General features: G+C 36.6%; 1 long non-coding RNA gene across 1 annotated transcript; it reads right to left on the bottom strand.

Annotated features, from left to right (window-relative positions):
- Nucleotides 1–53,758: 53,758 nt before the first annotated feature.
- LOC113595871 (uncharacterized) lies at nucleotides 53,759–111,885 on the bottom strand. Its single transcript, XR_008291188.1, has 3 exons — nucleotides 111,143–111,885; nucleotides 104,084–104,150; nucleotides 53,759–54,495 (listed from the first exon to the last, which is right to left on the bottom strand). It is a non-coding gene; the product is annotated as an uncharacterized LOC113595871 (long non-coding RNA).
- Nucleotides 111,886–144,179: the final 32,294 nt, after the last annotated feature.

Here is a 144,179-nt window from a genome sequence, read left to right as displayed (position 1 = left end):
TGGAAACCTTCAGAGAAACAGCACACAGGTCACATGGATGTAAAAGATAATTATCTTTGCTTGATAAAAGCTTTAATTGGTCAAGAGAGAAAACTGGGGTAGGGATTTCTCAGGATACAAGAATATGAATAAGGACAGAGAGTATAGAAAACAGGGTCAAGGTGGTTGACCTGTGAAGAAATGAAGTGAAAGGCAATTTTCCTCCTATTCTGTTAAGTCAGTAGGAAGTGCCACATTCTCATTTAGATAAAGATAAACAACTTTAGACACATATATTTTAAGAGAAAACTCTCATAACAGCATCTAATGAATAGAGGAAACTAAGACTGCTTTTCTAGTTAAGCAATTTCTGCAGTGATATAAAGGGTAATTTATCTTGTTGAGAAACATGAAGAATGCAGAGGTAAATACCTCTTTCCCTCATTTACTAAAAGTAACCTCTGCTAATCATTTCATATATAGATTTTTAGTTCTGGTTTAAATTTCACATAAATGGTACCATTTCATATTTCCTTGTGAATTGCTTTCCTTACTTAGGATATCTTGGAGATTTTTCCATACTAAACACATAATTTTTGTAAGTAATTGCCTAGTATTTCACAGGGTGTGCATAACAATTCCAAGCTTCCTTTCTGATTAACATTTAGGCTATTTTCAAAATATTTTTGCCATTAAAGATAATTATTCAATTGATATTTTGGGATATAGATACCTGTGCTTATATGAGAGTGTTTCCATCTGAGATATTCTTAGAAATAAAGCACCTGGGTAAATGTTTTCATGTATTTTAAATTTTGGAAGATGGTCCCAAATTCTTCCAAATGGATTTTAAAATTCTGTGCTACCACAAAAATATTGTGAGATTATTGTTCACACCATTCTCACCAACACAGGATAGTTTCTTTCTTTTTTGTTTTTAATATTTTATTTATTTTTGGGAGAGCACAAGTGGGGAAGGGGCAGAGAGAGGGGGACAGAGAATCTGATGAGGCTTGAAGTCAGGAACTGCAAGATCATGACCTGAGCCAAAGGGGGATGCTCAAACAACTGACCCACCCAGCTACCCCCAGGATAGTTTCAGTTAAAAATAATTTTTTGCTCATCTGAATGACACAAAATTTGTTTGCTATTTTAATTTGTGTTTCCCAATGCAGAAAATTTAATTTTAAAATATGTGTTTTAAATATGCTTAGTAACATAATTTTAAGTATGCTTATTAGTTGCTTATATATCTTTTATCAATAATTTCTTGGTCATATACTTAGCACATTTTTTCTGTTTTGTTGGATATGGTTTTCCTAAATTAAAAGAATACATTTGCCAAATAACTTTATGACTATTCTACCATTTCTGTACTGATTTGAAATGTTACCTTGATCATATTCTATTTCTGACTTCTTATTTGTTCTTTAATCTATTGTCTATTTTCTAGTTAGGTACTAGAATTCTATTGAATTTTTAAATGTTAATTTTATATGCAGACTTAAATACTCATTATTTTTCAGATGATCCTCTTGGATTTTCTAAATAGAAAAATCACAGGCTAGTTGCTTTCTTTGCAATATTTTTAACTATTATTTTTTCTTATTGCATTAAGGAACACTTGCAGGATTATATCCAATAGGAGAGATGATAGTGACATCCTTGCCTTTTCCTTGCCTTTTATTGAAATGGTTCTAATATTAGCTCACTAAGTAAGACATTTATTAGTTTCTGATAGACAGAACTTAAACTGGCCAAAGACCTTTCTTTTTATTCCTAGAAGGATGTGGTTTGATTCTGAAATGTATGTTAATTATTATTTGATGCTTTTCAGCATTTACAGAGATAGCCAGATTTTCTTCTTTAAAAGGTTAATGTTGTGACTTATGGTGAAAAAAAAATACCTGTCTAACCCTGAAATGTTTTAGCAAATTTTTGAAGGTTCATAATTTGGTAATAATTCATTATTCTTTATATGCAATTTCAGCTTGCTGGTATGACTGTGTGTATGCAAGTATTTTTTTTTTTTATGCTTAGTATAAGGGCAATGCTAACATTGAGTTATTTATGAAAATATTCTTCGTTTCACATATCTTGAAATGATCATTCACAGAGTGATGAGAGTCATCCTTTTGTGACTTTGTTAACAACACAAACTCCCTGACATTTCCGCTGAGAATTGCAATTCATTGAATCTGAGGTGAAACCCAGGAATATGAATTTTAACAAAAATCTTTAAAGATTATTTCATTGGTTGGCTAATTTTGGAAATGTACCTTTTGGAAATATTTAAACAGCATGGGTTATATATTTCTTGAAGTTCTGAGAATTTTCATCTATAATTTCAGCCAAATAGATTGAAAATTGATATTCAGATCTTTTTATCTCCCTGAACTTCAGTTCCAATGTGGCAATATTGGAAAAAAATTAAAGCATCAACCCATAAAGAGGAAGAGAAAGAAGCCATAGAAAGACAATTGTGTAACTATAAAGCAAGGTGATATGTGAGGATAATTAACTTATCAGTCCTAGGAAAACTAAATCCTAAAGCAACAATAGGGAAAGTAGAGAAGCAAATTATATCACAGAAAATTCAGGAGCAGGCATACATTAGTGAAATTAGTAAAAGTGAGAGACAGATGGGTTAACCAAGAAAGACTGATCAAAAGTCTATTCAAGAGGTAATTAAACTCTCAGATTTCTTTCCCAGTTTTGAGCAAACAGTTCACTATTCTTTTCTATCCACACAAAAGATGGGAATTTTATTCCCTGGAGATAGGAAAACAGAGATCTTTGGACAAAAAGACAGCAAAGTTGAGGATAGGAGTCATGTATGAAAAACAGGCGATTAGAGTCGCCTGGGTGGCTCAGTTGGTTAAACGTCCAACTTCGGCTTAGGTCATGATCTCACAGTTTGTGAGTTCTAGCCCTGCTTCCGGCTCTGTGCTGACAGCTCAGAGCCTGGAGCCTGCTTCAGATTCTGTCTCCCTATCTCTCTGCTCCTCCCCTGTTCATGCTCTATCTCTCTCTCTCTCTCTCAAAAATAAATAAAAACATTAAAAGAAAAAGGTGATTATATGAATGTTTGTGTAATAAGTATTAAGAAAAAACAGGCATTTTGCCCATTTAGTGCTCAGTGACCCTCCAGGATATATATTGAAAGTATCAGTTGCTGCAGAATCTGACTATCCCAAAGAAAGAACTATAGTTTAAACCTCATAATTTCTCTTATAAAACAGCACAGCCAGATCATCCCATGGTGGTGAAGACCATAGTCACTCAAAGACTGTCACATGCAGAAGTCTTTTTAATATCTGACTCTTGAATATGAGCAGGAAGTCAATGATCACCAGATATGTCAGGAAAACTTTTAGTATGAACAAAAGAAGCCAAACAAACAAACAAAAATACCAAATAAAACAGAGACTATGCAAGGAATACAAAATATAAAAATGAAATGAAGCAAACAAATAATTGCTAATATTCTTTAAAAGGTAAGGGAAGTTAATGCAAACAGTAAAAATAAATAAATAAATAAATAAATAAATAAATAAATAAATGGCTCCAATCAAAATATCTTCCTCAAAAATATGAAAATAAGTTCTTGGAAATTAAAAATGAAATAAAGATAGGGCGCCTGGGTGGCTCAGTCGGTTAAGCATCCAACTTTGGCTCAGGTCATGATCTCACAGTTGTTGGGATGGAGCTCTGCATTGGGCTCTGTGCTGACAGCTCAGAGACTGGAGTCTGCTTTGGACTCTTTGTCTCCCTTTCTTTCTGTGCCTCCTCCATTCATGCTTTATCTCTCTGTCTCTCAAAAATAAATAAAAATGTTTAAAAAATAATTTAAAAAATAAAAATAAAATAAAGAAATGGAAAACTCCATAGAAGAGTTAGAAGTCAAAGTTAAGAAAACATCTCCCAGAAACTAGAATGAAAAGACAAGAGATAGACAATTGGAAAAATCTTTCTAGGAAATCCAATTTAAATACAGTATTAGGAAATTATAGGAAGAAAGATCATAGAAAAAGAAGGGAAGATGTGCTTTGGCGGGTCAGTCATTTCAGTGTCCCATTCTTGATTTTGGCTCAGGTCATGATCTTGCAGTCATGAGATCAAGCCTGGTGTCAGGCTCCGCACAGAGTGGAAAGCCTGCTTAGAATTCTCTCTCTCCCTCTTTCTCTTGCCCCTCCCCTGCTCTCTCTCTCTCTCAAAATAAATATATAAACTTAAAAAAAACAGAGGGGAAGATATCAAAGAAATGATTCAAGAAAACTGAATTGAAGACATGAATAAATTTTCAGATTGCACAATACCACAATATTAACTTTGACAACACTGGAGATAAAGAAAACATTGTAGAAATTAGGAAAGAGAGAGAAGAAAAAGGGGAGAAGGAGGTCACAGGAAGGGAAGGCAAAGGAAGGAAGAATAAGAGAAGAAGGAATGAGATTTCATAAAAAAAAAAGGCATGAAAATGAAAATAGTGTTAAACTTCACAACATCCACTCTAAACGAAGCCAGGAGACAATGGAAAAATCCATTTATGGTTCAGAAGGGAAATGGCTTTTAAGCCAGAATTCCAAACTCAATCAAACGTGATAGCTTAAGGGATTGAATATGTCTGAGAAAGTATAAAGATGAACAGTGTAAAGATATAATAACCATTATCATTATTTTAATGTGTTGTTTTCTCCTCTTTGTTTTAATGCTTCTTGGGGACTTTAGCATGATATATACCTGTTTGCATACTAACAAAAAAATCCTACCAACTGTGGGTCTTGGATGACTTGTTGCACTTCCCTAAGCCTCTGTTTCCTGCTCTGTGCAATGAAAATTCTACTCAGTAATCTAAATTTTATCACACGTATTTATAACAATTCAATCACCAGTTAAATCAGCCCAACTCCTATTTATATTTAAAACCTCTATTTAAGTGTAACTTCTTCCAGGTAGCTACACTGGTGAAAACTTAGAGACACACATATAAGCAACATGCAAACAGGCAGCAAGGCAAGCAGAGTCCCTGACATGGGGCCTGGCCCCATATAAACTACTACTATTATTGTTTTATGGTTTTATTGTTTTATTTTAGAGAAAGAGAGCACCAGCTGGAGAGAGGAGCAGAGGGAGGAAGGGAGAGAGAGAGAGAGAGAGACAGAGAGAGACAGAGAAAGAACATCTTAAAGCATATTCCATGCTCAGTGTGGAGCCACATGCAGGGCTTGATCCCACGACCCTGGATCATGACTGGAGTGGAAATCAAGAGTCAGATGCTCAACTGACTGAGCCACCCAGGTTCCCCATTATTGTTATTTTTAAGATTATATTGTATATATGGTTTTGTGTCTTGACTTATGTTTACTTAAAGGCTCAAAAATGAATATTTCCTCATCTTATTATGAAGTAGAAATGTAAAGAATTTGAAAAAAGAAAATGAGGTATGATGGGGACTTTTATCCATCTCTGAAACCTGGCTTGAGAATTCTAAAATGGAATGGCTTTCTCAGTGTTTGAGAGCTTAGGCTAGGAGAGCCTAGAAATAAAGAATCTCTAACTGAAAGGCATCCAACTCCTTCTCAGTGAGAAAGAAATACCTTCTATGGCATTATTGACAAATGATCACTTGGGCTAGTTGTGGCTGCTTCCAGTGACAGGGACCTCACTACTAGCTATTTTTGCTAGAAGAGCTGTGCTCTTTTCTGTACCTTTCCAAAGGACCAGAGCTGTGTGTGATTCCAATGTAAACTGACAATAAAAGAGACGAATTAGCATAACTGACTGTTTCAGTTATGAAGATTAAATAGCCTTTTATTGCAGATGTTTGCCAAGGAAAATGCTCCCCGGTGGAAGACTCTAAGCAGTTAAGATAGATTTGATGAGGGTTTTAATTGCTGTTATGCAACTGGTAATGGAAAGGTTTTATTAAATGTCATGCAAGAGTCAATCGATAGTTTAGAAGAGAAAAGCTTCTCTCTGATATAGACCTCAGGCTTTTCCAACAGTAGTTTATCAGCAGGGGCAGTTCCATAAGCAACCCCAAATATTTATCAAATACCCAGTATGCATATGACAATATCATAAATGTTTTGGGGACCGTTGGGAATTAGTAAAAAAAAAAATAAGCCCATGCTATGGAAGATCTACTGATTTGAAGCAAGCAAACAACTATTGTGGAAGCCAAAATAAATACAGACATATTTATTTTGTACACACATGTATATATATGCATTCTACTTAAAAGCAATTCAGTATATAATCTCAAGAATGAAATATATTAAGATGAAATATGTACAAAAATATCATTTTCTTTGCAAAATGATATACCATAAAGATTTTTGTTCATTTATTTGTTTTCTTAGTAGCATATTGGAAAAGAAACAAAAACAAAAACATTGTCTAGAATGCAGAACACTGGGTTCTAGTCTATCATTAACTACCTAGACCGGGGGCACTTCCTTGACTTCTCTGGTTATGAGTGATCACTAGTAAAATGGAGCTTTAGGTAAAGTTCTGAGGACTTTTGATAGCTCTAAGATCCATTGTTTCCATGAAGGAGTAAGAAACTCCAGTGTAAGTATCTAATAATTCATGATATAAAATTATTCTATAAAATTTTAGGAGTCTGTTTATTGTATAAAGGATATGCATACTAACCTAAGAATCATATTTTCCACAAAATGCATATATTTTAAAACTAAAATAGGAACTTGATCAGCAAATCATAGTTGGTATTTCCAAGATCCCCAAACTTCTGAAAGATTATCTAAAACAATTTTTATCACATTCAACATACTGTCAAGCTTGTCTCTTCCTATTGGTGTCACACTCCCATAACTGCTCAATGATCTACGTGGATAAATAAAAAGTACATTGTTTTTGTAAAAGAGTTGATTCTTCCTAAAACAGGTGGTAATAGAGCATGAATCATGTAGTGCCATTCTGTAGTTCTGTGATCTATCAAGACCGAATCAGCAACTTGACTTGAAAAGAAGTGCTTGAGATTGAGGGAGGTTATTAAATGTAGAGAGGGTATACCTGTGTTTAAGTCTCGACTCTACCCTTTAGCTCTGTTACCTTGGAGAAGTTGTCTACCTCTCTTTGCCCAATTTAAAGGACATGAATATCAACGTTGTTGAAAGTGAGATAATGTACAGATTTCTGTGCTGTAATATGACATGTATAGGTTATCATTACAATTTTGACATTCAGATTGTTTCCAGATTTAAAAGGATTTTGTTGAACTCTTATTTATGCTAGGCATTCTCACAAAGAATCTCTCATTTAATCCATAAGAGTTGAATTAGATTTTGCATCCAGGTTAAAGATGGAATTGTAGAATAATTTATGAGAATTTGGTGAAAGCGAAAGCAATGGTGAGGGGGTTACTGCTTGAGAAGAAACCTGCTGTAGCTGCCCACTTTAAGTATTTGCCGTGGATAGCAGTTTTGGAAAAAAAGGAGAAAACGCTGTGCTTAGATTGAGCCACAGTTTAATTGCCAGGAACACAATCAAGTGTCAATGCATTCTTTACCCATTCTCTAGCCCTCAAGATCTAGCGTGTACCTAAAGGCCATCCATCTACTAACAGCTATGTTTATACAGGTTAGAGGGTTGTGTTAGAGCTGTTTTCTCTGGAAAGGACATCAGAACCAAAAGGAAACACACAAAGTAAGTGAAGGAAATCCTGCTGTGTGCTTTTGGATCAATTATTTAACAGATGCAGCATACTTCACTACACAGGATTTCCTTTCTGAAAGATGAAATATCAATGGAGAGAAAGTTACAGGAATGCCTACTATGTGCCAGGCACTTCATTAGAAACAAAGCAATTTATATGTGGTATTTTGTTTTGTCCCTTCAGCAATCATAACAGGCAGTGATGACTAATTCACATTTTACAGGTGAAGGAACTAAGGTTTAGGCATGTCAAGTCATGCAGCTAGCAATAGTGGGATTTAAACTTCAGTCTCCATTATGATCTCAGACCCAAGATTATCTCTGGGGATGCTTTCAAGTTCCCAGGGGGATGACTTTTCATCTACCCACAGACTCTCTATCATTTTGGTTTTACTTTACAAGTAGGTAAGGAGTTGCATAGTTTTAAAAGGACAGTTTTCCTCTCAGTATGCTGCTTCCTGTAACTGCAAAATTAGAATTTCATTGAAATTTGGCTTCAAGGTGGTTCCCTCTGTTAAAAAATTCCCCAAGAAGGGCCAACAATCTCTTAGCAGCCTCAGGATGTGTGGCAGATTAGATCATGGTTCTACTCTTCATGCCCTCCCTCTATTACAATTATACATTTATACCATTTGCCACATGACACTGCAGTTCTGCCCCCTCTTTCCCCATGGCCCTGATGCTAAATTGGGCCATGATGTTTTTTTGAAATGAAATGTAGAAGAAGTACTAGTGTGCCAGTTCCAGGCCAAGACCATCAAATGCATGGAATATTCCCACCTCTCCTGTCACGTTCCTGCCTTTCATCATGAAGAGAACATGCCTAGGGATCCGCTGGTCCAGTGAAGATGAGAGAAATGTGGAGCATACCTGAACCAACCTGCAGCCTAAAGAAAGGATACCCCTAACATAGCATAGATCAATTGATCCATAGAATCAAAATAAATGTTTTTTTTAATAGAAGTCACTAATTTGAGAGTATAATATTAGCATTATCATTGCAATAGCTATGTAGCAGTGTTTATGAGTTAATAGGGCCTCTTTTAAAGAAAAGTTTTGGTAGGTAAGAGAGTAAAGAGAACAGAATGCTGGCCATCTTCTGGTAAAGGAAATAGGGAAGAAGTCAGAGAATATGATTAGGTAGGAAAGGCCATATGACAATATGCGCATTAGGTCTTTGGAGAGTTGTGGGTAATACACCAGGCACCTCTTGTGTGACTTTGTGCTTGTATGGTTTCCTTGAGACCTTTAGTGACAAAAAAAAGAATGTCCTCTGGTATGAAAACAATTGATTGACAGAGCCATTGAGTTATTTAAGCAAGCCTATTCTTTCAAACTCTGCAACTGGTAGGTAACTCACACTCCAAGTTCAGGGAGAAAGAAAAAATTACTAGGTTAGAGAACCTCCCCATTTAATCTCCTTGCTCTATGGCTAAAATTATGGTGCTGTTGGGTAAAACATTATGTCTGAAAATCATCTGTGATGAGTTTTGTGTTTAGAGAGAAGGTGCCAAAATCGGGTAAAGTAGGGGATTTTTTTTCCTTCTGAAATGACTTAATTTCTGTAGTGCTCTAATAAGCATGTTTTGCTTGATGGGCTGATGGCCGGCTGCATTATATGTGTTTGTTTCTCTGCTGCTCTTCAGAGCCACAATAGCACTTCAGATAATGGCTGTGGCATAATTGCCATTACACAGATGTTATTTGGTCAGATGCTGCTCTTCTTTCTGCCTTCTAAACATCTGATCTCTGCAGCATCACACATTGTCATTCAGGTGGGAAGAAGCAGGATTTCTGAAGCTCATCTTTTTTTCCAAAGCACACTTCTTAAAATGACAAAAAGTATGGTCTTCCTTGGGAAGAAAAAATCTCTATGGAGAAAAATGAGTAGTATGTTTACAAGGACTGGCTAAATTATTACTGTTATCCACATAAAGAACTACCAAACCACCATAAATTATGATAATGCAGATCTATATTTACTGACTTGAACATATATACACAATCAATTGATTAGTGAAAGAGCTCATTGATAAAAGCATATGTAGTATGATTCTATTTTAATTATACAAGTGTGTATGTGTGGATATAGGTAAAATAAAATATAAATTAATATATATTTGAAGTCAGAAGCCTTAAAGGTGTCAATATTTTATTAGTGGTTACATCTGAGTGATAGGATTTTATAGGATTTAAAGTTGTGTCTTATATTTTTCCTTTTCTTTTTGTAATGAGTACTACTTTCTATAATCAAAAGAATAAATATATTTTATTTTTAAAAAATGGAAACAAAGGGCATGTCTAAATTTTTATGAAATTTTGTATGTATTTTTCCAATATAATATTTCATTATTCAAAATAGTGTAAACCTACTATTTTTCTTCATTTTGACCAGAGTAGAGGTCAATTTTCATAAATGGACTAAGATGAATTATGAAGCTTTGGAAAGGCCACTAGACACCTGCTACTTATGCAGATATACACCATAAAATATGCTTTGTTGGATTAAATTCAAGTACCTTTTCCTGGAAAGGTGAAAACACAGTCAATCATACATTTAACAAACATACTCAACATCTATAGCAGGGTACTGTTCTTTGTACTGTAGGAGAAGAGAGGATCCACAGGAGTGGTAATAATAACACCCTATGTGTGCTTTCCAACATTCATCCTATGAATTATCACTTACAATCCTTATAGAATAAGGCAAAAAAGGCCAAAGAATGATCACTTTTTAGATGAGTGAACCGAGGCTCAGATAAGTAAAATAGCTTGTACAATTCTGCACAGAACCATCTTCCCCCAGATTTAGCAGTCATGTCCCAATTCTTTAGGTCAGTGCTCTTGGCATTCCAAATGTCATCAAAATAATAGGAGTCTTTTTTTTATTTTAATTTTATTTTTCTATCTAGCTATAGTTGTCCTTCCTCTTAAGGGATATTGCTGTCTAAACAACTGGGACTAGTCATCTAGAATTGGATTATCCCTTCAGCTGGATGATACTGGCAAAAGCTGACTGATCATCAATATTTTATGAATGAAGAGTATATCGACAGAGGCTGAGAGTCAGTAGGGCAAGGGAGCAGAAACCCAGGACACCAGGTTGGCAGAGGTGAGCAGTGATCTCCTAGAAGCCAATGACAGAATGGGTGCCTTGGATTCTGCAGTGACCATATTTGCTGCTTCCCCAGTGTTGAGTTCACCCTAGGGATTCATGTAAACTGGTCCAAGCCATCTCTTTCCCTTGGGCAGTAATTTGTTTAGGAAGTTTCAGGCAATCCAATTCTAAGGAGTAAGACTGAAGGAGAAATCTCCTGGGAGTCTTCTAATAAATGTTTCCTTTACCTGGAAAGCAGCCACAAAGAATAAATAGTCCCTAATTGGGGGTTACAATGGCATATTCCAACATAATCTGGAACCAGAGAGATGAAGATTCAGATCCACTTGGTACTGTGCATAACAATTCTGTGACCAGCAGGGGAAACTCTTGGACTTTTCCTATCATCTTTTCTCTTCCTCTGTTCCTATTGTTTTTCTCATCGTCTCTCCCCTTTACCAAGGTCTGTCCCTTTCTTGGGCTCATTTTCCTGACCACTGGACAGAGCAAAGAAGTGAATTTACTTCTGTATGTCTCTACTTCGAGATGGAGTTTGGCTGAATTGAGCATTTAACCAACAGCCTTTCTTCTTCCCACTCATTCCCTGCCTTTATTTCTTTTTTTTTTTAAATTTTTTTAACGTTTATTTATTTTTGAGACAGAGAGAGACAGAGAATGAATGGGGAAGGGTCAGAAAGAGGGAGACACAGAATCTGAAACAGGCTCCAGGCTCTGAGCTGTCAGCACAGAGCCCGATGCAGGGCTTGAACCTACGGACCGCGAAATCACGACCTGAGCCTTAGTCGGCCGCTTAACCAACTGAGCCACCCAGGCGCCCCTCCCTGCCTTTATTTCTGACTAGTTCAACTTCCATGTTGATGAGGAAAAGCCTCATCTTCAAAATTCCTCAGCTTTATGACTTTGGTTTCTGAAATTTGCATTTCCATTCAACTTCAACTACACAAAGTTGAATAACCTTATCACTCCAAAGGCACTCCATATTCATATTGGCATTCCAGAAGTTCATGCTGCCAACCCAATTTCCTCATCAACCTCATCCCTCTGAGGCTTTTCCTGATTCCTTCATGCCTTTCTGGAAGGCTTTCCTGGATCCTCTAATGAACTCCAATTCAGCTATTTCAACATTATTGTCTTGACTACTTTAGTCAAGAGCTCCTTTGCTCTTCATTTACGTCCCTTCTGTCAATCCCCCACCCTGGGTCACAATCATAATTCTGTTTCTCTACTTCTGGGTTCTGAGCTTCACTGGAGAAACTTAAATAACAACCAAACGAATCAGTATCAGAATCAGTGTCAAATGGACTTTTTGTCAACTTTCTACTACATTCCCACAGCAGCTGTTGCAAATATTTCCCCACATTTTCAGGCCTCTGATCTTACTCCTTCTTCTTAAAGCAAAGTTTCCTAAATGTTAATATGCAAATTAATTTCCTGGGAAACCTTGTTAAAATGAAATTTCAACACATGTTGCTGAAATTACTGGTTTAAAAATCGTTCTTTTGAGTAGAAAGGTCTTAGATTTCATTCTCTTCTGTTTCTCTGGAACTTTGGTCAAAAAACTATTTGCCTTTTGTCTTATATATTCAATCTCTTCTCCCCTATATCCTTTCCCTAGGTCCACAAGCATACTCAGAAAATATATGGGGCGCCTGGGTGGCTTGGTCGGTTAAGCGTCCGACTTCGGCTCAGGTCATGATCTCACGGTCTGTGAGTTCGAGCCCCGCGTCGGGCTCTGTGTTGACAGCTCAGATCCTGGAGCCTGTTTCAGATTCTGTGTCTCCCTCTCTCTCTGCTCCTCCCCTGTTCATGCTCTGTCTCTCTCTGTCTCAAAAATAAATAAACGTTAAAAATTTTCTTTAAAAAAATAAAAATAAATAAAAGAAAATATGACCTTCACTAACTCCACTATTCCTTAAAGTGGCATTTCCCAAAATGCATGCTATGGAACAAAGTCTTTCAAGGTATAGTATGTGATACAAAAACTGAATTCTAGGTCAAATACACTTGGAAATGTTAGGTTAAACATAGTTCAAAAATTTTCTTTATGACAGTATTTGCTTAGATGTATTTTCCTAAGCACCATTTCTAGAATTAATTTAGTAAATACTATTCTAGAACTACATTCCCTGTTGATCCTTCCTTTCAAAATACAACTTCTCTAAACTGTAGTTTGCATGGATTGCCTCAAATCCTGCAGCCCCTATTGAGTTAGTAAACGCTTACACTTCACCTTTTGCTCACTATTCAAATGTAACTAATCCTTCAAATAAAATTAGATATTGAACACATTCCCCTTTACTACAAGTTTTTAAATTACATATTGCTGTAAAATATATACATTCAGGGGGAAGTAAGAAGCTAAAACTACCCATAATCCCAAGACCCAGATACAATTATGCTTAAAATTGTGTTACATATCCTTCCAACCTTCTGTCCATATGTGTGTGTTTATGCACACACATACACATACCATATACTTATATACAGTATATGTACAGATAGATGGATAGATATCGTATGTGTGTATATATACACACATGTATATAAGTGTGAGTGTGTGTGTATCAGCATACATACACACATTATATGTCTGAATAGTATAGATTGTATAATAAGGTAAGCAATTTTTCTCTTAACAGATGCTATCACAATTTCTTTAAGGGAAAGAAGAATTGTTAGTTTTGAAAACTGTAATAGTAAGTGCTTGGAGTAGAAGGTGAGCTTCTGGGGGGAAGGAAGCTGGGTTCTATAATGGAGGGGGAAGCATTTACATTTTCCTTGAGACTTTGGGATGGGTCATAGTGATGAGAAGAGAGGTGAATAAGAGTTGTGGATGGTGTAAAACTGTGTGGTATGTGGTATTATATTTTCTCTTGAGCTTTCGAGTATCTAAGAATGCTTTAAGCAGCTCTTTTTCCTAAGAACTGGTGAAGGAACTATGTTTCTTGTCTAGATTCATACTATACGGCCCTTAGCACATGAGAGTGCAAGAGCCCAGACAGAGAGAAGGATATGAAGACAAATTCCCCCATATAATACATGTATATCTGGGGAAAGATTTGAATATCCATAGATGTTAGAATTGGAGGTTTAAAGCCAAGATTATTTATATACTTGAAAATAAAGGAACAGCTACCCTTGACAATGGGAAATTAAAGTATATATTTGAGTGTTACATACTACTTATTGTGTATTTTTCTGCAAAAAAAAATGATATCAAGTATTTCAGTTTGTTTTATATTCTGACAACCAGGTTTTCAATTTTATTGGATGGACCAGTCATTTATTTGTCAGCAACCCAGTTGTAATATGCAAGTGTGATTTTATGGTTTTTGTTTGTTTGTTTTTTGTTTCTTTGTAAGAGATTTTGATAAAACCATTAAAAATCTGACCATTTCACATCAGCTTTAATAAGTTTGAATCTTGGGCTTGACAGCACTAGTACATTAGTCTTAGGTCTTGTAGTGATGCCTCAACATTAGGGTTCAGCTCCCTCCACCCTCTTGCATTTTTCCAGCCTCATTTCTTCCTATATATCCCTTTCTTTCTCTCCTACCTTCCCTAATCTAAAGAGATCTTGACACCACATACACTATAAGCTCCAGGCACACTCAAGTTCTTGGCAACTCCAAAATGACAGAACCTTTCAACACTTCTTGTGCTCTTGTTGTTTGGAATGCCCACCTCCTTAATATCCAATTCAACCATCATCTGCTTTAAGGAATCCTTTCTTCAATCCCTGCAGGCAGAATAAATGTTTCAATTTTCTCAGCTTCCCCAGCATTTTATTTATATCTCTATTATAGCATATATATATATATATATATATATATATATATAGCATAATATATATATATTATATATAACATATATAATTATTTGTTTCCATGCTTTCTCCTGGCCTAGAGGTAGGAGGAGAGATGATTCAATATTATAAAATATGAACACATTCTGAATCTATTTATGATTACTAATAACCATGATGCCAAAGCTAAGGTGAAGATTATGACATGTAGCAATAGTACTCTGCCCCAACTAGTACACCTGCACAAATGTGCATATGCTTTCTCTCTCTCTTTTGCTTTCTTCTAGTTAATAGGGTAACACTCTAAGAGGATCTATTATGCCAGACATTTTCCTCTCATGAGATGTCTAGCACAGTGAATCTCAAACATCAACATGCAAATAAACTACCTGGGTAGTTTGTTAAAATGCAAATACTGATACAGTAGGTCCAGGGTGGATCCTAAGAGTCTGCTGTTCTAAGAATCTCTCAAGAGATGCCAATGTGACTGATGTGTAGGCTCTGCAAAACATGTTTCCATTGCTGTGAATGGAAAGCCAGGCAGAAAATCTATACATGAAGAATTTATACCTCAGATGAGGTTTGGGTTCTAAAATCAGCCAATACCATATACAGTTAAAATTATCTTTGAAAGTATCATAGGAATTTGCCAGGGTGGAGAACGGCACAGTCTTCTCAACAAGTTCCATATAATATCAGCTTGATCCTTCAGTGTTTGACAACTGAGAAAGGATCAGTGTAATGCACATAATTAATTGGTTCCACCAAGACTGTGCTTCTAGGCCTTACAACCCAACCTCCATCTGTGTCTAGCTAATATTTGAAACTAGGAAAACTATTCCTAATCAACATGGAATGAAAAGTGTATTTACTGTCTTATATGCAAAAATTTGATAATTCTTTGGTTGAACATCATGTGGAGTCAAGTTGACATGTAGAGATCATGTAGACAAAAATAAAAAAAAATTGTAGACAAAAATAAATGACTCATAAATAGGTACACAAATAAATAAGTTAGTGTCTTTAAACACCAGAATTACAATGCTCACTCTCTGGGACACATGTGGGAACCAAGATTGTTGTCGGAAAAAATACCTTCTAATTTCCCATTTCGTGCCCATTTCTGGGTATAGGTTCACTGAGTAGAATGGCAAGCAGAACTCACACTAGATGAATTGTTTCTTAGGTTAATAGTTCCAAGGTTCTCATAATATCAGTGCCAAACACATGTAAATTTTTATGTATTCCTACCATCTATAGATTGAGATTAAAAGTTCAGGATTTTTTAGACAGACAGCCTGTAAGTCAAGGCCTGCAAAGCAGTGGAGTGAATATGGAAAGGCTGTCATAGAATATTGAATAACGTAATAAACGTATTTCTGCTGAAATCCATAAACCTGTCATTTTCAGTTCCCAATGATAAGCCAATATAAGAAAGTCTACATGACTTTTTCATAATTCCTTATCCTTTTTATGGACTATTTCCTGATAAAAGAACTGGATAGCTTTTCAATCTTTACTGTCATTTGGCTTCTGTTCTCTCCTTAGGGTGTAGTTGATCATAAGTATTCAGCAATGAACTTTTTCAGGCATGTGATTAAATACTAGGCAATAATCAACTTTCTTATAATCTATTTTCACACGTATCTTTTGCTTTACCTACTACCTGTATCAATCTACACAAATCAATAGAAATTTTTGGGAAAAAAAGATACTTTTAAAATAAAATGCATGATTAGTCCTTCTTACTTCCCAATGTCAGAATCAAACTGGACCAACAACCTACTCTTAATGTCTCTGAGCAAGCTAATCCTGCTCCTGCCTGAGGGTGCTCTGGGAGATGATTGAAAATATTAAGATATGAAAACACAGTGGAACTATAATAAACAACTCAGCAATATGCCTTCTAAGGTGGACAGATTCTTGGTAGGCAGCCCTAATTATTGCAATCGCTTTTAGGTGTTCTAATGCACTCAGCTGAATTATGCACCACGCTGCTTCTGAATGACACAGCCATTTCTGACTCCATTAATATGGAAGATTTCAGCCAAATGCTCTTAAACGATAGCTTCTCTTTATTTGTAATTTCAGACTCTATTGATTTCCTTCTGTTCCCTTCATTATGATTTCAATTGATTACCTTGGCAACTGCAATAACAATGATTGCACTTGACACTGTCTGAGACTCTTGAGATGGTATTTGAATAGGAATGGTATAATTTGGGGGAAAGTGCCTGCAAGAACCTGTCATTAACAGTACACTTACACTTTACTTTTATTGACTTTCCTCTCTTTTGAGTAGGCCCTTGTCACAGAGTTGGCTGTTAACAGGGCTACTGTAGTAGTTCAGATTTCTGCAGCTCTTCAGAAATAAAAGATTCTTATTATGAAAGAGAATGGGGGGGCTTGCATGTATATGTGTATGTGTGTGCATATACATATGTATATGTATATGCACACACAAACATACATACATGGATATATAATGTGTGTGTGTGTGTGTGTGTGTGTAGCTTTTGCCATTTTGCCAATGCTGCCAGCTCTGTGACTTGCCATTTGGGTCAACATACCAGCTGGGATGGGCATTTGGTAGTGGTTGAACTTTTAGGACATTGGAACTCAAATTAAAGACTCCAGAAAAGATTTGATAATGAATTCTGCACAATGTCTTTATTAGGCTTTTAAGAAAGAAACAAACAAATTTGCTTTGTGTCATTGTCACACCATAGAATTTAAAATTCAAAGTCTCAACTCTGCATTGCAAGCTGAGAATTTTATGCAAGCTTTTAGGTCTCCACTTTAGATTGGCTGGTCCTTCCTCAAATACTGTTTTCTTCATGAAATTCCTGGAGAATATCTGCTATGCAGCAGGAAGGCATCTATGGTCAGACTTTATGTTTCTTTCTAATAGTGTTGGTTTAATTAAATAGCCACCCATTCATCCTGTGGATAATAGCACAAGGCTTCCAGGACAGGAGGAGATACTTGCCAAGTATCTACACACGAATTTAGGAATACTAAGTTTCAGCAGTTTCCTTCTGTGAGCCCATGTTCTGTTCATTCTTTGGAAAAGATGTAACTCTCTGAGTCCTACCAAAATGTTTGGCTTATTTAAAGCAGGTTTGCCTGCCAGTCTTAGTATGGTGGGGAGAATCATGAATTAGAACTCCACAGCATGGTTTCTAGGCTCATCTCTGCCATGGACTATGTGACGTTTTGCAAGTCAATTTACAGAATTTAGACCCCAGTTTACTCACCTCTAAAACAAAAGGACTAGGTCTGATGATGCCTAAGTCCCTTTCTAACAATATTTTGATAATAAAACATTTGACAAAGCAACCTGGTAGGCCAGCTTAATAATAATAAATTCACGTGTCAATGAATTTAAGTAGGGGAGGCAGTGGCTGCAATAAAATATGCTTAGTTTTTGTAGAACCTGCAATTTTGGAAAAAACGAATAAAGAAATAGTAAAGAGATTCATGAGTCAAAGCCATCTACTTTTCTTCTTCAAAATCATTCTTCCTTGCCCATCTGGGTGGCTCCAACACTTCTTTGGGCTGAAAGCTAATTAATTTGATCAACTATTTCCTGTTTGGAAGACACAAGATTCTGGTTCCATCCTTATAATCAGTTTTTAGTTTGTTAAAACTAAAGGACTGGGCAGGGAAAGACTATAGCATTGCCAACTCCACATCAGAGAATGGTCAAATACACTTTTCAGGGTCAGACAGCAAATGAGCAGAGTCTTCAATGACAGAAGTCCTGAGGAGACACTGTAAAAGTCAGTCTGTTATGATGACTGTATATATCTTTTGTTATGCAATATGAGATCAGAGAGGAGAATGGGTAAAGGGCAGTCTCTAAAGAAAAAGGCAGAGGAAGAGGAAAAGGGAAGAAGGCAGACTCTAGGAGAAGACTGATTATGTCATATTCAGCTAAGTTCTCCTTTCTGTGAAGTCTGTTTTTTCACAGAAGTGTGGATTCTCATTTGGTTTTGACATGGCCTATCCTTCGTCACTGCCAGAAATGAAATCAGTGTCTTCTGGATGAAAAGTCTTCATGTTTACCATGTTTAAGGATGCCAATCATTATCAGCTTCAATATTCAGACTCGCTTGTCGGTTGGTAATCATAATGCCAGCAGTCTTAAAAAGGAATATGGAGTAAACAGTGGATGGATGACAGCCTAACTCCTTGACAACAGTGAAGAGTCAAGGGAAAGTATAATTTTAATCACAGAAGCCAGATGTGAAAGGAGCTTCCCCTTTCTCTTTAACAAGCCCTGCTCATTTCTCATTGTCACCTAACACAACCCCAAATGTGGGGATCTTGGCTGTTTAAGAAAGGGATGGTGACAGCCACTTTATATTGAAACACTGCAAGAAGATTAGGAGAAAGGGAAGGAGATTCATGACCTTCGCAGCTTTTAGTAATTGCTTCCTTTGAAACAGAAAGGCCAGCTTAAAATGAAGAAGACTCCAGAACAGAAGTAACTAGACTGTGCCAGCACAACCCTGGATAATGTTATTAGTTTCTCAGAGGTTTCATATACAATATTCCATTTGATTCTCACCAGAACAAGAGGTTCTCACTATTCTGCCTTATGTCAATGGGGAAACAAACTCAGCATTTGGTGGAGTTTATGAAGATAGAAAGAGGCAAAACTTAGGAACTGAAAGCAAATATTACATTAACTTAGAATATTTTTTTTCCATTGTAACACAGCTTCCTTGTGGAAAACCAAGCACTGTATTCAGAAAAAAACCCTATGTGGGAGATTGTGCTAGGGTAGAATGGGATGTACTTGTGAAGCAGTTGAGGTGACTTGGGCTTTAGTTAAGCATTGATTTTTGAGTCTCAGAGATTGTGATTGCTAGAAGCAAGGGCTTTTCTTGGCATCATTTCCAAGACCCTTCAATAGATCCTGGGATTTTCCCCTGCTGTCACTGCCTCTGTGCTGGCATAGCATAGCATAGCACCCAATAGCTAACAGATCTGGGAGACTGGCACAGAACTTTGGAATGAGCAGATTTTCCTTGTGTTGGTGCCCCTGTGTAATGGTTTCTTGCTTCCTCATTCTACTGCCAGGGAATGTGTCCTTTCATGAGGACATTTGAAGGAGATGCTTTTTTGTTTAGTGATTTTCTGCACCAGCAGTTTCCTCATTTAGAGAATGAAATGGATATACCTCACCTTGGGAAGTGATGTTCTGGAATCTGTTCCTTTTCTGTGAGCGGCCAGGTGGCAGGGACACTGCAGACATGGAATAAAAGAGGATACCTCTTTGCAGAGGAGAAAAGGGTCTGGGTGAAGAGTATCAAGTCCAGGGGATGGTCGTGGCCACCTTTTCCCAGAACTAGAATAAAATAACCAACTTGGCCTTCCAGGACTGTGGCAAAGAAATCTATAGAATGCAGTCAGCAATGTGGTTTGTACTGGGGATTTTTTTAAAATGCTTATCAATAAGCATCCTTGATATTTATGAAAGTGCCACTTGAATGAAAATTTAGTAGAACAACTTAACCCAGGGACCTGATGAATACATTAGTGAAGATTTTGATAGTCCAGGGACTGAACCAAAAAAGAAGCAACCACATGAAAGAAGCATAAACCTAAATTCTAACCTAAGTTCACTGGAACACAGGATGAGTACATTGGATGACAGTCATTAGGCATCATAGTGCACATAAAAAAAATATACTCTTTTGCAAGTGCATCTTGCATTAAGAGACTGCATGTTTTGGGGTCAAAAAAGTTGACTTATGAACAAGATAGTTCTGGCTTCAAATGCTAGCTCTGCCACTCACAAACTGTGTGGTTTTGGAAGAGTCATTTAACCTTTCTGAGCCCTAGTTTCTTCACCTATAAAATGGATATAATGATACTAATTTGTAAATACATAACGTAGTTGATAAATGGCAGTTATCATTGCCACTATTGTTTAAGTCCAAAAAGATTCTGTATTGGTTGTATTAGCATTACTTTTGTTGTTCTCAGTGATTTTTTTCTCTGGTTGTGTATTCTACATATAATTCTAAAGGTCAGCAGTTTGCTTACAGATATGCTTGCCTCAGTTTCCTGACACTGAGGTTAATCTCTAGATTCTCAACTGCCATAGCAAAAATTACCTGTTCTATAGTATTGAGCTCTTTTTCATATAGCAATCCCAGTTTTCTTTTAGTTACTTTCAAAAGAGGATTTGGCCAAGAATCTACATGACATTAAATAAGGTTATGACATCTTTTGTGATTTCTTTTCAAATTGATATTTACTCCTAGATCTATCTCAGGTCAGTCACATTCTTCATTAATTGTTTGCAAAAGCATAGATTTCTACTCACTAACAGTGAGATTAAAATTAATGCTAAGTGAAATAAGTCGTGCAGAGAAAGACAGATACCATATGTTTTCACTCTTATGTGGATCCTGAGAAACTTGACAGAAGACCATGGGGGAGGGGAAGGGGAAAAAAAAAGAGAGGGAGGGACGCAAACCATAAGAGACTCTTAAAGACTGAGAATAAACTGAAGGTTGATGGGGGGTGGGAGGGAGGGGAAAGTGGGTGATGGGCATTGAGGAGGGCATGTGCTGGGATGATGGGATGAGCACTGGGTGTCTTATGGAAACCAATTTGATAATAAATTTCATATTAAAAAAATAAATATATGTATGGTTCTTACAGTTTTTCCAGTCTTGTTCTAAGCATTTTAAACATATTAACTTATTAATTTTTATAGTAATGAATACTCCATTGTTATCTTCCATATATTGATGAATAGTATTATTCTTGGGCCAAAGCAAGAAAGATCTCTGTCTTGGGCTCTGTGCTTTAGTGGGCCCTACTCTAGCCTTTCTCTTATTGGGCCCCTCCTCATGGACAAAAATAGACAGTCTATGGGGCCAAGGAGACATGCCCAACTAGATGGTCTAGGGATGGCCAAGAGATAGCTGCTTGAGGGAGTCACAGAAGGAACTCTGACTCATCTGTCTTCCTAGGATAATAGAATGTATATCAATGTGCTAACTTGATTTATGGCCTTAAGTGGGTCTATGGTATGTGGGCTTCCATTTGTACTCTTTCCCCAACTGATAAAGATAAGTCTATAGATGAGGAAATCAAAGTACATAAAGGTCAAATGTTTGTTCAATATCACAGAGCAAGAAAGGGGCAGAGTTGTTATTTGAACACAGGCTCTGGCTCCAGAATCTGAGTCTTCACAATACGGTATTATTGCATTGCATTTAAGGAATCTGCAGATAAAATACCGGTAAGATCTCTCACCCTTATGTCTTATCACCCTCAAGCAATGGTCCTTCAATAAAGATCCAAGATTTCTGTTCTACTGAAGGCAGCACAGCATGTTATATTGCATTTACAGAGACTCACCATTCTCTGGGGCTGATTCAGGGGCCAGTTGGGGAACACGGGGTAGACAAAGACTTAGGCTGAATTAAACAGTGGAGGAAACATTTTAAGCCATCAAAGAAATCAGGATGTTGGGTAAAATTTGGTTATGAAAGATTAAGGATTCCATTACAAAAAGGAAGGGTTAAAAAGCACTGATATGGAAGGATGAATTGGATTTTGAAGTCAGGTCTCTATTTGAATCTTGGTTTTTCCATTTATTTGTTGGGTGGCTTTGGCAAGTTATTTAAGCTCCTCAGACCTTTGTTCTCTCATTTTTAAAAATGGAGAGGACAGAAATCCCGTGTAAATGAAAGGAATCCATATAAAATTTTTAGCCTAGAACTTCATGCAGAGAAGGCACTCCATACATGGAGATATGAATAATAACAGGAATACTAGTGGTAGTAAAAATAAAAATATAAATGATAATAATGATAATGTTTATACAGACTTTACTACATGTCAGACACTCCACTAAGCACTTTATGTATCTTAGTTCCTTTGTTTTCATAAGAAAATAAGAGACTTCTATTATTATTATTTCCCTTTTACAAATGAAGAAACCAAGGCATCAGGAAGCTGGTTTACTTGCCCAAAGTCAGTGGGATGATAAAGTGGTAGAGACAAGATTCCACAGGTCAGCACTCTTTCACTATAAAAGATCAGATAGTATTTTAAACTTTGTGCGGCAGATGATCTCTACCAGAGCTACACCACCCTGCCCTTGTATTGTGAAAGCAGCCATGAACAATACAGAAACATATGAACATGATTGTGTTCCAATAAAACTTTATTGACAAACACTGAAAGTGGGATTTTATATATTTTCACATGTCATGAAATACTATTGTTCTGACATTTTACCCAATCACCAGATTGTAGGCTATACAAAAATAGGCAGTGGGTAGATTTGGCCCATAAGCCATAATTTGCTGTTTTCTGTTCTAAACAAAGAGGCTCAGTATGGGCACCTCCTGTCCTTATCTAAGGGAGTTTAACATATTGATTAGCTACAGAATCTGCAATAATAAGAAAGGGCATAAGGGACAATTGGGTTGTTCCCAGATAGCTAAAGTCTCATTTTAAGGACAGACACGTTATTTGGCTTTGAGACATCCTTTAACAGAAATGTTGGTTATGCAAAAGTAAGGCATAAATTCGATTGAAGAAGAACTAACTCCTTTGTGTAACACTGTTCTCCTTGGGTGGGTGTGATGTTTACTAAATTGAGATTTCTCCTGATCCACATAGGGCCTAGTAGGGGCAAGAAGTGGCCCCTTGGGGGAAGCAGGAAGGAATAATATGCTGGGAGGAAAATAACCTATTTCTGAGAGAGGAACTCTAGGAGATTCCTGGATCTGAGAGAAAGACAATCAGAAAGAACCACCATTTTTGAAGGAATAAAGGAAGGAACAGAAGAAACTGATGACTGAAAGGCCCATTCTATCTCTTCCCAAGTAGGGAAGGGGGACAATAGATAGAATTTAGGTGTGAGTAAGCAGTTGATCAGCAATAAAGAACAAAGAAAAATATACTCATCCCTTGCCTATTTTTACTGATGTGCTATCAAACACAAACATTTTGCTCACCATGAAAGAGACATTTATAAAGTCTCTGTCTTAGCATTAAGTGTTACAATGGGTTTATATGATATATAGAGATTTGTCCACAAAGAGCTAATAATTTCAAGATGTGTTATATATATATATATATATATATATATATATATATATATATATAGTTTTATATGTATGTATATATATACCTATGTACATGTTTGTATACAGACACAGAAAGACACATGTACACACACCTACACATAAACTCACATACAATGTAATATTACACAGCCATAAAAAAGGATGAGATCATGCCATTTGAGACAATATAGACAGACCCAGAGGGTATTATGCTAAGTGAAATAAGTCATATTGAGAAGGGCAAATCACATACAATTTCATTCATAAGTAGAATCAAAAAAATGAAAACATAAACAGCAGAATCAAATTTATAAATACAGAGAACAAACTTATGGTTGCCAGAGGGGACGAGGATGGGGTTTTGGGCAAAGTGGGTGAAGGAGAGTGCAAGATACAGGTTTCCAGTTATGGAATGAATAGGTCATGAGAATAAAAGGCACAGCATAGGAGATATAGTCAATGGTATTGTGATAGCAATGTATCGGGACAGATGGTACCTATACTACTGAACATAGCATAATGCATGAACTTGTCAAATCACCATATTATACAGTTAAAACTAATGTAACACTTTGTGTCAACTATACTAAAAAAAAGGAATTTTTCTAAATGTCAGGTTAACACCTCCCTTTAATGCAAATTGGAACACATGTTTCAAACCCTGCTAGTGGGTCCTATGCTTGTCTAAACTTAAGACTGAGACTAGGTGGGGAAGCTTGATTAATTCTTAGGACAGAATTAAGCCTGTTCTGTAGAGTTAAGAGTAGTTGGAGCTGCCAGTAGCAGCCTGTCACCTTTCCCCACCTGCTTCCCTGTTCTCCTGCCACCTGCCATTGACTCTGACTGATGATTTTAACCATTGTTCTATGTATGAAAGCAGGCACTCTTTTCTTTTTAAGGTGGAAGAAAATAAAAACAACAGCCAAAAAAAGAAAGAAATAGAAAATGAAATAAGTAGAGAGAAGGAAAACATTTTAAGTCACTCCATCCACTGAGAAATTTTTTCAGACCTGGTGTCAGGGCTTGTGCTCAGGGATACACTTAGGACAGGAATTGAACATAGGTATGCATCTAAAGTATACCTAGGATCATTTTTAATACTCTTTCCTTTCTGAGTTTCTTAGAGAAAATCCCATTCCTCAATGCGGGAAGAGAGCCTTATATTTCATTTATTGCCTTAGAAGTTTTCCATAGGGAAAAGTTGGTGCTTCAGTGGAAAATAATGCATTACCTAGATCACACCTTTTAGGGCTCTGTGATTCTGATTCTAGGGTAGCTATGTTACAACTCTATAAGTTATAGACAGCTGATAACAATGAAACATCACTGTTGTCTAGAGACAAACCCCATCTAGTGGAGACATAACTGACTTCTCTCCACCACCGAGCAAGAGCTGATTTTGCCCCCATTTGCATATTGCCTTCACTATGTCTGACTTATAAATGCATGTGTTTTGGGGGTTCTTCTTTGAACTGGTTGTAACTCCTGACCAATTCCCTTATTAAGTAATGAAAATACTTAACACATTTTGTATCTATGGAAAAGTTTTGATTTTCCCTTTTTTTTTTTTTTAAATTACTGTTTATGCTTTCTAGTTTGCAGATTAGGAATCACTCCTGGCAAGGACCTTTGTCACCAGAATCACCTGCCAAGGTGTAGATATACAATGTGTTTGTCTTATTTCCACAGCCTAATCTCATCTTAGTACTTGTATTAAATTTAATGTTGACCCATTTCAGAACTCTGGGGAGTGAAGAATAACAGTGTCTTTCTGGATTGGGAAAATACATTTAAATGGCCCAGAGGCACAGTATTCTGCATAACAGCCTAAAGGCAGCAATTACAGCATTCCGATACTTTTCCTTCTCTATTACCTCCAGCTAATAAGCTTAGCAGAATCAAGGTTGGTTTTTTCCTGATGGCTCAGAATAAATGTTCTCCTTTTGTGCTGTTCTTAGAAATCATCAGGTAAATATCACACCTGTTTTGGGCTTTTGCAGACCAAAATAATTGACCAAAGAAGCAAAGTTTTAAAAAGTGAAAACTGTACACTTCTATAAGAACATTAATGCAAAATGTTCTTTTTGCTTGATTGGCTAGAATGGAGCCTGATGTAGAAAGAGCATAACTCTATTACTTGATGATGGTTGCATGGTATAATGCACTCTCTCTTGAAATAGGTTTAAGAAGCTAATAGAATTAGTTGATTATAATTAAGGTTGATGGGACCAGCGGATGAGATTGGCAGAATAAACTATCTTGTTGAGTTAGGCAGGCTCTGCTGGCTGCTTCTCTGATCCTGCATTGTGTCTACCTGGTCCTTGAGATGGGCATCCCAATCCAGAGCATCACAGCCCCTCTAAAAGCTATTTACTATGTACAATTTTCTGGAATATTATGTGTGTTCTATTGTCCAAGCTTATTAGGGAATGGATTCCTAATGGATGGATTATTTCTAATCAATTAGTAAGCATAATGTGACCAGTAGTGTGCTTAAAGGTGCCAGCAGAAATAGAGGAGTATATGCGTGGCAGCATCTGGTCTCATAGAGCTAGTTAGAGAGAGAAAACTAACCAAATTATAACAATTAATTGAGAAAACAATTGATTATTCACCTGAGATACTGATTTTAAGTGTAACAGCCATTCATATAAGAGGTATGAGGTAATGAGGACTTGTTTCAGAGAGAAAATGAAATTTGAGCTACACATTGCATGCTATGAAAGTTGGATATTCCAGGTAGAGGGTACAGGGTGAACAAAAGCAGCAAAGTGGGAATAGCATGGCACATATAGAATTTGGGGGGAAGTGGATCTGATCTGTATGAAGAATTCAGTCTATGGAGTAGTAGGAAGTAAGTTTGAGTTAGAGGGGGAGAGAATAGGGATCTCAGATTACCTGGAGAGATGGAAAGTGGAGTCTGGATTTGGTGCAAAAGCCAATCAAGGTCATTTTGGGATTGGAAGTTGGGAACAACATAATGAAAGGGTGATTTACACAAGAGGGGTTAAAAGGTCAGGTCCATAAAGGTAATAAACAAGGTAAGCAGTGACCAGGGCCTTGATTTGAGATAGTATCACTGGAATAAAAGAATAGAAAATTTATTACATATTTTAAGGACGCTAAAAGTAAGACTTTAATTCAATAGGATAAACATTTATTTTATATATCTATATACAAGGCACTTTGCAAAGCATTGAGGGGAACCTTAAGATGAACAAGGCTGTGTTTTGTGAATTTAAAATCTGGACTGAGTGTTACCGATATATAGCAATGAGTACAGTACTAACCAAGACAGTTCCATACATGCTTCTCAAAAAAGTATGAAAGGTATTCAGAGGGGATAAGTGTTTTTTATCTAAGGGAATTATGCAAGGTCTCATGAAGGCTCACTAGGACTATGAACAGTAAAGATCAAGAAAACCTAGAAATGTAATGGGCATGGCACACTTGAGAAACGGAAACAGAACTAGCGTTTAGGGTATAAGATTGATGCAGGGAAGAGAATTTGTGGGCATATAGATAAGACTAGAAATGTAGGAGGTACAAAATTATGGAAGATCTTAATTGTAGGAAAATATTTAGACTTTATCAGGAAGACAATGGGGGAGTCATAAAAGTTTTTTTGAGCAGAGAAATTAATTGAATCTACACATAATAATAATAACCCTGAGCATGTATCAAACATGGATTGTGGGAAGGAATTGGGAGAAGAGACTGGCGATGAGGTCACTTGAAGTAAGATTCACTGGGGTTGTAAACATGGTCACAGTAAAATAAACAATTTAAGAATCCCTGCAGAGGTAGAATCTTAAAAGCCTAACCGTTAACTGGACATAAAAGTGGAGTGGCAAGGAGGCATCCATTTAAATAAGATTTCTTGTTTGTGTAAGTGAGTGGGTGGTAACATACTGAACTGAAATGGGAATATGAAACTAAAGCAGCTTTGGAAAATATAATAAAAAACACAATAAATAATCTATTGTGGACATATTGAGTTTGAGTTTCTCAGAGTTCATTGTTATGGAAATGTCTAAAAGGAACATAAAATATTTGCTTGGAACATAGAGGAAAAGTCAAAGCTATAGATGTAAAACGAATTTCATCCACAGAGGAGTGTCAGCATTGAATCTCTGGAATTTAATGAGTTTACGTCAGAAGATGTGGGCTAAGGATTGTAACTTAGCCTACGGAATAATAGCATTTAATGAACAAAAAAAGGAGATACCATTGAAAGAGTTAAGAATTAAAAAGAGAACTGAGGGTAGTGGTATTATTAAGGCCACATGTTGAGAAGCTTTCTAGATGAAGGGATTGGTCATATATACTGAGAAATATCACTGGGTTTAGCATTCAGGAAGCCCATGGTGATGTTAGTGGAGTGTAGTCCTAAGTAAACTTGTGAGGGTGAAAATCAAATTGTACCAGGTGACAAAATTGGAAGCAAAACAAGAAAGTCATTTGAGGGAGGGTTCAATTATTCTTTAAAGTGTCTATCATTGAAAAGGAGAAAGGGAACCAGGCAAACTTGCAGGGGCAAAAGAATTGGCAAGAAGAATTCAGAATAACTTTATATAAGTAGGGGAAGAAAATGGAAAGAAAAAATTGAAGGTAAAGAAGGGATGTGGGGATAATTGATGGAGAAATAGGTAAGAATACTATCAAAGCAAGCTTGAAGGGTTATTTTTCTTTTCAGACATTGTTAGACTAAGCTCATTTTTTAAACAAGGTTATTGGACGCTTGGAAGAAGTTACATAAATTTTGTACAGAGAGCCAATAGCTGTGTGCAGCCTGTGACTCATGATTTGAACCCAATTAATTCAGTTTTATATTTTCTGAATTGACCTCATTGCCTCAGACTTGGCTTCTCTCCCTCAAGTAACAGTCTATTGGGCAGTCTACTGGACTGTATGGTTGGCTTTCAATTTTATGTTAATACCCAAAACCACCACTGAGGTCACCTTGACCTCCATAGTTTTCATGCCAGCTAATTACCCCTCTATCCCTTTGTCTGACAAAGATCTCCATGAACACAGTCAAGACCCGTTTGTCTTGAAGGGAATTGTAGAGCCTGAGTCAATGTTGAAATGATTGTTTGAGATCTAGAGAGTTCACACATAAACTGGATGATTCTTGGGGAAAGATCCCTCCAACTCTGAAATATTGGAGTTCTTTTGGGAAAGAGATCTGTTTAGAGGAAGAGTTGGCCTTCAGTTCTATTGAGATTGATCTAATTATGAAACACCCAAGTGAAGATGTTTTGTAAATATGGCATAAGAAACCTCCAATTTCTTTTCTAGTATTAAAATTGACCCTATTAGTCACCCCTAAAATTAATTAACAAATACATATACACACATACAATATGACTTTAAGAGCAGACATCTTCCCTTCCACTCTCCCCTCTCTCTTTCTTTCTCATATATATACACATATACATGAAATATTGAAGAAGATGTGAGTGGGACTAAGGACAGTATACACCTACTTACTTGTGTGTATATGTACATATATGTATATGCATGTATACAAGTACATAAGTTAGCATATACTATCTTCTTTGAGATCTTATTTTTATGTCCATGTTTGCCTTTCATATGTGACCAAATTAGTTTAAACTTCTAAAGTGTAGGCATCATGTGTTTGTGTATTAAGTGCTCAGTTAATTATTTCTGAGGATGGTGATAAGTTGCTTCCAAAACAATTTCATGTAGGCTCAGTCTTACTGTACTTGATTTAAATGTAGAAGTTCTCCAATAGACCACAACTTCCCACCAAGAGGTGGACCATCTGTGTCATCTCCAGCAGGCAGGCTGAAGCAGAGCCTCTTAAAAGGTGGTGGGAAGTGTTTAGATTATCATATAAAGCCTAACTTTTCATCACCAAGGACTTCATTTTATTTTTTTAATTTTTAAAATTTTAAAACTTTTATTTTTTCTAGTTTTTATTTAAATTCCAAGTAGTTAACACACAGTGTAGTATTAGTTTCAGATGTATAATATAGTGATTCAGCACTCCCATACAGCACCCAGTGCACAACAAGTGCACTCCTTAATCCCCATCAGCTATTTCACCCATCCACCCCACCTCCAGGAAACTTCATTTTAAGATAAGTGAAGCCACAAATCATCCTGGGGCTTTCTATTGCCTTCATTTCCACTTATTGCCATAAGTGTAAATTGTCAGGAAGATTCACTCCCAATAAAGGACTGTGGAGAATTGACTGAAATGGAGCAACATCACAGTGTAAACTGCAGATTTTCTATGTGTACAAGTGTTGAATTAGTACATCTAAGAGGAAATGAACAACTTTGATATACTCCTTTAACTCTCAAGAATCCCTCCATCAATTTCTGGTCATACTCCCTCATGCCACAAGGAACAGACTCTTACCAAAAGACTGGATAAAAAGTGAACTCCATTCTTTGCCCTCATTTTGCCCCTCTCTATTCAGACTTTTCTTACTTCTGATTATCCCCACTCCTTTATAGAACACAACTCTGAGGTTCCCCATGCACAACCACTGATGGATTCAGATTCTGGGCAGGTGGAACACATTAGCAGACCTTACACCCCAGCTCACAAACCCCAAATAGCCTGAAACAGTAAATGTTATGTCAGCTTAATTGTTTCCGGGTGGGCAAAAAGCATCAAATCTGGAAACAGAAAACTCTCCAAGCAGGTCTTGTTAAACAAAAATGTACCATTTAGTCTGGTGAAAGTTCTTGTTTCTCTGAGGATCAACTTGACCATATTTCCCCAAAAACCAAGTGGCATTTATGGACTAAGCAGACAAAATAAGAATTTAGAAATTCTGCATTGCCACCACCCTCCTGCTGTTTATCGACTTGATTTTTAGCTTTGAGCAAGTTACTTAACCTCACTGTGTGTTTGGTTCCTCATCTGGAAACAAAAAAGAACTAAAAATACTCTCCTCATGGGGGGAGTTATGTGGATTAACTAGTGATTGAAAATTTCTATATAAATGCTAAGTAGTCTTACTATTCTTGCAGTAAGAGACCACTGATGTGTGCTAGGTGATGCTGCATGTGTCCTTTTGTTACTCAGTTCTCTCTGGGTGACTCTACCTGTTGATGACCTCACCTAAACCATTGGCTGGCCCTTAGACTACCAGAACAGGGCTCTATGACTTGTAGCCTTGGGAGCAATATTGTGAAAGTCAGGCCTCATGCTAACCCTTTCAAACTTATCCACTGTCAGAAAGCAAAGTATCAGTTATGCCTCTGACCAGGACTGCCACTAGAGAACAGCCCACTGGAACATCATTAGCATTTGCATCCATCCCTACACCTTCACTCCTCTGAGATAATAACCACAAAGTAGGGTGGTTTGCTATCTGTTTCCAAATATATGATTGATATATATATAGCAAACACCCTCCCACCCCACCCCCACACCAAGACACATATATGTAGACTTTCTGCACCTGGCAATACTTGTAGGTGCAAGTTGGTACCTTAGAACTCATAGAAACAGCTACATGTACTAATGAGGGAAGCCATAGAATGGTTAATCTAAAAGACCAGAAACTACTAACATCATTAATATTTAGATTGGAGATTTATCGCACAATTCTTTTAGTAATTTATATTTTGCTTGGACTACTTCTATTCGCTTGTTTTCCTTGAGCACATATTAGCTGTCAGGTAGCCAGCTTTGCCATTTCATGCCTGTGCTCAATCTATTTTCTTCACTTCAAACACTTTCCTCACCGTTTTCCCCTCCTTCTCTCCATATTATTTTTTCTTGGAGATCTAGCTTAAGTATCTCTTCTAGAGTCCCATCCCTGACTTGCACGGATTTCAGTATTTCCCACCTCCATGTTGTTTTAACACTGAATACTGTTCATTTGATTCTTAATATCTTCCACCTTATATTGCTATTTGCCTTTTGAAAATGTATCCCAGATGTTAACAAGGGTCTCTTGGCAGTTTTAGAACTAAACAGCATCAATTTTAAACTCCATTTAACATCTAGTGGAAATTCAAAGCCATCCTCAGGATTTCCTCAAAGTCCTTTAGGGGTTACATTTTATATGGACTCTGAGTTTATACTCCTTTTGAAATATTTCAGGTTATAGATCATCTTATTGCCCCAGAGTACTATCTTTGTTTTGTGTTAGGTTCACCTAAATATAAAATTCAATTCCTTCTCAGTTTCCACACAGTCTCCCTTACTCAATGAAAGCATTCATAATGCTATAGCCATTAATGGCAAATTGAGGTTAGTGGAGAAGAGGCTCACTTGATGGCAACAGCTTCAGACTGCATGTGGGAGATCCCAATTCCTCGGCAGCTCCCCTGACCTGGGGGACTTTTTATTGAATGGGTTTTGCCCCTAGCCAGTTACCCTCTGCCTGGGACCTCTCTTCTGTCCGCCACTCTTTTCTCCCCTTCCTTTTCACAACAGAACAAACTGTTCTTTCATTTTCTCAAGCAGAGTACCTAAGCCATCGCTCTTGTTAGTGTCCTGAATATTTCTGCTACCAAGATCTTACTTTCTCTCCCAAAATATCAAGATACGTTCCTTTCAAAGATAGTTCCTTTCCAAGAGAATATTCATGCCAGCTGTTATTCCATGTTGCTATCTGTGCCTTCTTCACCCCACCCCCATCTAATAATATCATTGGCTCTTCTAGGCCAGATCACATCACATCTCTTTTATACATTCCTAATTCTCACTATGGCCTGGGCCCAATTAAGGCTAATAGTTGATGGTTATATCTACTATAGGCAAAGTCCTATGCTTGGTAATGTGGGGAATATAGAGGTGAATCTGAATCTGGGCTCCAGAGGCTAATATAAGAGTTAAGAATTTAGGCATGATGATGATGATGATGATAATGATAATGTTATTGGTGGCCATAAGAAGAGACTCAAGGAAATGGGAAAGAAACTATGTCTATCAAGTTGGTAAGGATTGAAGGATGCCTTGGATAGACAACCCATTATGTGAATATTTGCACACTGATAAATGGGAGTAAATTGTATTTGACAGTAGATCTGTAGAATTGTCTTCACAGGCCAGGATTTTACATAAGGAAAATCTGTTGGTGAAATATTGAACATTTTTTCCTATGAAGTTTAACATTTTTCATCATTTAAAAAATATTACATTTTATATCAATATTTTAAAAAATTATTTTAAATTCAGACATACTATTCAATATTAAAATTATAAACTCCTGAGTATCACTCTGCCTAAGAAAGAAAACATTGATGATACATTTGAAGTCCTCTGGATACCTGTCCTTCAGCCTAGTTTCCTTTTTCTCTACCAGAGATAACTTATCTGTGATACTCTAATTTTCTAACTGTGCTTTCCCAGGTCACACTATAGTAAAAACTTGTACCACAAGCCTTCCTGGAGGCAGACTTGTGGTCACAAATGGTCAGAGCCTTTATTTAACCACTATTACTCAGGATAAGGTTGATTCCTAGTTGTCTTCCTCTACCAGTGGGAAGATTTTTTATAAGTTCACCTTTTCATTGAGGGTGGAACCCTTCATGGGTTCTAGCTTTACAATGGGTTGTCCATGCCAATTTTATATCATGTGTGGGCTGGAATTCTGCCTTATCTCCTGGAACTGATGGGACCATTAGAACATAAGACTCCTAGTTGCCCACCGTCTCCATTCCCAGCTCCCTTCCCCACCCCACCCCCCTAACAAGGAGGCAGAAGCTTCACTTTTTTGTTTACATTTCTGATTTCTAGTTCCTTGTTCATTTCTGGCCTCTGGGAATTTCTTTTTCTTTGTTATGAGCTTAGCTCTACATTTAAAAGGATGCTTGTATTTTTATTCAGAGTTTTTAAGTCTCCCATATTGTCAAAAATATCAGGGTCCCTGTAGATTTTTCCATTCAGTGGTCCTCTTTATGACTCCCAAGAGGAGTAAGTTTGTTTGTCTTGCAAGTTTGTTTACTTCTATTATTTACCAAGTTGCAGCCACTAGGCTTCTATACATTTCTCGGCTGCATCAAGCACTTTCCCACTTTGCTTTCTCTCTATCTGGAACACTCTTTCCCAGAAATTGACTTATGATATTTTAGGTCCCAGTTTAGATATTTTTCCAACACAGAGGCTCTTGATGACCACTCTGTCCAAAGTGGTCTGTCAATGAGGTATCCTTATCACCTTATTTTATTGTCTTTACAATATTTTTCCTTATTTGAAATTGTTTTCTCAATTTTTCTATTTATTAATTGAATAAAATTTCCACCCACCATAATAAGATCCTTAAGAGCAGGCATCTTGACTGTCTGATTTACTATGGTATAATATATACCTAGAACTGTAATTAGTATGGAGAAGGCTTTCGATAAATATTTATTATCTTGGTTACTGCATGCATTCTTTCATTATTTGTAGGACACATAAGATTTAACTAAGGAAGATTTCATATTTTATTATGAGTTTTTAAAAATCTTTTTAGAAGTATTTTAAAACAATTCTAGATTTTCAAGCAATCCAGCAACAAGACAAACAAGTAGAATCATACTGAATGGATGAATGAGCAAAAGAATTCTTACGTAAGTAAAGAATTCTGCCATATACTATTTCATGGTGGTTAATCTGCTTAATTCAACATCTTCCTTGTAAAAGCAATTTGGCACCATTGTAGATGATCAAGCACTAATAGCTATAAGGCAGAAACATTTGGAATCTTCTCAGAAAGTGAAGCTCTGAAGGGCAATGAAGTAGAAAATCTATGAATGAAGGAGAAAACATTTCAGATACTTTAAACATGAAAGTCAAACATGAAAAAGAAAAATAAAGGCCATGAAGAAGGGTTGAGAATCACTGACTTTCCAGTGTGTGAATTTATTCAACAGGCATTTTTAAGGACCTATAATATGTGCCAGCACTGGGGATTAGCATAAGTATCCATTTCATCAATGATGCTACCCTTGAACCACAGTGATTCTCAACCTAGACTACTCATTAGCATTTCCTGGGAGTTTTGAAAATCCTCATCCCCAGACTTAATTTCAGATTAACTAAATCAGAATCAGAATTGCGTAGGGCCTGAGCAACAGTATTTTTTTATAGCTCCCCAGGTGATTTCAAAGTACAGCCAAAGTGAAGAGTTACTGCTCTAACCACATTCCCACCAAATGATCATCTACCTTGAGTTTAAATGTTTCTGCACCTTAAGCTTCAAAAAAGGAGGCATTATACCTATTTACCTGAACTATTATGTTCAGAGCATTGAGTACAGAGCCTGAGAACTGGCCAGCACTAAACAATTATTGATTGAATGGAAGTCTTCAGTATACTTCAAAAGCACTATACAGAACTTGGAGAGTACTGATCAATAAAAAGATGTCGCATATTATTAATGAGGAATGTTGCCCTCAATTCTGATTTCCATTTAAAGGTAGTTTCCCCAAACATACCCCTGGACTCTTGACCCCATTTGCTGAAGATGCATATGGTTTCTCTGATTGATACATTTGGGGGAAATAAATGGGCATTATTGATTCAGCCCTGACTCTCTCCTCTTGGGATTGAGAGCTGGGAACACATGGGAATATACATTCTTCCTCCTATAGGAAGCACTGCCCTTGTAAGAAGGCCTCCCTGCTCAATGCTCCCTGGGATGAGAAATCTGCCTAATTCTGAGGTTGGCTTTCACACTAAAAGTGTCCTTCCAGTTGAATTCCATTATGAGTAAGGATAATGCTTTGATCTCTATCTGCCACTCTTGTGTTGTTCTTCTCAAAAAAACCTCAGGACTCAAGTAGGAAAGGAGAGTGCTATTTATTATAGGCCCTATCAGAATTTCAAATATTTACAATTAAACAGATTCTGCCATCTAACACATAATAATCTTTGGTGTTCATGATACATTTTGGACATAAAAGAAAAATCCACTTCCACCTGACAACCTCTTGAATATTTAATGATGGCTGCCATACCCATCCTTTTTGAGCTTTTTATTTTTTCTTTATAAAAATATATTATTCCAGTAATTCCAGATCCTTCAATAACATATTTTGGGGTGATTCTCACAATCTAATCTCCTCATAAAGCATTTTGCTTTATGTCTATTCTTAAACTGTGCTTCCCAGAAATTATTACAATGTTTCCTTTAATATATGGAATGAGAAAGAGGTATTTATTTATCCTTGAATAAATTTGCCTTTTAAAAAAACAGATTGGAAACTAAGTATGTACGTCTCCTTTTTTTGTGTATCTGTATGTTTGTATGCTTGTTTATTTTCCTAAATAAATTGTAAAAGATCAAACTATTGTCCTGTATATAGCTAATGATTCAGAAATGTTTTTTCCATTATAAATTGAAGCATTCATGAATCACTCAATCCAACATGGAAAAAAAAATGAGAAACTTTATCAGACCAACACTCACTTGAAACTGATTGAAACTAAATCTATAAAAATGTGTTTTCAGGATCTCAACACTTTTTAAAATAGATAAATGATAGATGATAGATAGGTATATAGATAGATGATAAATATACTTAGTTATAATACCTCCAATGCTATACATACATATCTTTCTACAAAAATTAAATATAAATGTATTCAATTATAAATATAAGCAGATCCAACTATGTAAAATTAATGAATAAAAGCAGAAGAATAAAAAAAATCAAGATTTCTCTTAGAAAGAATACAAAAAACTTGAAAACATGGGCAAATGCTTATACCCTGCAGCAAAAGATCACTTAAGCAGGGTGAGTCTGTTTACCTTAAGAACATTTATCAGTGTAAGCCCACAGTTTTGACAGCAGTGCCTGATTAGAATGAAAAAGATTAGCAGAGGTCAAAGGAGGGGAGGGGAGGAACTGATACTATGCTATTATTTCATGAGTCATGGTGAAGAAGTCAGGGAGGAAATATAGTGAAGTTTTATCAAATGTTGGTGCAAACTAATTCTTCCTACTCACGAGTGTCCCCCTCTTTACTTAAAGATGGCTGAGATTTGACAAATGAAATTATCTTGCTGAAATATACAGCAATTTCCCAACATGGGAATTCAATATAGACGAACAGAGTGACGAATTGTAGTCTCAGAGAGAAGTATTGCTGAGTCCAGCTTTGAAATTTCACACAAGAAAAGAATTCACATCTGTTCTTAAATGACAATAAACCAGAAAGATAGAAGAATGATTCAGGAGGCTCTGCAAATGTTATAGCTGTTAAAGTACATGGAGACTTAAAAGCATTCCCTTCTCTAAGTGTAGACATCAGGCTACTAATCCATTCAGCAGGAAAACAAGCTAACAAGCAGTTTAGGATACCCGCATTGTGTTTTCTAAACGTAAAGGGGTAATGATTGTGGTGGTGGTCCACTTGGAAAGATTCAGAATCTGCTTCCATAAACATCTTTGAGTGTTCTGTACCAGGACCGACGCAATGCATTTGACATCTTCTGTCCTACTTGTCATTCACTGTGCACAATTCTGAACATATCTGCAAATAAGATGGCTCTTTCAGATGACATGGTCAGGAAAACTCACATGTCATAGTAAAGATTAATATGAACAAAATATTATATGTGGTAATGAAATGGAACCCACAGTGAGCAATTATGGGTGAAACATTCTTTTGAGTAATGATATAATTTTGACCCAATAAAAGTAAAAATGAAAGTAATGAACTAAATTTCTTTTCCTTCCTGCTTCTACATTCTCTTTATTTCTTTTCCCACTTCTTTGTTGCCAAACTTTCAAGTCTCTGCCAAGGGTTATTTCTTCCCAGAAAGGACTTTGAGGAATAAGCTCTCAACATCCAATAATAGATCAGTTATGGGAAGGAAAACATGTGATAATGTATCAAGTTCACTCTCTGGGTCCATAAAGTAAACTTCTCTACTTTTCAGAAATGAACAGGAATGATAGACCAAGGACTGATGAGGAAGCAAAGAGAAAACAGAAAGTCAGGAGAAAACAAATATTTCATGTTTGCTTTGCTCTCTTTCATATTGCTGTTTGCCATTCTTATTGTCTCCTTTCTTTTAAAACCTTACATTTTCCCCAATTCTCTTCATTTGTTGAAGGAGATCTTCATAGACTGAACTTTATGTATAGAAAATGCAAAGACATACCTTTACAATTACATTTGCAGCACATAAATATGCAAATATATCTTCCCTATCACTTATTCTGAAGTGCCTAAAATTAAAATCAATAAAAAGAGATCATCTACACAATAAAATATTGGGTGGTTATTAATTAAAATAAAAACATATACTGCTGTCACATGACCAAGATACATTTTCCAGGTAAAAATACAGATACAAATCACTATGTAAAATATTTTATTATTAGTATTATCATTATTTTAATTTTTTTAATGTTTGTTTATTTTTGAGACAGAGAGACAGAGCACAAGTGAGGGAGGGTCAGAGAGAGATGGAGACACAGAATCCGAAGCAGGCTCCAGGCTCCGAGCTGTCAGCACAGAGCCTGACACAATGCTGGAACTCATGAGCCATGAGATCATGACCTGAGCTAAAGTCAGATGCTCAACTGACTGAGCCACCCAGGCACCCCGAATATTATCTTATTTTTATACATGCTATATTTATATATGTTTTCTATTTAAGTGTACAATTTTTATAAATAAAAATAATTGGGAAGGATATACATGAAAATACAGTGATTATATCTGAGTTATAGGTATACAGATAACTTAAATTTTCTTTTTTATACTTTTCTGAATTTTTTTTCAAGGTTTATGACTTATGCTTATATATGTTTTGAAACACACACACACAAAAAAGGGGTGGGGTGGGTCATAAAAAGATTAGACTAAGTCAGAGTAAGTGGTTGAGCTGGGACTTGAACCCAGGAATGCTGCTCTGAGGCCTCTGGTACATTCCACTATAATATTAGGTGGCTCCAATGTAAGCACAAACATAATAAGGAGGAAAAAACAATTATAAAACAGTAGAAGACTGGAGAAAGAAGGGATAGAAATAAGGAAAGAAGTCTAGTAATAGAAACCAAAAATAAATTCTTCAGTTATTTGCAATTATCCCTTTTGTTATTGTTGCTAGACAAAAATAAAAGTAATGTTCAAACTAATTGAGATAATAGATCTAACAGTGATAGCTGTTACTTATGTACTATCTAAAGTATTACAAAAACATGCCTCTGGTATAGTATGATGAGATGATGCAAACACGTGGGTTTGTGTATATAACATACAGGAAAGCACATGCAGCTAGAGTTGTTATCAGAAAAGAAATATCACAGATGATCCTGAAATAAATATTTTTTGCTCACATCTCTGAAAGGAATCTTTAAATCCATTTCGTACACACATTTTCTTTCCTTTGGAATCAGAGGGAGCAAGTTATACATCTTTTTCAAAGATGAATCCCTGTTCCATGTTTGACAGACTCACACCTAGAGTATTACACCAGAAATATAGATATATATTTATATATAATAAATATTAATTATATATAATTTATATATAATATATAATTTAGTTATATTTATATATACTAAATATATATTAAATAAATATGTAAAAATAAATATATATATATATTTCTCCCCTAAAATGAATCTTGATTTTTGTTTTTTCATTTTTTTAATTTTTATTTTTTGAGAGAGAGAGAGAGAGAGAAAGGGAGGGGCAGAGGGAGAGAGGGAGACACAAAATTCAAAGAAGGCTCCAGGCTCTGGGCTGTCAGCGGAGCTCAAACTCACAAACCACAAGCTTATGACCTAGGCTGAAGTCCAAGACTAAACTGACTAAGCCACCCAGGTGCCCCTCCCCTAAAATGATTCATATACAGACTAAAATCAGAGATCACAGAGCAAAGTGTGTATGAATAGGTTTCAAAGATAGTCACAGCTTGGAAAATTTGTTAAAATGTATTAAATATTTCTAGTGTGACTCTTAAAAATGGAATTAAATTTATGTACGTACATACAATTATATTAATATGGTCACAAACCACTTCCGTTTTTCTACTTATGTATTTGTTCTATGATGTCTTTAAGTCTATTTTCTTTCCAGTCATCCTCAGATGCTCCCACATTGTACTTCCTAAACTGTTTCAAGTCAGAGTCTGTGAAAATGTTCAGTGGAGCTCTATTTCCCTGTTGGCAAAATGTGCTTGGCTTCCACAATTTCAAAAGGTTGTCAACTAAGGGAATCTCCCTAATATCTTTTGGTGAGAACATGAAATTTTCAATGTTGTTATAACAAAAAAATGTATCTTTCTTGTAGTACAGAGAATTACAGATTATAATAGAATTTTATTCAGCAATTAGCTTGTTGAATATCAATGACTATATGATGAGTAAAAACACAGAAAACTATTTTTAGTGTAATTGGAATATAGATAATATGGAGTCTAAAGATGACTTTATTTTTCAAGTTTTTACCTATTGCTATGTCAGAGATGGGTGATATTTAAAAATTTTGACTGGATAAATAACATGTAGACAGTGTAACATCTCCAAGCCAGAGGTCCAAAATAAGATATATGAGATATTCAGGAAGTCTTATTAGAAAAATAGATACTTTTTACATATTCATTACTTAGTTACCATTTTTATAATATTTTATAAAATTTATAATGTATTCATATATATATTAGATATACATTCTATATTTATAATATAGAATATATAATAAATATAAAATAAATATAATATACACATAAATCTTATATGTATATATAATATACACATAAATTTTATATATACATATAAATATATCAATATCAATATCAATATACTTGGGTTGTGTGTTCAGGGGTATTCCAGTATGTAAACCATTGCTCTAAGTAAATAAGACCTGTGCATAGAAGAAAATAAATAGTTTAACCAGACTGGTCCAGTAGGCTTTAAGTAGTAGAACTATTTGGGAAATGAAACAGACAAGTTACCTGAAAGAAAAGCTGTATCAATGCAAGACAGAAATTTTCCCAAAGTAGCTGAATGAAGGAAATGGCAAACTGCAATACTAATAAATATTTTAAAATTCAGGCTAGGGAATCATTAAGCTACCTGATTGGCCTATTTTTCTTTATAGAGCAGTTCAAAATCCTTCACCTAATAGAAACAGAATTGTAAGAAAACCAGTTACAGAATTTTTAAAAAGGAAGTTATCATATGTTTGGTCAATTACTTTGCTTTGCTGCATTGACTGAGAAATCAGTATAGACATTACAACAAATTTTAAAATTCCAGGCATGTCCCTGTAGACGTTAATACCACGTCACAATTGTGACTGAGGTCATTAGCACCTCCCCAGCCCCCACCTGCCTAAAAGAGTAACTACCTCTCAGGCAAATTTCATATGAGAAAAGTAGAGGTTGCGGTGGAGGGGCAGGGAGAGCTGCATCCACAAGAACAACCAGATTAAGTTAGAATGTTACTCTGATCATATTAAGAGCCCAGAGATGAAAGGAAGAGGACCAGGGACATTGTGAACAGGGCCCTGGGCAGCAAGGAGCTAAGGATTGTCTTTCACCTCTAAGTCACACAATCCAAGAAATAACAAAATTAGAAGAGGCAGAAGGTGTGGCCCCTGGATGGCTCTGTTGATAGTGTCTGACTTCGGTTCAGGCCACGATCTCATGGTCCCTGAGTATGAGCCCTGCGTCAGGTTCTGTGCTGACAGCTTGGAGTCTGGAGCCTGCTTTGGATTCTATGTCTCCCTCCCTCTCTGCTCCTACCCCACTTGTGCTCTGTCTCTTTCTCTCTCTCTCTCAAAAATGAGTAAATGTTAGAAAAGTTTTGGGGGAAAAAAGGCAAAAGGTTTGGGGCACCCAGGTGGCTCAGTTGGTTAAGTGTCTGACTCTTGATTTTGGCTCAGGTCATGATCTCATGGTTCATGAACTCAAGCCCCATGTCGCAGAACTGGTTTGGGATTCTCTCTCTCTTCCTCTGTCTCTGTCTCTCCCCTGCTCTCTCTCTTTCAAAAATAATTAAAAAACAAATATTAAACAACAACAAAAAAAGAAGAGGTGGAAATTTTGCTTGTAAAGTGTAAAGTCCTTCAGATGGAGAATGCTAAGGCAGACTAACTGGTCAAGGACCTACAAGATGGAAGCGCTAATCCCTCTATTAGAAATGTAGATATAAAATATTATCATCAGAAACTCAAGCAAACAGCATTCAGAAACTCTCCAATATAACAGGGATCCACCTGGCTTTGGTAAAGCTGGCCTTGGTAAAGCTGAAAAGTCAGTCTATACTCACACACTGGCATGTATTTTCTCTTTAAGTCAACGTCTTAGGCTTTAACAGCTGAAACCAAATCATTTTAAAAATACAATAAAAGCTGGAGCTATAAAGACTGTGGAAAGTTACTTAACAGCATGAGCTAAAGATAACCAGGAATTTGCCACTGGGAACTATTTAATGCTTTTGATACAGTTGCAGCATATAGGGCCTAAGGTAATTGATGTACAGAAAGAACAAGCTAATAAATACTAGTTCTAGAATTTCTATGATTTAAGGGGGTTGGGAGAGTTAAGTTGATGGATAAGTCCCACAATGCTTTTCTTTTATAAGGTCTGCTAAGCCTAGTTGGCAATCATATTTCAAATCCATTCATAAGGTCCCTATAGAAGAATAAAAAGCAAGTGTCATGTGTCTGGATACTCACACACACAAAAAACAAAAAAAAAAAAATAGAAAAAAGGTGTATACATGCTTAACATTAAGAAATGTGTTAAACTATTACTTCTGTTGACTCCATTTAGCATGGTTTTTCTATGCCCAGAAAGATAAGACTATTTCTAACACATAGATTTAAAATGGCTTTTAATAAATTCTTTTTTAAAATGTTTATTTATTTTTTGAGAGAGAGAGAGAGTCAGTGGCAGAGGGGCAGAGAGAGAGGGAGACACAGAATCTGAAGCAGGCTCCAGGCCCTGGGCTGTCAGCACAGAACCGGATGCAGGGCTCAAACCCATGAACTGTGAGATCATGACCTGAGTCAAAGTCGGTTGCTCAACCAACTGAGCCTCACAGGGGCCCTGGTCTTTAATAAATTCTAATTAATAGAAACTGAATAACAGGAAGGTTCTTGGACAGGGAATAAAGAGATAAGAATGGGAGTTACTGGTTTTTCTGGACCTTGTTTTTTCTTATTTTATGTGTGGGTGTGTTTTGAATAGTCTTTATTGTGTTAATTTATTTTTTAATTATATTTTAAATTTTATTATTATTATTTTTAATGAGGAAGTTGATTAAGAGACATTTTAACATGCTATAACCCTACATAAACTCATTAACAGAAAAACATTCCCAATCAGATCAGCACTGCATTTGTTAGCTATTTCTACATAACAAGCTGCCTCAAAACTCCGTGGCTTAGAGCAATAATCTTTTATTCTTTTTGGTGATTCTAGAAGTCAGCAAGGATGTGCTGCTGATCTGAGCTAGGCTCAGTGGATCTCTGCTGGGCTGCTTGTGTCTGTAGTCAAGTAACTGGTCAGCTGGAGGCTAGGGTCTCCAGGATGGGTTTTCACATTCCAGAGTCTGTCTCAGGCTGATCTCAGGGTGGTGGCATGTTCAGAGAGAAATATAAAAGTGAGAGGCTCAATGTCTCTTGAAGGCTAGACTGGGAACTGGCCCACCATGACTTCTGCCACATTTTATGGATCAAAGAAAGTCAAGAGCTTGACTCAACCTCAAGAGTTTTGAATCATAACTGAGATTCAAAAGTGGAAGAAAGGAGTCTCTGTAGGAGTAGCTGCAAAGTCTTTAACAAGGGATGTGGATATAAGAAGGGTTGAAAATGGAATGATTTTTGCAATCAGTCTACTAAAGAAAGAATGAAAACCTGTAAACCTAGTCTATATATTTTTTGTATTAACATTTTAGAACAAGAAAGAATAGACAATGATCTTCTTGTCTTAAACTTCTCTATGCACAGCGGGCACCTGATTATTAAGGGTATAGTTCATCATTATGTACCTAGATTGCTTGGATTTGAACCTTGACCCTAAAATTTAATATCTGTATAATCCTGGGAAAATCTCTTATCTTCTAATGAGTAAATAGTCTCATCCATACAATGGAAATGATAACAGTACCTTCATTAAAGTGTTGGTGGGAGGATTAAATAATGCATAGAAACTGGCACACAGTCATTTAATAAATATATAATGTTTTATCATTTATGTTGATAAGAAAATATTTACAAAGATGCAAACTACAAGAATGGGCAATTCCAGTGGATTTGTAGAAGGGCTCTCAAGTGATCAGGCTAAGTATCAATAATTTGTGAAACAAAATATAGCACCAAGCAAGTACATACCTACTGTGTATCCTGGGTTTGAACCATCTCTAAATTATTTCACTGGAAGCTTGCTGAATTCTTCTAACAAGTAAATTAGCAAAGTATATAAATGCTCTGTACTTACTTTAGTTAAAAAATGGGATTCTGAATTCACTTCAGTGCCTTTTAAAGAAAGCCTTTATCAAAGCAATCTATAATTATAGCAACACTCTCCAGATAGGACTAGAGGGAAATATTCTAAATCAGGTCTTTCATGGAATCAGAGGGAAATGTTCCTATTCATTCTTTTCCCAAACTTCACTTTCAGTTCTTTCACCCAGTACCCAGTAAAGCCATAAAGGAACCAGATCAAAAGTCCTGCAATCTCAAGTTCATGTATCATAAAAAGAACATATTCTCCCCACCGGTAGTAAAACGAGGCAAAGCCAGGCTTCTAACTACAGATCACAGCTAAGGAGTACGTATCAAGCACCTATCACTTGAAAGAAGGATGGCAGTGCTTCTCTGAGATGAGAATAAAGGAAAAATCTGGGGAAATAATGCCAAGTCACCAGAGAAACCAATTATGCTCGCAAACAGCCAAAACATAAGCATATGCCTGGGTGCCTAGGGCTTAAAAGAAATCAGAGATTCTTGAAAGAAAATCAGGCTTTAGATCTAAAGGAAATCATCTTCTTTGTATATCCTGCCTGCAGTTTTTATTTTTTTCAAATCTCAATAGAATTTGCATGAACCGTTTCAATTCATTCTTCTTGCACAGATACAGCACATTTACCAGCATGCTGACATTCTAGTGGAAGAAGAGGAATTTGATATATGCCTTTTGGTCTCCTTAAGTATAAGGGACCACTGTCACAAACTTTGTTTTTGATCTTCAGGGAGAAACAACTGATTCTTATTGAGCACTTGACATGCAGCAAGAACTGCCAAATGTTTTCACATATGGTCTGTCACTTAACACTTGCCGCTATCCCTCAAGGTGTTAACCCCATTTTACAGATGAGAAGACAAGCTTCAAGAGGGCCTATGACTTGGCTAGAGTCATGGGGCAAGCATTCTGCTGGAGCCAAACTATATTGAGCACTTGCCAAATTATATAGAGAGGTAAACATCAAGCCCATAGATCACTTCTCCCATCCCCCCCCCATCTTTTATCCTTCGTTTAGCATACTTCCTGAAAACAGCTATATTTCACTGCATCCATGTTCATTCATGCTGCACACATGCCCCAAACAGATCTAGCAAAATTCTCAAATCAATTACTAAAAAGCCTCCCCCAATCACACACACATATATACACATACCGAACAAAATTTAGAAGTTGGAGGGTAAAGAGAGGTAAAAATGAAGATTTATGCATGACAGAGATTTGAATATAAATAAAACTTGGCTTGCATCTTTTATGTTCGTCACTTGCAGGGATGGATGACACACCAATTACAATGAACTGCCAGCCTATGAATCTCAAATGGAGACTAGCCCATGGATTTTAAATTTCCTTTAAGACACAGATATCTTGTAAGTTGAGTTTTATGTACTTCTGTCCTTTAAGGAAATTCAGGTGGTTAAATTCTGATTGCCAAATACGCACCTCTGGAAATGAAGCTTCTGTAGAAAAACTGAGAATTTTTTATAAGACTTTCAGCCCTTAGATAACTAATAGATTATGCGATGGGCAAATGTGGCTACAGGTGGATACGAATGCAACTTTGCTTTCACCATTGGGGTCAGATGTGTTATTTCTCCAAGAAGTTCTGGGAAGGTGTCTAAGCCTCATGAGTAGGATCTATGAACTAGCATGGGGCTAAATGTCCAACATAGGTTATCTCATTTAAGTCAGCTCTGTGTTTTATGTTCATATTCATAAGGAGCTGATCAAGAGTGTGATTTGGAAAGGCAGATGTGCTGGTATTTGCCTGTTTGGCCCCAAAAACCAAGCTGAGAGCAAAGCAGAGTGATGCTTATGGTAGTTGGGAAGAGCTCTGTGACACTATGGTTATGGTTTAAGTCAATAAAGACACTCAAGAGAACAGATTCCCTGTGGCCTTGTCTCTTGGAAACTCTTTTTTTTTTTATTCACATAAAAACAAAGAAGCCATAGGCTGTAGGACTAGACATTAGAGATGGAGACATAATTCAAGAGTGACCTGGGTTAGACTGAAGTCAAGTAACATACTTAACGGTTCAGGTTTAATTTTTTATTTCCCTGAACAGGGAATGAAGGATCCCTGTGTTGGTCTAAAAACTAATTGAAACTACTCACTGAAGTGAAGATTGGAAATCAGAGCAAATGTTTTTAAAGAAAGACACATGAAGAGAACCTGCCTGGCAAGGGAACCCTTACTCCTTGTGAGAAAAAGACCTAGGCCAGCATAAGTCTCCAGCTGTCAAATCTCTAGAAACTTGGCCAGCTTTCTCTCCTGCTACCCAAAAGATCAGATATCTGTGGTAGAGTTTGTTTGGCTACAACCTGTTTTGGGAGGAAATTCAGATTCACTGCCAAGGTGTACCCAGGAAGACATGGCCACTGAACTCATTCTGCCAAGTAAACAAAGCTGTAGCTGAAACACCACTGTGACTCTTTCAGACCTCCTCCATGATGGATAAAAGCCTCATAAGCTACATATTAGGTTTTTGCCAATCAGTCCACATTTGCCACAGTTCAATAATATGAACTTGTTGATCAGGAAAGGAGTATCTGTATTTATTTAATGTCTGGTTTGTTCAACTGGTATTATTTCAAGAGGATTTCATTTTTCAATGCATAAACTGCAAGCAATGGCTATCTGACATATTTATTTTCAGTCCTGTTCAGTGTTAGTGGGGGATACTAAACTGACAGACTCAGGAAGGCAAACAGGAGCTCTCGCAGTAAAGTTGCAGATATCCCTTCAGTTTATGGCCTCCAGAGCTGCCAGGTGCCCCTGGTGTTACTGTGTAGAGAAAAATGCACAAGCAAGTTAGTTGAGCTAAAGCTGAATGTGTGCAGTTATTTTGGAAGAGGAAATTCTTAGGGAATCACCAGATTGCCAAGGAATCCTTAGATTCATCTTCATCCTTTGTTTTACAAAAGGATATTATAAAGATATTTGCTGTTCCAAACATCCTTTTATTTCTTTCCATTTCTCTAACTCCTGGCAATCCTTTAAGGCCTAGATTCTATTTTTTGTTCGTTTGTTTGTTTTATTTTTTTTAATTTTATTTTTTAAAATTTACATCCAAATTAGTTAGAATATAGTGCAACAATGATTTCAGGAGGAGATTCCTTAGTGCCCCTTACCCATTTAGCCCATCCCCACTCCCACAACCCCTCCAGTAACCCTCAGTTTGTTCTCCATATTTATGAGTCTCTTCTGTTTTGTCCCCCTCCCTGTTTTTATATTATTTTTGTTTCCCTTCCCTTATGTTCATCTTTTTTGTCTGTTAAAGTCCTCATATGAGTGAAGTCATATGATTTTTGTCTTTCTCTGACTAATTCTACTTAGCATAATATCCTCCAGTTCCATCCATGTAGTTGTAAATGGCAAGCTTCATTCTTTTTGATTGCCGAGTAATACTCCATCGTATATATATACACATATGTGTATATATATATACCACATCTTCTTTATCTATTCATACATCGATGGACATTCGGGCTCTTTCCATACTTTGGTTATTGTTGATAGTGCTGCTATAAACATGGGGTTGCATGTGTCTCTTCAAAACAGCACACCTGTATCCCATGGATAAATGCCTAATAGTGCAATTGCTGCATTGTAGGTTAGTTCTATTTTTAGTTTTTTGAGGAACCTCCATACTGTTTTCCAGAGTGGCTGCACCAGCTTGCATTCCCACCAACAATGCAAAAGAGATCCTCTTTCTCTGCATCCTCGCCAACATCTGTTGTTGCTTGAGTTGTTAATGTTAGCCATTCTGACAGGTGTAAGGTGATATCTCATTGTGGTTTTGATTTGTATTTCCCTGATGATGAGGGATGTTGAGCATTTTTCATGTGTTGGTTGGCCATCTGGATGTCTTCTTTGGAGAAGTGTCTATTCATGTCTTTTGCCCATTTCTTCACTGGATTGTTTGTTTTTTGGGTGTTGAGTTTGATAAGTTCTTTATAGATTTTGGATACTAACCCTTTATCTTATATGTCATTTGCAAATATCTTCTCCTATTCTGTCAGTTGCCTTTTACTTTTGCTAATTGTTTCCTTCGCTGTGCAGAAGCTTTTTTATTTTGATGAAGTCCCAGTAGTTCATTTTTGCTTTTGTTTCCCTTGCCTTTGGAGACGTGTTGAGTAAGAAGTTGCTGTGACCAAGATCAAAGAGGTTTTTGCCTTTTTTCTCCTGGAGGCTTTGATGGCTTCCTATCTTGCATTGAGGTATTTCATCCATTTTGAGTTTATTTTTGTGTATGGTATAAGAAAGTGGTCCAGATTCATTCTTCTGTATGTAGCTCTCCAGTTTTACCAGCACCACTTACTGAAGAGACTGTCTTTATTCCATTGGATATTCTTTCCTGCTTTGTCAAAGATTAGTTGGCCAAAGTTTGTGGGTCCATTTCTGGATTCTCTATTCTGTTCCATTAATCTGAGTGTCTGTTCTTGCACCAGTAACCATAGTGTCTTGATGGTTACAGCTTTGTAGTATAGCTTGAAGTCTGGGATTGTGATGTGTCCTGCTTTGGTTTTCTTTTTCAAGATCGCTTTGGCTATTCGGGGTGTTTTCTTGTCCAATACAAATTTTAGGATTATTTGTTCTAGCTCTGTGAAGAATGCTGGTGTTACTTTGATAGGGATTGCATTGAATATGTAGATTGCTTTGGGTAGTATCAACATTTTAGCAATATTTGTTCTTCCTATCCAGGAGCATGGAACCTTTTTCCATTTTTTTTTTTGTGTCTTCTTCAATTTCTTTCATAAGTTTCTAAAGTTTTCAGTGTGTAGACTTTTCACCTCCTTGGTTAGATTTATTCCTAGGTATTTTATGTTTTTTTGTGCAACTGTAAATGGGATCGATTCCTTGATTTCTCTTTGTGTCGCTTCATTGTTGTTGTATAGGAATGCAACCTATTTCTGTGCATTGATTTTATATCCTGCAACTTTGCTGAATTCATGAATCAATTCTAGTGGGTTTTTTTGGTGGAATCTTTTGGGTTTTCCATACAGGGTATCATGTCATCTGTGAAGAGTGAAAGTTTGCCCTCCTCCTGGCTGATTTGGATGCCTTTTATTTCTTTGTGTTTTCTGATTGCAGAGGTTCAAACTTCCAATACTATGTTGAATAATAGTGGTCAGAGTGGACATCCCTGTCTTGTTCCTGACCTTAGGGGGAAAGCTGTCAGTTTTTCCCCATTGAGGATGATACTAGCAGTGGGTCTTTCATATATGGCTTTTATGATCTCGAGGTATGCTCCTTCTATCCCTACTTTCTTTAGAGTTTTTATCAAGAAAGGATGCTGTATTTTGTCAAATTCTTTCTCTGCATCTATTGAGAGGATCATATGGTTCTTGTCCTTTCTTTTATTGATGTGATGAATCACGTTAATTGTTTTGCAGATATTGAACTAGCCTTGCATCCCAGGTATAAATCCCACTTGGTCGTGGTGAATACTTTTTTTAATGTATTGTTGGAGCCGGTTGGCTAGTATCTTGTTGAGGATTTTTCCATCCATGTTCATCAGGGAAATTGGTCTATGGTTCTCCTTTTTAGTGGGGTCTCTGTCTGGTTTTGGAATCAAGGTAATGCTGGCTTCATAGAAAGAGTTTGGAAGTTTTCCTTCCATTTCTATTTTTTGGAACAGCTTCAAGAGAATAGGTGTTAACTCTTCCTTAAATGTTTGGTAGAATTCTCCTGGAAAGCCATCTGGCCCTGGACTCATGTTTTTTGGCAGGTTTTTTATTACTAATTCGATTTCTTTACTGGTTATGGGTCTGTTCAAAATTTCTATTTCTTCCTGTTTCAGTTTTGGTAGTGTATATGTTTCTAGGAATTTGTCAATTTCTTCCAGATTGCCCATTTTATTGGTATATAATTGCTCATAATATTTTCTTATTATTGTTTTTTATTTCTTCTCTGTTGGTTGCAATCTCTCCTCTTTCATTCCTGATTTTATTTATTTGGGTCCTTTCCTTTTTCTTTTTGTTCAACCTGGTTAGTGGTTTATCAATTTTGTTAATTCTTTCAAAGAACCAGCTTCTGGTTTCATTGATCAGTTCTACTGTTTTTTTGGTTTTGATAACATTAATTTCTGTTCTAATCTTTATTATTTTCTGTCTTCTGTTGGTTTTGGGTTTTATTTGCTGTTCTTCTTCCAGCTCCTTAAGGTGTAACGTTAGGTTGTGTATCTGAGATCTTTCTTCCTTCTTTAGGAAGGCCTGGATTGCTATATACTTTCCTCTTGGGACCACCTTTTCTGTGTCCAGAGGTTTTGGGTTGTGGTGTTATCATTTTCATTGACTTCCATATACTTCTTAATTTCCTCCTTAACTGCTTGGTTAGCGCATTCATTCTTTAGTAGGATGTTCTTCAGTTTCCAAAGTATTTGTTACTGTTCCAAATTTTTTCTTGTGATTGATTTTGAGTTTCATAGCGTTGTGGTCTGAAAATATGCATGGTATGATCTCGATCTTTTTGTACTTAACTTAGGGCTGATTTGTGTCCCAGTATATGGTCTATTCTGGAGAACGTTCCATGTGCACTGGAGAAGATGTATATTCTGCTGCTTTAGGATGAAATGTTCAGAATATATCTGTTAAGTCCATCTGGTCCAGTGTGTCATTCAAAGCCATTGTTTCCTTGTTGATTTTTTGATTAGATGATCTGTCCATTGCTGTGAGTAGGGTGTTGAAGTCTCCTACCATTATGGTATTACTATTGATGAGTTTCTTTATGTTTGTGAGTAGTTGATTTATATATTTGAGTGCTGCCACATTTGGCGCATAAATGTTTACAATTGTTAGGTCTTCTTGGTGGATAGACCCCTTGATTATGATATAAGGCCCTTCTTCAATTCTTGATACAGTCTTTATTTTAAAGTCTAGATTGTCTGATATAAGTATGGCTACTCCAGCTTTCTTTTACATGATAGATGGTTTTCCATCCCCTTATTTTCAATCTGAAGGTGTCTTTAGGTCTAAAGTGGGTCTCTTGTAAACAGCATATAGATGGATCTTGTTTTCTTATCCATTCTGTTACCCTATGTCTTTTGGTTGGAGCATTGAGTCCATTGACATTTAAAGTGAGAACTGAAAGATATGAATTTATTGCCATTATGATGCTTGTAGAGTTGGAGTTTCTGGTGGTGTTCTCTGGTCCTTTTGAATCTTTGTTGCTTTTGGTATGTGTGTGTGTGTGTGTGTGTGTGTGTGTGTGTATGTGTGTGTATATATATATATATATATATATATATATATATATATATAATTTTTTTCCCATCTTTTCTCCCCTCAGAGAGTCCCCCTTAAAATCTATTCAGGGCTGGTCTGGTGGTCACAAACTCCCTTAATTTTTGTTTGTCTAGGAAACTTTTTATCTCTCCTTCTATTTTGAATGACAGCCTTGCTGGATAAAGAATTTGTGGCTGCATATTTTTCTGATTCAGCACATTGAATATATCCTGCCATTCCTTTCTGGCCTGCCAAGTTTCTGTGGATAGTCTGCTGCAAATCCGATCTGTCTTCCTTGTAGGTTAGAGACTTTTTTTCCCTTGCTGCTTTCACAATTCTCTCCTTGCCTGAGTGTTTTGTGAATTTGACTATGATATATGCCTTGCTGATGGTCAGTTTTTGTTGAATCTAAGGGGGTTATCTGTGCTTCCTGGATTTTGCTGTCTGTGTCTTTCCCCAGGTTAGGAAAGTTTTCTGTTATGATTTGCTCACATAATCCTTCTACCCCTATTTCTCTCTTTTCCTCTTCTGGGACCCCTATGATTCTGATGTTGTTCCTTTTTAATGAGTCACTGATTTCTCTAATTCTGAAATCGTGCTCTTTTGCCTTAATCTCCCTCTTTTTTTCTGCTTCATAATTCTCTATAAGTTTGTCCTCTATATTGCTTATTCTCTGTTCTGCCTTGTCCATCCTTGCCGCCGCTGCATCCGTCCATGGTTGCAATTCAGTTATAGCATTTCTAATTTCATTCTGGCCATTTTTTACTTATTTTATCTCTGCAGAAAGGGATTCTAATCTATTTTCAACTCCAGCTAGTATTCTTATTATTGTGATTTTAAATTCTGGTTCACACATCTTGCTTGTATCTGTGTTGGTTAAATCCCTGGCTATTGTTCCTTCATGCTCTTTCTTTTGGGGTGAATTCCTTCGTTTTGTCATTTTGAAGGGAGAAAAGGAATTAATGAGGTAGACAAATTGAAAATAAAAAAAAATTAGAATTAAAAAAAATTAAAATTAAAAAATTAAACACACACACACACAAATTGAATAAATGATGCTAGATCCTAGGTGTGTTTTGTTCTGGGTGTTAAAAGTGGTTTGACAGATTAGAGGGGAAAAAAGGGGGGGGGAAGAAACAAAAAGGAAATCGTTTGAGAATTTGAAAAAATGAATACATTGAAGTAGACTAAAATGAAATGATTGGAGTAAAATAGAATCTGAAAAATATACAGAAAAGTAAAGAATATAGTAGACAAAATTAAAGAAAATATTTTTAATTAAAATTAAAAATAGATATTCATATCTGTTTTCAAGAAAAAGAAAAGAAACGAAAGAGAAAAAAGATAAAAAGAAAAAAGGAAATTGTTTGAAAATTTGAAAAAGTGAATATACTGTAATAGAGTAAAATAAAATGATGGAAGTAAAATAGAATTTGAAAAAATTTACATAGAAGCAAAGAATATAGCAAAAAAAATTAAAGTATTTTTAATAGAAATTGAAAATAAAAATGAAGTTTTTCTCTTTCTGCATTCAAGAAAAAGAAAAGAAATGAAAAAGAAAAAAAGAAAAAAGGGAAAAAGGAAATTGTTTGAAAATTGGAAAAGGTGAATACACTGAAGTAAACTAACATAAAATGATGGAAGTAAAATAGAATTTGAAAAAAATTACACAAAATTAAAAAATATAGTAATAAAAATTAAAGAAAAGTATTTTTAATAAAAATTGAAAATAAAAATGAATGTTTTCTTTTTCTGTATTCAAAAAAAAGAAGTGTAAAAGAGGGAGAAAAAGAAAGAAAATTGAATAGATAGACCTGCTAACAGATTGCAATAGGACTTCGTTTTCCACTAGAAGTCACTCTAAGTCGTGCTTTATAGTCCATAAACTAGGCCTGCTGGGAGACTTGTGTTCTTGAAGAGCGAAGTTGTCCCATTTGGGCGAGGCTCAGTGTAATGGCTCCACTCTCCACTAGATGGAGCTGCTAGCTTACTGGGGTGGATTGTTGCTGCGCTGGTAGGTGCATATGCACATGCGCAGGAGTGGTGAAATTGGTGCCACCCAGCTACCCAGTCTGTACTCCCAGATCAGCTATCACACACTGTCCTCTGTCTTCAGCTTTTGTCCACTCCCTACTTTTTCACTCTCCATGACCAGGCCCCAGGCAGTACCTCTCTCCTGAGTTTTGTCTCAGATGTGGTTGTTTTCCCTGGCCCCTTACTTCTGAAGGACTGTGGCTTTGACCCATTCTGCCGCTCGGTGGGAGCGTCTCACCGAGCAATGGCTGAATGTCGGCTGCACCCAGGAATGCTTGCTAGACCCTGCTGCTGCCAGTGCCCTGAGACTGCAGCCAGGTGCCAGCCTGCCCCAGAAAAAGTTCAGGAGATAATGTAGCAGCAACGTTTCAGGGATTATGGAAAATCACAACACACATCTGGCACCAGGTTTAATGATCCTTAATTACCTTGTTACAGAACCAGCGAATGTGGCCATTTTGGGGGGGTCTGCTGGGACCAGGTGTCTTCAACAGTCTCTACCAAATGTCCTTCCAGCAGTGGAACCGCTTTTCCCCCTGTGGCCCAAGGACCTCCTGGACCGCACTCTGTTCCTGGGGATTCACCCTTCCCACCAGAGCACCTCCAGGTATCGAGCTGAGGAGTTGCAGACTTTGCACTCCCCTTGTTTACAGTTTTAATGGAATTTAAACCCTCTTGTTTCTGCTTTATCCCTTTTTAGTTTAGTCCCTGTGGCTGTTTCCAATTTTCCACTTTCTCTCCAGCTGCTTTTGGGGAGGGGTGCTTTTCCCATATTCTCCTCCCCCCAGTCTTTGTCCTCTCTCTGCCTGCAAAAGCAGCTCCCTACCCTCTGCAGCTTCTCACTCCCCAAATTCACCTCTCCGTATCACGTACCTGATGAATTCTGTGGTTCAGGTTGTGCAGATTGTTGTGTTAATCTTCCAATCAGTTTTCTAGGTGTGTAAGATGGTCTGGCTTTAGCGTCAGTCTGGCTGTATTTCATGGATGCGAGACACACAAAAAACTTCCATGCTGTTCCACCATCTTGGTTTCTCCTCCAGGCCTAGATTCTATTTTACCTCCTCTCAAAGAAAACTTTCCTCAGTGCTTCAATCCACAGCAATTGCATCTTCTTCCAAACTCCTCTGGCTCTAGGAGGAAAAATAGAATAGTGATTAAATCATGGTGTGGGCCTGAGTTCCAGGTGTGATTCATAGCAGCTGTGTGGTGTTGGAAGGTTACCTGTCACCTCTGATTCCTGATTTCTTACCTATAATTCTAGTCCAGTAACACTTTACCTCATTGAACAATTATAAGGATTAAATTAAAAGCGTTGTGTGTAAAGACCTGACTCATAAACTCTCAAGCAATTTATCATATCCTTTCTAACCTTATTTACTACATATTTCATATGTTCTTTATCTTAAAGAGATTCTTAACTTCATCAAGATCATGTGTCCTAGTAACTTGTGTTTATATCCTCTACCACCCATTTTAATGTTTTAATGTTCAAACAGCAATAATACATTACCATAGTGGGGATTACAAGACCAGCAAGTTGCAAGGAATGAGACACTTAACCTATGGCGGTGGCTGAGGTAGGATCTTTTTGTTCTATATGGGAATGTGACTAGTCGTGTGATTTTTTGGCAAACCATGCTAAATTGGGCACGGACTGATTATTTAATAGAGACTGAAACATGGTCAACCTCATACTTGGGCAACCTGGTCCTATACTTGAGTTCTTTGTGATTTTTTCATTTGTACTTTATATATCCACAGCCAATACCTCTACCTGCTGCCTTCCAGAGTGCTCCCTCTCTTGTGGACTGGTTACATCACATCCACTCATTCCACAAACAATAGGTACTTTATGCACCTAATAGGAACCAAATATTACATTAGGTAATAGACTTACATGGATAAAACACACAGGACCTGCCATCAGGAAACAGGTCAGTCTACTAGGCAAGGCAGACAAGAAGAGTCAATTACAAGCAGTATGATGAGACACAGTAACAATACTATGCATGATGCACTATAGGGGATGGAAAACCTGATTCACATAGCTGCAGGAAAGAAAGCTCAGAGAAGCCTTCTCAAACAAGTCCCTCTGAACTAAGTTTGGTAAGATGAGAAGCTGTTGGCCAGGGAAGGCAGAAAGAAATCATTCTACATAAGGACTATACATACCAATGCAAGAAGGTGTGAGGGTATACGGCAGTCTGAAATTCACTGGATGCAACTACAGCTGAGGGCATAAGAGAAGAGCTGGAGAGGGGTACAGGGACCAGACCATTAACACTATGTGTGCCATGCCATGGGGAATGGACTTGATGTTGTTCTCAGAAATATTAAGGAATGAAATGGGTGAAACTTGAGTATATGTGCCAGTAAAAAGCTGGAAAGAAAAGGCTGGTTGGAAATAAAGAAGAAGAAAAAAATAAATGAATTTTGTTTGATCCCGACAACAATGTGGTACAGGGGAAAGGTTCAGATGAAGACATCAAGGTGAGAATTGGATATTGTTTCTGGAACTCAGAAACTAAAGACACTAAGTGAGAAGTTGTCAGTAATGAAAACCATAGAAGTGGCTCAAAGAGAATGGAAGGCAAGAAGGGTAAAGAACAAAACCCTGGTATAAGCATTTAAGGAAGAGTAGCTGATAGATCATTAGAAAGAAAAGAGTCATGAGAAGTGTTTGTGGAAGCCAGGGGAGTAGAGAGTTCTCTGAGAGAAGGAAGTGATCAACAGTAACAAACTTCACTTGGCTGGAAATTGACTTTCGGTTTGACATTTCACAATTCTCTGGTAAAATACCATCTTTCTAATTTGATTGTTGACAGTTGCCTTGCCCCACCCTGATTATAATTTCATATTTTCTATGACTCAATAAAGAAGGTATATTTGATAGAGCACAGGCAAGTACTAATTGAATTGTAGCTTCTTTCATATAAGACAGAAGCCTGGAACAAAAGATAAAGTTACAGGGGCAGTATATTAGAGACATGGTCCAATGTGGAATGATCTCCAGTTAGCGTTTATCCTTGGAGCTCTTACTGTTGATGGGTAGAAATATGTGCAGTATTATTTCTATCCTTCAGATTGTAGATTCCTCACCTCAACACTGGACTGTGCCAGAGCTGCTCATTCTGTGCCCAACCCACGAAGATTTATTTTCAGTGACCATGCAATGACATACTATTTACATCTCAAGAGGGTTGGTTCTTTCAGAAAGACTTCCACCTTAGTCTGGAAAACCTGAGAAAACTGTTGAGTCTGCTCTGAAGGAATGTCAAATGTTAAGCTCTAAAGTCTAAACAAATTAAACAATGTTTATTTTTTAAATTTTTTCAAATGTTTATTTATTTTTGAGAGACAGAGAGAGACAGGACGTGAGCAGCGGAGGGGCAGAGAGAGAGGGAGACACAGAATCCGAAGCAGGATCCAGGCTCTGAGCTGCCAGCACAGAGTCTGATGCGGGGCTCAAACTCATGAACTGTGATATCATGACCTGAGTCGAAGTCAGGCACTCAAACAACTGAGCCATCCAGTGCCCCTAAACAATATTTATAATGAGAATTCATTAATCATATTAAAAATATGGCACATATTTCCATAATTACCCTAAGAGACATCTGATAATATTTTGACCATATCATTTATCCATTCCTATAGAACAAACCACCTTAAAACTCGGTAGATTAATACAACAGTGAATTATTATTTTTCATGATTCAATGGGTTGGTTTGGTGTTTCCTACACCTACGCACATTTGATGTGAACTCAAGTCATGTGACTGCATTCAGCTGTGGGCTGAAATGGAAGGTTTAAGATGGCGCACTCACATGTCTGCCTGTTGATGCTGGGTGTGGGCTAGGGCACCTTGATTCTTCTCCACATAATCTCTCATTTTCCATAGGGTAGACCAGCTGCCCTGCATGGCCATCTCTGGGCAGCACTGAAAGAACGTGAAAGTAGAAGCTGCAAGGTCTATTAAGACTTTGCCTGGAAAGCTGTAGAGAATCATTTCCAGTGCATTATATTTTCAAAGCAAGTCACAAGGCCACTCACATTCCAGGCCATTCCCATCTGTTGATGGGAAAAAATGTGGCATGTTTTTTCTTCACTGCCTTGTATGTATGTGTATGTGGGTTTGTATGCTTAGTATTATTTTTACATAGCTACTCTCTTACTAAAAATATGATATAGAATGAAAACTAAAAACAAATTCTCTGAAATCAGAATACTTGGGTTTACATTCCAGCTCCTTCCACCTTGACCCATTCTCCTGCTACTCATGTTGTGGGTAATGTGAATGTTTTGCAGTATCTTATTTATAAAATGCTTAGAAGAGTACCTGCATATAAAAAACACTTGGTGATATAATTATCTTAATTTATTAATATTTTGAGTATCTTATTTTTCTACTCCACATTATAATATAACCATTCTGCTGTGTTATTCCAGATTCTTCACATATGTAATTTAATCCAGCAGTTTTTATGAGGGCTACAGCATATTTTGTTAGCCATCTACTCTATAGTATATTTAGTCTAATTCCTATTATTAGCTATTATATATTGAATGCAATGATAATTTTTAGGTATAAAGCTGCCTCTCTCTTTTTTTTTTTTTTTTTTTTTTTTGGTATACTTGGATATGTGTGCATTTGTCTACATTTTTTTGTGGTTACTTCTGTAAGAAAGATTCACAGGATTGGAAATTCTGAGGCTGTTTGTTTAAGAATACATATTGCCAAATCCCTTTCTAGAAGAACAAACCCGTTTACACCCCCACCAACAATGTATGAGAGTCTGCCTCCATACCCTCAATTGTGGTGCTTTAGATGTGGCATTATATGTAGTTGGAATGCATGAGAAATCTGGACTCTTTCATTTTCTCCTCCCTGTGAAAGAAGATTAAAGCTGAGCGGAAAAGCAGCCCTAGATGCCATCCAAAAAGGTTAGGGAAATACGTGGTGCATAGAAGCAAACATGTCTACTGAAAATAGAAAAATACAATATCCACATTAAAAAAATTAGTTGCCATCTGTCCTTTCAACAATAAGCTAAAAGATACACAAAGTGACCCTTAAAATCACTATTTTTATTATGATATTTTCTTTATGATAATGTCTAGATAATGGGAAAACAGAGAAATGCCAAACATCAGAATTTCCACAGCAGCCAAAATGTCCAGTTAAGACCTTCTGTAAAGCAAAATAGGGTAATAGGTGGATTTGACATTTTCAATGGGTTTTTGCTCCCATAATTAGATGGATGACTCCAACACAATGACAATAAGTCCTTATCTTCCAATCATATTTTAATAGAACAAATTTGCTATATTCATGAACATGAATAGACTCTTGGCAGTGCAGGTTATTTTAATGGACACATCACTTTAAGCTAAACCTTCTCCATCTGCTCAGCTCTCTAATTACCAATGCATAAAGTACATAATTCACAATTACATCATAAAAATAAGACCTACATTATATCAACTCATGTCAGAGCTTTTCAATCTATGCTATTTGGCATCTGTTGTGTATTAATATTTGCTCTCTTTCAACAAATCAGAGACAAGTGCACCACTTTCTCAATTAAGAAATTCTGAAAAAATGACGTTTGCAAGAGAAAAGGGAATTCTCTATCATACCATTTCCTTTTATAATCTTGCCTTATTGTTCAGTATTGCTTACTTGTACTATACTCAGTCCTGCATGCTCTAATCCTTTTCTGAGTTGAACCCTTAACGACTTTCCTTAGAGACAGTAGAACCTAATTTAAAGTCACAAAACGCCAAATTTTGTACATACAAATTAATCTCTAGTACTAAAATGATTTGCAATGATAGTTATTTTTCCTCATTTTAGAAATATAAGTGACATAATTAAGAATATAGACAATTAATTATAACTGTATATAAATACATATAAATGTTTTCTCATCCCAGGACAGACTGGATTGCTCTGGGGATCTGTTTGAAGGAATGTCATGGGGGAGAGCGAGGAAGAGGTGAGATGGGTCAGCCCATTTACTTGCCTCTCGCTCTCCCACCCTATGATTTGGAGATTGGCTGATATGGAGAATTCCCTCAAGACCACCACATCCCTGGCTGTCTTGCTGCCTTACTTTGGGATCCCACATGCTCAACTGTACCCTTTGCTTATCTTCGACCTGGATGCAGTCCTTTGATTTTTATCATTGCTGGCATTTGCTTGTCTTGTATATCTGGTAATTCAAGTTCCCTCTGTGTACCATCACCATAGTGACACACTTATCTGGAAGCTTAAATGAAGGCCAGGTTTCTGGTAACAATCATGTAAGACATAGAGAGTTGGAGGGTGTTGTTTCAGACAGCAGAAAAGAGAACTCCTAGTTCAAGGGAGCCAGAAGGCTTTCCTTTGGTATATATTAGAGTGGTATTACTCAAGCAAATAAGGCTAGAGAATGTTGACCTAGATGCTAGCTTTGGCACCAATGGTGAAAACGCTGTTAAATTTGCTTTATTAATTTCTTCCAATGAATCACTCAGGAGAGAATAGCACCTTGTAGATATAGGGAGTATACCATTAATCAGACACACAGCAAGTTGTTAGTCCTTCATTTATCTTCCCATAATACTTTATATCGATCTCCTATAACACTCACCAATTCCTATTATTTGTTTACATGTCTGTTTTTCCAATTATACTGGGAGAACCATTACTTCAGTATTCTTGGACAAATTGTTTCTATTCCATTAATGAAATTGTTAACTTTTGTATTATCCAGTATTTAGGAGAGAATGAGATTTGAGTCAACTATCAACATCTCCTCATATTTCAAGTAATACCTCAAGTATTACAAGGTAAGGTAAGGAGATTCTAATATTGGTTGTGTTAGGTTCAGTTCTGCTGATTCCTATGTTTGTTCTGAATTCCTGTAATGTTTGCTCAGAAGAATTTATTCTATTTTTCAGAAAGAAAAAACAAAAAACAAAAGACTTCTAATCCTTTTCATGCATTTTACATTTAACATAGTGACTGGCAAAGCTGTGATTAAAGACAAGGTTTCCTGAATCCATATTTAGGTCCAGACTGATTCCCAAGCAATTCAAGACAGAGTGAACTCAGACTTTCTTCTATCATGCTCTGAAAGAAGTTTCCAGAATCTTCTTTCTGAAATATTTGTTGTAGATACACAATGTGCTGTCAACAATAACTGGAGATCACACTGAAAGAAGTTACACTATAAAAAATTAAAGTGTATTCCTGGTTGTACTTTTAATATAAATTGCAAAATGTCCTCTTATCTTTTATAGTAGATAGATGGTTGACTGTCACTTTCCATAGACACTGGTCACTATTTTGATTCATAGTTATACTAGAAATGACAAACTGGGTTCCAGGTAAAAAAAAAAAAGTAGCCTCTAGTATTTAGTAAAATATTATTCCAAGCATGATGCCAGCCTTTGAAAGAATTAATGTAACCTTTTATCAAAAACTGTTGTTGTAAGTAATAGATTTGATTCCCTGCTTGGTAACTTTTGATAGATACCTATGTGGAAATTTAGCTTGGATTACTCCAGTTGGCACTTCAGTCAGCAACATGGCCAGGACCCAATTTCTGCTATCTACTACATTCCCAAACATATTCTCTAAACAGCTACTTGTGGTTCTCTGACTATATTCTAGTTAGATTTGCTTCTCTTTGCTCAGGCTGTTCCCTCTGAACATCTCCTTTGTCCTTTCTTCCCTTTTTGTACCCCTAATCTCCATCTCTCAGAACCTACTCATCTTTCTAAGCCCTGTTCAAATATCATCTGTTTTTGAAGACTTCTCACCACTGACATAATATCTCACCTCACAGATCCTTCAGGGCTTTTTATAATGTAATAATTCTTTAACCCCCTCTACTAATTAGTAAGTCCCTTGACTATAGAGATAATACTGCAACCATTTAAAATGTTCTATAGTTCCCAGCACAGCATCTAACACATACAAGGTGCTAGGGAAATCTTTACTAAACAAACTGAACTCCTTGAAGGGGAAAATCACATATTGGAGGTCCTTCGCAGCCAGCCTCAGCATCTAGCATAGTGGTGAGCTGGTGCTTAGGAAACATTGGTTGAATTAATTGAATCATAACAAACAAACAAACAAACAAAAAACCACTGATGTAGACATTCTACTTGCCCTTTTCACAAACACCAGAAGAAAAGATCCGATGATCTATTTTTAAAAATTGTGTGGTCCCTTTAAGAAGAATCCTCACCATCTCAGAAGGTTAGCAGTGTCACTCAGCACAGAATACAGAGTGATCATATCAATATTAATAAGCTCAGTGAAGTGCCAATGGCTTCAGTGCAATTTTGACACTCTGCAACCTGACTAATAAAATAAAAACTAATTCTAAAAATAATTTACCTCCTGGAGACCTTAAAATGGATTTTACTAATGAAGGGGAAAAAAACCTAACATGGATCTTTTCCTTTTTGATAGGTAAATCAAATGTTATAACAGACTATAACTAAAATGACATATTCTAAACTGCTAACATCTTTTTTAGAGGACATTTTGCACACTTTTTATTCAATGTTTATAAGTTAAGCCATTTTAGCAGCCATTTAAGGGATAGAAGGGTGACATGGGAAAAATGAGGAAAGCCAAGAAATTAGGTTTGGTTTTGATTTAGTCCATTTTAACTTCATTTGGTAGAAGTTATCGTCCAAAAAAACAGATTTACAGAACGGCATGTGTATAAAAAAATATGGGTCTTTTAACTTATAAAGACAGAATTTTGAAAAAATTAAAAATCTCTTTGCCATTAGGAGTAAAATCTGAATAACCTGCTACTGAATGAGTAGGCAGTGAGAAAAACGAAATTCCTCAAATTAGGTTGGCTAGCACACAGGCCATAAAGCATCAGAGAGGCTATGTGTTGCCTTTACTTCCTAGATTGTTTGAGGACTGACCACAGAGATTTTTCTGGCCTGGCGTGGTGTGTGTGTGTGTGTGTGTGTGTAAGAAACACAGAAAGATTGGCAGACAAGCAGAGACAAAGAAAGATAGAGACAGAGAAGAGACAGGGACAGAGATAGACAGCGAATGCCATTGGAGCTTTCAAATTCACATCAGTCAGTTAAGTAATCCCAGATCAGCTTCTAGATAAATAAATAGGTATGACAAGACGTTTAAGAATGATGGGACCACCATTAATCCCGCATATCGTAACCATTTATCTTCCTGCAGTTATGGTATTAAACCAGATTCTTCAAAACAATTTCTTCCTGTTCTATTTTCTCAATTGAAATTATTCCTTAGCTTTCACACATTATGATTCTTTTTCTCATCTCATGAAGTTACAAAAAGTCCCATGTCGTGCTCTAAAAATACACCTTCTTTATGGAATCATAAAATGTTGTCTCTGAAAAGCACTTTGAACCTTAGAGCACTACTCCCACTGCCCTTCCTGCCTTTTATGCCAAGGAGGCTAAAATCCAGAGGCAGTGAAATTCTCAAGTCCCCGACAAGTTAGTGAAACTCCAAAAACAAGAATCTAAGTCCCTGTCTAGCTCACTGTTTTCTGTTTTGCTTTGCTGCATTTTTTTAAAAAAATTTGTAGCATTTTGGCTCTAAATCAATTCATATACAAAGTTGCATTGGTTGTATATAAGAATGTATTCGCTAGTGTAATCAAGGAAGGAAACCTAAATGTTTAAGTAAAAATATGAATGCGCCTTATATTGTGGAAGACTTCTAAGAACTTCATTCATTCATTCATTCATTCATTTCATTCATTCTGTCCTTTCATTCATGTAGTAAAAAGTTACTGAGTATTTACTTGCTAGATACCAGGAATAGAAAAAAGGATAAAACAGACTTAATTTCTCCCCTATTTGCATATACATATTTATAATATGTATAGTCTGACTCATAGTAAGTGAGGAAAAGACTAAAGACCATTTTTGCGTGCTAAAACATTTTTAAAATGTTTCTGTTAATCTATATAGGACTCTTGAATGTGCATAATATGTTCTGGGGTCAGTCTCTTAGGTAAGGAAAATCACCAGTTCTCCTTGCCAACAAAGAACAGCCAATTAGAATCAAGGAGGCTCATGCACACCATACATACACTTCCCCCCTGCTGACACACCTTGTCATGATGTCTTCTGTCTCTTCTACCATAATTAAATATACCAAAAGCAAACAGACTTCTTTCAGCACCAGGTTGAAGAGCTCACAAACACCTGTACTGTTTTTTGGAGCCATGAAAAGACTGCCTTCAAATCCAAGGTGAGTTTCCTTTGCAAGGAAACATGTTAGTCTCAGCAAGTGCTTCTGCTGCTAAATTAACTTCTGACAATTTCTATATCCTTCTCAATGACTCTTGGAAATTTTTGGGTTTCTTCAACGAAATCAATACTTTAGAATGAAATCACATCACCATGGGCCACCTTTGAAAACTATTGAGGGCATTGCACAGCTTGGGCCATCCTGCTCCTCACACCTTTGCCATTTGAAACCTTGTTGCAGAACTGCCCTTGGCCACTATCCACCTGAGCTTTTTATCAAATATACTTCTCTTTTGTTATGCTTGTAATTTACCTTGTTCTTTGTGCTGCCTCCCACTCTACCGGGAATTCATGGGTGTTTATTGTGCCACTGGTTGAATCACTAATTTCTTGACTATGGGCCTCTTGAATGTGGTCAATTTATTTCTTCTCCATAAAATGTCTTTTGGTTTTTCTATTTTGTATATTAATGTTTCCACGGCTCTCAGAATGGGTGGAAGAACTTAAAAACAGTTGGATACTTGGGGAAATTGAGCAACAGTCAAGACAAATATAGTTGACTAGGTTCTCCACTGAAATGGCTTCTGAGAGAGTCATCTGATCCAGTCCTAGGAAAAAGGAGGGTTTGGCTCAATTCTCCAGCAGACTGTATGATTTGACTCACTCTGATGTCCCTCTGCAAGGCATGCAGAAAATCTTGTCCTCTCCTTGTTCTTCTCTCCTCACCATTGGCTTTTAATTACCTTTGACCCAGACTATTTTCAAAATTCCCAGAAGCCTCCTAAGGCTAGTGTTTGCTTTGTAACTCTCATCCTGTTCCTATGTACTCAGTGATCATCTCCATTAATAATGGGTGTCAGCCTATTCACGAATTAATCACATCAGATTGAGGAATATACTCAGATAAAATCTGAGGGCTTCCACATTTCCCTGATGAAATATTCATGACATAAAGGTTTCACCTTTATAAATCATGGTTACTCTATTGATTTTTTTTCTTTCACATTTTCCAAACAAGCTCATAAATTTTTTTTTAAATGTAGATCAGAGAAAACAACATGAATGAATAGATGGGTGTACTTTTCAATTACATGCATTTCTGGTTTTACTACTGCCTTCAGCTTATATTAGCAGAATGAGATACCACATTGAAAGTGGATCTTCCAAACCTAATGGATATGGAGGCTGATTTCTTAAAAAAGTGATCTGTCATAGTGACGTAATTTAAATTGAAAGATTAATTTAAGCTGAAAAATTTGCTTGCTTGGCATCTTGACAATAAAATATTACTTATGAATGTGTATGTATTCTTTTTTTAAAAGTTTATTTATTTATTTTGCAGGGGTGGGGGGAGAGCAGAAAGAGAGAGGGAGGGACAGAATCCCAAGCAGGCTCCATGCTGTCAGCATAGAGACTGATGCAGGGCTTGATCCCATGAAATTTGAGACTATGACCTGAGCCAAAATCAAGAGTCAAATACTTGACCACCTGAGCCACCCGAGCCACCCAGGCACCCCATGAATGTGTATGCATTCTTAATTGTTCAACACGCATGTTTCTTTGATTTTATTATTTTTAATCCCTGTTGGAGGTGACACATGTGAAATGAATGGGGAAGGAAAAGGTTTCTGTATGTAGTGCTGTACAATGAACCACTCTAAAACTTAGTGACTTAAAAAACACAATTTATTGTTGATTCTGTGAGACAATAGTTTCAGCTGATGTTTGCTTGATGTGGAATCAACTATGGTCACTCACTAGCATTAATTTACATATATGGTCCATGTGGCCTTTCCCTGTGACCAGGTATTTACAGCATAGTAGTCTCATACATGTTGATCTGGATCTTTTACATGACAGCTGGTTTCTAAGAGGAGAAAGCAGGAATTGTCAGTCTATTTAAGTAAGGTCTGACCTCAGAAGTTCCAAATATCACTATCACCACACTCTTTTGGTCACAATAATTCAGAGTTCCCATCTAGACTCAAGAGGAAAGAAAATATACTTCTTGATAGGTAGGATGCAATGCATGTATGGGAAGGAAAATTTACCATTGGCCATCTTTGGAGACTACCACAGAAAGTATACTATACTGGTCACACAGATAGATGTCCCACAATTTATTTGCATTTCCTCAGAAAACCATAAAAGTATTTTTGTCAGGAAACTATATTTTCCCAAGAATAAAGGACCTCTTGGCACATGATTGAAATAAAAGTGTATGCAGTGACCAAGGCATATTATTAGCATGCGTATTCCTCTTTTACTATCTACTAATAATCAACTCAAATGAGAGGCCATGCTCAGGGTACAGGTAGAGTGGAATTAACCTTTTCTCTATTTATAGAAGAGGCAAAAGTGTCTGTGAGGCTGTGTGTGTGTGTGTGTGTGTGTGTGTGTGTACTCTCCAGAAAGTCTCAAGTAAGGCTCTATTGCATCAAATGTGATTATGTGACTAGTTGGACAACAGCATTTTGCTTTTGCAGTCAAGACCAGAAGGAATACTATGTAGGTATGCAGAAAAAGAAAATTCAATAACATTTCAATATACAACTAGCTTCCAAATACATTAAAAAAACAAGCCATTGTGTGGTCTGAGGGTTAAAAGGGTTGATAACTGTAAGAAAAGTTGAGTTTTAGTAACCCCAGTGTCTTCTTTCTACATCATTAAAACACTTAGGGTGTTGGTATTTCCCCCACTCTCAACATTTGCCCAAAGCTCTCATTCCTCCTCTTTCTCATTCTGACCCTCATCAACAATTCATCTTAGAAACCTGTTCTTACTAACATGTAAATGACTAATAAGATTGAATATGTTATCTCTCAAGAATAATTTGCATTTAACGCAAGACCAAGGTTTATAAGATGAATGCATTTATTTTGTCTTTGGGCATCAACCTGCAGAAGTAAAACTGTACATTGGGGTTCCTGACTTCCAAAAGTTGAATCTAGTATATCTTTAGGTCATTTTGTTTCCTCTCACCCTCTGCCACCTGTCCTTGTTGAGTTCTCTAAAAATGCAAAGTAAGGGCAATGACATAAGCAAAATATAATTAGAAAAGCAATCTGTTGGAAAAAGAAATGAAATGCTTTCCAAAATGAAGCACTGTACCATGTAGAGAATTTGGGCACTATCCATTGTTTTAGAGGATCCATGCCATGGTTCCTCACCATTAGCCTTGATATTGGATGAAAGTAATTTCCATTTTTTTTTTGACCTTCAAACTAACTAAACTCTTTGCTGTACCAAATAATAATGCTTAAAGGAGTTTTTAGGTCCTAATAATATAATGCTTTGAAATAAGGAGTTGCATATATTATTGTAACAATTCCTTATTTTTGTTTGTAAATGACATTTTTTGATATTTTGGATAAGGAAAAAGATAGAAAAAAGTCAATCATCATGAATAAATCAGCAGTGGGAAATGATTGAATTGTGTGCTGTCTTCTCTTTCTTTCCATCCTTGACAAGCACAGTGTGTGGCTGCCATTAAGAGAAAACATGTCATGGAACCAGCTATTCTAAGCCCCAGTAAAGGGGATGGTGGTGTGCTCATGGTAGGTATCCTGGTGCTTGAGGGCAAATGGGGAAGCTCAGGACATGAACTGTTGTCCTGGGAGAACATGTATGAATGTGAGGAAATAATGGAGGGCCCACTTGTCTAACAAAAGAAGCAGCAGTGGTTAGTGTGTTATTTGCATAAACTTGTGACTTCTCTTTGCTGAAAGTAAATCCATACCACGTACTATGCTAGGCAATTCACATAGATTACTTCATTTAATCCTTAAGACAACTGTAAATATTATTTTGATACTTATAAATGAGGATTATTAAATAAGCAAAGTAATTTGGCCAAGGTTATACAAATAACAAATAGCAGAGGTGGGATTTGATTGAAACCTAATAAATCAAACTCTAGAATCCAGTGTCATTTTTTAGGTATAATTTATATATAGTAGAAGTCATCCTTTTTGGTATGCAGATCAATGAGTTTTGGCACATGTACACATGCATGTAATCACCCACTCAAGATATACAACAGTCTCATCACCTCCCCAAATTCCCTCATGTCCTTTGTAGTCAACACTGCCCCAAACTTGCCCAGCCCCTGCTTGTTATCTGTCTCCTTTCTCTGTAGTTTTCACTTTTCAAGAATCTCATAAATGGAATTATAAAGCATCTAGCCTTTTGAGTGTGGCTAGTTTTATTTAGCATAATGCACTCAGAGCTAGCCATGTTATTGCAGAAATCAGCAGTTTATCTCTTTTTATTGCCCAGTATCTTTATTCCATGAGATACCCAAGTATGTTTATCTATTCATCCACTGAATAACTTGGGGTTATCTCCAGTTTTTCAGATCATATCATCTAAACTATGATGAAATCCCACCTCCTCACAACCAGAAATATTTCTTAATTATTGTAGCCAATGTCACCATTGATATCGTTTTTTTTAACTATTCTCTCTCTGGTTGCCTGAGAACTTTTGCCTAGCGCTAGAAAGAAAGACCAAGTGTGCTGTGATTCAAGTGCAATTCCACAGTGTGAGTTTCTCTCTCATGCATAAATACCATTACATTTTCTTTATAAAAATCATGTTGTACCTGTCACCCAACAAGTGCTTAAAACTGGACAGAATGAATAAAGAAGCAAATGAATACCAAATAAATTATCCAAATTAATTCTCTAGCACAAGAAATAGAGGAGATGATGTAAAATTCAGATCAGTAATCCAGCCTTGGTGTAAAAATATGTAGAGCAATAAATGATTCATAAGGTACCAAGAAATATTAATATGGGATTCTATAAGTCTGTGGTTTGTTTCCCTACACTGTGCCAACACCATTATTTGAAAAATGAGAAAAAAACCACAATGATTGTTGATTTAACTTCACAACATCAAATAACTACTTTGATTGCATTTTTTCCTAATTTTAAAGATATTTAATGTAATTAACTGGTGATTCAATTTGATTGACCAAATCAGCCATTGCTTTGACGTTGATGCTTTTCTAAAAATTTATTTTTCTTATAATAACACGGCTTCAGGATATTCCTACCCAAACATGTTGAATTAAAGTTTCAAATATCCTATCCCTTTTAGTAAGGCTATTTACTTACTATATTAAATCTATCACAGTAAGAAATAACATTTTTTGACTAAATTCAACCTTATGATATGGTTTTCTTTGCTATCTCCCTGGCAGTGTGACCCTCGGCTAGTTTTACAACCTCTTTGAGCTTTATTGTTTTTATCAATTAGATGAAGGTAATAACTTCTCTGCCATCTACTTTGGAATATTGTGAAGCTCAAAGGAGATTATGTAGATGAACACCTAGTATATTTGGTATAATGAGTGAGTATGTCACCAATATTTGGTGCCACTTAGCTTCTAGTACCAAGATTTTCCCTTGCATTCAACCTCATCCCTGACTACCAAGTCTGCTTACACTCTATTATTCAGGACTTATGAGTGTTCTGGGTTCTTTAAAACAGACAAATCTTAATCAACAGGCAGTAGACATGGAGCTTAGTAAAGCCTTGTGGTATTGATGAGCTTCTTTCCCAGGACCTGAGGAAGGCCCTCACATCAATGACCATCCATACTGCTGTCCAGGTAATGAGGGGGGCTCCTGGGAAATACGCTTTGCAGACTTTATTAGAGTTTGTTGTTTTGGCTCATTTCCCTATAAGGTTTATGCACAGCCCACACGCAGGGCTAGACAAAGCTGATCTTACTCCTCTCCAAATGCCCACCCCAACTCCTGTCAGACCAGATCCCCTCTGAGGTCACTCCTCACCCTCCTCCCTCTGCAGCCCAGGTCACCCTGCTTTAGTCTGTAAAGCCATGGATAAATGACCTGTCTGTCATTTTGTCAGTAGTTCTTCACTTTTCATTTTCAAAAATATGTTTTGAAACAATCTGGATATCTCTAACTGATTAAGAGAAAAGTCCCTGTACAAAGTAACAGGAAAAAAGAAAATACAAAAATAAAGATTTCAAGACAATTTCTGAATAGAAGTGTAAAGCTCTATACTAATAAAAATGATTCTTACTGAATATGTCCACTCTAACTCTGGCAGTTAGGTTTCTGACAACTCTGATGATGGAATTACAGACAAAATTACTGATGAGAACTTATGACAAAAATAAAGTAAAGGGGACTGAGGTTGTGAGTGAACTATGGAAGTCTTTGAAAATATATTTATCTCAGGACACCAAGGTGACTTAGTGGGTTAAGCATCTGACTCTTGATTTTGGCTCAGGATGTGATCTCATGGTTCATGAAATCTAGTCCCGAGTCTCCGTGGGCTTTGTGCTGACAGTGTGGAGCCTGCTTGGAATTCTCTCTCTGCCCCTCTCCTGCTCACACCCCCTCTGTCTGTCTGTCTCTCTCTCTTTCTCAAAATAAATAAACTTAAATAAAAAGAAAATATATGTATTTTTTTTTAATGTTTATTTTTGACAGAGAGAGAGACAAAGCATGAGCCAGGGAGGGGCAGAGAGAGGGAGACACAGAATCCAAAGCAAGCTCCAGGGTCTGAGCTGTCCTCACAGAGCTGGATGCGTGGCTTGAATTCACAGGCCGCGAAATCATGACCTGAACTGAAAATGGTCGCTCAACAAATGAGCCACCCAGGCGTCCCAAAAAGAAAATATTTTTACCTCAGTTAAGATATTATATACTAAATAAGGACTAGTTCAGTAATATTTTACATATCTAAAATTAATACAAATTGGGGCTACATCTAATTTCCAACTGACATTTTTGCCCACTGGTAACTTTACATCTTCATGCCATAATAGCTTTTATGAAATGTTTATAAAATTGTTTACTTTGGTTGTAGATAATATGCAGAATGCAGCATATGGTAGATATTGACTCATTCAACTCTTTTCTAATCCCCTTGTGTTTTACCTTATTGCAGAAATGCTTTATAGCTTAGATTCTGCGAATACTTGGTGGATGTGCCCCTGAAAGAACTGGCAGGAAAAAGTGAGATGGGAGACTTTTGCTAGTGGGCAAAACATGTGAGCATTTGTCTTCTCAGCAACAGCAGAAACACGGATTTAAGTATGCAGTGCATAATTTTGTGGGTGTTGAGAATTTGGTAGGATATCCCTTTTATTGGCAAGGTCTGTGGCTGTGATGGTATGGTTCTAGAGCCAGTTGTTTTGTCAGCAGCTTCCTGGTCCTCAAATGGAAGCAGAAGGAGTGTGGGCTAGAGTCCATTGTTGAAGTAATGGCTTCCTTGACTTACTAGTCATCCCTTGTCTTCCTTATTGCAGGGACAGCAGCTTTTTTTGTGTTGGTCAGTTCTGCAGAGATGTTTTCAAATTTAATCTTGGAACCCCTGCCTAGAGCCTATTCCTCTGGCTCTTCCACATTTTTTAAAGCAACCTATTTTGTAGACTAAATCATTTTGTATTTGAACCCTGATCTATGCATAAACTAAAATGTATTGGTATAATTATTCTCCAATTTTGATACCCTTCTTATTTATAATTTGAAATTATTGACTTTCTTCTCAGGAGTTCTATTGCCCATTACAAAGGCACAGAGTAACTTGTTTACCTAAGATGGAAAGAGACTAATGCAATATTTCGTTAGTAAATTCACTTTTATTTCTCAAATACTGTCCTCATTGATAAGGTTAGTTATAATATTAGCTCTGTTTATAATAACTTCAAGCCAGAGCACAATGAAGCTTTGCAGAATTTAGGATAATTGCCCATCTACCCCTTTTTCATAAGGTACAACCCCCACTGTATATGCAGGCAACTGAAATCACTTCTAAAAGGAAAATGATTCTCCATATTTTCATATATTCCAAATATGCACTGCAGACACCTCCCGTACTTTTTCATCCCTTTTCCCTTATAATCACCCCAAATTAAATAGTTTGAGATTAGAGAGTATGCAAAACTAAATTGTTCTAAATCTGGAATAGCTACTCAGAGATACGTATATACTAGAATGTGTTATGAGTAGCAATCTGTATGGGGAAGAATTGTCATTAACTTTATAGTTGTATTTTTTTGTCAAAGTGACCAAAATATATTTGTTTTCTTCTTTCAGAGAAAATATCACAGAAGCACTCATGAGAGTATTTTTTTAATTTAAATGTATCCCAAGTCTCTGTCTTGATTTAAATCCTAAATAATTAAAACTAATATATTCTGTTTTATATTTTCTTTTAATTTATTTCCAATTTTACTTGGACAACATTTAAATATAAATTTCCCTCTCATTTTTTCTATCAATGCCCTTGGATGTTATTGATAAAATGGTCATAATATTTGTTTATATTTTTACCACATTCTTTTGCCTGTTTTCCCTCATTTCAAAAAGATCTTTTGTGAACAAAGGGTTGGAGGGAGAGAAAAGAAGGAAGAGGTAAAGGAGATGGAGGAGGAGAAGGAGAAAACCTTTTATTTTTTCCAAGATAATGAAATAATACAGGCACAGAACTCACAAAATGTTGGCTAAAAGCTACTAAAAACATTCCACCTCTGGCCATTGCCCTTGAGAATGCACTCTATGTCTGGTGTTTAACAGTCTGGCATTTTAAGTGGTACATTGAAGCTTAAAAAATATATTTGGCAGTTTACTTTGGATTAGCTTTGACTACTTTTTTTCTATATCTGGATTTGGGAAAAACAAAAAAAAGGGGGGGAAGGGGTTGGCTGGGGGAAGGGTTTGTCTTCAGCCACTAGTTCCTATACATTGAGCCCATCTCAAAGCATGTGCATAAGTTGTATGTGTGGGAGCTGTTTTCACTGCTGAAGGGTTCATCTGTGATTCCCACTGAATGGTACATAAAATGAGGCCAGGATTTGGCCTTGCATGACTGAGGTAAGACAGTATCTTACCCTTGCCACCTACATTCTTATCCTTAGAAATGCTGTGGGAATTTAAGGAGGTGCTGTTTGCAAAGCATTTAAAACCCTCAAAATAAAGTTCAGATCTCTCTAGTAATAAAAATGTTGTTGTTATAAATCCCAAACTAGACACAGGTATGAAAGTTTCAACCTTAGCCAGATTTGGGATTTCAGTGTATTTTAGATCCACCAGATAAAGAAAATACTAGGTCTTCTACAGAAGGAGAATGCTAATGTGTGATTTTTTTTTCCAGATAGACCTGAACCCAGAGGAAAGAAGGGCATGGGCAAACTAAATCAAGATAAATAGAAAATATACACCAAAATACAATACCTTTCAAAATAAAGAGAAAACCCTTAAAGGTTTTAGGAATTAACAAAGAATACACAAGATGTCTGTAGGCAAAAAGAAAATGAAAGTCTATTAAACAACATAGAAGTACTGATTAAAAGGAGACATTGCATATTCTTGAGTCGGACAACATGATATATAGTAGATATTCTAATGAATCTTTCAGTTGCATGCAATTCTAAAGAAATTCCGACTTGATTTTTTTTGAACAATCTAAGAGTTTTTGTTTTTGTTTTTTTTAATGTGAAAGGGAATCAAAGGGGAAAATGTCACCTTTGAAAATGCAGAACAAAGGGGCCACTTGTTCTATCAATTACTAAAACATATCATAAAACCTTTGTAATAAAAGTCATCCATGCCCTGATGTAAGGACAGGCAAACTGATTTCTGGAACAAAATAGGGAGCTCAGTGATGGAATCACATATAGAGAGAAATATAATACGTGAGTGAATCACACTACAAACACATGGGAAAAGAGGGAATGTTCAGCTGGTCAGCTTTCTCTATAGTGGATACATAATAAGTAGATAGATCGATGATAAATAAATGATAGATAAATGATGATAGATAGGTAGATAGATAGATAGATAGATAGATAGATAGATAGATAATTTGCAGACTAACACAGGAATCCAAGACTCCAGGATTAGGATTTAGAATTAGGACCTAATATGAAAGATAATATTATAAAAATCCTAGAAGATAATGGAGGATGATTTTAAAAGCAAAATAAATGATTAATTTTATCACACAAAAATTAAAGATTTCAGGGATCAAATATGTAAGGTACAGATTTGAAGTTATTTGTAATGTCAAAGTTTATAAGGAATTTACATATATCATTTTTTAAAAATCTCATGAAAATCAACAAGAAAAAGGTGAGAATCAGATAGAAAATGTGCAGAAGACATAAACACTCATTCACAAAAGAGAAAACCCAAAAGCCTAGCAAGCATATGAATTCATTAGTAACTAGATTTACTAAATTTACCATTCTGGACATTATCAAACATTGGTGGAACTGTAAGAGTATGGAAGCCATCAGGTCCTGCTGGTGAGATGCAGCCTGTGAAATCCTGTAAACCATTCTAGCCAAAAAGAATTGAATGTCAGGTACTATGCCTTATGAACTGGCAACATGCCTCCTGGTATATGTATATCAGAGGAAAGTCAGATAATGTGTGTAAAGACAATTAAGAGTGACCTTTTTTTAGATAGTAGGGAGTTGGAAGCAATCAAGTTGTCTACAGTTGGGGGACTGGATAAGTAAAATATGATGGATTCACCCAATGGAATACTTTGAGGTATTAGAAGCAACCAACTAGATGCATACATAGCAACATACACAGATATTCAGAATCAATGCTGAGTGAATCTAGAAAATAAAAATAAGAATTAGCACATAATTTAATTTGTATCCATTAAAAATATATCTTATATATTTTTAAAGAATATATATAACAAAAAGAATACATATTAAACATGCTTGAATAGTATTGCTACTTATTAGTGATGTGGGAGATAGGAATAAGAGTTAGGGGCAGCAGGGAAGAGAGGAAGGAAGGAAGGAAGGAAGGAAGGAAGGAAGGAAGGAAGAAAGGAGAGAATGAAGAAAGGAAGGAAGGAAAGAAGGGAAGAAGGAGGGAAGAAGGGAGAAAGAGAAAGAAGGACTGATGGAGAGGGAAGGAAAACAAGCCAGGCCTTGCATGGACCCATCATGACAGTATGCCATGATTTCCTCAAATTTCTGTAGAAAAGGATTGAGGTAGCAACCCTCAAAAATGCTAAGATCCTGGATATTAGTCATTGCTCCTTCCCCCAGGCAGCACCACTTAGTTTCTCCTGTGCTTCAGAAGTTCAAGTGGCTCAAATAGCCTACAGAGGTGTTGACAGGGAGGGAGGGAGGGAAGTTACAGATGCTTTGCCTTAGCTAACACCATTCCCCCCTGGCCACTTTGTATATACCCATTTCCTTCAGTTAAGGGAGGGATGAATCATATGGAGCAGGAGGGTACAACAAACTCATTTTAATTTACTTAACTATGTGTGTTTTCTCCTGGCAAAGTGGTTACAGAGCCAGTACTGGATGATCCCAATGGGAGCACGGTTCTAAGGGAGGAAAGCACTTTGATGCCTCATATTCTTCCATAGTAAACACTTCACATCACCCTCTTATTTTGCTTATGATAAAAAACTAGTATACCCTAGTAGAAACAAAGGGAAATTTTACCACTTTGAGGGTCATCCAAAATGCTGTTTGGAAAGTAAACCTTACACGCACATTCTCAGACTAAGATTATTTACTGCTTTGAAGCTATCAATAACAGAGACAATTAAATTAGCTAGGTCAAAAGCCCATTTGAGCTGAAGAACTCTATTATAAAATTAAAGTTTGTGGAAAGCGGCACTCACCAGCCCTTCTCACATGAAATTGATGGAGAGGCTCTTTGGGTTTGTTAAAATTCAGAGAGGATTAATAGCTTTTACATTGGAAAATATTACTCTGAAAGAGTTCACAGGCTTTAAAATACTTTACCCATGTAAATGAGGATTGGTTTCATTGTTTTATTTTAGATCTTATGTTTTGTTTTTTTTTTAAAAAGAATCAATAGAGAGGAATGTGGGGGGGGGGTTAGGTAACTTCTTTGAGAAGTGTATTCTGACTGCTCCCAGAAGGTATGTAATTTGCTTTGTCAAAGCCAAAACAGTCAATAAGTCAAGTAAATCAAAGTGGCTTTAGTTCCGTCTTAGAATAAACACTGAATTTCTTTATTAACTGATCAAATACAAAGTTCAAATGGAACTGCAATGTTCTTTTGTGTGGGGAAAATAATGGATTATAACAAATATCTCAGTTTGGGAGGTATAGCAAGCACAGTTTAGTAAGACATTTTCTTTTTTTTTTTTCTGTTTATTCATTTTTGAGAGACAGAGCATGAGTGGGGAGGGGCAGAGAGAGGGGGAGATGCAGGATCTGAAACAGGCTTCAGGCTCTGAGCTGTCAGCACAGAGCCCAACTCGGGGCTTGAACCCACGAACCGCAAAACCATGACCTGACCCAAAGTCAGCCATTCAACCAACTGAGCCACCCCGGCACCCCACAAGACATTTTCTGTGTCAACCTCCAATCACCCTGGCATATTGACAATGGTGACTGAAATTTTTTTAAGCCTCTTTCCCGAGTCAGGAAAAGAAAATGTGTCCTGGCATCTGGTAGCCCTCAATGTAGGTTGATAAGTGCATTCCAGGCTAGGGTTCTTTGTCTCTGATGTTGGTGGTCTGACACCCTTACAAATTCCTCCCTTCCTTCTTTCCTTCCTTCCTTCCTTCATCCATTCCTCTGTCATATTTCCCCTCTCCCTTTCTGTCTCTTCCTTCCTGTCTTTTTTTTTCCCTTTCTCTCAGTTAATGGCCATTTTCTTTTAGTAACAGCCTAACTTCCCAAAGAATTAATTAAATATTTATATCCAACCCAGATATTAAACCAGTTCTTCTTCATTCCCCTTAATGCTAAACCAGCATTTCCAGTTTCTTCTTGGAGTCTCTACTCAGCCATCTCATATTCAACAATTCCAATACTTAGCATAACACTTTCCAGTTCCATCTACGTTGCTACAAAAGGCCATATTTCATTCTTTCTCATTGCCATGTAGTATTCCATTGTGTATATAAACCACAGTTTCTTTATCCAGTCATCAGTTGATGGACATTTAGGCTCTTTCCATAATTTGGCTATTGTTGAAATAAGTCATACAGAGAAAGACAGATACCGTATGTTTTCACTCTTATGTGGATCCTGAGAAATTTAACAGAAGTCCATGGGGGAGAGGAAGAAAAAAAAAAGAGGTTAGAGAGGGAGAGAGCCAAAGCATAAGAGACTCTTAAAAACTGAGAACAAACTGAGGGTTGATGGGGGGTGGGAGGGAGGGGAGGGTGAGTGATGGGTATTGAGAAGGGCACCTTTTGGGATGAGCACTGGGTGTTGTAAGGAAACCAGTTTGACAATAAATTTCATATTTAAAAAAAAACAATTCCAATACTGGTTGTATTATCAGTCTCCTCAAATATGACTCTCTATCAAATTCTCTGTCATTATTTCATATCCACAGCTTGTCCCAATCTGGAACCATGGGAAACCACTTCTATTTTCTCACAACCAACATTTTCTCAGCCACCTCCATGCCAAACACTTAAAATTAGGCATCCTGGATTCATTCCCTATCTCCAGAACTCTGTTTTCTGACAAGTTACATAAAATCCCTAGCTTCATTTGCCTCATCTCCATCATATGACACCACCTTCCTAGTACGTTAGGGCTAAAATAAGATACCCCATGTAAAACATCACACAGTGCCTTACATGTAGTAATATCTATAAATGTGAGCTAGTTCTATTTTCCTCCAATTGTCTTTTAAGTCTGTTTCATCCACTGTGCTATAGCCTTCAGCCTTTTATCATCATCATCCCTTACCAAAAATCAGCTTCTTTCTGGTCTTTGCCCACCTGAAAAATCCCCATCTTATCTGGGCACTGCTCTGCTGCTTCAAAAACCTAATATTACCATGTAATTCTAATGTTCTAATCCATTAATTGTTTTACCATTGTCTTTAGATTGAAGTAGAAACCTTTCAGGAAGGTATATAAGGCACTTCACACTGGCCCCATCTATTATCTGGCCTTGTCTCCCACTTTTTTCCCAATTAGCTCTAAACACAGAACCTCCATAGTCCCAACAACAGGCCATCCTCTTTTGCACTTCCCTGTCATTATGCTTCCTCTTCCCTCTTCCTGCAATGTTTTTCCCACCTGTCCCCATATAACATTCTGCATAATCCAGCTGCATTCATGATCACCTACTTTATGAAGTCTTCTTTAACTTCTGTAGGTAAGGTAAGCCCCATCCTTCTCCATGACACTAAAACTCTTTGCACCTACCACTGTAGCACTAAGCATATTGCATTGTGATGATATGTTTTCAAAGTAGTTGGTTTTTTTTTGTTTGTTTGTTTTGTTTTGTTTTCAAAGTAGTTGTAAAGGCAAGTTTGTGCAGAGCACCTGGGTGACTCAGTTGGTTAAACATTCCACTATTGATTTTGACTCAGGTCATGATCTCATGGTTCATGAGATTGAACCCTGCATCAGGCTTTGCTCTAACAGTGTGGAGTCTACTTGGGATTTTTCTCTCCCTCTCTCTGCCCTCCCACCCCCACCCCATTTGCGCTCTCTCTCAAAAATAAATAAACATTTTTTAAAGGCAGTTTTGTGCAAGAGAGGAAAGAGGGCATTTGTTCAATAATTTAATGATCCTGTCTCATCTAGGCACACTCTACCTCTGAAGATCTTCTATGTCTGTTTTTCTCAATACAGTTCCCTCCATGATTCTACCAAGAATTCCAATGGGGATGATGAGTTCAGTGATGCTCCTTCAATCATTTGTCACATGTAGTCCTTTCCCCGGTTTATCACCACTCATATTAGAACCTGGTAATTCTGGCCTTCATTTATTTTAGTCAAAGATAAAACTACCCACTAATGGACAAGAGAATTTGGAAAAGCAAATAATCAGAGTTAAGAAACATATAAATATAAATTTATTTATTATTCATAAAGATTGAAATAACGATTGCCTTTTACTAAGAATAAGGTCTACCATATGATACTTTAAATTTTCAAAAACAATTCTGTACATATTCAGTCTTTTCAACAACTGTCTGTTGTAGACAGGGAAAACATTATTATCTCTACTTTACTAAAGAAGAAATTGAGGCTCAGAGAGGGTAAATGTTTTTTCAAGGTTACAGGGCTAGTGAATAGCAAATCCAAGAAACCATATCATCTGATAAGTAGTATACTGTTCTTTCATATTTTTTATATTTTTATTTATATATTTCTTCAGCTGGATGCCATCCCATCATTCAGAGAGTTCACTAGAATTACATGTGTTAGTAAACATTTTGTTAAAAATTTCAGAGAGCCTTTAAAAAACTATTGACATATTTTTAAATTGGGTTTTTATTTCATGATAATAAAAACACATGATCATGGTAAGAAACTTGAAAAAAGTCTTTGAAAGAAAGAAAAAATAAAGTATAATTTTCCCACATAGAAGCAAACGTTATTAATATTTTTTGCTAATTTACTTTCAGTCTTCTTTCTGTGCTTGATTTATTTGTTTGCTTTACATCGTTATGGTAGTATTTTTGTTCAGTATTTTATTCTGCTTCTTTCATGTATTTTACCATGAATATTCTCTCATATTTTGAGAAACATGGGATTACAAACATTATTAATGTGTAAGAATATTCTGTCTTATGTCTTTGTCAGAATTTAAACAGTTTCTTATTTTTGGTCATTTTCCATAACTTTTTGTTATCCTTTGATTGCTATACTTTATTCCTCATTTACCCTGGATCCCACATTTCCAGATAAAAATCAAATATTAAATATACTTTTATTTATTTATAACCTATGTGTCAGGGTAACAAAATTTTAACTTGAAGTTACTGGAAATATTTGGTACTCTATAGAGATCAGAGCATTTGAGTATAGAGATATCACACCATTCTAGATAAGGTAAGTGAAACCAGTGTTAAACCTTCACTTTGTACTTCTTTCAGAACCAGTAGGTCACATCAATAAGCCATGTTCTTACTCTTGCAAAGACCTGGAAGGTGTAGCTCAGATTCAGCTTAGATTTTCTAGACCCATCTTCCAAAGTGGCAATGTGTCCCATGAATCCATGGGAACCTTTTTAGCTTTCTGAATATTACCTAAAAGTGAACTTTATTTAAGTGTCTTGCCTCCCTCTCTTAGTCCTCCACAGGTGGAGATATAGCTTCAATGTTTCCAACAGCACCATGAAAGAGAGTAGATAGTCAAAGAATATCACACTGCAAGGGACTTTAAAGTATATCTAGTTCAGGAATTAAAAGTATGTGATAGATAGCCTAGGTTTGAATCCTAGGCTTTTCAATTATTAGTTGTTTGAACTGAGACACATTCTTTAACCTCCCTATGCTTCAGCAGTTTAATCTCCAAAATGGTTATAATAACGTGCTTGCTTTATAGGACTATCATGAGAATTAAATGTGGTAACCTATGTAAAGTACCTAGAACAGTGCCTGACCAATACTAAAATCCTCAATAAACATTAGCTATCATTTGAATCACATAATTTCATGGGATCAGTGATGGGCACCTAGGATCAATAACCTAGGTCCAATTATTTTTACACTAAACCAAACTTAAAAGAAATGTATTGGACATTTATTTTATAGACATCTCGGCTTGGATTGGGAGAAAAATTATTGTACTATGGTTTGGCAAAGTTTTGCTATTTTTTAAACTTGATCTCTTCAAATTGAGCTCTTCCCAGAATTTGTAAACCCTTGTGTATTACAGAGGAAATTGAATCAATAAATTTCTGATTCACTTACCCTTAACTCATCAAACTATCATTAGAGTTATTTGATGTCTGGGGAAGCCTTATGTGCCTCTATGTGCAGAGGTGTGCATATCTTCCCTTTTAAACCAATAAATCTTTTTTAGCCAGCCATAAATAGCAATGAAATGTCAAAAGATAGAAGCAGCTCTAAACTCAAAATGGTTGAAACCCAAGTGAGCTTGTTCTAGGCAATTCACATTCTTCAGTCTGACTTAACAACCCTTGATTTTAATCGATAATTATTTCCATTCCAGAATGTGTGCACTTTCTTCCAACTAATATTTATTGTTTGCTATGTGTCAGGTACTACTCTGTCAAAAAGGGAGACAGGAAGAAATTTTTCAAGTTGTCTGTGGACATACTCTGAGTTCACACAAGGAATATTCTGTCCGGGAAAACAAGTTCAAAGGGCATTTGAAATAGAGGGGTTCTTAAGTGACTCAGTTTTGACTTCATGGTCTTTGGCCCTGGCTGTTTCAACTAATTTCTCCATGGCTTTGGACTTGCCAGTTACAAATAAATTTGAATTCCATCTTTCAGTCTTCTGCTAGGCTCTCCATTCATTTTGACCTCCTTTACACCACTGGTTCTGATATCTGTTCAAAATTGGGACTGCTCAGGGCACTGACATCTCAGTTCTTCAGTTTTAACATGAACTACTGCTAGCAGAATGGATACTTATAGATTGAGTACCCATGCATCTGGAATAGAGACTAGAAAGAAATAGCAACAAGCATGGTAGGCAGACATGTACCAGAAATAACAAGTGAGGAAAGAATAGAAGAACCATCTGGTTTCTCAAAGGAGAATGAGCAGAGGAGACCCTCAGAATATTCCTAGAACTGGTTTTTAGTTCTTCGCTCAAGTCTGAAGTGGCCACAAGTCTAAGGATACAGTCAAAATGAAAGGTTTATGATTTTTCTAAGGTGTGAGCAGACTGGCTTATCCTCAGAGTTTTGTGTCCTGCAAAATACTAGTATTGTTCACAGATGTGATCTTGGAATCATTAATATTTGTTTGAAGTCTAATTTAGCTTTTCTAAGCCTCACTTTCAACTGTGGAATTAGGATCTAACTCATAGAAATTTTGTAAGAATTAAATGTGGGTTTTTTGGTTTGCATGTGACTCATTTAAAGCAATATTCAATTAATGTCAGATACTAATACTATATTTTATTTTCCTTAGAGTAAGAACATACCTAAATAAATCCCAAACAACAAAGGATACTGTTAAGGAGGAAATATTATTTATTTTGAGGCATCAGTTGCTTGAATTTTTACTTACTAAGCCATGGAGATAGGTAGACAAATCCATAGTTAACTTCTAAACAGGGAGAAAACATAAACAAACAAACAAACATACATAAATAAATAAATAAATAAATAAATAAATAAATAAAATTAAAATTAAAATGCTGGACCAAACCAGGGAGTCTGATTAGTAGCAGCATTCAGGCTGAGGTCAGCCTTTCAACCTGCTTGCTGCTAAGAAACGCATCTCTGCTAGCAGTGAATTAAAACATCAAGAAAGAGACAGAACTCAAACAGGCAGTGCCTGGTACAACGGTGCTGAAAACCTGACATAAATAAATAGCAACATTGCTTTTTAAAGACTTTGAAATAACCAATGCAATGTGCCAAGAAAGATAGAAATTTACTCTTTGCTCACTCTGGATATAAATATAACCTCATTGTGACAAGAAGGGCTCCTGCTTTATTGGACAGGAGGTTTGGGAAGGGGACAGAGGATCTAATCTGGGGTTTTAGTTTCTTATATAACTTCTTTTTTTGAAATGGTAGGAGTTAATAATAAACACTTTGATAGTATGTTGTAAATAACAGGCCACCCACTGACTCAATGAATTTTGGATTTAAAATAACCTGAGCTGTGGAATAAGATTGCAGCAGAGATCTCAAAACAAGTTGCAGTTTTGATGGAACACATACTAAGAGAAACATAAGCATTTGACACTTTTACTATGAGGATTTTTAGGTTCTTCTGTGGGCACATTTTTCCCCTAAATATGCCTATGGACATATATATATACCCATATATTTATATTTACCCATGCATGTATATAAACATTTTCAAATAGTACATGAAAATAAAGTTCCTTATTTACCAAAGTAACAAATATTACTTATGGAAAGTGCAGAAAAGTTGGATAAAATTCAAATTGTGGATAACGTTTGGAAACAGAACCTCTTTTAGCCAGCATTCAGTGTTAGATTACAGAAAACGGTCTAGCAAGTTTAAGTAGAGAGTTATTTAATATAAGAAAATGGGTGTTCACAGAAACCTTGCAGTACCTGGAGAATCAAGCTCGAGTCTGTTTCTAAGAACAACTTCTAAAGCAATACCGTGGAACTGGCCAACAGAAGAGCAAATACCTCTGTCACTATTAATAATCTAGAAAATGACTGAGAAGATAGTGCATGTTGAAATCCCCTACTACATCTCTGGTCTCTGGGAATAATCCACCTCTTCTATAATAAATCTGCCCCAAATTTTTGACTTCTACCCTCTATTTCAACCCCTTGCTAGACCATGGGCCACCTACTTCATTAGAAAATCCAGCATATCCATGACTGTGCGGCTACAGAAGGAGTGGAAGCAACAGAAGATCAGCCTCATAGGAGTCATTTTCTGACTTTGAAATCTCATGCATGTGATTCTGAATGGTGGCTCCTAACCCATATCCAGAATTCCAGCTGCAAGAGTCTGAGAAATTCTCTAGACTTAAACATAGGAGGCACCCTGGAGAGATGTGTTGGTGTACAACCTTGGGAACTTCTTGGGTAAAATCTGAAACAGTCCCATAAATGGAGAGGAAAGGGAGTCCAAAGAAAGATGCAGAGCAGTTAGATTGGTAGGTGGCAATTTTAATAAGCAAAGCAACCAACAATCATGGCTTATAGTGGGTGGTCTTAAAACAAATCAATGGCCACTCCCACCCACCAGAATCTTAAAAGTTAGAGGCCTTTAAAAGGATTCAGTCACATACACTTTCCAGATGTTCTCAACAACACATTGCTCTATCAAGACTATGTCCTTGAAAATAGTTCCCATTTGGGAACAGTAGGCAGATCATACATCCAAGGACAGAGGAGGAGCCTCCGATTGCTTGGGCCGAGCTTACATGACAATTGCAGTTACACTCTCTCAATTACCTCCTTCAACAAGATGTTGAAATAGATAAGGAGAGAAGCAATCCACTGGATCTTCCACAGCGCCAGTGCAGACAGAGGAAACAGCAGTAACAAAGACAAGAAGGCATAAAACTATATACCACATTCAGTAAAAAAGAAATTCTTGTGTGGCTTGGATATAGAGTGGATATCAGGGAATTGGAGGGAGAATTCACAATAGGGAGGGTGAATCAGATTAGGAAAGCAACTTTGTGGCCTACTAAGCACTTTGGATTTTATCCAGTAGGTTCATAATTAACATTTTAGCTAGTAGGTTCATACTTCAGACATTTATATACCACCTATACAACTTTTGTCATCACTATGTACTATTATTTACTTTATTCTTTCCCTTAAAGTGATTTTAAATAGTCACCGTGTTTTTATTTAGCCTTATTCACATAATGTCCATTAAATCACCAATTTGATGTGCTAGCTATGATATGTGTCTTTTCCTAATACAAATCACAGTAAGTGCAAAACTTTTTAAAGAAAAAAAATACACAGCACCTAAAACCACCTTCTTCTTTTTTTTTATTCTAAGTTTTTTATTTAAATTCAAGTTAGTTATATATATAGTGCAGTATTGGTTTATGGGGTAGAATTTAGTGATCCATCACTTACATACAACACCCAGTGCTCATCACAACACATGTCCTCCTTAATACTCATCACTCATTTAGCCCATCCCCCCACCCCCCTCCCCTCCAGCAACCCTCAGTTTTTTCTCTATAGTTAAGAGTCTGTTCTATGGTTTGCTTCCCTCTCTACTAAAACCATTTTCTGTGTCGCCAAATGTTATGAGTACCACAGTTTGAAAAATACGGGTATAGATAGTGAGAAACACTGACAGCCTTATAAACATGGATGTGGCAAGATCAGATATGTATTTTAAAGACACTGACAATGAATATGATGAATTAGAAGTAAGTTTAAAGGCATGAGTCCAGGTAAAATGTAATATTATTTGAATTGGGATAATGTTTATAGGAATGAAAGGAGAAAAGTGAGTAAAGAAAAGTAAAATTCAGAACTGGAATGGATGGGATTCAGTGACTGACAGTTTTAAGAATTCAGAATGATGGAGGAGTTTATATTGACTGTAAAGTGCTAGCTTAGCTGACAACTAACTAGTGGATGGTGCTATATTAAACTGAGGTGGTAAACACCAAAAAAATCTGATTTTAGAAGATGTACCCCAAGAAGTCCAGCTGGACATGTTTAATTTTTAAGTGCATTTGGGATATAACTGGAAATTAACACCTTGATAGCTATCAATTCGTGTTTAGAGTTCATAAAAACAGTTCTGGGACACAGTTAAGTTTGTGGAGTCATTGACCTAGCTGCATTTGGTTAGTTAGAATCATAGAATGGGCATAAGACTTAACTGAGAAAATGACGATGCCAAACTTTAAAGTAGGGTATAAGAAGGGGAACCAGAAAAAGAGACTGAAGAAGAACTCAAAGAGTGATCCACAAGCCATTGAAGAAGAGTTATCAGTAAGAAGAGACTGTTGACAAGATCATATTTCCAAAAAAAAAAAATGAGACTGAAAACAAACCATTAGATTTGGCCATTAGGATAAGGATGTTCTGTAATTGAGCAGTTTGCATAGGGTTGTCAGAGCAGAAGTTATACTGTACTGAGCTGAATAACAATTGGGATGTAAACAAATGGAGATTGTAACTTTAGAACAGTGATTCTCAACCAGGCATAACTTTGTCCTCCAAGAGACAGTTGGCAATGTCTGGGGACATTTTTGGTTATCACAACTGAAGAAGTGCTACTGATGTCTAGCAGGTGGAGGCTAGGAATGCTAATCTATAATACAGGACAGCTCCCATCGCAAAAATATTATTTGGCTTAAAATATCTAGTACCAAAGTTGAGAAATCCTGCTTTAGACAAAAACTTTAAAGTCTGGTTGTGCAGAGAAGAGAAGAAGGATGGTGACTTGTTATGGAGGAAGAATTAACATTTTCTTAGAGAGAGATTTGAGCCTAAGAGAAAAAAATAAGCAAAGGAGAAAGAAAATAAATACAGAATAGTTCATCAAGTTAAATTTGATTGTGACACAGTTCGTGGGTTCAAGCTCCATGTCAGGCTCTGCACTGACAGCTCAGAGCCTGGAGACTGCTTCAAATTCTGTGTCTCCCTCTCTCTCTGCCCCTCCCCTCACTCGCACTCTGTCTCTTTGTCTCTCAAAAATAAATAAACAGTAAAAAAAAAATGGTGCTAAAAGAGAGTATATTCCAAAGTATAACTGAGGGATGAAATTTGGACAGCAGAAGGAATTTCCACCACTCCCTCTTTCCTTCTAAGATAAGGAGGAAGACAAAGAACAGGCAAAAATATGAATGTAGATAAGTGGTACATGGGAGAGTATTGTCAGTTTATGGCTGGGAAGTAGGAAGCCACATTATCATGAGAGAGGGGGAAGAACATAGAAAACAATAAAAAGAACAGACCTTAAGAAAAATGGTAAAATTTGGAGCTGTGAAAGGTGGGATTGCAAAGAGAACAAAAGAGAGATGTGTAAGTAATCCTTAAGCAGCCCTAAAGAACAAGTTGAGTTTTGAAATTACAAATATGTAAGGGAACTGACTTACATTTTCTCAGACAACACTCAACAACCCATGAGCAGTATCAGAGAAAACAGATGTTTTGGGGTTGCCAGGATACGGGCTTTCCAAAAAGGTGCATTCGCCCAACAGAGATTCTGGTGAAATATGGTTTTGACATGACTGTCCCTATCACAGGTCATGTCTTGAATGTAGTTGTATACCCCCAAATATCTAGGCTATAAAACGATTATTGATTAAAATAATCCTTTGGGGTCAGGAATAATATCTTGCTAATCACTGTTTGACAATAGTTTTAATTCCTTTTTCTTTTGTCATCTGCATAGATGATAAATAAATCAGGGATAATTGAATGATGAAGCTGATAATCTAAACTGAATTTAGAGTTAGAATGTTCTTTCACACAATACTCATTTTTGGTTCTGCATTTATTTTATTATATTTTAATTTTGCACACTCAGAACCTCAAATTCTCTTTTTTTCCTACTTTCTTCAGTGTGTCTTAATTCTTTATGGCTGATTTTATCATTTTATTATTAGTGCTTCATTTGCAAGTTTCCCATTCTCTCTAGGTTCTTTTGGGCTCCAGGTTTTATATTGCATGACCTATTAATGATATAGCTCATTTTGTGGCGAATGTTACATCCTTAAGACATTTACAAAAACACCCGATATATCTTCAGTTGTAATTAGGTCAAATAATTCTACAAAATTTCTTTTGTTGATTGATTCTATGGACTCATCATGGCTTTTAGTGCTATTTTTTTTTCCTGGCACACAGATAATTATTTCTATCACCATCCTCAAATAACAATGCTTTTCTTCTCCAGTCTTTGTCTGGAGCTGCCCATTAGCTCACTGACATCAGAGTTTCTAAAATGTTGTTTTTGTCCACAATTAATTTACGCCAGAAATTTCAGCTGAGCTGCAAGCATCTGGTTTTCAGCTCAGTTCAGCTATTTTTTAATCCAGATCTCTTATATTTTCAAATAAGCATTTTGGAAGTTCGGGTGCATTCTAGATTGTGTGGAGAGGATCCAATTTGGAGGTATAAGTTTATAAACTTACTAGAATACCGTCTTTTTTTTTTAAGTGCAGATATATGTTGATTTCCTTGCTCAATGATTTTCTCCTCTTCAGTTTTATCAAACTATAACTAGATATCAGCTGATTTTATTTAAATATTTACTTGCCATATTGACTTGCAGACCTGATCTCAGTCAATATACCATTTGAGCTTTCTTAAACAAAGAACCAGCTATTTTTATAACTCAGTTATAGAAAGTTATAGAACAATAACAATTCTAAAGTTTAATCGAATAAATCTCTTCGTTCACCTTGTTAGTATAATCAATTAGATTTGACCACTATGAACATTGACTTCCTCTGATCAAGGTTACAAAATAGTTCAACAAACTAAAATTCCTATTTTTTTATTGGTTTTGGAATTCAGTGATTCATCACTTACATACAACACCACACATCACAAGTGTCCTTCTTTAGTATCCATCACCCATCTAGCCCATCTCCCATCTATCTCCCTCCATCAATCCTCAGTTTGTTCTCATATCATTAAGAGTTTCTTGTGGTTTGTTTCTCTTTCTTCTCCCCCACACATGTGTTCATCTGTTTTGTTTCTGAAATTTCACATATGAATGAAATCATATTGTATTTGTTTTTCTCTGATTGGCTTATTTCACTTAGTGCCATACACTCTAGCTCTATCCATGTCAATGCAAATGGCAAGGTTTCATTCTTTTAAAAAAAAATTTAATGTTTATTTATTTTTGAGAGGGAGAGAGAGACAGAGTGTGAGCAGGGGAGGAGCAGAGAGAGGGTAACACAGAATCTCAAGCAGGCTCCAGTCTCTTAGCTGTCAGCACAGAGCCCAGTGTGGTGCCCGAACCCATGGACCACCAGATCATGACCTGAGCTAAAGTTGGACTCTTAACCAACTGAGCCACCCAGGCGTCCCAAGACTTCATTCTTCTTGATGGCTAAGTAATATTCCTTTATCTATCTATCTATCTATCTATCTATACCACATCTTTATCCCTTCATCAGTCGATGGACATTTGGGCTCTCTGCATAGTTTGACTATTGTTGATAATGCTGCTACAAACATCAGGGTGCATGTACCTCTTCAAATATGTATTTTTGTATCCTTTGGGTAAATATCTAATAGCACAATTGCTGGATCATTGGGTAGTTCTATTTTTAGTTTTTTGAGGAACCTCCATACTGTTCTCCAGAGTGGCTGCACCAGTTTTCATTCCCACTAACAGTGCAAGAGGGTTCCCCTTTCTCTACATCCTCACCAATACCTGTTGTTTCTTGTATTGTTAATTTTAGTTATTCTGAATTGTGTGAAGTGGTATCTAATCATGGTTTTGATTTGTATTTCTCTGATGATCAGTGATGTTAGGCATCTTTTCATGTGTCTTTTAGCCATCTGAATATCTTCTTTGGAAATTGTCTATGCATGTCTTCTGCTCGTTTCTTAACTGGGTTGGTTATTGGGGGGGGGTTGAGTTTGCTAGGTTCTTTATAGATTTTCGATACTATCCCTTTATCCAATATGTCATTTGAAAATATCTTCTCCCATTCTGTAGGCTTCCTTTTAGTTTTGTTGATTGTTTCCTTTTCTGTCACAGACTTTGAGTCCAGAGTTCTCTCTTGTCCAGAAAGAGAGTAGATGCAGAATTGAATATGAGGGAGGCTAATGTCTGGGAGGAGACAAGAGCCCCAAACAGGGGTTTCGTCTCCATATTTATTGAGCTCACAAGATATTACCCACGTGGTGTATGTGAAGAAAACACAATTTTACACATGTGAATGTGGAGAAAAAAATCAGACAGTAATCAGTAAGTTCTGTGTTTAAGAAACAAAGGGTCTGGGGAACAAATGGAGTTTGTGATCAAAGTATACATTGGTATCAGATGGAAAGTAATTTCCTGCAGGTGATCTGACAAGTTACTCATGATCCCATTACAATATCTGTCTAGCTAACCTCAGGTGTTTTTGTTTTGTGGTGGTGGCTTTCTGCCCTAAGCTCTTTTCTAACCAATTTATATAAGTAAAACCTAGTTCCCCACATTTTTTTTGTGCAGAAGCTTTTTCTCTTGATGAGGTTCTAATAGTTCATGTTTGCTTTTGTTTCCCTTGCCTTCTGGAATGTGTCTAATAAGAAGTTGGTACAGTCGAGGTCAAAGAGTTTGCTCTATGTTCTCCTTTAGGATTTTGATGCTTTCCTGTCACATATTTAGGTCTTTCATCCATTTTGAATTTATTTTTGTGTATGGTATAAGAAAGAGTCCAGTTTCATTCTTCTGCATGTCACCATCCAGTTTTCCCAACACCATTTGATGAAGAGACTATCTTTTTTCTATTGCATATTCTTTCCTGCTTTGTCAAAGATGAGTTGACCATGAGGGCTGATGGGGGGTGGGAGGGAGGGGAGCGTGGGTGATGGGTATTGAGGAGGGCACCTTTTGGGATGAGCACTGGGTGTTGTATGGAAACCAATTTGACAATAAATTTCACATATTGAAAAAAAAAAGATAAGTTGACCATATAGTTGCAGGTCCATTTCTGGGTTTTCTATTCTGTTCTATTTATATATGTGTCTATTTTTATGTCAGTACCATAATGTCTTGATGATTACAGATTTGTAATATAGCTTGAAATCTAGAATCGTAATACCTCCAGTTTTGTTTCTCATTTTCAGGATTTCTTTGGCTCTTCAAGGTCTTTTTTCGTTCCATACAAATTTTAGAGCTGTTTGTTTTAGCTTTCAGAAGAATCTGGTCGTATTCTGACAGGGATTGCATTAAATGTGTAGATTGCTTTGGGTAGTATAGACATTTTAACAATGTTTGTTCTTCCAATCCATGAGTATGGAATATTTTTCAATTTCTTTCTGTTCTCTTCAATCTTTCATAAGTTTTCTATAGTTTATAGAGTACAAAAATTCCCATTTTTCAATAGATTTAGCTAGGATTCCATTTATTCCTTGAAGATAGAGAAGTTTTGATAGGTAACTCTTTTTAAAATTTTTTTTTGTATTTTATTTTTGAGACAGAGAGACAGAGACAGAACACAGTGGGGGAGGGGCAGAGAGAGAGGGAGACACAGAATCTGAAGCAGGCCCCACAGCTGTCAGCACAGAGCCTGACATGGGGCTTGAACTCACAAACTGTGAGATCATGACCTGAGCCAAAGTCAGATGCTCAACCTTCTGAGCCACCCAGGCACCCCATATGTAACTCTTTTATTTATTTATTTATTTATTTATTTATTTATTTATTTATTTATGTTCATATGTAACTCTTTTTAACATATCTTTTGGAAGTCACCTGGGTGGTTCAGTTGGTTAAGCACTTGAATCTTGATTTCACCTAATGATCTATGGGTTTGAGCCTCACATTGGGCTCTGTGCTGACAGTGCAGAGCCTGCTTGACATTCTGTCTCCCTCTCTCTCTGCCCCTCCCCTGCTTGTACTCTCTCTCTCTTTCTCAAAAAAAATAAATAAACATTAAAAAATTGCATCTTTTGGGATGTGCTAGTCACAGTGGACATGTGATCTTTTTTGTTCACCCCCCAAAAAAATCCTCATTCAGATCCATGGTAACAGTACCAAGGAATTTACTTGAATATCTATCCTGCCCTGTTCAGGGCATAAGATATTTAGGCCACTCAGCTCCAGAATTTGCTTCTAATAGATTTAAGCCAATCCTCATGTCTCTACCACTGGCTACAAGGAGATACTGGAATGAAAACTTAACTCAGTCAAGCCAATGAGATACAAAGACATATTGGCTTGGGTCTTCAGGGAAAGGTGTTTCCACTTTATTCTTAGGATCTTAATAAGAGAGAAGCTTTCTTTATGTTTCTGAATAAGGAAATAACAGTGTTTGGGAACAGACACTCTGGAGACAAATTTACTGGGTTGAAATCATGGCTACTGCAGTTGTATGACTTCGGGCAAGTTATTTAATCTCTCTTTTCCTCAGTGTTCTTGTGTGTAAAATGGGAATATTAATCATTACTAGTTATAGAGTTGTTTCAGAAGACTACATGAGCTAATACTTCTTAAGCACTGAAAACAGTGTCTGGTACATAGTAAGCACTATTACAAGAAATAAATACAGTTCTAGGAAGCTGCTTGCAGCTATCCTAGGAGCAGTCACTATCAGCAAGGGGAAAAGGAAGGTAGAGAGAAGAGATAGTTAGGACTTCAGTGATTGCATTAACTCTGGGCTTTTCAGTTAAATGAATCATAAAGTATGTCTTTATTGATCAAACCTGTTTGAGTTAAGCTTTCTGTTACTTAAAATCTGAATATTTCTTGCAAGCAAGTGAATTGCCACCATCTTTAATTTAACAAACACTATTAAGCATCTACTAGCCTTGGGATATAAAGATAAGTAAGGATGTAGAGTCTCACATTCAACACGTATTTATTGAGTTCCTATTGTGTATAAGGCAATGTGTAGTTATTCACGGCATCTTTCATGACTCTAAATAATTATAATGCAAGATGTTATAAACTCTTTTTTTAACCTTTTTAAATGTTTATTTATTTTTGAGACAGAGACAGACAGAGCATGAATGGGGAAGGGTCAGAGAGAGAGGGAGACACAGAATCCGAAGCAGGCTCCAGGCTGTCAGCACAGAGCCCGACGCAGGGCTCGAACTCACGGACTGTGAGATCATGACTTGAGCCGAAGTCGGAGGCTCAACTGAGCCACCCAGGCACCTCTGTTATAAACTCTTTAAGACAGACATAGGTAAGTTACCCTGGAATTCAGAGAAGTCATGTAGAGATTGGGCTATTCAGTAAGTCCTCTTGAGGCAATACTGTTTTTAGGAATCCTAAAATAAAAGCATTGGAATGCCTGGGTGGTTCATTCGGTTAAGGATCGGACTCTTGATTTCAGTTCAGGTCATGATCTCAGGGTCATAAGAGTGATATCTGTGTCGGGCTCTGCACTGGGTGTGGAATCTGCTTGAGATTCTCTCTCTCATTCTCTATCTCTGCTCCTCCTCCATTCTCTCTCTCTCTCTCTCTCAAAATAAACAAATAAATATATAAATAAATAAATTTAAAATAATAGCATCCTTTCTAAATATTGCTCATCTATTCATTCATTCAAGGAGTATTCATTGAATACCAATGTGTGCCAGACTTTGTGCTAGGAGCCAGAGATGAAATATTGAACAAAATTAGACATGATCCTTGTTCTCATGGAGCATCAGTGGGGTGGGAGGAAGTCATTAATTAAATAATCACATAATGATACTACAAATACACCTTTGATAAGTGCTATAAAGAAAGTCCACCGAGCTCCAAGTTCAAGAGTCTGAGATAAAGAAAATGTGAAGGTCACTTATAGATTATCTGCATTTTATAAGTGAGAAAACATATAAAAAAACTATATTGCTCAATATCTCTCATTTATTTGGTGTCATAGCCAGAACTGGAATCCAGTACCCTTGAAACCTTACCTAATGATTTCTCCATTATACCAAATATCATACTCATAGATGACATTATGCATTTTGATTTGAAATCATCCTAGGACAATCATGGTTCCTAGTAAAGATTTTGTTCTCAGAAGACACAGTATCTATTTCTCATGACCAATGAAAATCATCATTTTTAAGAAAATTATTTCATTAGCAGTCTTCTTTCAGTAAGGTGGCAATGCCATTATGCTAGAATAAGGTATTTTATAGCAGCATAAGAAAGGTTAAACTCTGGGTGTGGGAGGAGATGAACATCTGTAATACATTTTCAGTACTAAATTAATGTCATTTCCAGTTGTGCTGGCCAGATTTCTTGCCTTTCTTTGACAGACTTAAAGAATGAAAACCACCCCAAATTATGTGTACTGGAGGTCACACGTGGCTTAACTGGACTCTTTGGTTGAAGTGTCGACATGTGGCAATTTTGTAGAAACAAATGATCATTATAGGGGGCATGATAGTCAACACAAATAGGATGCAATTAGCATGTGTCACTACTGGCTTCTGGTGGAAACATCTTAATAGACAACAAATAATAAAGGTCAGTGTATTGAGACCAGCTCAGTTAATTAGTTTCTTGTTGTTTCTGGAAAAGAAAGTAAGCTATTTTAATGTTGTTTCCCCTCTTCTTTCAACAGATATCACTACTCCCCATGGAAAGAATCAAGATATTCTCTATGGTGTCTCCCTTATGTAAGGAGGACTACAGTTTTACCACTTTCTTTGCAAAATAGGTTTTGTTTTTTATTGCATTTTTCATGCTCAAGGTATCCCAAAGCAATTTACAGTAATGAGTTTCAACTCTGGATTGACAGTGGCTTGGTAGGCAATCATGTTAGCCATTACATATTCAAGGCCTAGTTTACACCAAGCCCTGAAATTAAAATCTTTCTCATCACAAGAGGCAATGTCTCTGGGTGACTTGGTTAATCCTCCTCTCTTTATCCTAGCCTACCTCTCCCTCCCCTCCTCTCTGTTTTTCTTTCTTTCTCAACCCACTTGCCCAGCACAGAACACCTGCATTGACAATTTTCAGATGGATGTAAAAGGATATTATGTGTATCACTCTTACAGAGATATTTGATGATTAAAGAAACTAATTTGGAGAATGTTCGGAGCATCTTGGAAAAAAGTCAATATACAGAACCAGCTGAATGCGGCTTGAACTGGGTCTGCATGCAATTCTACCAGCAAGGCTAAGCTTCCCTCTAAGAGACCTACAAATTCAATGTCTTTCCCTTTAAACACTCTATGTCTGGTACTCCTAAGTGCCCCCAGAGAACTCTGCAAATCTCCTATCATAATCTTTCATGATATTTATTGTGTTTATTTGTTTACCTGTTTATACCTCACAGTAGACTGAACTCTGTAAAAGCAGCAACCTTGTCTAACTTGTTCATTGTTGAAATAATAGTGCTTACTACATTGCCTGACCTAGAGTAGTTGCTAGTAAGTATTAATGAGAAGGAAGAGTACAGAAAAGAGGGAAGTAAGAAGAAGGGAGCAAAGGTGGATGAGAAGGAGGGAAAGGATGTAAAAAGTGTCAGGAAAGAAAGAACAATTTTTTTGCACATACTGAAATAACTTATGATTGGTCTGATTCATTGTAGCCAATCTAGAATATTTAGTTATAAAGGTAACTGGTTTACCTTCTTCCTAATGCAGAATCTCTTCTATCACAACTCTGATGAAAAGTCATTCAGTCTTTGCTCAAACTCCACAACTTGACCCAAATAGCCTTTGATATTTTTGAAAAGCTTTATTATTAGACCACACAACTTATCTCCTGCACCTTTGTATATTTGTCCCAGTTTGTGCTTCCAGCATTAGTGAAGTAATTCAACCTCTTTTTATGCATGAGATCCTTCAGATAATTGAAAGGTATTCTTTTAAAAAATCCTAGATCTACCCGGGTCACTATCTTGGTCATTGTCTCCTGGGCATCCTCCAGTTTCTCTTGAGCAATGACAGTACCTATCATTGTAAAGAATATTGTAGATGTGCCTTCATCTGACAGAACATACAGCATTGTTCTCTGCACTGATCAGGATCCTCTACTTCTATTTATGCAACATCTATTTGTTGATTCCCTTGAAGCTTCTGGTTCTCTAACACTTCAGATTCTTTTTACATTAATTTTTGTGAATCTGTGAATTCTGTGATCTTTATTTTCAATACAGGGTGTTTTTGCTTGTTGTTGTTTTTATTTGGCTTGTATCTATTTTTTAAAAATTCAGAACTTTGCTACTTTTACTTTATCTTGGTTACTTGAGCTTATCATTTGTGAATATTGATATTTAAAAATGTCCTGATTTGCTCATTCATTTCCTATTATTGTTAGAACATGACAAGATATAAGTAAAACAAAGTGCTAGGCTCTGTGCCAGACTTCGAACATACAGAGTTAAATAAGAAAATTCTATCACAAGAAAAATTTGAGATTACTAGACAAAAAATAAGAAAATAAAGTCAACGACTTATAGGGCTATATGTAAGTGCAAAGCACTAAGAAAATACAAATAAAAGTATTTCAATCATCTATTGATAAGAAAACAGAAGGCTTCCTGGAGGAAGTGACAGTTGATATGAATTTTGAAAGATGCATATGAGTTAGCTAAATGAAAAAGAACAAGAAAATTTCAGGCCAAATAAATAACATAGGCAATAGCTTGGAAGCATGAAAGCAAATGACATAGTCTTTCATCTACTTTATTAGCCTTCCCTTTCATCTTTGTTTCTATCACAAATTTTAAAAACACACACCTTTTTTTATCACCATCCAAGTTTTTGATGAAATATTTAATATATGCTTATGCTGGCTTTGTATGCCATGGTATGGTAAGAAAATGATTCAGTTGGGACAACTTGACACTCACTTATAACCTGTATTTCTAGAAATTAACATCTGTTTGCCCAAAGTCTCCAAATCAGTGAAAAAGGTTTTGGCCCAAAAGAAAATATGAACTGGTTTTATTCTCCTAATATTTATGCAGCTAGTAAAGAGGAAAAAAAAAAGAAGAATATGGGACAGTTGTTCTGGCAATCTTTACCTTCCAGACACTGGGTCATCCGTTTTCTAACGGATGGGAAAAGAATTGCCACCAGCCAGAGCTTGTCACAAACAGACCACTAAATCTAGAACTCAAGATACTATCAGATTAACTCATTTTAATGTTTTAAATGTTTATTTACTTTTGAGAGAGAGAAAGAGACAGAAAGTGAGTGAGGGAGGGGCAGAGAGACAGGGAGACACAGAATATGAAGTACACTCCAGGCTCTGGGCTGTCAGCAGAGAGTCCGATGTGGGGCTAGAAATCACGAACTACAAGATAATGACCTGAGCTGAAGTCAGACACTTACTGACTGAGCCACCCAAGCACCCCAAGGCTGGCCCATTTTAATGAGCTAAGCAATGACTTTCACAGAGATTTAGCCTGTATTAGTTAGAGTAACATCAACACTGATGAAAGCAAAACATAACAAAATAAAATTTCAATGACGTCATACAACAAAATTTAACATCCACTTGACAGTTTGATAGCAGTTCCAGTTCAATGGGCATTTCTTTACCTAATGATTCAGGGACCCAGGTCCCAAACATCTTCATGTTCCACTCAACATAATAATGAAGCTTTCAAGGTTTTCATGCTTATGCTCATCAGAGTCATGGGATTGGAAAGAAAAGATGGAGAAAGAATATTCACTTCTTAACTCCTTTGTCCTAAGAGTGAAATATATTTCTGCTCACATTCAATCAGATACAATCAGTCATGCGACCCTCTCACTGGTCGACTGTTTTCATGTTCTCTGGAAAGAAACGGCCAAGTTTTGTTGTCTTCAGTTGAAAACTTTACCAGGAGTGCCACGAGCTATATAGGGATTTAATTATTTTTATATATTTTAAACACACTCTCTTACAACCAATTCAAATACTTTATTTAAAAATCAACTGAATATCAGCCATTTATTCAGCACACTTCTTATTTCATTACCTCATAAGAAGCCATCTCTTGTAATTATTAAATTATTACCATTAGTTAGTCAATTCTCACTAATACATATTTTAAAGTATAACTTCAAAATAATTTAACAATTTTCAAGCTCATGAAAATGACTTTCTGAAAATCTAATAAACCTGGAAGCATTTGTTATTGCCAGAAAGAAATAGGTTAACAAATAAAAAACAGGAATGGTATAACATTACTCTGAGATAGACAACATACACTAAGCTTTCTTCCAACACCATAATCAAACTATTTGGTAAAATTACTTAACAGGCTATGCATATACTAACTATATTATCACCTAGTGGATAATATTCCATATTGTTTAAAAAATACCAAGAATATCCACCTTGTCAAATATTTTGCTGAAGGGAAGCAACTCTATGTATAAGATTACCTCGATCTGCTTGACTCCTAATCCTCTTTTAATGCAAACAAACAAAAAAAAGGTGTGCTGTGCCTTTGTAAGAGTAGGTTTTTAACCCATGTTGTCTCCTAGTGAGGATCAAGTTTTTGCCAAAGTGCTCAGGAATTATTTATTGCATTTCAAAGTGATTCTGGAAAGCAAGGAGTATACCAATCTGAGATGGCCTGAAATCCATCAGCTACACAGTTGAAGACCACTAGGGATCTCATGAAGCAGTCTTTAAAAATCCCAGTAAATTGGATCAACCATGGCTTTCAGATTTCCCATTTCTCAGAGTTACTAAGGCATAGGAAGAGAAAGAAAGGAAGTTATAAGGAAGAGAGAAAAAAGGACCTCATACTAGGTATCCTAGGAGCAAGGATATGGTAGCATGTCATCAGAATTCTGCAGGTGTTTGTCTACCTAGTGGCTTCCTCAAAGGATTTATCTCTTGAGGAAAAAAATGGTTTTGTTCACATTCTGCAGCATCAGAAGAAATGCTTGATTATCTATTTGCAAAGGCATATTATAAACAGATATACCCTTAGACTTTTCCTTCTTGGAAACTACCAATAAAACTAATCTGATAGGAATTGAATAGGTATATTTCTATGGCAGCCACAAAATAGACAAAATATATAGTTCTTGATACTTTGTCAAAGAACTTCTGTGGCAACTTGTGGGAAGGTAGAGATGGCTTCTATTTCTTGGGTTATTTTAAGATGCCAGAAATATTAGGCTTATATTAAGAAAATGGAATACTCAAGGAATGTTGTCCTCTTTCAATTTTACTTTGATTACTACTCTAATCTAGAGCCCTTTGGGTATTTGCAGTTTGGATTCTTGAATTATGTGACCCAGAATTTTCCTGTCATGAATACTCCTCTGGAAATCCATGGAGGCAGAATACCTTGGTTTGAGTCCTCCTGACTCTTTCATTCATTCTCACTGGGACACACCATTTGATAATTAACTTTATTGAAACTCAGCTATCAACTGCAAAACAGAGATGATGATATTGATCTACCTTACAGGGCTATACAAAACTTAAATAAGATAAACTATTAGAAAATGCATAAGGTGTTAACTTTAGGAGTATCTCCAGAAATGGAGAAATCTTACTTTTTCCATGTAATGTTCAGGTAAGAAGAAAGGCAGAAAGCCTTCCCTCTGAAAGCAAAGGCCAGTGTACAGTTACAGTTAGGATAATCCCATACTTAATTTCTTTAGAAAGGATGCTTGTCTTTTATGTTTGTAATTATTACTGGTGGTCCTCCAAAAACAGATGCAAATTAGATCAATGACTAGAATTTGGAGCCTGGTGGTATGGAAAAGCATAAATGACACAATGGCTTGTGTCCGGCAGCTGTCATTTCTGAACTGATACATTGTTATCAGTGCTGGAAAAAAACACATGACATCTACTGACACTGATTAAAGCTGATTTTCCCCTGAAATGCTCTCTCACATCTATTGCACAGTAATGAGTCATGCCCAATGTCAGCCTTTCACTTTCTGACTGTCTAAGTACACATCCTTGGATAGGCTCCAGCCGGGCTGACATCTGAAATATAATGAACAATGCCATTCTAAATTGCCAATAAATGTAAAAGTAAATGTGTGAGGAGCCATATGGAACTTGCTATTGTGCTGGATGCTACAATACATTGTTGAGCATTATTTAGCAGTGGGAACTGTGTACAGTAACGGATGGGTGACATAATTCTCAGTGTGAAGGCACCTTGAACAAAAAAGGCAACTTCTGAAATAATAATGATATAAAAATGTCCACGTGCACTTCCAGACCATAGGAATACTCTGCCAGCTTCTGTGATATATAGCCTATGCAGGATGAGAAGATTTCTAGGTAGCTAGCTGCCTTTTGAGTCAAGTTATCTGCCATCCCCGCAGTTTCTTCTCTGGGCCAGCCACTAGGCTAAACACTTGTGAAGCAGTTTCTGCTCTCAAGAATCCCATTCTGCAGAGAAGAAGACAAACTTAAACACATTATTACAATAGAATACAAGAAGTACATTGTCTGAGAAGTGTCCATGGTGCAATGAAAGTGAAGAGAAAACAGCTGTTTAATGAGGTGCTATGAGAGGAGGAAAAGGAAGAGATTGACAAAGGAAACAATAATCAAAGACTTTGGATATGGAATATTTCATAGGGGAAGACTAGGGGAAGGGGTTTTTTGGCAGAAAGCATATAATATGTAGACGCAAGGTGGGGTGAAATATGGCCTCTGTGCATGGCAGCCAGCAGTCTGGATGGCTGCAGCTTGGGAGCCCACGGGGAAGGGATGAAAACTGAGACAGAGCAGGAGCCAGATTACAAACATATTTGAGAGCTAAAGATAATATATAGTAAATTTAACAGAATTTTGAGATGTTTCCAAAAATTATCAGGCACGTAGTAATGTTGGTTAGCCCATAAAAATGCACCTTGCAGATCTCACATTGTCTAGTGAGACTTTTCACTTTTTTAGGTGTATAATGTGTCACTGGAGCCTCCTAGTTCCCAGAGACCCAGTGATGTTCTCTTGGCAAGAATATTCCTACTTTTCTTCTGACACAGAAGCCCGTAGAATGAGTAATTTGGTAGAACTTCATCAAGAAGAGTAAGGTAATGTCCATCAATCAGGAGACTGGTTAAATATTTCAGGGTACATTTAAAATGTATTACTCATTGCAGTTAAAATGGATGAGGTAGTTCTTTATACATTGACTTGAAAAGATGATCAAAACATGTTGCTAAGTTAAAAAATATATTTAAAAGATGTGTACAAAGTATTGTAGGAAACACACCACAATATTACTATGACTCTTCTAAGGAGTATGCCTGAGTAAGATGGAGATTTTATTTTTGACTTTATATATTTTTGCTTTGCTTATTTGTGTTACAATGAGCTTATATTATTTTACAATTTTCACATTCCCTCTCCTCCCAAAACACAAGAGAACACAGTATAGAAAGAGAAGCAAAAAGGTAAAGGTGCGATATTCACACACACACACAAACCCTTCTGCTTGGAATTCTTTTGATGAGATGACTCCAAACAACCACTCAACAAACTCCTTGGCTAATGATTTTTTTATTGACTTGATTTAATGTATGATTAAATTAATCCAACTGCCTGGTTGTTTTGGATCCAGAGAAATAAAGCCCATGTTTCTTTTACCCCATGGATTTATTTTCTTTAGGCCCAGCTAGGTCCCCTAGTAATTTTTCCTGTAATAAAACTGTATTGACATAAGACCTCTCATTTTTCAAATTACATTTTAAAAATTTAAGGAAATTGAGGTGAGACTGGAGGATAGATTCTGATGCCTTATGAATTAAAGTGTTAAAGGTAGGATGGGGAAGATTTCCTGAGTGCTATGAGTTAAATCCCTTCACAAGTATTCTTCAAATTAAGCCTGCTAGCAAACTTTGGTGTATGTATGTTAGTCTCTGTTTTAACAATAAAGAGGGGTTAAGTAATAAATTAAGATGACACCTAGTAAGTGACAGATGTTTTAGGATTTTAAAATAGGTCTATGTAGACAAAAACAGGCATACATTTCATCAAGATGAAAACTGGTTCTAAAGAAATTCATCATAAGTATCAACCCAAGATATCTCAGTAGTCAAAATAACTTAGCAAGGAGAAGGATGCCCATGGAAATAAAATAAACAAGCTACAAAGGGTATGTCCAATCCCATTATGTGCTGAAATCTGTTCCTCCTTCACATCTTGGCTTTTTTTAGGTACAACATAAAATAATGTCTTGAACTGAATTAGAATGGACTGTTTACACACAAATATTAGTATTTTGGTCATGGATTTTTAGGACAAGACTCTCTACCTCCCAGAAGCTCTTAGTCATCTTCAGGCTGCATCCTTGGGGAGCCACATTCGATGACCCTAAGTCTGCTTCTCTGATTCTGTTGTTCCATTTGTCTCCTCTTAATAGTTGAAGCCAATTTGGATTTGAAATGGCTGGGTTCACTGCAGAGATTAAAGAATAATTTTGTTTACTCTTAATTCAAATGAACCCTGGAGCCTCATTAGTTATTTCAGTCCTAAGGCTTTGCTCCAGGAAAGAAACAGGAGATTGTTTTCAGACTCTGAAAACTATAAAGCACAGATCTGGTGTCCTCCCATCCTTTCAATTCTCTTCCTTTTCTTCAACCATCAATAAACAAGACAGGCTCAAAATTACTGTTAGTGGTTACAAGATTCAATTAGAGTGAGGGAATTTCTTGGGAAGAAGGGATTTGAATTACTTGGAAGAAAAGGAGGGTTGAAGACCCTTAGGATCCTGGAAACAATAGCTGTGGACTGTCCAGAATAAGTTTTTAAAAGTGACATTGTGGGGGCATTATGTGGCCAGACTAATAATAATAGAGATTAATGAGATTCTTAACCTCTTGGGCTTCTGGAAGAATGACACCAAGCATGTTATGGATAATTGGCATGGACGTGCAGGGAATGGTGCTTCACCAAAAGGAATTTGTGGTCTTACCTATAGTTAAATTCCCTTGAAAATCTTTTTGAAGAATGCCACCTTGAAACCCTCTCTTATTCCTTTTTCCTTCAGTACTTAGGTATGTGTGGAATTATCTCCAGCATTGGAACTAACTGGAGTGTCTTTACTTGAGTGTCACGTGAAGATGTTGGCTTCATTTGGCATCCATATTGCATGAGAAACACATCCCATAGTATACTATATTTGCTCTTCATGTAAGGAGATGCTCTCACTCTGAGAACAGACAGGAAGTGAAACTCACTAAAGGAATAACTGATGCCTCTTCTGGAGCACAGCTTATTGAGTGTAATAACTCACAGAACTGCCCCTGAGATTTAATATTTTAAAAAAACATTATTGTAGGGGCACCTGGGTGACTCACTCAATTGAATGTCTGACTCCTGATTTTGGCTCAAGTCATGATCCAGGGTTGTAGGATCAAGCCCCACATTGGGCTTCATGCTGAACATGGAGTCTGTTTAAGATTCTTTTCTCTCTCTCCCTTTGTCCCTCCCCAGCTCACGTGAGCATGTGGGTGCTCTCTTTTTCTCTCCTTCAGAATAAAAACATTAAAAAAATAAGAAAGCATATTACTATGAAAAATGTAAAACATACACAAGAGTAGAAAAGGGAATATAAGAAACCTTTATCACTCTGCTAAAACAATCACCAGCTGCCTGACAATGCTATGTAAGTTGATATCCTTATATTTTTCTTTGGATAACTATATGCAGGTGAATTTTTAAAATTTAAATTTGTGAGTGGCATACATTCATCAGCCTGCATCTTAATCATTGGAAAAAAAACTACGCTGTGATCATATTTGAAGCTCAAGCCTGTGGCCCCAGATCATACCAATTTTAGTAACATTTATAGATTTTCTACACTTATGTAATATCTTGAAACTGGAGGTAGGGAGGAACCCAAGCTGAATTTCCTCAGATGCTAAGAATATAAAAAGACCATATGTAAAGGGATCCCCCGACAATTATCTTTAAATAAAGGGGAAAATCTTTGTAGCAGGCTGATTTCCCCCCCTCTCTCCTCACACTGTTTACTCCATTCTCTGTCACTAAAAGGAGTTCAAAGAAGGCTTTATCTTTTCTTTTTCTCTCTATAAGCCTAATTTGAAAGGTGGATTTTGAGCTCATGTCCTTAGTGTCCAGATGAACACTAAGATTATGACCCAGATCAGTCTTTTCTCTTTTTAAATTTATCCTAACCCTCTCATCAACCTAAAGCCACTGACAAAAAAATGTTTAAGTAGCTGTTAATATAGTGTATAGAAAATATTTTATAAAATACCGGCAGTACAAGAATTTGAATTTGATAACCCTTTTAGTATTCCTATGTGTTCTATTTTGAATAGTCAGTGAGCTTTCCTGTTGCTTTGTCAGGATATATTTTGTCCTTTAGAAATTGGATTCCATTCATCTCTATGCTACACTTTTATAATTTGACTCTGGGATTTTTCTAAAAATGGTTAAATGTATGTTTTACAATATTGAAGTTCTGTGAATGGTTTTAACTATATTTCCTAGGCTAAGACAGGATAAGGATTCTTTACCAGGGGAATATTATCACTTCAAGCTGATGTCTTTAAGTGAGCAGGCAAGAAAATAATAATAATAAAGAGGAAGTGCACCAAGTATTCATAGGCAATGCTTCTAAAAAACATAACCACTTCACCATTGCTCAACATGTAACTTGCAAGATGTCATAGAGATCAATATTACTGGACTGAAAACTCATGAAAAATGGAGATATCTTAGTTCAATCATCCATGTGTTCATTATATGCAAAAAGGAAAACAACCTTTATAACCACATGCCTGAGACCTTAAGCATTTACTGAAATGGAACAGAAACAGCAAGGCCCAGGGCCTCCAGAGCAGTTGGATTAGAATGGGAAAATTTTCTCATTGAGATACTATAGGTAAGCCATCAAAATGGCAAGGTTTGAATGGAATAATGCACATCATCAGGAAAGTAAAACAAAAAATCCCCCAAAACATAGCACATGTAACCACAATATACGCAAATGTATTTATTTATAAATCTTAAATGCACCCTATAAATTATGCACTATGAAACGAATTTAAAAGGATAACATAAATAAACATATAAATTAGAACATTTACATTTTCTTCCCAATGAGCATGTTGAACAACACCCTGGAAGAATGTACCTTACCTTGCTGTTCCTTGTTGTAAAGAATTCTTTCATGCTCAAAAACAGCACTCCCTCTGGTTTTCTAGATAGTTCCATTATTAACCATATCATTTGATCAAGGAAGTATTGAAATCTATGGCTCAAAAGTTTTGCAACAGATAGAAGTTTAAGCTACTATATTACCTTCATGAATTTGTTTTTCCAGGTAAAATTAGCCCTCTGAATAAAGTAGAAACATCTCAGATGTGTGTATTTCAAATAGTCTCAGTCAAAAAGGACAGCTTTTAGGGCCTGGGGTTCCCGGGTGGCTTCTGGACCTTTGCTGTCATAAAAAAGGATGTAAATGAAGGATAGAAAGCCCATGTGTTGAAGCTTGTCTTACCTGGGCTCTGTTTTTCTTCCCCTCAGTGCAGCTACCATGATTTCCCTGCATGCTGTGGGCATCATTTCTAGAAAAAAGCCAATATTGCTTTAAGGAGTTCCTGATTCCTCACATCATAGCCCTTTGCCTTCACCTTCCCCAAACCACCACAGAACTTCTTAAAGGCTCTATGTTCTGCCTTCTCTCCAGGTTCAAGTGGACACTAGGTGACATAGAAGGATTAAAGTATCTCATGCTTTCCATTCTTTAAAGAGATGGTTGCATTTTTAGTTCCCTTCTTTCAAAAGGAACTGGAATGTTTGAATTTGAAATATTGTAATAGATGGTATAATTTTAGTTCACTGCTTTTTTCCCATCAGGTTAAAAATATCTTTCAAATAATATTCTTCTCATTGGATTTTCTTAGTCTCAGATTGTCTCAAACCGAAATTTGGAGGCTTTTATTAGTTGATAGTAGCTCCTTACTATTAATCATGCTCTTTGATATATACTAAATTTGACTTGATTTATTGAGAGATTGATACCAATGACCTTAGAATGAATAAAAATCATAATCATATTTAATACTGATACCTGGTTATCATGCTAGCTGCATATTAATAACCTGATGGATTTGATGATGCATTTTAAGTTGAAATATTAGAGATTTTTCTTTTGTTTGTCTGATTCTATGTTTTCTCATGTGTCCATTCTATTTCCTTTTCTTTAAGACAGAGGTTTCTCTAATTTATTCCTAAAAACACACCTCTTATCTTTTTTATTGAAGTATGCAGGTAGCTATGCATAGTAAACCATATTTCTTATTAATTTTCAAACTTTGCTTTCTGAGTGAAGAGGTTTGGAGTCCATGATGGGATAGGACTTCATTAAAATCCTGGTTTTTATTCTCAAATTTAAATTTTCAAATGCTTTTCAGCTACATCTCAGTTATGTCTATTAAATCTGATACTTCTTTTCACCCTTAATAGTGCTGAGATATTTATTATACTTATATAAAGTATACGAAAACTGGAGACACTCCATGGTATTGAAAACTGGGAATTCTGACCCAATATGCATGATGAGTCTTAGATTTGACCTGGCTTATTTGGAAAGCTCCTCTGTCAGCAAAATTTGTCTGCCAAGTGAGAACAAGAGGCCTGGCATTGTTTTCAGAGGAATTCAGCCTGTTTTCAGAATGTGAAAACATTCTCATCTAGAGGCTAGAGATTTTAATGACTAAGGTATTTGCCCAAAGATAAATGAATTGAGTGCAATGGAGAAGGAAGTTGTGTAAATATTTTAGATTTGCAACATCCTGTATTTATCTGTTAAATTTTTATTGTTACTTGTCACCCTCATAAAAGCACTGCATTTTATTCATTTGAAATTAAAATCATAGTGGCTGTCTCTAGTAAAAAGAGATTGAGTGAGATGGGCACCTAGTAGGTCTTAGAGATTGAGCTTACAATATCCATTCAGCTCTCAAAAGCCAATCATGGGATCAGAGTCACCTTGTCAATGATTGGTTTAGAAATAGAAAAATGATCTATTCTTGGTCAATGAGACATGAAGGAGACCATTACGAGAGGGCCTCAGAAATATTTTCTTGCTTTTAAGTAGTAAACATGGAGGAAAACACTTCTTTTCTACTTGCCCTGAACATTGTAGTATCTGCACACAATGGTCAGAATCACTGGAGCCCGCTTGCTGTCAGCCTGAGGTTGAAGCACACATAGAAATGAAGGAAGAGCTAAGGTGTTGGAGAAGCAGAGACCAAGTTTTCACACCTCCCTTCTGATGCTATTCTATCTCAAGGTTTGCAATGTGAGCTATTCATTTTTGTTCTGTTTAAGCTGGGGTTAATTTTCTGTTCCTTGCAAATGTGAAAACATCTCTGATTCAAATAGATCCAAGATCTTGATCCTCAATTAACTGTCTACTATTACCTGTAACTATCAACGGAGAGATGCAAAAAGAAAAGAAGGCCAGGTAGACGTATGCTAGATAATCTAAAGAGAAGTATATGGCAGATTCTTTTTGTCCAGACAAGGAGCATACATAAACAGCCTCATTTTCCTATACATCAGTAGTTCTTATGTGTGTTCTAAAGACCCTTGGCAGTCTGGTAATACCAACAGACCACTTTAAGATAAATATTTTTAAATTATTTTTTAAAAAGCATGTAACCACAAATATTATATTGCAATAGTTATCAAAATATGTTTAAAAAAACTAAATTTGTGGTGTATATTACACGTGCTTCTTCATCAATGTTTTTTTATGAAAGACTTATTGCCAAGTCACATAGCTACTATAATTTCAAAGTAGTAAATAAAAATATTTCAAGATATCTGCAAATATTAAGTGATATAAAAAATCAACATTTCCTGGGGCGCCTGGGTGGCTCAGTCGGTTGGGCGGCCGACTTCAGCTCAGGTCATGATCTCGCAGTCCGTGAGTTTGAGCTCTGCGTCGGGCTCTGTGCTGACCGGTCAGAGCCTGGAGCCTGTTTCCGATTCTGTGTCTCCCTCTCTCCCTGACCCTCCCCCATTCATGCTCTGTCTCTCTCTCTCTCAAAAATAAATAAACGTTAAAAAAAAATCAACATTTCCTATTTTATCATGGTCACAGTTTTTGTTAATACTTCTGTGGATTATTACCTTCAGTTCATAACTGAAGAAAATACTTAATTTTAGTTACAGTTAGTGAAATAATAATATACTGATTTTATTATCCAATTTATAAGCCCTCTAAATTCTATCCAAGGGTAACTTGTTTAGGAACCCCTGTTCCTACCTTTAAAAAAAATATTCTAATCCACTTTGAAGACAGACTTTTTTGTTTTGCTAATTGGGCCCACATACATAACATTAGAACCACAGATGTGTATACATGTATCAAATACAAATTAGGATTGCTACCACCTCAACTCTTGGACATTTATGTTCAAAAACCTTCTAGCTACTTTTTTCTTATGATGTTAGTTGGGGATTTTCTAGACATTTACCAAAAAAAAAAAAAAAAGAGTTTTGTTGTTATTTGTGGAGAAAATTCCAATTTTTCAAAACTATTTTTCTTTCTAATCTAATATTGGAAAGTTACATGAGTATTGCTTGGTAATAAACTCTTTGACTAGGTGTTATTGCTAATCTTGGCTAGAACAACAACAACAATAAAAAGGTGAAATTTGTTATCTGCTAAAATGCCTATCCTGACAATCATGATTTCCATTTTATTGGTCCAAACCTCAAATGTAACTCTCTAAAAATCATTTGCAGTTTCACTCTGCATCAACTTAAAAATCTAGAAAGTGAGAAAACATATTTTATGATTTTGTAGAGTTTTCTCACAAAGCTCTATATTTAATTTAAAAAGAAAAAATAATTTAATACTAGATAGATATCCCCTACCCTCATTCCAAACTCCCATTGAGAAAGCATTTCACTTGGGTTCTGTCCTTCAGCATATCCCAGTAAACTTTGCAAAATGTTCGCATCTTTTCATTTCAAATAGATTTGATGTACAAAAAGTGGTGGCTTCTTTTCATTGAGTAGATAAATTAGTGGAACTATGGAAAAAAATATGAGTGACAGGGTCTAGAGGGCCTGGAGGGCAAATATATATATAATATATACATATAATCATATACATATATATGATATATACGTATATGTATATGTATATGTATATATCTCCATATATATGTGTGTATATATATATATATATATATACACTTGGCAAATATAAATATGTATTTGGCATATACATACATACATATATATATGGCAAATATATGTTATTATATTATATTTGTATTATAGTATAGTGTAGTATAGTATAGTATTGTATTATAATGTGTGTGGATAGTTGGAACGATAGATAAGCAAATTGCCCTTGAGCAATGTTGTGATGTAGCAGTGCTTCAAGCACCCACCCTTTATAAAAGTAGATGTATTTTTAACAATAAGATTCATTTGCAATGAGCAGTTTGATGTTTCAATGTTGTCCATCAGTGTAACTTTTCTATTAATTGAACTCTCATTGTTAGTGGAAGCTGTAAGAAACTACTGGAGGATAGTCTCCTTGGGGTTTTTATTTGATCAAGTCTTCATCATTTCCTGAAATGGCTAAGCCTCATTAATAGCTACTACTCCTTTCAAAAGAAGCTGCCCTGTTTCTTCACCTGGAGCTTATCAGACTTCGATAATGAATGATGTGGAGGAAACTGCTAGGCATTAGCATTAGAGTCATCATTAGAGACAAGATTATATCGTTAAAAATTATTACAGCCAGAATGAAGATCAGGATAACAGAGGAATATAAGAGGTAACAGACTCGCTTGAAAGAAACATAAAAAATTGGGTGAAATGGAAGCCTTAAAGTTTTCAACTTCTCAAAAGACTGAATTCAATTGATTCCTTTTTTTTTTTTTTTAGGTTAAGGTTGATACCATACTCAAGATCTGCTTTGAGGATGAAGCCATGAAATTCAATTCTATTTATCAAGTATTTATTCATTTGTGTATTTATTTTTCAAGTAATTTTTGTTATAAAAACAATATGTGGTAGAACTTCCTCAATCTAATAAAGGGCATCTAGGAAAAAGAAACCCACAGTTAACATTGCATTTAATGGTAAGAAAATGAATGTTTTCCTCTTAAGATTATGAGCAAGACACTCTTGCCACTTCTATTAAATATTGTACTGCAAGTTCTAGCCAGTGCAGGAAGACATAAAAAGGATACAAAAGGCATCCAGATTGGAAATGAAGCAAAGCTATCTCTATTCACAGATAACATGATTTTTTATATAAAAAATCCTAAGGAATCCACTAAAAAAACTATTACAACTAATACACAAGTTTGGCAAGTTTGCACAATGTAAGAGCAATATACAAAAATAAATTGTATTTCTATACAATGGCAATAAATCTCTGAAAGTAAAATTAAGAAAATAATTTCATTTATAATACATAAAAGTATAAAACATAAAAACATAAAGCCTGAACTCTGAAAATTACAAAAATATTGTTAATAAAATAAAAAAAGATTAAATAAATGGAAAGGTATCTCATGTTCATGGATTAGAAGATTTAATATTGTTAAGATAGAAATATTCCTCAATTTTATCTACCATTTCAGTGCGATCCTAGCATGACTTTTTATAGAAATCAACAAGATGATCATAAATTTATATTTAAATGCAAGGGAACAGGGTGCCTGGGTGGCTCAGTTTGTTGAGCATTAGACTCTTGATTTTGGCTCAAGTCATGCTCCTAGGGTTGTGGGATCAAGTCTTACATCGGGTTCCATGCTGATTCTCTCTCTCTTTCTCTCTCTCCCTCTGTCCCTCTCCCCATTCATGCATGCTCTCCCTCTCTCTAAAATTAAAAAAAAAAAAAAAAATTAAAGGGACCAAGAATGGCCAAACAATCTTTATAAGGAACAAAGTAGAATCACATTTCTCAATTTTAAAATTTACTACAAAGCTATAGTAATGCATAGTGGCATTAGCATAAAGATAGACATTTAGATAAATTGGATAGAATTTGGAGTCCAAATATAAAACTGCTTGTGGTCAATTGATTTAAAAAATGCTGCCAAGATTATTAAATTAAAAAAAAGTCTTTCCAACAAATGGTTCTGAGCTGGATATCCATATGCAAAAGAATGCAATTGGACCTTACCACACACAAAAATTAACTTAAAATGGATCACAGACCTACCAAGGCCTAAAACTATAAAACTCTTAGAAAAAAAAAAACACACAGAGTGAGTCTTCACAAATCTAGGTAAGGCAAAGCCTTCTTAGAACATTAAAAGTGCAAGAGAAAGAAACCATGATTGGATGCCATTAAAATTAAAAATGTTTGAGCAAGACAGCAGTGTAGAAATTTCTGGCACGTATCCCTTCCCAGAAACAGCAATCTGAACAACTATCCACATGCCGAAGGAAAAAAGAAAAGAAAAACAGACAAATGAAAAACCTTCACAAGGGGTAAAGATTCCAGGTGAAGGATTAAAGCACGTGGTAGGAGGATAGAACTAAGAAAAGACATAGTAAAGAGGGTAGGAAAAAAAGTTTCACATTATCTCCATCGCTCCTCCCCCAAACCCAGGCAGTCCAGTGAAGAGAAAGACACCCTGTCCATGGGGAAAGGTGCATCAGGTAAGCACCGACTTCATCACAGACCCAGCACTACACCCACATCAGCTCTCACAGTCCCAGGAGGCTCCTGTGAACATAGGATCCTGGGCCACTCAAATGCCAGGCCAGCACCCCATAGATCTAGACTCTAGACTGGTTTACGTGGACCAAGGCTCTTGATCTACCCCAGTGCCAAGCCAGTACCCTATAACCTCAGTCTTCAGGTTAGCCCTCACAGACCCAACCTCCAGGCTGACCCCATGGGATCAGGCTACACTCACTTCTGTGGCCCCAAACTCCAGGCTCACTCTGGTATCAAGTTGGCTCCATTTATTCTCCAAGACCAAAATGAAAACCAAGAAAAAAAAAGGAATTATTATTTACTATTCTTTATACATTCTCTCCACTTACTTCATTTTATACCTTTGGTCATGCTATCCCTTACCTTGAAACATCTTTACCAACCCTCAATTCCACATAGCCAAATCTTAGCTATACCTCAAAGTTTTTCTTAAATGTTAACTCTTTCAGGAAGCCTCCAAGGCAAGAGTAGGAACTTTCTCATCTCTGAATACCTCTAGTACTTTATGGCTATTTTTTATGCCATTTACTACCTTGTATTATAGTTATTTTTCAGCCTGTTCTGATCCATTTCTTCTATTTCAGTTCCCAGTAATTGATACAGTAGCTAAGGGGCTTTGTTTTGCCTGAGATTTTCTGTCACTTCTAATGTTCTCCTATCAACAGTTCATTTGTGTTTATTCTATGAAAGGATGTCTTTTGTTATTTCATGTATTTATTCATATTTTCTGTCAATTGTTTTACTGTGCCTTTTATTAATTATATAGTAGCACACAAATGAGTCTCATGTTTTGGCCTATCAAAATCAACAGTGAGATGAAGCCACCTGAATTTTCTTTGGGAAACTTACTCTTGTCCCAAGGAATCCTGTTGAGGTGAGTGATGGAATTCCAAAAAGGAACATAGAATGAGGAGGGAAACAATTCCCATTGTTTCATGCCTAGGACTAGATAAGAAATCATAGGGATGGTTTTCATCTGCTGCCTTCTGAACTGAGGAATGATTTTTAAAGTATTTGCATACATTACAAATAAGAAGGAGAGCTTCCAGCTTCTAGCAATGCTTCTTCCCAACTAAAATGAATTCATAGAAAAGAAGACTGCGGCAGTATTTGCATTTCAGATTGACTAGCAGGCCTATCCAAACTTGTTCAGCTGGTCAGCTAATGCTGATGGCTTAAGACATCAATGTATTGTCAAGGAGAACTTATTACAATTAAATTCTCACACCCCACTCCCACCATGGCACGTACCTCATGGCCATAATCTGGATTTATAACACAGCTTTAGAACTGGGAATAATCTGGCTTCAAATAAAATATCTAGGTAACCTAAGAAAAATATTTCTTTCCATTTTGCAGTAATACAAACTTTTCATCCAAGTCCCATAAAACTCAAATCCTGCTACTTCTGTGCCAATCCATAGTTGAGAAAACTTGAGTTTTAAAGATTGGAAATGTACTGAGTTAGTTTTCCTGACACTGCAATTGGCTGTTTGCATGCCCATTAGGTTTACTTCCCAAATGTACTGTGAGTTCAAAATCACTTGTGCCCTGTGAATATAATCAGGAAATGTCACTGGGGCATGAAAGAGTCCAGGACAACAAAAGCTCACACACTGTAGCCTAGGGAACTTTATTTTGCATTTTTACTCCCTCCCAGTGGAGAATAAACTCCCAATTAGAAAAGGAATACTAGTATGAGAACTTTGTCCTATTTCATTTGCTTGGGTTTAATGCTTAAACCCATTAGATGCATTTGCTCACAGCAATTGTTGCTGACACATCTCAGAGTATAATCAAGTGAATTGATGTTTCAAAGTTAGTAGATAGTGATCAAGGACAGACTATACCTAAAGAATCAGTTTTCTGTGATGGGAAAGGGGAAGGTGGGTGTTAGTGCCCAGTTTTCCACAATTCACTAGTTCACTAGTGCAGCATGTTCAATCATGGGAAGCTGCTCCTTTATGTTTTTGTTGTTCTTGTTTGTTTGTTTTGTTTTTTGTTTTGGGTTTTTTTCTTTTGTTTTTTGCTTATAAAATTATTCTGGAAAAAGACAAACATTTACAAGATAGATAACCAAGGATTTCACTTTGCCTTAATGGATCCTACATAACCTAGTGATTCTCTACAGTTCTGAATTCAAGATTCCTTATGTTGCTATGGGGAAAACAATGAAGGTATAAATCATTAATATCTAAGCTCAAACCATAATCAACCCATTTTGGCCAGTTTATTCAAATACCTGCTTAGTCTAGTAAAAACTAGTACAGGTAAGTTACTTGCTCAAAGGTTTCCTTCCAAGTGAGGCTTACCATCAGAATACCTTGGGGAGGTTCAATAAAACATTCATATTCCTAGGCTCCACCACAGCCTTAGAATCAGAATCTTGAGGAATTTGGGTGATTAACATGCATATGTAAAAATCACCCTCAAAAAATTCTGACTTAGGGGCGCCTGGGTGGCTCAGTCGGTTGAGCGTCTGACTTTGGCTCACGTCATGACCTCGTGGTCTGTGAGTTCAAGCCCCGCGTTGGGCTCTGTGCTGACAGATCAGAGCCTGGAGCTTGTTTGGGATTCTGTGTCTCCCTCTCTCTCTGCCCCTCCCCCGTTCATGTTCTGTCTCTCTGTCTCAAAAATAAATAAACATTCAAAAAAATAAAAAAAATAAAAAAATAAAAAATTCTGATTTATAGCTAGTTCTGAGGACCAAAAAGTAAACCACCCTTCTTTAGCTACTGGTCTATGGATGTTGAAGAAATATCGCAGTGTTCTTATAGTTCCTTAAGTTTTGATTAGCTTATTCCTTTTATTGTTTATGAAGGAAGTAAAGTATGGCAAGTAATAAGTTTTCTAATTCAGTAAATTGATTGTTGCCCCCTGCTCCCTAATAGTCCACAACACTGCCTCATTTTCTGACATTCCAAACATACACTTTTTATCTTGTTATAGTGGTGTATGTAAGCATAATTAAAATATTGAAATTTTTCTCTTCCTCAATGGTAAGTTGCTCAAAATTCAAATTTTTTATGCCCCTACAACATATTTTACAGTTTGAGGAGCTTACATTGTAGTAAAGATACAATAAAAAGTAAAAAAAAAAAGATATAATTTTAAGTAGTGGTAACTGCCATAATAATAATAATAATAATAATAATAATAATATTAATAATAATAAAGCAAGATATGGAGATAAAAACTATAGGAATGACGGCAAGATTCAGGGAAGGCTTTTCTGAGGAGGAGACATTTCAGATAAGAAAACAGTACCTGTTAAATTTTTATAACTGGAATAAATATTAATTGAATGAATGGATAATGATAAGGAAAGAAAGGGGAGGGTAAAAAGGGGAAGGTTATGAAGGGTAAGGTCTCATAAAAGTCTGTACTATGAGCCTATACAGAAATACAATTTTGATATGTCCTAGGAATGCCAAGAAGATCAGTATGACTGAAGACGTATCAGCTGAATGAATTAGGTGCCTAGTGATAGGATATAAGCTATGAGAAATAGGCTGGAGCTGAACAAAGTGGGCCTTGGAGGTCATGATGGAGTTTGGACTTTATTCTATGGACTGATGGAAAATTACTGGGGAACTTTAGTCAGAGAGGTGGTATGATTTGATTTATGTTATATAGAGATTGCTCAGGCTGCTGTGAAGAAAATGGATTAAGGTATACAAAAGTAAAAGCACAGAGATCAGACAAGAGACCATTGCAGTGTTCCAGGACATGGCAGAGGTTGCAAACTTGGGGAAAAGAGCTCAAATTCTGCATATAATTATAAGGTGGCCCAATAGATGTTGCTAATGGATTGGCTATGGAGGTGAAAGGAGAGAGGAGAGTCACCAACAACTATGTATTTGGCTTGAGAAACTGGGTAGATGGTATTACTGGTGAGCTCAGAAAAACTAAGGAGAAGCAGGGTGAGGAGGGTGAGGAACCCAGAGTTCTGTTTTGGACTTATAAGATCAAGATATCATCAGGCTTCAAGCCAGATGTTACTCTAGGCAGTTGGATTCACAAATCTGAGGCTCAGGGCTTTGGTTGGACAGAGAGGTTGAAAATTATCAGCATAGTACACATCTGAATTGGTCTTGCATCTTCCTGCCTGCTTTTCTGCTTTCTTTTCTCTAATCTCCATAATTATTCCCATATTCTCTCTTTCACTACCATTCTCACTGTTCCTTTGCCTCCTTTGTCCTATATGCATACTTTTAGAATAACAGGCCTCATTTTTTTCTATATATATTTTTTCACCATGGAATTTGTTACTTTCAGCTTAGAAATACATGTTCCCACCAGAAGATGTGAATCTACTGTTAAACTTGTCAAGTCACTACCCACTCTCTGGTCTTCAGTGTTTTCTTTGGTAAAGCAGATGACAGTAGATGGGGAGATAGTGGGATGCCCTGTGTCCCACTTTAAGCCTGTTAGATCTGATTCCATCATTGTTGTAGATGATAATGTTTAGATAGGATCACATTCAACAAAAGTGTGTATGAACAGAAATGGAAGTGTGGAATCCACTGGAATCATTTTACAATGACAAATGATTTTAAGTTACTTGATTCAATTTTCCATGTAACTTACGTGGGCCAAGGAAATTCAAGCAGAAGTGATTGTGGTTTAAAGCCTAAAATTAAGGCTTAATATTATGTTCTGTCTTGGTATCTTTAAAAATCAAAAGGGCTCCAAATGGCCTAATCATAAGCTCCTTTTCCCCCTGCTTCCTCAAATAGGATCCCTTAGCCAAATAATCCTTCTTATCAAAGGGGTCAAGGGCAGTCCTTTTTGTAGCAGGTTTCAATTCTTTGCCAGAAATTATTCAAACAAGCCAATTATGAAATTACTTAATTCATTAATTATGGAATGCCAAATACATAAATATTCAAGCAAATCAATGATATCCTCTTGTGGGAACCAGGGGCGTCTCATCCCCTAGACATGACAAAAGTGTGCCTGCCATAGCCCCTGCTTGCCCAGTGTGTTCCTGAGTGCAACTCTCATGTGACTCTGCATTATGTGCAGTGTCCTATTCCCCTGGGCAGTGGGTATAAGTGACCAATAAACTCCTGTTGATTTTATTTGTCCAGGGTAAGGGGTTACATATTCAGTCATTTCCATAACCCTACAGTGGGAATCCCTCCCTTAACCATGGGTGAGTAGGAAGCATTTCAAATAGTGATGTAGAACACATCTGTGTGAAAAATTTTAAAGCTAGTGTATGCCTTTTATCACTTTCTTTTTTCACTGGACATCACAATGTCCCAGACAGGGGCTGCTCCTTCAGCCTGAGCCTAATTAAAGAGGCAACCCTGACAGACAGACAGACAGACAGACAGAAATGAGGAACTAACCTTGCTCAGTACAAACCCAGAGAATTTGGAGTGTTTGTTACTTCAGAGTAATTTAGAATAACTCAACATAACTTAGCCTAGGCCAAGTTGAAACAGACTTGTGATGGGAGCAAAGGCTAATGGCAAATAGGGAGCTTATAGGTTCTGGGATACCAAAGAGAAGAGGAAACAAACTGCCTTAGTTCTGTACCCAACACAGCTAGTTTATATTCCTTGTTTCTTTGATTTTAATCTCTATCGCAACCTTATATGGCCAATATTTATCTTTCACCTTAGATAAGGTTAGGAAACTTGCTCAGCATCAAACATTTAGGGTAGGATTTCTCAGTGTGAGTGCTACTAACATTCTGGGCTAGATAGTTCTTTTTTGCAAGGAAATAAGAGAAAGCAGGCCCTCCTGTGCATTGTAGGATGGCCTCTTCCCAGAAGCACCTTCCCAGTCATGACAATCACAAATGCCTCCATACATTGCCAAATGTCTCCTTGGGGACTAAAATGAGCCTGATTGAGTAGAGTGCAGTAGAATCACAGGCCTGAATTTAACAACAAGTCTATCTGGCTCAAATGTCTCTTCCCTTTCTCTTAGGTCCTGTAGACAACTGAGGTTTGCAAAGGAAGAAGACTTGGCCCCTTCTTAACCTAGCCTGGCACCTACCTTGACAGTTCAGTGGATCAGAAAAGGAGACAGATTCTTACTTCCCTCAACGACTTACCAAAACTGTTATCTGGCACTAAGCAGCACAGCTCACAGTGTGTAAAAGCTCCATATCTTATTACCAAAGACCAGAGCCATTCATCCCCACAGAGGATGTTCCTAATAAATTATAGGTCTGAGCAAGAGAGTGATGAGCCTGAAGAAGGGTCATGATGAGTCTCTCTTTACTGCTATTAAGAAAAATAAAACTGTGGTTAACCACATGGGCCATATGGGGAATAAATCAAGGAAACTTAAATATGTACTAGGAGAAATTTCTGCGGCCAGGAATGCAACACAAGCTTGCTTTTCTGCCAACCTGCTAAAAGACTTGTGCTTGACTCATGGTGAACTGTGTCCATGGCTGGCAGCCAGAAGACCTCTGGTTGAGGTCGTGTGCATGAAAGGAACAAATATACACTGGGAAGACTCCTGCCTCCTCATTAATGTGCAGAAATAACACTTTAGCTAGTTAGGGCTTGGAGAGGCAGGCTGAGACTCTGAAAACTTCAGTTACTACAAAATCAAAATGGTCATATATTCCTTATGCTCTGAGGAGAAGCCACAGGAGCACCTGCCTTTGCAACCCTAGGATGGTTTCCTGTTATGTTCTATACAGAAAAGAAGCAATTCCACTATCTAAGCAGGCTGAGTGTCTCTCTTCCTCATGGAGATGGCTTCTTCAGCTTTTGCTGAAACCCTACTTTCTTTGAAGCAAATGCTTATATGAAAGGAAAATTCCACAGTCCACAAGGACTGAGAAAAAGGATTCTATGATGTCCCTTATTGGATCCCTATCTTTCCCATCACTCCAAGTTCTAAAGCCCCCATTTCCCCTTCTTCCTGCAACCAACAAAACCATATCCTCAGTAAAACATCCCAGGCACACACACCACAGGGGCTACCAGCCCAACAGGCGTTTAAACTTGACTCTTCTTTAGGTTTAGATAACTACCATGGTTAGTTACAGTTAACTTGCAGATGAAGAAAATGGGTTGGAACTGCCCTTTTCCATTTTTCAGACTCATTCCTTTAAGTTCCTGAATGGAAGGATTTTCCCTTGAAGGTTCCCACTGTTACTCATTTCACTGTAATTCATTTAGTTGGCAGGTTGGTGAGAGGAATGTTGCATAGAATATGACTTGCTCAGCTATTTACTTTGAAGAATAATTCAAATTCATTATGACATGTATGTGTTGAGGGGGGAGGGGACATCTTAAAAATTTAAGTCTAACATATTATCATGCATCATGACGTTATTTTTCCAGAAGAAAACAGCTGACATTCTCCTGGGGAATTATTCAGTGCTTGATGAAGGCCTTTAGATAAACAGAATCAAGACAGGGTGACATATAATATGAGGTTCCCACTGCAGCATCATAGCTAACAGCGAAATTCCTAGGTTGCTCAGCCATGTGTTTTTGATAGTGTGCATTTTGGTTAACTGTTATTGCTTAGATGTGCATACAAATGTACAGAATTTCAGCTGTCTCAAATTCTCTGCTTTGAGGATATGCTTAATCCTCTTTAAGGATAAGTAATTTTTATTATTTTAGAGTCAATCTTCTATCGTGTAGTAGTTTCCATTTATGTGTGTGTGGTTTGCCATGGGTGAGCAGTGTGGGCTCCAGGTTGGTAAGAAGCATTGTCCAAAGAGGTTCTTGCTGCTTGAGCAACCTCCTTCCTGGGATAAAGGAAAAGAAACATTCTCAGACCTTGGAAATTTATCTTTGTTTAGAGAAATTGCACCAAACATATGGGTCTTTAAAGGATGCCTGAGGTTCTAATGTGCTTATCTGAGTGTTGAATATGGATGTGGTACATTTCTATGAGCCCTAGATTTTAGAGGGTTCATAGAGGGTTTTTTTTAACAGTATTTGAAAAACTTTCTTGAGGGTTTCTTCTAGTTTTTTGTTTGTTTGCTTGTTTTTTTGTTCCATTTGTTTTTTTATTCTTTGTTTCAGAGTGACTTTCTCCCCTACCCTTGAATGCATAACATCTCTTTGAATTTCCTGCCACAACAACTGTTTCGATAAAAGGATTGAAATGCAGGAAGACACTTGGATTTTCTTGGATTGGATTCAGTGAGATTGAATAACAGCACACAACTTTATTGATCTATTGCAACGTATTTTCCCATATCTAAATGGCAAAAGTCACTTAATAAAGAGACACCAATCCATTGTTTTTTGTTTTGTTTCTTTTTTATTTATGCTTTAATAATTTTACTGCCAATCTCTGATTGGCTGTATATACAACAAGTCAATCATTTAGAAATCAATCAATCATTAAGATGGCCTGTAAAAAAAGCTTCACATATGTAATTTTTGACCTGATTTTTTAATACATCACAATTCATTTTATTCAATAACATTATGATTATGTTAATGCTAGAAAAATATATTTACAACAAAGATTTATCCTCAAATTCTTTCTTTTCAACCTCCTAATTTCTGGAGCAGATGAAAGTGCGAATTATAGAAGTCCCATGTTAACTATGATTTTTTTCACCCAGATAAAACAAACTCTTCATTCTTGCTGCAAGCATGGTGCAGTCTTTCCATGAGAAAAATCTTCCGCCCAGACGTAGTTATGAATGACATATAATGGCTCTACATTGAAACAGATGCAGTAGTAGTCACATTTTCAGAACTTAGAATGAACAATGTTCAGCACAAAATAGATGTTTAATAAATATTTGTTGAATGACTGAGATGTTACTTGATAAAAGGATGAAGCTACCCCAGCCATGAGAACAAAATTGAATTTTCTGAAACATCCCTAGATACCTTGGAAGTATAGAAATTAATGGATTTGAGGAAGGATGAACAATCCAGAGGCCTAACTTTTCATAATCCATCATGTTTCCCCATCCCCTTTAACCACCCTAATTTCAATTTTATCATTATAATCATCCCAAAAAGTGATCTTAGGATCTAATACAGGTAGAAATTCAATTAAATGATATGAAATGTCATCACTAGTCTCTCAGTGTACTATGGTCACTTTCTTGCATATGTTAATATAACCAGGAAAAAAAATCTAGAATTGCTTTCAGAAGTTTGCTGTGACCACATTCCCCTTATCCTACCTTTTCTCTAAAATTTTAAGTTATTCAACACTAGATATTAATGCCACAAACAGGTTAAGGAGGCAGACAGTAATGAAATTGATACAAGATTTGGTGTAGAACTATTATAGATTTAGTGATATGCTGATTGTCAAAATGCTTACTACCTGAAATACGTCACAAAATCACCACAAAGTTGAGAAGTTTATGTACTTTATTCAAGTACATAAAAATAGTTGAATTTTAGGGAAGTTGAATAGGGAAGTTGAATTCTGGATGAACAGAATTTTGCAGTAGAGCCAGCTAACTGCCTTTGCTGATGAACTGGACACGTGGTAGGAGATGACATGAAAGATGTGTTCCTGAGGAAAAAGAAAAACTGAGTGGCCATTTGCCAAAATGAAGAAAACTACAGAAGAGAGTGTAGAAGGGAAGATGGAGATCTCAGTTTTGGACTTGCTATGCTCGGCATACTTCTTAGACAACAAATATTACCTACAGCAAGGCTTTTCTAGTTTATTCTTTACTAAACAAATATCTGTCAAGCACCTACTATGTACTAGGTACTGAGTATACAGTAGAAAACAAAAATAGACAGGCACTTTGCTCATACATTGAGTTTAGGGCTAACCCAGAAATTTCTCATTAAACAAGGAAACATCCAAATAAATGTAAAGTTATAATTTTGAAAAATGATATGAATAAAAGGTACATAATACAGACAATAGAGCTTTGACCTAGATCAGGAGATTAAGAAGGCTTTTCTGAAGAAGTGAAGGTTTAGATGAGATCTTAAAAACAACAAAAATACATTATATGAAAACACATGTTTTTGTGATGAACCTCCAACCCTTAATTAAAGCCAGTGTCCACGATGTAGTGGAAATACAGGAATTTGAGACAACCAACGTTCCAAGCAAAGAAAATGGAAACAAATGGGAAAAAGAAGAGTGTAAAAGAAGAACCCATAGAATAGGAAATATGAGAAAAAAGGACTTCAGAGTGAAACTTCAGACCCTTCTACACTTCCAGTTCACTGAAGAGAACTGGTCACCCTTAACAAAATGCAGCAAAAGAGCTAATTAGACCATCCACCAACAACAGAATGCTGACCGTTTGTGTGAGTGGAATTATAACATCACTAAGTCTTCAATTTTACACACCATATTTATTGGCAGTTTGTCTTAAATTTCCTCCCCTGTCATCTTTTATTATAAAAGATAGCATTTACATTTTATTTGACATCCTGCAAATATAGGACAACTATTCACAAGAATTTGTTTCTTAAAAAATGCCAGAGTCAGCTTGTTTAGCAATTATTATTTTATTACAACCACATTTCACTATCATTTATTGTCTTTGAAAAATTGAATTCTGACAAAAAATAAGAGAGGAAGGGACTTGACAAAAAATACCTATCCTATCTACAAATATAAGTAACTAGCAATGAGGAGAGCAAAAGACCTGGAAGAACTCCAAGATGAGTCAGAAATTCTGTCAGCCTCGGTGTCCTTTTTGGGTTCCAGTAAATACAAAAAAGGATAGAAACAGTATTGACTGAGTGAAAACATTATCAACATTTTCATAATTTTTTGCCAGCTGTTAACACTGATTCCAGATAACTATAGTGTGCAAGAAAGAGGTAACAGTTTCTATAGTCAATGATTTTCACTGTGAATTTGAACATCAAGACCCTACTGCTTCCCTGAAGCCATAGATTTTGTCCATAAGTAGTGGATTGAGTGGATTAGCTGAAGGAGAAATGGAATCCATGATGATTCCTACTGGAACCTTTTGCCCATCCTGAGCCTCTTTGCAAGACATGTCTATTTGCCTTTCATCAATTCTACTCTCTAACACTGGGAGACTGAACACTGTCTCCTACTGAGAAAGAATCTGAGACTTCTCTGACCTGGCATTTTTTATAGTGCAATTACCCTCCTGGTGTGTCTGTCAGCCTTCTTCCTCCCATCCTAGAATTAAATTTATATAATAAGAACTACTAAAATGTACAGGAGCAACATAAATAGTATAAGCTTTCAGCTAATGCATTTTTTCTGTGCTCTTTCTATTTTACTTTGTTGGTGCAGAAATCTTTGAAATAATTCATAAGTCATCTGATGGCCTTAACGTCAGGGCACCAGGAAAAGTCCAGAGTCAGCTGATTTACCTAAGGCTCTGGAAAAAAATACCTTGGGGGTTAATTCTGCTCAAAATGAGATTAGATTTAAATATTTTCTTCTCTTATTCACTTTTAAAATATGCAAAGAAAAAAATTACTGTAATGGCCATTTATTGTTCTATCATTCCCGAGTTTGCTATTTTCAAAGCACAAATCCACAGTATTTAAACAGAGCTTAAAGTGCTTTCATAAACTGCCACCAATGCTGAAATCAAAGCTCTGATACAACTACAAAATGTCTTACCTTAAGTTTTTTAATCAATAAGGTTTTTGTTGTTGCTGTTGTTACTTTTTAAAAAAAAGACACAACTTAGGAGAATTTAGAAAACCTGTGTCTTCCAATAATAATTAGAGCATCTTTGTAGGCTTGTATAGCTGTTGCTAAAGACTATTATACACATGGCAAGATCTTTCATTAAAATTTTTCCATCACTTATCTTCTCCATTGGTGCTGCTGGTAGAGTCTTATTTTTAAAGCTATATGCATGCAACTCTCAGAGTTGCAGATAAATGCCTTTAGAACAAAAGATGATGCAGTGCATGGGGTCTTGGTTGCACGACAGGCTGAGAAGTCATTGAGAAAGACATACTTAAGGTAACGATGTTTCCAAAAGCAAGTTGGTGGTTTCCCCAAAGTGTTGGAGACTTGAGATAGGTTTTAGTTTGGTCAGCTATTGTGATTCAGTTCTTCAGCATTCCAAGGGCATTTTGGGATAGTCTTATTAGATTTTATTTATGGGTGAAGAACTCATGTCTGCTCGTTACCCAATTATCAGTGACTGAAACAAGCTTGACTAATTAGTGTGATACTCCATTTTATACAGATAATTTCAAAAATAAAACCAAAATTGTAGGAGTTGGTACCAGAAGGAAGAGATAATGTGTGGGCTTGTTCCACACAGAAAAGCCTTATAACCTCAGCAATAGATTATAAGATGGAAAAAAATGGAAATCATCCTCTGAAAGGCTCCTAATTGATCAAGTGATTGGTTTCTACAAATAGAAGTTCCACTATAATGTGTGGCATGTGTGAGGAAGAAGATCATCCCAATTCAAAAGAGGAAAGATTCTAAGAGTTAGATTCTGAATGGCTGTGTTTTTATGGCATTTGTTATGTGGCTTTTTTTATACTCTCTTTTGAGTTATTAAATTACTATGAGTTTCCTTAGTTCTCCTTCATGGTAATCACGAAAAAGAATATATGAATTTAATTACCAGGAGATTTAAGGTTTATTTTATATCACAATATATATACTGATACCTGATTTGGAAAGTTGGGCCTGTCCCTTTACTCTGCCCTTGGGGATAAACCATGCAGGGAAATCACATGGTGTCATCTAGGGGTTGACAGATATCAGAACCTAATATGTCAGCACTGAAGGGTCTCTAAGATATTTTTTTTCACCTTCACCTTAGAAAAGGAACAAATGAATAGTCTTGACCACCCCAATAAAAAGTGGTGATTTCTTTTTTTTACCTACATGATATTATCTAATATACAGCTCGCACAGCACATTTAACCTGCTAGATGTTCTTTATCTGCATTCCTCATTTTCCCAGCTACAAAATAAATACCCCTAGGGCCAGAACTGTATCTTACCCAACTCCATCCAGTGTTGGATTTTTAATAGCCTCAATCTTCATTCTCACAGCTTATATAAGTCAGCCAAGTTACATCTCTGAATTTGATTTCTGCCTAGGTAAAAAGTCAGCTCACTGCATAGCTAGCTGTAGGGATTAAATAAGACCATGCAAAAGGAAAAAACACTTTACAAATTAATGTACATATGATAGTTGTTAATATTACTGAGTGTTGATGGGTAGTTCATTAATTGAAGTGCTGTAAGAAGATAAACAGTCTCCAAGGAGGTGTTTGTGACACAGGGAGCAAAGCTTTGGGCATGAGATTGGCAATTTGACATGTAGTGTCTGCACTAAATGTTGCCTCCTTGCCCTTTGATTTGACCAGTATTTCAACTCTAAACTGTGATGGAGCTCTGTGTTGGCAGCAAAACCTACTCCTGCTGCTGCAGCTGGAATGGAAAGAAGTCAATTTCCACTGCATTCATTATTGGCATGAAAGAGCTCACTCTGATTCTTTCTTACTCATTTTGCCAAAATGACGCCAGAACTCAGGGTGAACAACCAAATCATTAAAGGTATTTCATGATTTCCAGAGACTCATTTGGCCCAGTTCGTTCTCTACTTGTAGATTTATTCTGTTTCTACTGGTTAAATCATATTATTGGCCAAAGTAGCCTGGGATATGCCCAATTGTCCTGTTTTTCCATGAAGTCTCCCTGGGCTGGTCCACCCTCCCCACAGAGCTTCTCAGAGTCTAAAAGAGGCCAGAGCACCTCTACTTTTTGCATATATGATGATATAATACTAATGTATAATAATTTTAAAAATGAAGAGATTCAAAACAGGATTACAAACATGTTGTAGTATATTTTAAAAATTTATCTAAATTAATCTTTTATCACAAAAGACTATGATGCTATATAATTGTTATTGATTAGATAAGTATGACATTCATTTTTTAACCATTGTTGGTAATTTAAGAAAGATCTTGTTACATTTTCTAGCCCATCACATGGGTGAACAAGTCAGCTGTGAGTTTATCTCACTAGTTAAAAAAGAGCACAAGAAAAAGATATTGCCTTTGAATATTGTCTTCCACATTCAAGTGTTCAAGAAATCCAGCCTAAGGGAAAATCTATTAATCCCTGAGGATGGAGAGAGAAAAGGCAAAGAGATATTTGACCTTCATGATGTTACTGAACTGCTGAATTATCCCACTCCACCAGATATTTTCTGTTGTTACATAACCCCATCCATTCCAATTTTTCTGAGCTGTTTTCTGTATAGCTGGAGGAAAAGCACCTGGAAACAGCATTTCCCAGACTTCCTTGCCAGCTGGTTTTTGGTAGCTTCTGTCAAAGGTAAGGCATTTGCAAAGACTAGATGGAGGGAAGAAAGAAGACAGAAGTCATTCTTTCTGTTTCTGGTTTTAGCATTAGAGCAGAGGGAGACTACAGGCAACTATTGTTTTCTATAACAACAGCAGGCACATGAAGGTGGCTGGGGATTCCAGAAACACCCAAGGGGACCACAAGCTTTTGGCTTCTGACTTGGCAGTAGCAACAATGGTCCAACAGCAGGAGCGGTGCTCCAGCAGGCTCATTTGCAAGAACACCCAAGAGATCACCCTTTTGCTTCTCTAGTCCTTCCAATACCTTGGTGACCAATTGCTTGCATTAGAGTCTCTCTGCTTGAAAAATCTACAATGATTTATATTATCCTGTCTCGATGCTGACCGATACACCATACAAAGAATTGCTTTCCCTCCAGACTTCTTGTTAAAAGAAATAGTGAATTTTTCTTAGTTAGAACTGCTTAATTGAAGGTAAAAACATCCTAAGTGAAACTCTGTTTGGGATACATAATGGGCAGGGGAAAGGGAATTTGTCAAGCTATTACTCTATGCCAAGCTTTGTAGAAAATATTTGGTATACATTATCATATGTTTTTTAGTAGAATAATTTTATTTACCTTGCCATGTATGTATTTCTCCTGTTGTAATCTTTTTGAGGACATGGGTTCTGTATTTATCCACTTTTGTCATTCACCATTCCTTGAACAGTGACTTGCCCAGGGTAGGTTCAATTTATTTTTGGATATTTTGAAACCAAACCAAAGACATGATGCACAATTTTTGTTCTCCTTTATTTTGAAGGACTTGATGTTTCTTTTCACATTTTCCAGCTTCACCAGTAGTCAAAGCAAGTTAGCAGCTACAACTCTGCCTAAGCCCATGTGAAATAAATGTCCGTGAAGCCTTTTATCTGTAGGTTATTTATTTTAACATAAGCAATATCTATTTTTGAGGCAAAACCTAAAAATCTACTTATCAAATTCTGAATTGCTGAACCAGGCTTAGCAGAACTGATGGCTGTTTAAACAACGTAGCTTTCCTTTTAATGGATCCTCATTAAGCACTCTCTATCCTTTCCAAGTGTTCCAAATGAATGAAGTAAAGCCTATGAGCAACTAGTATATTGGCCGATTTCCCTTTGGACAGTTTCTCTTTCCCCACCCTCTCCACACTTGCCAAATCCCACTAGGCAGCCTGCTGTGGCAGAAACCTGGTTACCAGGGAGGTGTAGATGATGGGTTTTCAACAGTTATAAGTCAGCAGAGGAGAAATGTGAATGCTTCAGAAAATCAGCCATCTGGACTTGGAATGAGAATGTAGGGAAGATTCAGAAGGGAAATCAAGAAAGGAGAGAAGAAAGGCACTGCAGGGGCTCTAGGGAAGAGGGCACAGGCTCAGGGACAGGGGGTTCTAATGTGATTTCCCTCGCTTGGCTTCCAGATCAAGGTGGGGGCAGGCACTGCTGAGCAGTGAGGTTGGTGGTGGGTCAGAGCTGGCAGACCTAGCTTTCCTGGCTAAGCTGCTTAAGGAGGATGTCAGTGAGGATTCGGAGGCCGGGAGGGAGCCTGAGTATAGAAGGACTGGAGTTTAAAATTGGCTTCCTTTGCTACCTGAGAACTGGAGAGAGTCAAATAAAAGACTAAATGTAATGTTTATATTTTCAACTTAGTTGAAATGAATGTTGTTCTAGAAAATGTGGGAGATGCAGAAAATCAGAAAGAAGTCTCACCAGCCAATCCTCTGTTATCCCACCTCCGAAACATGACCACTGCCAACATGAAGGTATACATCTTTCTACTGCTCTCCTCTGCCAGGGTCTGCATTTGGTAATGATGCTATTTGTACAACTTTGCAATTCTATTGTTTTCACTTAATGTTATTTGTAATCATTTTCCCTATTTTTTTCATATCACAATTTTTATTATTATAAATATGCATATTATTACATCAAATGTCTGCAACTCCTGATCCATCGATTTATCTATAGTTATATATTTATGCTATTTCCAGTGTTTTTCTTTTAATTTTTTTAACGCTTACTTATTTTTGAGAATGGTGGGGGGGGAGGGGCAGAGAGGGAAACACAGAATCCAAAGCAGGCTCCAGACTCTGAGTTGTCAGCACAGAGCCCGACACGGGGTTGGAACCCACCAACCACAGATCATGACCTGAGTTGAAGTCGGACCCTTAACTGACTGAGCCACCCAGGTGCCCCACCATTTTTTTTTTCTAAATATAAATAGTGCTGTCATGAGTATCTAAATGTAAAGTTTATTTGGTGTTTCAGATTATTTCCTTAGGATAGAGTCATACATGTAGGTTGATTGAGTAAATACGCAAACATATTTTTAAGTCTATTGACATAATGAATATTTAATTCTATAAATACTTCTACATGACTTTATAGATGAAATGCTTTTCATCATTCATTATCATTTCAAGCATTTATTGCCCCTCTTCTTCCTAGCATGGTATAGAATATCATAAAAGTTCTAGGTCTCTTTGCCTCCAGAAAAAAAAAAAATGAAATAAGGATGTAGATTATAGTCTGTATCACTTGAGTATGCACCTAACATCACCAGGTTTTTATAGTGAATAATAGCATTTCTGCCCCCCGCCCCAATAGTCATATTATTCAATAAGACTCTAGTTCATTATTGTGGGGCCAAACAGTTGATGTTGAATCTGCCACCAAAAAAAAAAAAAAAAAAACCATGTAAGAGAACTCTAGTAAGACCAACGTTATACCCACAAGTGACTGCCGCCAGGTGAACAGGAGGGCCCTGCAGATACATGAATAACAGAAGTAGAATTAACAGATGCTATGAACTAAATGTTTGTGCCTCCTCCTCCAATTCTTATGTGATATCCAAGCCCCAATGTAATGAATGGTATTGGAGGTGGTAGGTAATTAGGTTTAGATGAGGTTGTGAGGATGGAACACCAATGATGGGATTAGTGCCCTTATAAGAAGAGAAGTCCTTGGGGCACCTGGGTGGCTCAGTCAGTTAAGCATCCAACTTCAGGTCATGATCTCACAGTTGGTGGGTTTGAGTCCTGCGTTGGGCTCTGTGCTGACAGTGAGGAGTCTGGAGTGTCCCTCTCTCTGCACCTTGCTCTCTCTCTCTCTCTCTGTCTGTCTCTCTCAAAAATAAACATTAAAAAAACTTAATTTAAAAAAAGAAGAAGAGGAGTCCAGAGCCCTTGCTCTCTCTGCCATGTAATGACATAGCAAAAAGTAATACATCTGCAAATCCCACTAGCTACCAAATCTGCTGCCACCTTAACCCTATATGCCAGCCTCCAGAACCGTGAGAAATGTTTATTGTTTAAACTACCCAGTCAATGATATTTTTGTCATAGCAGCCCAAACCGACTAAAACAACAGATCGTATTGATCCAGTTATAACTTCTCAAACTTTCTTAATTGCCCAAAGATTTCATTTGCTTCCAGTTATAACCCCAATTTCACAAATCAAATCACAATAAGAAACATTTTCAAAAGAAATACAGACTTCTTGTTCCTCTCACTAACTCTCAATTACCTCATATTACTTCCCATAATAAGCAGTTTAAGAATATCCATCAAAGTCAATATCATGTAAAGATTTTTCTTATATATTATGAGAGAGTAATTAAACATGAAAATTTTCTCTTTTCTCTCTCTCTCATTCTAGGTGTCTTACTACTTTTAAGAGTGTCATAGGGCTGGGAAGTTTTCATAGTAACAAACCTTAATGACTTGTTTTACATATAGGGGGATTGTGGCATGGCTAAAGGAAGGAATTTAATGAATTCAAAGTTGGAAATGAAAAATCCACCTCTGATTCCACTGCCCACTCTTATTCTTACATTGTTCCTCTTTCTTTTTTTTTTAATTTTTTTATTTTTTTAACGTTTATTTATTTTTGAGACAGAGAGAGAGCATGAATGGTGGAAGGGCAGGGAAAGAGGGAAACACAGAATCGGAAGCAGGCTGCAGGCTCTGAGCCATCAGCCCAGAGCCTGACGCGGGGCTCGAACTCACGGACCGTGAGATGGTGACCCGGGTGAAGTCGGACGCTTAACCGACTGAGCCACCCAGGCGCCCCGTGTTCCTCTATCTTTCAAGAGATGTATTACTTATCTTGATTCTTACTCCATTCTTCTATTGAATGCTTATAAAAAAGAAAATCACCATATATGTATATATTTTTAAGTAAGGAAGTCACTACTTCCAAAAATACTACCCTTAATAATTCATGTTCCCTACAAAGCTACATGTGAAATGAAATGTTTCTAATTTATTATCGTAGATAATATATAATACAGAGAAAGAAAATAATAGTCTTCAGCCTATCAATCTTAAGTTGAATGAAGCTCTAAATTGTTGGACTCAGGTCTCACTGAAACCAGGATTAGATATATATACAATACCAAAATTTCTTCATATAAAGTAAGGGTTTTAATCAATAAATGCATTAATGCTAAGAAATTGTCAACGACCACAAAATTGTACAATAGCCTAATCCTTTCTTTAGTAATAAAATAATTTCAATTATTGCATTGAATTTCTATGAAAAACTCCATGTGATGGGGAGGAGAATATCCTTGCAAAGTCTCTTATTAACCCAGTTTTAACAAGAAGTGCAAAATGGAAGGTAATCAGCCTTTGTGCACAGCATTATGATGATGGTAATCGAAACCATGCAATCACATAGATATTTTGCTCTTTATAACTAGCTCTGAATAATCAGTGATTTTCAATGACAGAAAAGTGGCTATTTCAAAATGCAAAACTACAAAAGTATTGTGATGTTTACATTTAACCTAGATATATTTTCTTTTGATGGTATTTATAAGGAACAATATTTCAATGGGAGGGAAGAGAACAAAGGTTGTTTCTAACATTTCACATTACTTAAGTACTTGGTTCAGAATCTTAAAAATATATTACTACTTTCATGGTTTTGTTAAATTATTTTTAAAACATTACCAACAGAATAAGATACCCCTCAAACATTGACTTGGCTCTTTTATATTCACCAATATGGACCAAAATATGTGTTATTATTATTATTTTTGGGCTTAAAATACATGGATTGCCAGACAGAGATTGGGAAAAGCACAAGATTTTCAGTCCCCTTTAGTATAAGGTAGCATGTGGTTTGGACTCATTTCACCATTTCAGGAGAACAATGTGCTCATGGTGTTCACATTCATCTACAACACAATTTACATCATCCTTACCTCCTTTATCAGGCATTCTTCACCAAAGGGACAGGTGCAACATAAGGGACATTCTTCACCAAAGGGGCAGGTGCAAGGGAGAGGGGCAACATAGCATGGATGGAGGTAAGAGTCAATTTCTTGAAGAAAAACTGATAGCATTCACCAAATTCTCAAACTGATATAGAAACTTGAAATGTCCTATAGATCCCAGACCTTGCAAAGGTTTTCTTTTCTTTTCAGTTAGATTCCTTCTAGTTCTCTGAGTCCTACATTCAAGACCTGTAAAAGTTATATCTTCCTCCTGGACTATCCAAAAGTCCCTTGATGTAGCACTATAGCTAAGATTGGTCTTACTAAAGAAAATTGACTTTCTAAAGATTAAATAAATATTTAGTCTTTCTTAATGGGAAATTACCAAATGACCTCAGACTTTATATAATCCATTCCTAAAATTCCCACTGCCACTATCAGGTTTTTAAATCACCTACAGCTCACAAAAATAGGGAAAAGCATATTTAATTAAAGATTAACTGGTATGCTTTAGAGAGTGTCAAATGGAATATGGAGAAGGAAATGATTAAAACTTGGAAACTTTGAATGATCTCAATGGAAAGAACATCAATGAGAGAAGATTCTGGGAATATATAAAGGAAAATAATTGGAAATAAGAGCAAGAAAAAATCTTGCATTATATATCTCTATATACCAGTGGGTGGGATTGAGTAACAAAGGACCTAGATATTATACAGCAGAAAGTTCTCTCTTTGAGAAATCTTAGCCCAGAAAGGAGATGTCCAGGTCCAAGTAGTCAAAAAAATGAAAAATCAAATGAAATGTTCAGGTCCAAATCAACAGTGAGGGAATGGATAGGATTACTACTCCTTATGGGGCCACAAGCAAGTGTGAGATGTGGAATAAGAAACCTGGGGCCCCAAACATGAGAATGAAAACAAGTTCAATCTGAGATGTTAAAGAATCAGGCAGATCCTAAAAACATCAAGAAGTTTTGAGATTTTAAAATCTGCCTTATTTCATTTGACTCAGTGTTTCATAAATGTATCTAAAATAAGATTTAAATTCATTTCTTAAGTAATGCCAGTTAATATTCACAAAACTAGTATTATGAAGACTATACTTTGGGGAATTATTTGCTTTTGACTTATGAACTAGCAGATGCACTTTAATGGTTAAGAAGGCAAGCTCTGGAATCAGAATGCCTGAATTTGAGTCTGCTCTCAAGCTTAATTTTCATATAATCTTGGACTTCTAATTTAAACATTTTGCATCTCGGTTTTCTTATCTATAAAATGAGGCTTATAATAGCATTCTTCTTATAATGTTGTTATAAAGGTTAAATTGCATAAAGCCTGTAAAGCACCCAGCATGGTGCCGGGGCCATGGTACACTGTTAGTAAATGTTAGTTGTTGTCATCCTCATGCTCATCCTCATTACTATCCGTGAATTGGTCCAGCTTAAAAAAACGATTGGTCACAATAAGACAGAATTTTCTTATGGTGACAACCTCCTAATTTCAGTGACTTAATTATGTATCAAAAAGAGAAATGTGTTTATCCTAGTCACTCAGGGGCCCACACTAATGAAACTTCCATTTCGTTGTATGTTTCCATGATTGTTGACCCAAGAAAAAAGGGCATGGAAAATCACACATGGTAATTAAAGCCTCTAGCCCAAAGTGACATCAGTTTCTTCAGTTCACATTTTGTTGGCCAAAGCAAGTCACATTTTTATACTAAACTTCAATCATTGCCAGGCATACTACCCCTTCCTTGTTTTCTTAGTACTATTGGCAGCTAGTACCTATGTTGCTCTTCATTAGGCTGCCCAACATATTTATATCATGTATATATGTAAAGCATGTATTCTGGCCAACTTTTTTAAATGAGAAGTTTTAATGAATACTATCCTTTCTAACTCTCAAATTCTAAGACCATGTGATATATGAAAACTTTTTCAGTCCTAAAGTAATATGGATAAATCTTCCCATTGTGTATTTTAGGCCAAAATATACTCATTTTTTTATTTGCAAAGTGACTATTAGAATCAAATCCCAATCTTTAGTAATGGTGGATCAGGAAGAAGGAATATTGAAAAAACAAAGCTGGGGTAGAAAGCAAAGACATTTTAAAAACCAAATTATAAAATACTTTCTCATTTAGAACAAACAACTAAGTCAGAACAACGTAAATGTTGCAAAGACCCCTTCAATTCCTTGACTCCACCAAATAGAGTTTCTACTGAAATAGGTATTTCAGAGTTGTCCACAATATATAGTAGTCTGTCTAGATGAGTAATTTATACTGGAATGCTTGCTAAAAATGCAGATTCCCACATCTCCATGTCAGATCTGCTGGATTGTTTTCTATGTTGTCATAGCAAAGTGTCTGGGACATAGTAGGTGCTCAATAAATAGTAGCTATTTTTATTATCAGCAGGTAAAAATATTAAACATATTACACCTTTTTAAAAAGAAAATCCATGACAGATGTTTAATGTGTTCAAGGGCAATATCAACATAGCTGTAGCAGAAAGTCAGGTGGGAAGGCTCTGACGAAGGTGATGGTGAGATTAGTGAAGACAAAGGAAGGATCTTGAGTGAACAAGAATGAAGAGTAAAGCGATGAGTCAGACATCTCCAAGTTCCTGAGCCTGGATGACTGATAAGCAGGAGGTAATTCAATGTTCAGAAGAATTAATGAAGGCAACAAATGTTACAAAAGGTTAAAAAGCTAGCAAAGCCATGTGGCAGGCCCGAAGCATTTGGGCCAGCCTTAGGAAAGGGACATATGGGGCCAAGGTTTTGAAGAAAGAAATGATGGTAATTTGTGACAGACATGATATGGGATTGGAGGAGAGTAAGGGCAAACTTTTAAGGTAACCTTGTGATTTGAAGGCAGTGCACCAAGGATGAACGCTGTTTAATTTGCAGGAGAAAAAAAAATAGTAGGAGTTGGGTAAACTTTATTTTTCAACTGGTGGAAATGTTACTTCAAATCCATTTTAAATTCTGATGTCTCTGGCTTATTCTATTATAAGAGGAGTTTATACTATGATTTATTATTCAAAGCCAGAGGTTTAATGTCACACACAGGTGATAATTTGAAGTCAGGACACCCCTGCTGCCTCAAAGTGCTTCTACATGTTCCATGACACTTCACTTTCATCCTCCTCTGCCTCTTCCAGCTTAATATACACTCCTACTCCATGATTCACTGGGGTTTTGCAACAAATCCCTCCCGACAAGCCCACAAATCCTTCCAGACTTAGTGCAAAGTCATGGAGCTGAAATAACCTCCCCAATTCTTGTTTTGAGTTTTGGGTTGTTCTTTCAGGTGTGCAGCAAGGAAGCATCCTGATCAACAGGATTAAAAATCTTAGAGAAAGACACCTAGAAGCATAGTTGGCTCCTCCCCAGAACCCAGAGAGCTGTTCACTCCCACATGAATGACAACAACAGGTCTCTGAGAGGTCCTGGGGGCTGGCACACAGCAGAAAGCGCACAGCTTGATTTGCAGATGCCAATTTGAGCTTGCAGCCTGGTTTATGTTTTGATATGAGGACTCAGCAATTTGGATGAAAAAGTCATAAATGGGAGATGAATATGGAACACAAAACAGCCTGTTTGTAATAAACTGTCACCTATCTTTTGAGAGTCAAGTTTTTTAAGAGGTGAAATGTGGCTGAAGTTGCAAGTTAGAAATCTGCAACAGTTTGCATGTAAGGCATTGGACATAACTATTTGGGGGAAATATCCTAAGAATTGAGGGATTCTACACATGTCTTATTCTGACTGATTCTTTTCTTGAGGAAACTACCATCAAAATGAAAACCTTTGCTCTAGACAGGATTTGAGCTTGTGTCAAGCATCCAGGTGTATACTCAAGGAAAAAAAGGAATGGACAGCTGGAGCATCCTGTTTCAGAAATTCCCAGCAGTATAAATGAGGAGGTCAACCACACACCTCCTGCAAGGAGGTAAGCTTCCTCCCGTCAGGTTCATTGTCCACACAGGCTAGAGAAATGTCTTTGATAAAATTCAAAGAGCCTTAAGGATTATAATAAAGAAAGAACACTAGTTTAAAATTTTTCATGAGTGTAAGATCTTCCATGGGAGAGTATTATGGAAACATAGTCTCAGCCCCTGAGATTTTGACATAGCTGCTTTGGGATGGTCCTAGGAATCTGCATTTACCCAGGTGATGCTGAAAAAGTGAGTACACTTAGAGAAACCCTAAATTACAACATTATATAGAGAAAGGGGAGGAATTAATATACTTTTCTTCCTCCCACAGATAATTATTGGACCCTTGCTATGATCTAGGCACTTTGCTAAAGAATAGGGACACAATGGTATATTCCTTTCCTTGGTCTGATTGAATTACCACCAATGAGGTGGCTTAAAACAACAAAAGTTTATTCCCTCACAGTTCAGGAGGCCAGGAGTCCGAAATCTAGCTATCAGCAGGTTGGTTTCTTCTGGACACTCTGGGGGAGAAAATGTTCCATGCCTCTCTCCTTGCTTCTGGTGGTTTGCAGATGTTCCTTGGCTTGTGGATGCATCCCTCCAGTCTCAGCCTACATCTTCACATCTGCTTCATTTCTGTGTCTCTAGTTTTTTTTCTGTCTCTTATAAAGACATAAACTTCATTTCATCTCAATCCTTACCATATGACCCTATTTCACACAGAAGATTACATTCTGAGGTTCTGGGAGGAAATGAATTTAGGGAGAGCACTATTCAACCCACTACAAATAGTGAGCGAAAATAGAACTGGTTTCTCCCTTCATGGAGCTTATAGGCCATTTAGGAGAGAGGTGTTAAGCAAGTATTCACTCAAGGAAATCTAAAAGTTCAACTGTGAAAGTGCTATAAAGCAGAGGTACATGAGTCATGTATAATCCACCAATAAAGAGCTACTTTATTTGTACTATAAGAATTACAAGGTATGATCACTTTCCTCAAGAAACTGGTAATGTATTTGGGGTGATGTGACAGCTACACATTTATCAAATATAAAATAATAATATATTATACAATGAAGCACTAAACTATGTGGTGATGTTAATGTATTAAATGTTCAAAGAAGGACCAGGTACTGAAAGATTAGGAGAGAGTTTTGATTTGAGCAGGAGGGAGAGGATTCTGGTAGAGGTAGGGACTTCAATTACTCCCTGAAGTGATTTATCACCCAACCCCACGAGAAAGTCACAAAGACACAATAAATACATTCAGCCACACACAGTTGTAGGTGCTGGAACAGTTGATCTAAAAGCCTAGGTGGCCACTTTTACTGTCACCAAGTTTACATTTTTGTCGGTCGGTAATTTCCAAGGCTGCACTTGTTAATGTCCCACTATCTCACCAAACCAATTATATACTTGATCTAATTTTTTTTTATTTTTTTAATGTTTATTTTTGAGAGAGAGAGAGAGCGAGAGAGAGAGACATGAGTGCAAGCAGCAGAGGGGCAGAGAGAGGAGACACAGAATTAGAAGCAGGCTCCAGGCTCTGAGCTGTCAGCACAGTCTAATGCAGGGCTCGAACTATGAACCATGAAATCAAGACTTGAGCCAAAGTTGGACACTTAACTGACTGAGCCACCCAGGAGCCCCTATGCTTGATCTAATTTAAGTATAGCCATCTTCAGTCTCCGGGGAGGACTGAAATAGTGTTTTACACATAGTAGGACCTTAATAATAAATGTTTGCTGAATTACTTAAGTAAAACAAATCTATTTAAGCAAATGTTCTCTCATTCATCTTTCTCTATCTCCCTGCAATAAAAATAAGGAAGCACTACTGACTCTAGAGAATAGGAAAATCCTGCTATGGGTATTTTCATATTTTTAAAGTATATTTATATTTGATATATTTTTATCCCCTGATTTAAATTTACACATCATTTACTGAGCACTTAATACATCCTAGACATTTTGTTAACACTTTGCAACCACTACCCCATGAGCACCTTGCAAACAGATTTTACTATCCTCAGCCTATAGAGCAATCTTTCTGGACTACTAAACCAAGTCTTTCAGACCCCAAAATTCCATGCTAAGTTAACTTGGTTTCTGTATTTGAGGAGATGGTCAACTTTCAACATATTTTATGATAGTAACTATGCTTAATTTGGGCAGACTAGTTATGACCCCAGGTGCCAGACAAACCTTCCTGCTATTCAACCCCACTCTGAGAACCCCATTGTTTTCTCCTATTTCTTCTTGTTTCCTGCTTTATTATAATTAGATTCCTTTTAAGGTTCTTAACTTTGACTCCTGTTTTTTCCCTTCTCCTTAGGCCTGTCTTCTAGCATTTTCTACCATACACTCTCCTCATTTAGAAGCTTCTTTCAGGCCATTTACATGAGTCCTGGAATACCTCGGCCTCAATCCTCTTCTTATTTTTAAGTGGGAATTTGTAAGACCCCAGGGTCCCAAGATCCCTCTGTGATGAATGGTGGGTGGATCTGAATCCAGGGCACTGGGAAACTCATAAGAAAATTGTTGCTTGAGGAGATTTAGAGGCACAAGATCAGACCACATATGTTGAAAGCACTAAATAACCAAAGGCAACAAAGGCCCCAGTTTGATCACTGCTTTTAGAAATAACAGAATCTTGGTTACCCATGAATTACTTCTCAGCGAGCCAGACTGACCAGTGCTTTGCCTGAATGTCCCACAGTGAATCTGCCTATCAAGACTTTTTACAGAGAAATCCCTGCCTCTGAAACTAAACTGGCAATTTCTTTTCTGGGTTGTTTAATGCAGCCTGGTATTGTTATGCTAATGTAGCCTCTCTTAATACTGAGGTGACTTAAAGAATGCCAAGATGTGTGGGAGTAGCATTCTAGAATCCAATTAATAGTATTTTCTGGAGTGGAGAAATCATCAATCTATTTGGCAACTAACCAACCTTAAGTGCATCATAGGCTAAGAAAAGATAAATAGTGGGAGGTACTGCTTGGGAGGGAAATGAGGCCCTCAAGCATCAGTAGCTACCCACCAATAATGTAAGGAAGTTAACTCATTTTCAGAAAAATTATATGGTCAGGCATGTCTCCTTAACTGTCCAAGGGAATGATATTCTGGCCTGCTCATTCCAAAATTTGCTTCTATCAGCAGCAACAATATCCCTATGGAAATACATAGATACAAAGCCATTTTCAGACTTCATAGGTCCTACATCCCCAACTTATAAAATATATTTAAATGCAGCCACATTCTAATTAAATACATACTTTTGGGGTAAAGATTTTGGAAAAGAAATTTATTAATTTGCTTTCAAAAATATGTGACTATAGATAACTCCTATCACTTACTGTAATTTCTCAGAAATCATCATATATGCTGAGATGTTTGCAAATTGTTTTCAAGCATAACAAAACATAATAATGAGTGAAGCTAACATAAGTTTTATTTTGTAGACATGGAAATAAACATCTAAGAAGTTAGATTTTGCAATTTTGTATTTTTTTAAGGCTTTAACCTTTTTAGTAAGACCTTGAGAAGGTTTTAGCCCTAGTCATTTTGTCTGTTGAATGGAATAGATAGAATGGCCCTTTATGGGTACCGTGGTTTCTCTTAGCTTGATTAGTCTAGCCATTATGATTTTCTACTATGTGATCCTGCTCTTATTTAATGTTTTCCAGACAACCTCTGATTGTAACTTGAGTACTCAATAACTTTCCAACAGAGACAAAATGTGCTGAGTTATGAAATCCAGTATTGGAAATAATGAATGTGTGTGCATACACACCATTACCACGGTAAAATGCGTTGAATGGTTGCTGTATGTCAAGCACAACTGTATACTTCATTCAGTTTATTTTTCTCCCTCTAATTTATGTCTTTGTACTTTATGGAAACAATTGATTATCAGGGAAAGAGAAGAAAGGGCAGAAGAGATAAAGGCTAGAGAAATAGAGAAATAGAAGACAGTAGAACTGAGTGGCTCCACGCTGGATTTCTCTAGAGAGAAAACAGGTTCTACTCCTGGCTCCTCCTTATTTAATTCAGTACAACCTTGGGCAAGTTACTTAACACATCTGAACTTTGGTTTCATTATCCACGAAATGGAACTAAAAATAGTACCTGTTTCAGCAAATTCTTGTGAAAACTGAAGGATTCAGTATTCTAAGAAAAGGAGCAATGGATAATGAACACTGGATAAATAGCAGTTATCGGATGAGCACTGGGTGTTGTACGGCAACCAATTTGACAATAAATTTCATATAATAAATAATAAATAAATAAATAAATAAATAAATAGTAGTTACCACTATGAAATCTACTTGAAAATGTAACCTGATGTGCGATCTCCTTGAGCCATGCTACTGAACATTCCTGAGAGGAGTGAGGGTTCAAATGAGTCAACAATTTCTCCTTGGATGTTATGATGCAATGCAATCTATGAAGAGGAAACGTTTGACAGGGTTAGGACCTGGGCAGAGTCTGAATTTTCCAACACTCCTAACACTTCATTTTATTTCTGTTGCTTTGAAGTTAAGAGACTGTAAGGCATTTTTTCTTACTCCTGAATACACAAAACATCACACAAAGGAGGAAAAACACCCTCCCTGACTTACACATTCTAGAGGTCACAGAATCTTCAAAGTTTCTGTGGGCCAGCTGCTCCTCCATTTCCCAGTACAGAACAGATTTCAGCCCCAAATTCACAACATTCCTTTCATGTCCTTCATTAAAGGATTTTTGCATGATAGGAACTCCAGCTTCATTTCTCTTCTTTCTCTTTTGGCCAATATCTTATCTGGCAGCATTATCAGTTAAATATTCATTGGTCAAATTAGAATTCAGCCAAATGCCTTCCTATTTAAAATGGCTGGGTGAATATAGCGATCATTTGTCAATGTCCCCTTCTGAATTGTTAGTGAGACAGACTTGCACACATTATTTGAGACAGAAAATGAACAGTTTCAGTTGCTATGGTTACAGCTAGGGTATGGGGTAGTTGTTTACAAGTTATCTTTGTTTTTAGACTCTACGCATGTGCACATGCTGTACATCTACATATGCATGCACACACGTGCTTGTGTATTTAAGGCCTAGATATTCTGCAACAGTACCTGTTTCAAATATTGTCTGTTCCAATGTTTCCATTAATCCCCTTATCTTTGTTAGATTATTTATCTTCATTTTCTCTTCAGCAGTTATGATTTCATATATATCACAAAAGGGATATCACAGATATGTTATGGATACTATCCTCAAATGCTCTGGGAATTAACAGATTTTTGCCTATGCTGAAAATTCATTTTTCAATATCATGATTTGTTTTCTTATTTTTAAAGAATATCTGCTTAAACAACAAAATAACCACCCAACAAAAAGTAACCTGAGGAGAGTAGCAGTTTATCAACTTGCTAGATTCCTTAAACTCTGTCCTGGGCAGAGTTCTCAATTGCAGAAAACAGAAACGGAGTCTGGAAGAATTAGGAGAAAAAGGACTTTATTAAAAATATGAGGCATTCCCTCAGACTCAGGGGAGAGGTAGACAATCAGGTTCAATCCTAAACTTTCAGAAACAATACCCTAAATTACTCCACAAATTAGTCTGATAAAAAAAAAAAAAAACTGCCAACGTCAAGCTTCAGATACTCCAGTTTGTGTCTCTGTCTTCTGAGAACCAGGAACACAACTTTATTGCATCCAGCATTGTCTGCCATTCCAAGGCCAAAATTCTGTGGGAATCATGCAGCCTTTTAATTATGGCAATCCCAGCTGATGCCAGCTTTACCATTATGTTGATCACTTCTGTGTGATCACTTATGTCTTACTGGAGGAGCTAGATCATTTTATTACACCCTAGCTGGGAGTAGAAGCTGGAAAATAAGTTGTCTGACTTTTACCAGGGAAGGAAGCACTCAAAAGTCCCCCCAAAAAGCAGAGGGCTTCAAAAAATGCTGGAAAGCAGGAAAACATAATAAATGACCACTATAAATACAACCTGATATCTATAATATGGTCTTTTAGTTAAAGCAGACTTTTGGTTAAAATAGTCATTTCAGTCAACGAGCTAATGAATTCAAACAAGGAAGAAACTCTCTATACTTCCATCTAAGGCCAATTCTTCGTGTCTACTATATCCATCTTCTCTCATTTCCTCAAGAGCATTGCTCCAAAAGCACTTTAGGGGTTTTATTTCTTTTACCAGATTATTTTCAATAGAATATAAACTTGATGTTATGTTTCTCATCTTAAAAAACAGGAAATCAAATACCGTTCTATTTTGTGTCCAGTCACTGTTCTCTATCTCTGCCCCATTCTGATATGTTTTGCAGCAAACTCCCAGATAAAGTTGTCTATATCTGTGGTTGTTAATTCGCCTCCTTCATCCCTTCTTTAATTCACTCCAGTCCACTCTACAGAACTTTTTCTTTTCGAATTCCCATTTCTTTTTTTTTTTAATTTTTTTAAGGTTCATTCATTTTTGAGACACAGAGAGAGACAGAGTGCAAGTGGGAGAGGAGCAGAGAGAGAGGGAGATACAGAATCTGAAACAGGCTCCAGGCTCTGAGCTGTCAGCACAGAGCCCAACGTGGGGCTTGAATCTACAGACCGCAAGATCATGACCTGAGCTAAAGTCAGCTGCTTAACCGACTAAGACACCCAGGTGCCCTGAATTCCCATTTCTTGAATGAATTCCCATTGCTAAACCCAGTTGATGGCCAGTCCCCATTCCCCTTTATACTTGAACTACCAGAAGCATTCAAGAACATATTAATTTGGCTTCCAGTTCTTCATACTATTCTGGGATTTTTTTTTTCTACCTCATTGGTCACTTTTTATTAGTCTCCTTGTCCGGGTTTTATCAAAACTTTATGTCTAAAACAGTGGAGTACCTAAGGACTTCTTTTCTGTTGACATACTTTCTTAACCAATCCAATAGGATGTATACATGAAAATACCATCTCCACAATGAAGACTGCTACATTTATGTTCTAGACTTTTCTCCTCTGTATGCTAAACTTATATATACAACAATCCCATTATCTTTCTTATAAGTCTTGTCAGAAGAATACCTATTAAGGTATTACTGAAATGTATCTGACCAAAAAAGAGCTCTTGATTCCTATCTTCCATACTTCCTCTTTCTTATTTTGGAAAATTCAACCAACTGCTTCGGTCGAAACTGTGTAGGTTAACTTACCATTCTTGTATCTCTACAGTCCATTTTTTCACACAGTAGTGAGAGTGGTTCTTCAGATATATGATGAAGTTCTCATCATGCGAAATTCTCACATGTTTAGAATAACTATGAACGTTTTTACCTTTGGGGATAAGTCCTAGATGATGTATATTTTGGTGTCCTCAGGCCACGTTTCCTAATTCATTTAGTATGTTTTCCAAAATTTCAAAAGCGTATACATATTCAGTTTAAGGGGACAGTATGTTTTGTCTATTGTGAGAGTGACTTGTTCATTCATAACCAGACGAAACTTGGGAAAATACTATCAAACACATAATATATAGAAATTGATGCTCCTTTATACTTGGTGCTTATTTTGTGCCAGACACTAGGCTGAACGTTTTATATGTGCAAACCTAATTAATCTTGCAACAACTCAGATTATAAAAATGATGCTCAAACTATGATGTGTCCCTAAGTAATCCAACAAAAGAGCAGCTGACAAAGTTGTTGAGCATGGATGACAATGGCTATAATGTGATTCTGGTGCCATATGGCCTCTCAGTTATTCGCCTGAGTCAGTACTTCACTACATACAGGCAGGGAGATAAAAGGGCGGCTTGGAACCTATAGTGACCAGAAGTGCCTTATCTATATGCTGATGGTGAGTGGGGTGCCTCCTCTCTTTTTTACTGGCAGCCTAGGTGGGGGAACATGGAGTGTGTGGAGAGGCTGGGGTGCAGCATAACACATAATACTTTCCTTTTTATGGATCTAGAGGAAGATCTCTTTTTTTAATTTTTTTTAATGTTTGTTTATTTTGAGAGAGCGAGAGAGAGAGAGAGCATTAGCAAGGGAGGAGCAGAGAGAGAGGGAAACACAGAATCTGAATCAGGCTCCAGGCCCTGAGCTGTCAGCACAGGGCCTGACGTGGGGCTCTAACTCAGGAACTATGAGATCAGGACCTGAGGGAAGCCAGGGGCTCAACCGACTGAACCACCAAGGCGCCCCTAGAGGAAGATCTTTTAAGTGATCAAAGAAATACCTCCTTCATCATTTAAGGGAAAAACTCCTTGCCAGTGACAACTTCATCAAATAAATGCTTATATATTTTTTCAGAATCTCAAATTCCTTTTCTGATGGGGAAGGGGTTGGAGCACAAATAGTCCTCAGTTTATTCTGCCACATTCTTATGTTTTTTGTTGTTGTTGTTGTTGTTGTTTTGTTTTGTTTTTTGTTTTTTTTTTTTAATCTAGTACTTCATGTAGAAGAGATTTGATTGTCTATTTGCCCTCATTGGGAAATATCAAATTGACATGAGATTGACTACCTAACTCTCCTGGATTTCAAAGAAGCTTTTTCATGCAAAGATATAGGAAATAAAGAAAAGTAACACAAGTCATATTAGCAAATATTTTTCTTAACGTATAGGGGTAGAATTAGAATTATCCTGTTTCAAATTAAAATACTGATTTTATCCCCTCTCCATCCCTGTTGTGTCTTTATAGTTTCATTTGCTTCTGGCTTAGAACATTGTAGCAAATAGCGGATGGGAAATAATCTGCCATTTTTCACCATGCCCATAGTGGAGAGTGATGATAGCTGTGCTCTTGGTCCCCAGTGGAAGCTCCCTTGATAAATGTCAATGAAGTGATCCTTTCCCTCCCAGAGAGGAGGTGATATTGTGAACCTGCCACTGTGATAATTAATACTTAACAAGACCTCCTCTTCCTTTTCCAAGGACAGCCTTAGAGAGCATTCACAAAGCCTTGTAATGGAGGAAGAAATCAGCCTTTTGTAGAGAAGCTAGCTGGCCCACTAGGGAATTCATTATGCAGGGTCTGGCCATAGGAGTCTCGGTAGTCTCTTTGGCAAACATGTTGGTAATTTAGTATTTGAAGTGATAACATATCTTCTTATATTTGTAGTTGTATTGAACCTGCCCGAAATGACACCTGGACAGGAATACGAGAGGGTCTCCAAACCGGTCCATATTGACCTGTCTGAATGTATCAGCCAAGTTCAGGGTTCTTATTGAGTCCTCAGGTAAAATTTTAGGTGCCATGGGGAATGTACAAATGAATGATGCCTGGCAGGAGTGTCCTCTTTCTCCCATGACAGACTTCATGACAGTACCAATGTTGTGAATGAATTGTCCCTTCCCAGACACTAACATATATGGACCACACATTCCCATGGAAATATTCAATAATGAGAAAAGAAGTACAAACTTCCCTGAAACTCTTTGTACACTTAGATAGGTTTAAATCCTGTCAATAACACAGAAAACAAATCATAATTATTATATGTTATTATATTATTATTATTATTATTATTTATTTTAATTAACTAATTCAGCCATGATCACGATCAGTTCTGGGAAGAAAAAAGAGAGGGAAGAAAACTAGGAGATTTCAAATATCTATCTTATACTGGGATTCCACAGAGATATCTTATTTGATAAATGCTGTAATCTAATGAAATGCATATTATCACCCCCATTTTTTAGGTGAAAGAACTGAGAGCTTAGGGAGGTCAAATCACTTCTCAAAGCTCACACCTCACAAAACTGGAGGTGTTGAGAGTCAGAGGCATATCCAGTCATACCTTGCCATTGTTCTTCAATTTGAATTTCAAAAAAAAAAAAAAAAGAAAAGTAAAAGTAAAATATAACTAGACACAAAGAACTTCCGAAGGTATTTAACATAAACAGATGTTTGTATTTCTTTAGAAAAGGCTTCATAAAAAGTTGGCTGCTCTCAGTGAGGCTAGAAATTTGACTTGATGTACCTAGAAACTAATCCGCCTCTGCAAGCAAACCCCAAATCTCCTATTAGCCTTTTCACTTTAAAAGAAATATAGATCTTATATAATGATATGTATAAGAGATGAGAGTGTTAAATTTTCCCTAGCTGTTTTTTTATTCATGTTTTTAATCAAGTAATACATGTGCCAGATTTCAACATCAAATAATGCTGCAAGTACTACAACGAAAGCTAGCAGCCCCTGTCCCAGTCCCTATGCTTTTGCTCTCCAAAAAAGCCACTTGTAATTCTTGTAACTCTTCTGCTGTTCACATTATCACTATGTAGCACTGTTTAACACTATTTTTCACTGTTTCATTTCAGACATTATCTATTGTTCATGATGTGCATAGAGGAGTGCATAACACCACACACACAGACACACACACACACACACACACACTTCTACTCTTACATTTATATCAATTTACTTAAGGGAAATTACTGTACTCAACAGTGTTCTAGGT

Source organism: Acinonyx jubatus, chromosome D4 (assembly GCF_027475565.1).
Source record: "Acinonyx jubatus isolate Ajub_Pintada_27869175 chromosome D4, VMU_Ajub_asm_v1.0, whole genome shotgun sequence".
Lineage (NCBI taxonomy): Eukaryota > Metazoa > Chordata > Mammalia > Carnivora > Felidae > Acinonyx > Acinonyx jubatus.
The sequence above is the reverse complement of the archived record's forward strand: the minus strand, read 5'-3'. Positions and strand labels throughout refer to the sequence as shown.